At 33.0% G+C, this 124,673-nt stretch overlaps 5 protein-coding genes and 1 long non-coding RNA gene across 16 annotated transcripts; 3 read left to right on the forward strand and 3 right to left on the reverse strand.

Moving 5' to 3' along the window:
- The first annotated feature begins 23,889 nt into the window (after nt 1-23,889).
- On the forward strand, nt 23,890-46,562 carry LOC148627991 (uncharacterized). Of its 6 annotated transcripts, none has more exons than XM_088582814.1 (7): nt 23,890-24,944; nt 35,679-36,100; nt 36,445-36,675; nt 37,029-37,256; nt 40,206-40,500; nt 43,674-43,767; nt 45,795-46,562. In XM_088582814.1, the coding sequence occupies exons 2-7, from the start codon at nt 36,055-36,057 to the stop codon at nt 46,509-46,511; spliced, it is 1,611 nt and encodes a 536-aa protein (XP_088438940.1). In that variant the 5' UTR covers nt 23,890-24,944; nt 35,679-36,054; the 3' UTR covers nt 46,512-46,562. The 6 variants fall into 6 exon arrangements, with proteins under 6 accessions (XP_088438940.1, XP_088438931.1, XP_088438967.1 ...); XM_088582805.1 differs by having other exon boundaries at nt 23,891-24,944; nt 40,206-40,512; XM_088582841.1 differs by having other exon boundaries at nt 23,892-24,944; nt 43,674-43,731.
- Nucleotides 46,563-51,852: 5,290 nt separating this feature from the next.
- On the reverse strand, nt 51,853-65,939 carry LOC148627992 (uncharacterized). 3 transcript variants are annotated; one of them, XM_088582903.1, is made up of 8 exons: nt 65,842-65,932; nt 64,689-64,825; nt 63,131-63,204; nt 62,582-62,664; nt 59,016-59,245; nt 58,172-58,313; nt 57,286-57,552; nt 51,853-56,526 (listed from the first exon to the last, which is right to left on the reverse strand). In XM_088582903.1, the coding sequence occupies exons 4-8, from the start codon at nt 62,649-62,651 to the stop codon at nt 56,438-56,440; spliced, it is 798 nt and encodes a 265-aa protein (XP_088439029.1). In that variant the 5' UTR covers nt 62,652-62,664; nt 63,131-63,204; nt 64,689-64,825; nt 65,842-65,932; the 3' UTR covers nt 51,853-56,437. The 3 variants fall into 3 exon arrangements, with proteins under 3 accessions (XP_088439029.1, XP_088439026.1, XP_088439038.1); XM_088582900.1 differs by lacking the exon at nt 64,689-64,825 and having other exon boundaries at nt 65,842-65,939; XM_088582912.1 differs by lacking the exons at nt 64,689-64,825; nt 65,842-65,932 and adding an exon at nt 65,152-65,761.
- On the forward strand, nt 60,855-80,846 carry LOC148627993 (uncharacterized). 4 transcript variants are annotated; one of them, XM_088582867.1, is made up of 7 exons: nt 67,488-67,505; nt 69,292-69,330; nt 69,606-69,742; nt 71,313-71,536; nt 72,439-72,583; nt 73,428-73,733; nt 75,208-80,846. In XM_088582867.1, the coding sequence occupies exons 3-7, from the start codon at nt 69,667-69,669 to the stop codon at nt 75,267-75,269; spliced, it is 813 nt and encodes a 270-aa protein (XP_088438993.1). In that variant the 5' UTR covers nt 67,488-67,505; nt 69,292-69,330; nt 69,606-69,666; the 3' UTR covers nt 75,270-80,846. The 4 variants fall into 4 exon arrangements, with proteins under 4 accessions (XP_088439002.1, XP_088439012.1, XP_088438985.1 ...); XM_088582876.1 differs by lacking the exons at nt 67,488-67,505; nt 69,292-69,330 and adding an exon at nt 60,855-60,874; XM_088582886.1 differs by lacking the exons at nt 67,488-67,505; nt 69,292-69,330 and adding an exon at nt 60,925-61,000.
- Nucleotides 80,847-82,843: 1,997 nt separating this feature from the next.
- On the forward strand, nt 82,844-91,799 carry LOC148627994 (kelch-like protein 24). The gene is made up of 2 exons (XM_088582926.1): nt 82,844-82,968; nt 86,417-91,799. The coding sequence occupies exons 1-2, from the start codon at nt 82,956-82,958 to the stop codon at nt 88,189-88,191; spliced, it is 1,788 nt and encodes a 595-aa protein (XP_088439052.1). The 5' UTR covers nt 82,844-82,955; the 3' UTR covers nt 88,192-91,799.
- Nucleotides 91,800-93,888: 2,089 nt separating this feature from the next.
- LOC148627995 (protocadherin Fat 4-like) lies at nt 93,889-121,239 on the reverse strand. The gene is made up of 21 exons (XM_088548332.1): nt 121,194-121,239; nt 120,719-120,963; nt 119,513-119,750; nt 118,764-118,957; nt 118,167-118,412; nt 117,656-117,905; nt 117,080-117,276; nt 116,032-116,167; nt 115,179-115,400; nt 114,516-114,656; nt 113,560-113,720; nt 112,912-113,035; nt 111,648-111,893; nt 106,707-110,751; nt 105,982-106,092; nt 104,656-104,991; nt 103,640-103,674; nt 102,924-102,967; nt 95,606-95,687; nt 95,186-95,257; nt 93,889-94,300 (listed from the first exon to the last, which is right to left on the reverse strand). Exons 1-21 carry the CDS (start codon nt 121,237-121,239, stop codon nt 94,158-94,160), a joined length of 7,314 nt encoding a protein of 2,437 aa, XP_088404458.1. The 3' UTR covers nt 93,889-94,157.
- On the reverse strand, nt 96,796-100,997 carry LOC148627996 (uncharacterized). The gene is made up of 2 exons (XR_015922118.1): nt 100,877-100,997; nt 96,796-97,873 (listed from the first exon to the last, which is right to left on the reverse strand). It is a non-coding gene; the product is annotated as an uncharacterized LOC148627996 (long non-coding RNA).
- Nucleotides 121,240-124,673: the final 3,434 nt, after the last annotated feature.

Genomic DNA, 124,673 nt, shown 5'->3' on the forward strand with positions numbered 1-124,673 from the left:
AAATTAAAAGTTGAATTTTGGTGGATACATTGTTTAAATGTAGTTAAGCATTTATACATAGACAGATGTAATATATGTAATGGTAAACAGGTGTGATTTAAAGGAAGAACGGTATCTGTCTGAGATGGCTGATTTTCAAAATACCTTATTTCGCACGAACTTTCGGAACTAAAATTGCGAGAGAATGAATCGAAAATGGTCTTATTATTTTTTCCCTTTTTCCACCTACTCCATGCATGCTTTCATCCTGTGGTAGTGCCTAAGTGCCTGATATTTTATAAAACATAGCAATTGGCTGTTAGTTTTGGAAAGGCACCCCTGATTTGTACTAAAACTCAGTAATATTTTTTTTTCAGTATGTTACCATGGCTACTGGATTTTATAACAATGATCACTAAATTACTTATAAATGACTTGAACCTCCACACACCAAGGATTTCAAAAATATGCACTTTTTTATGACAAAACACTAGAAATTTCTGTGCGCACTGACTCAAAACAGCTTTATTTCAACAAAATGAGACCAAATTTTCAGAAATGACCTAAATGTATCGTACTACCTCACGTTGTGCTTATGTCCGTCGACCTGTAATCAACGCCAGTAATTTAACGTAAATGAAAATTAGATCAGTCTAATAAGAACTCCTAAGAATGATTATGAACAGACAAGATAATGATTATAAATAGTACATAAATATCAAATGTTCCTGTTAAATCTTCAATAAATCAGACTCACGTACAAAGCCTATATACAGCAAATAGATTCCCTGATCACATTGCTCATTGCAGTGACCGTGCTTTGAGTCTGTGTTTAACAGACCGTCTGACACTCTATGACAGATTTTATATACACAAGAAATTTAATATCCTTAAAATGTGCATACTAAACGTCATCAGCTCTAATATGGGAATTCTTGAGTCAAAATGAAATTACCCTCGTCAATGTTTTTTTGTTTTGTTGTGATGCAGCTTAATACAGTTTGATATTTTCTTGGTATCACTAGGGAAATGGTCTAATTCTAAAAGATCGAATTATAAAAGACATCGTAAGAGGAAAATGAATAAATCTGGATTTTTCAATAGTGATATAAATCCCTTTCATTACACAAGACGGATAAACTTGTTTGAAGATGGCTTAGCAGCGACGTGATAAATTTTGCATTTTTAAATCCGCGTTAAAATAGTTCTGCATTAAGTGAAATACTACATGTTCATTATTCTTATCAGTCAGTAATGGGTATGTTAGAGACTCGTTGATAATCAGAGCTTCGTTCCCATGATTAGCATTTTTCTTTCTTTTACTCAAAACCGATTTTTTTTTAAATCCAGGTATATTAAAAGACGTCAAACGTAAGCAGCGTATTTCAAGTTTTCCAATAAGTTACAGCATAATTGCAATATTGAATTTTTCTTCGTATATTAATTAATCACGTAGAAATCTTAATTATCAAATACAATATTGTTCGGAATTTTTTGCTGTAGCATTTTCTCAATTTTCTATAATTACTATAAGAGATCAATGTTTCTCCGTGGTGATTGAAATTTCTGTCCTAAGTTGCCTTGAATTAGAAAGATGACTCAAGAATACTTGAAGACATTGAAAAAAAAAGTTTTAATGATTATTTATATACGGGTAATGAGACGACAGGGGGTCACATTAATCAAGATTTTACTGTTATTTTCAAAGTTCAAACCAATGAACCGTCTTCATTTTTCAAACTAAACCCAAGACGACGGCTGGATCTCAGATGATACTTCAAACTTCTTCGTAGAATGTCAATCGGCGAAATTTTGAATATTGATTGTTTGATAAATATTTGTAGAAGTCATTCCTTGTCAGACAGAATGATTTATGTCATTGAATCAGTATGGAAAAAATGAGGGATGTAACATTTTTTCTATAATATGTTTCCTCGACAGACAAATCTATGAAAGATTGAAAATTACATCTCCTAATGAATTTAACTGATGCGTGATCGAAACGACTACAACTGTATTCCGTGTTAGACTGTCTCGACAACTGTTATTACAGAGATACTGATTCAACTCCGAAGCAGTTGTATTGTCTTCAACACAACATCGTGTCGGACTTACTATATTTACTTACTTAGGTTCACATTTAGAGAAATGCCAAAAATAGGTATAAATCAGTAAGCTTTTCAGTATATGACATATTTGTGGAAATGTTTGAAAACTAGTCGATTTCATTGTGCGCTGGCATACGGTTTCCAAACTTCCGAAAAGCCAATCAAACGATTTGCTTATTTTGTAGGAACGATTATTATTAATTCTTATTAAAATGACTTTTGGTTTTGTTATCAAATATCATCCTTACGTATTCTAATGCTTTCGAAGTTTATGTGTGTCTGTTCGTTTGCTGGTTGGTGTTTTTTCCTTTTGTTTTCTCACTAGTTTGGGTGTTCTTTGTTTGCTTTTCTATTATTTGTTAATAGTTATTGTTATTATTATCATTAGATATGTCAATTTAAAAAAGATGTTTTTAATTCACGATATATCTTTATTTCCCCGGAATTCCGGAATTTCAACGGTATGCAAGATTATGGTTAATTGGTTGATTGGTCATGGTTTAATGTAATACGGCGGAAAATTCATGCATTTCCGGATAAATCTTGCTTTGTGCTAGTCCGGCACTATTAGACCGATCGATATCGTGCTAGCTCGCAGAAGCGACAGTCCTCAAGTAAATATACCACCCACTCTGACACATCATTTTGACTCGGAGCCAACCAGCCATAACTATATCTTAATACCGGACAGCATTTAGAACCAAAGACCGAAATGCAATTAGTTTGCGACTTCCGGGTACCTATTGTAATTTTGTTATGATGCAGAAATAATTTAGTGTTATATTTCTATAATAATTTTTACCCAAAACAAAGAGGTTCTTCAGTTATAAGAATAAAGTTAATACTCCACTTCTTCCGATGCTTTTGAAAGGGAGTTTTAAGACACGATGATTTTTGTGAATTCACAGGGGCACATTACAAAACTTAATAATACAAGCCTTACATTTAATGCCAAATAAATTTGATTGGTTTTATCAGAAAAATAAGCAGTTATTGTACAAGATGGTGCATCGTATAAAATTAATCCGTCTTAATTGTTATTTAACATATTGCATTTGTAATAATTATGCACACTGATTGCATGAACACAACTTATTAAGTTTGGAACATCAACCTTAAAAATACAATGCCGAGAAATGCATGTTATTGGATTATTGGCGAACATTTTTCGACAGTATTAAAAATCTAAACTGGTATATCTTTTGAAGTATAATATCTAAATTATACTTCCATGGTATATTTAAATCTGTTTTCGATTTGTCTCATGGGCGAACCCAGGAATATATTTTATGATAGGCACGATCCAGAGAAGTGTAAAAAAAGGGGGGCGTTTGTTCAATTTTGTCCACATTTTGGACTAACATTTTAGGGTTTCAACAGTGGCGGACAAAGGGGAGTGGAAACCCATCCTTCTTCATTTTGAAGGAAAATTTTGTTAGTTTTGGGCAAAATCTGGACAAAATGAGCAAATAATAGCCTTGTAACCCCCTTTTCAAAATTTCTGGATCCGCCCTTATTCAACCTCGAAACCCTCCTCCTGGACAAGATACTGGCGTTTCTTTGGTAGCTATTCGCTATACAATCAGGATAGAAAGGTACCGATCATATAAGATCAGATTTTTTTCTACGTGAATAGACATCCACTGAATGATTAGTACATTGATATGATTTGACGGTCAAATTAAGCAACTCTTCCAATAAATCAATCTTTTGGTGTTATTTGGTGACGGACATGTATATAAGAAATAATTCATTTGCCAGGAAATTGTCACTTTAAATCGCTTATCACCTCCCAAATTGTATTTCCGGTAAAGGAAATACACAAATTACGGAAAGTGACCGACCCGTTATCAAACAGAATGTTATCATCTTATTCTGCACACTGAAACAAACATATCAAAAGGATCATGCAGCTGTCTTCAAAAGCATAAACTATCTTCAAAAAACCTCGTTGTCATGTAAGGCGATTGTGATTGCTTCAGTCGTCTCTACAAAATGGAAATGTTTGTACTCCTGGAAATATATAATTTGTTTTTATTATTCCCTCCCGAACAAGCTACTACTCGAATTAACTCTTGTAGACTTTCTACGCACCTACCCTGCCTATTGCGTACGCACTTTATACCAAAATAATTTGAGATAGAGTCGCGGTTGCACATTCAGTCATCAATTCTGCCAGAGGTGTTCTGTTATCGCATATTCCCCATTTTTAACAATTTTACACTGCATCTAGTAATAAACAGTATATCTACACTTGATATATTTGACGATTATGATTTCAAGTGAATACAGCCTCTCGAGAGTTTAGAATATTTTTTGCCGGTCAGGATCTATGAAAAATTGAGTATAAATCACAAAGAAAATTCAATAGAATCAGTACATGTATTCTAACGGTATTCAACAGAAAGAACATAAATTGAATCTTGGGACAACAACTAGACCAAGAAAATACAGAACAAAGAAGTGGAACGAGCAAAGTATGAAACACATCTAAACAAAAATAAATGACCGACCCGGACTCCAGTAAAAATAACTTGGAGCATATTGGACCAGGTGTTCCTGTGGGATAAGCGTCTTCTGCTTTTCTAGAAACTCCTGCCAAGTTGATCATAAAATGTCATGTCCATGGTAGACAAAGGAGGAAAAATATATGACACGGTGAACAAATCGGTTCTCGTGTTGCAGATGGATATACCATAGCGACCCACTGGTTCATGGGGACAACCATAAATAATTTGTATTTCTTGTAATCTAATCTTGTAGCAAAATAACTCTGTTTTAGAAGCCTAATTGTAAGAAGTCTAGTGCGGTACAAAGGCGTGCTTTCAAAATGTGACCTCTGAGTACCTATACGTGGTGTATGTGTTGTATGTACTTTGTCTATAACCATGCAAGGCGTTTTAAACTGTAGGTAATGAAACGGGGAGAGGGTGGCCTTGTCATGATATATCATAATATTTATCTTGTTTGAAAACAAAATGATGCCATTTTAGATCCTTTTAATATTTTTATCACATGTCTGAAATGAATTGATAAATATGAAAATGGCAGCACCTGTAAACAGAAATCATATCTGAATGGAGATGTACTTGAAATTAACAGCTTTTATTATGCACATGTACCTAATTATTTTAAAGTGCTAAAATTTTCAAGATGTGTTTATTATCTTAAAATGCTTTACTCGTATTGATAATATCTTTTTATTATATTTCAGATGTCTGGAACACATTACATGTGACCCTAAAGATCGTGTGCATTCCTGCATTCTGGTAGGCATTTTTACAACTTTAAAGACAGAGGTTTCATCTCTCACTACATCTTATGTACTAGCAAACTCAGTATCATTTTTTCTCGAAACACTTATATTTCGAAGTGGTTTTTTTTTTTGTTTTTTTTGAAAGGTTGGGTGTTTCTATAAGAGTAATCAAGGGAACCAAGGTTATAGCGGTACTCAAAAGAATGTAATCTAGGGACAAAGACCAGACATGGAAAACAGACATACACAACAAAGAACATAAAGTAACTAAAATCATACATACAAAGTAACAAAAGTAAATGAGCAACTCGGATTCCACTAAAAACTGGGAGCATGGACCAGGTGCGCCGGTAGGGTAAGCGTCCTCTGCTTTTCTAGAAACACCCGCCGAGTTGCTCATTAAAAGTCAAGTCCGGGGTAGACAAACGACGAAAGGAAAACTATGACCCGTTGAATGCATCAGTTTTCATGGTGCTGATGGATACACCATAACGATCCACGAGTTCATGATGACGACCATAAAACTTCTGTAGTGATGACTTCAATCTTGTATAAAAGTTGTAAGCACTATGCACACATGTATAGTTCAAGGTTAATTGGTAAACTTACTAAGGCCTGTAATTTATTTTTCTTTTTGAAGCTTCGCGTGAAATATTGCTCACTTAAATCTTTTGGTGATCGACGTTTTTTATCAGTCAGACTAAATTTGTCTAATCACGTATGTATTGTTTTTTTATTTCAGGTATTTTAATTGGTCAAATTTCGTGAGAATCTATACACAATTAATGTCATTCAGCTAGGATACCTAAAACAAAGTTTTGAACGTATTCTCCTTATTTGGTAACAAAAATCCGAAATCCTTCAGTTTGGAAAAAATATTATCGTACATCACGTGGATTTACTTAATTTTAATTGTACTTAGTTCCTTTTATTTTCACGTATTTATTGTACATATCTTCTGTATTATTTTGACTACGACTTTACCGATTTTAACCGGTGATAATTTTATGCTGCCCACTAGTTTTGAAGTATACCGGGAAAATGAACCATAATCGGAAATGTCTATCCCAAGTCTGGACCATTGCGATGATTTCAAACTTTAACCCTGATATTTCTACATGTATTTGCTTTACGGACTTTCTTTTCGACTTTTCTATTGCCTACATTCTATTCTATTCTATTCTGTTGGTTTTTTGGGTTTTTTTTTTTGTTTTTGTTTTTGTGTTTTGTTTGTTTTTTTGTTTGGTTAACAATAAGACTTAGTTGTCACTGCCTTCTATACATGAAAATGTACTACGTACAAATATGAATATGTAAAAATGTAATACGTACATGCATTAGCATACAATACGTATTAGGGTTGGCACTGTTGTTTTAAGGAACCGTTTTCTGCATTTTTTACATGCTTAGGATGGTAGCTATAATTATCATTGCTATGGAATAAATTTGCAATGGCCGGCGATTGATATTTTAGTCAGGTGGACAGTTCCTGAATATCTTCAGGGTTGGATATTTCTTTGTTTAAACCATTCGAAAACCTATTTTTACTTCAATTTTTAGTGTCGATGAAAATCTACTTTTAAACAAGTTCATGGTTGCAAACTACAATTCTCAACAATGTAGGTAGTATCTAAATAAGATAGAACACGTGTTATAAATGTAAGAATTCTCCTAAAGTCTAAAAAATAACACACCACAAACCCATTAAATGCGTTTTATTCATTATCTTTTGATTATTTTTTGGTGCACATACATAACATGTGACATGCCATGTCAAAGGTCATACACCCCACGTCAGGTCATGCCGGCAGGCTGTTGTAAAACCGACAAAAAGCACCCAGTAATTGCAAGAGGTATGATAAGAAGATCTATATCCATCTATGTGATATAACGGAATAATTGAATTTTTATAATGTGTGGTAACAGATGTATTGACGAGGAGTACGCATGAATAAACGCAGCTGCTCGGTAACATAGATGAGCTTTTTGTATACAAGTTTTCCTGACTACATAAAACTTGGTATGAAATGTCTTTGGCCGTTGGGAACATTTACTTGATTAAAACTCAGCTGAAATCAAATCTAAAGTAAAAATCAATGTTTTTGCTTTTTGTTTGGTCTGCTTTGCAATATCTGATTAAATTTTGTCTTAGGTGCACAAAGGATCAAATTCAGATACATTTGTTAGTCTTGAATTTCAGTTTTATAACTAGGAATCCTTAAACTGTAGTGTTTCATGAATAATCAATTCATGCATTACTTCAGCTTCTGTCGTTGAGAACCAACAAGTGTTTAAGAATAATGGCTAAAAGCATTGAAGCCAGTGACAGTCTACATGCATTTCAATGTATCTAAATGCGTTATATTTTGTGAATATGATCATTATATGACATGATTGGACGGTTGTTTGACATGCATTTCATTTTGATAAAATGTAAATGTAGTTAAATGATAACATTGTTCCCTTTTAAAATGAAAATTTACACGACAACTATCTGTTGAGACAATGTCAATGTTAACAAGTACATTCTAAATGAAACTGTCTGTTTGCACCAAATAGGATTTAAGGCCTTTTGAATCACCTGAAAAGTCTATTAGTACTTATACCCAGATATTGCATAGCTCCTTTGTTTCTATGTCAACAGAAGTTACCAAGGACTAATGGTTTCTGAATCAAACCAATTGACATCTGATTTCAAGATAAAGATAAGCCAAATAGCAGCAAGGATACGCTTCATGCCAGCATCAACAACTTTAGAATTTTCTAGAACTGGAATTATAAATCGATAATTAATCAACTTATTATAACAGTAAATTAATAGCGACAGGAACTTGCATCATGAGTCTTATTCAATGTCTGAAGGCGTGACAAAAGAACGTACCCATTGCCTTCTAGATATACCTGATTCGATCATTAAGGCTGGCAGTTATCTTCCTCGAATACCTTGTTAAGACTACTATCTCGTGCAGCGCATTCTAGGATTAACCCACAATTCGAAGCATATCAGTTCAAGACTGCAATAATTCTAGCAGGATATTGAAAAAACTTACAGATCGTCAATGCATATTATTCATTTTTACAGAAAAAAAATTCCTATTACTAGTATTTCCGGGTCAAGTCAGTTTGTTTCCGGTACATTGTCAAAAGCGCATTTTCGTACGTTCAAATTTCTTAACGAACAATTTTAACTTGTCGAACCCACGTATTATAGGAAGGTTCTGGTTACATAACTTGAAACTGAATCTTGCAGAATATGGCTTCATTAGATTGATTCTGCAAATATGTCTGCAGACTGATCCCTGAATGAAATAAGTCGGCTTATGTCCCCAGTTTATGCCATTAAACTAAACATTTAGTGTATTGGTATGATAATTCTGGTATATTAAAACAAGTCCGCCGATTATTTAATGGTTTCTAACTGACCATGTATTTCATTTTCTTTAAGTTCAAAACAAATTTATTATTTAAGCTGTTCATGAAAAACGCGAAGGGCGATATTGCAGGGGTTTTTTTTATTCTTTTTCTTTTTCTTTTTTCTATTTTTTTTTTGTTTTGTTTTGTTTTGTGTTTTTTTTTTGTTAAAGCAAATTTTGTCGTTTTTGTATCGTCTACATTTTTTCCTGACATTTTACGTCACACTGAAGGAATAAAAATACCCATTAAATTGTCTCGAGAATGCATCCATATCGTGCATAACGACTAATTTGTATGGGTTTGAATGTCACATAAACTACATCAGAGTCAAGTTAACACAGAATTAATGATTAGTTCTTTGTATATATGCCTACGACGTCTTGCACACATTTTGTCAATGGAGACTCAGACAGCTATTAGTTTGCTTCCAGAAATGACATAGAAAACACTCGTGCTAGTTTCACACATGATTTAATTTCCATTGTTTTGTTTGTACTGTTTAATATTTTCATTTTTTATTTCATGCGTTTTTTAGTTTTAGTTAATTTTGTCTTGATTTGTTTGTTGTTATTGTTGTTGTTTTTGCTGTTGAAAAGGGTATTATTTTTTGTTTCTTTATTGGATTCTGTATGTTATTGTTTTATTTTTTTATTTATTTATTTTTTGTATTTTAAATGTAAACAAATTCTACAATTTTTACAAATAAAAATGACATTTTGAGAACAAATTTTGAATGGGCAAATACGTCTGCATGTAAGGTCCCGTCCGTAACGGCAAATCATATAAAAAGATCAACAGCGAGATCAGTACTGTAGCATAGGTATTAGAAAACTCTGACGTAATTCAAAATGTCATTCAAATTTTATTCCAAGATTTAACTTTCAATTAAGCTATAAAGTTTTCGAAAATTATAGTGTAGATTCAGTTGAGTTTTTCTGCATCGTGTTGTTGTCATCATTCGAAGAGTTGATGTTCCAAGAACAAAGGTTTGCGTGGTGCATGTATACGAGTGAATACGCTTTCATCCCTTTGAGCCGATTGTATTTAACTTTGTAGTAAATTAACAAAAGAAATGAATTCGGTGTATTTCATACATCTATTACTATCGAAACATTTTGATTACCGTACATTAAGAGTTACGTATACTGGTATGGAAAGCACATATTCTCCATGAAAGAGAATACTGGTGAGAAATTGAAAAGAAATTCTCTAATTAGAGACGATCTTCTTTGTAATTAAAAGCGTTACATAAGAAATAACCCAATTAATAGAGAATTTCCCACCATCACCCAACAAGAGAACGTACCTGATTCATATTGAAAAGTTGTACATTGTCACTCAGGGTCCCTGGAATATCATTTTACATTCAGCTTGCGGTTGGACTAATATATAATTACAGAACTATATTTATTCATACTACTCGTTAAGTTAGATTTAATGAACTTTTCTCTATATATTTACAGCAAACTACAATCACACAAAATTATAAACGCCGTCCCGAACCTTTTCATTATCTGCAAGCGTGTGTCGACATCTTTTTATTCAATTGGTTGTCTGTACAATACGGGACGGAATCTGAGTCAAATCAATCCCGTCAAGTTTCCATCTTTTATTAGACGTTTACACGCACTTACGGCGGACAAAGTGAGGGGTTGGGTTCTATTGTATTTCGAAATCACTTGTATCCGTATATTTTGTAAGCTGTTAAAGCTGACCACTCATGCTTTTAAAATAAATCCACTCGATGTGTGCTAATTAGGATAATTATAAGGCAAAATCCTCTCAAATATTTCTTCTTTTTTATAGATCTATAAGCCGCCTCCCTAAACATGAATAACAGGCTTTTTGTTGAGTAATCAAAATAAAGGAATTATTTGAGTCATGATTCTCGGTGTTTATATGTCTAGTTTTGGTGACGATACAAAATCAAGATTCAAAACATGGACAAAAAGTTTGATTCACGTCCTGTGGTATTAAAAAATATTAAGAAACTAATAACCACACCAACCACAAATTCGTGAATGACTATCCAGCTCTGGTATACATGTATATGTAGTTAATATGTTAATCTTTAGAAGACAATTAAATTTAAACTTTTGCGACTTTTAAAACTTATAACTGCGTTAAAACATAACGTTAGAAAATCTTGGACAATTTTTTTTTTCTGGCGAAAAATTAGCTATTGCCAGTCTGTATATACATGTCTTTGAACTATAGGCATAAACCATGACAGTTTCGTCTAGAGTTGTCTGCCTTTACTATTGTCATTCCTTAGTTTATGCGCAGTATCAGGCTAAATTCTCATTAAAGTAGAACAAGATCATAGAAGGTTTAACAAACCGACACATCTCTGTCGATCCGGGAGTACCAACTACTGACAAATACATAAATATATTCAAAGTAGAATCCTTTTGAAATTAAGTGAAATCCTCTTTTTTTAAGTTTTATGCCGTACAAAAAAAATCTAGAGTCCTTGTACATCGAAAACCTCCGGCGGTTAGAGCAAGCACTGCAATATTTAATATTTGGTATAATTCGAAATAAACGGTTGGTAATAACATTGCTGACGATGGAAAAACATTACGTTTTAAGTAATAGTCTTTGTAAGAATCATGCAATATCTGTATAATGTGATACACCTAAAAAAAGGCTACATATTTTTATTTTTGATATTGTGTTGATCTGTGGGTCTATGTTTTGAAATGTATAATTATTTATTCAAATCCGCCTGCTCTTAGGAGATAATCAACACTGAAAATCTATTAGGTTCTATTGTATTTGAGTGTCGTTTACAGAGTTATCTCCCTTAATTTTGAAATGTACAGTGCATTCTATATAATTTTTATCTCCTAAGAGCACGGGTTATCTAAAAAACGGAATGTTGATTTCTGTTTACTATGGCATTTCAAACAAAATATCAAAAATAAAAATATGTAGGCTTTTCACCCATGAATCACATTTTGCATGATTCTAAGCTGGAGTGCTACTTAACAATTGAAATATATTTAGAATCTTTTTATAAACGTCTCGATACATAATTAACTGTATTTCGTTTTATCGTATCTACCTTATTTTGAATATTAATAGTGTCATATAATTCAAATCTCTTCCGGAACAGTATCCATTTTAAATTTGATAAGCGTGCACCAGCTCAAATGTGTATATAGGATCAGCCTCGCGGTGAAAGAAATTCAAGGCATTTTTTTTTACTAATATTAAAGTTTCTATAGAAATCAAATTCTTGTCCCATTTAGAGTTTAAGAAAAGCATGAGAAGCATTTCATGTATCAACTCAACATGTCATATACTGAGTATACGATTTTATACATGAAAGGTTTTCTGCCAAAAGATGTAAAATATTGTAGTTTATTGCTATTTTAGAATACAATTGGGATAATATTTATACACGGATTGCTTTAAGCTCTTCAATAGCACAGGTTTTTTATGACAGACGATATGACTTTTTAGCAGACTTATTGTATTGATAACTTCAAGAGCGGTTTTGCATATTAAGTCACGAATATAGCATACCATAACAATCCAGGAAGAATAAAACGCTTTATTGTCTTCTTATCGTACTTGGCAATTGCGCATGATATTTAGAGACATGCAGAGAAACAAGCATTTATTATTTTTAAAGTTTCTCAATAGACCCTTTTGTTGTAAGTTGGTGAGCATGCTCAATAGACACTTCCGCTTGGGTAGAACAAAGAATTTTCCTCGCGGAAGTGTATATTGAGCATCTACTACCCAAACTTTAGCACAGAAGAGTCTATTGCTCGGCATCTTCTCTAAAATCTTAGAAATGTATGTCTTCCATGTACCAACATAAAAGCACAAGAAAAAGAAAATGATCGTATTGTCGACTTTCGGTTTTTAATTGATCCCATATTTAAAAAAAAACAACGCAAAATCTTTAAACATGTTATGCTTCAATGAATATAGGCACTCGCCTATGATTATAATTACTAGCGCCCCTCCCGTGATCCCTTCCAATGATATGCCATTGCAGGATTACGCGTAACATATATAGTGTGTTTTTACAGCCAATAAAATAGTAAACCTCAGGTGAATGCGGACTTTTGTCATTGATCATTATTTGATGAACAACTGGACAATTCATTTTTATAAAAAAAAAAAATCCTAGACTAAACTCCATCTCAATGGTTAGTGAACTGGCTAATGCAGTTAAACAGGTATAATAAACGGTCATTCTACCTTGAGAAGTCCTATTATATCCTATGAAGTTACTGTTTTTACAGGCTGTAATTTGATAATGGGTCAAAATATATTAAGGTCGGTTTGATCATGAACCCCCTTTTCCTTCCGCTGATAACGCCCAAACATATTCAAAATTCAGAAAATAATATCGGTTTAGTGAAATTGATTTGATGTACATGTATACACAGCACTTTCTAAAGTTGTCGGAGTCAGCGTTAAACAATACAAGATGGCACTGCCGGTACAATAGACTGAAGTATATAGAAGATGATAAAATATTTGTTATTTACAAGATCAATGAAATTTAATAATATCGATAAACGAAGAGGATTTAACACTTTAAGCCAACGTTTGTTCATTTCATTATTATTTCCTTTCAATTATTGGTGAATTTACTATTTATAGACGTTATTCAATATCATGTGTATAGAAATAATTGGAACATATTTGGTTTACTATCGAGGCATTATCTAAAACAAAAAGATTTAAATATTGACATCGACACAGCTGTAATCCCTTGAACAAAATGATAGAATATATCTGCATACATTAGCAGCATAACTTTTATTTCTTGTTGACAGAAAAATCGATGATTTTTTTTAAAAGATGGATTTTCGTTAAATTTTTATCTCCATGCCCGGTCATGTTTTGTTTCGAATCGGACCTTTGACCCGTGCTTTCAAGACGTATGAAAAAGCTGTTCATTGCTAAAGAGCGTCGATTTCAAGTCAGATTTTTTATCATTTCATGTAAATGTGAGATGATTTTGATTTATAAAAAGTGTCATTAAGTGGTAAATGGTGTAAACAATGTCAATGTATAAAAAAATGATTTAGTAGTTCAAAAGCATTTTATTTACTAAAAAAATTGTCTCAGGGCTAAAATGTTCGCCATAAAGACTTTTTTGTTCTTATTTTTTTGTTTTTGTTTTTGTTGGAATACTAATTATGCTTTTATGGTTTATTTATTATGTTAGTATTTCGGAATCAAATCTCTTGGATTTAAGGGTATAGGCGGTGTGGGCGGAAAATATAAGATAAATTGTAACGGTTATTATTGGCAGGATCACGTATTGAATACAGGTTTACCTAAGAATCACGCAGAGACCGAGTGATCGGTCAATATTTTTAATCCAATAGAAGTAAAAAGGTTGAGAGAAAGTGGAGAAAGATTGATTGGACGCAAACTTTTTTTATATAAAAGACAAATGTTATTAGTTTCATATAACACGTGTACATACTCTGTTGGTATATTTTATCATAATGAATTTCTGAAAGAAGTATTCATTATTCAACTTTCAAGTGGTAAGGTTGTAAAAAAAATGTTTCACTGTTAATTTATTTCATAATACCTTATGATAGATGACCCATTTCACCCTTTACCTTTGTATATGAGTTTGAGTTCCAATTCCTATTTAATGCTGAGAGCATATTAATTATACTAAATTGGTACTGATGCTGATACATTTGTATACAAAGTACTTGAATATATGTTTTATGACATAACGCAGCTGGAACCGGAAACGCTCCCGAAGAAACTTGATTTAAACCACCTCTTTAGCGGCTTGGTCCGATCGAATATTGGCCCAAAATGTCTTTTTTTCATATCATTACGGTCTGCTACCGGTATTCGGAAAAATCCCGAGAAACACCGAGTACAATACGTTCAAGAAATCAGAGTAGGGATGTGATAAAGGGGATGACGTCACAATGAATACACAGTAACAAATGCTTTATCAGATATTCAAAACAGCTGTATCTAATACAAAATATATGATAAAGGGGTGTTATAAAGGTTAGTCATGCGATATAGATATGTGATAAAGAGTGTGATAGCACAATGTGTAATACGGGTTGAATATTTTAGACTATATCATGTATAATTCATAAATGAATATATAAGTTTTTTGTAAGATTATATGAAACCCTATATCGCATATCCTATATCACACCCCTACACCTATATTGTATACCCTATATCTTACCCTAGACCTATGTCGCATACACTTTATCGCACTCCTCCTCGATACACAGAGGAGAGTAGTTAAAATATATGATTCTATGAACGGTGGGCCTTGGAGCGATATAGGAGTATATGCATGATATTGCATATGGTACAGAATTCGGCATGCTATATTCAGTATATATATCAGAGATTCAAAACTGTTGTATTTACATCTAAATATAAGATAAATCAAAGACTGAAATTTTCAGTCGCTAATCATCAAATATTCTATACCACTGATTTTGGCTTGCTTTCAACATCCGAAATGGCACGAATGCGATATGCTCTAAAATCAGGTGACTTCCGCTAGAATCTTGGTTCTTCATATGAATACCCTCTCAAAGCCGTGATGACCCGAATGATTTTCAATCAAACTGGTTACCAGGAAGTGCCGGTAAATTTTTCGTTCCGCAAGTTTCTCTCCTTTTAGCGATTTTTGGATCGCAGTTGGTATTGAACAGGAAACCAGATTAAACAACTAGGAGTGGCTGTATATAAAATGTATATATATCGGCGCCCTGTTAATGGATAATTATGACCTATATAGTCAATTGTAACGAGCCCCTGTGTCTGGTAATATTCACCGATCACTTCATCTTTTCATGTAAACTTTCAGTTCTCATACGCAAAAAACTCAAAAAACGAAGAAATAAAATATTTTTTGAAAAAAAGTCAACTCCAACTCCGGAACAGTGCAGGCTACAAACCACTAATGTCACTTCCCATAGGCTCTAATGCTAATTTCACTAAGTTCAATGTGTTATGGAACTTTTACCTTAAGTTTAACCTGAAGAAGACTATACATCACCTAAAATCTGCATGCTTACACTAATAGCCCTGGAAATATTATGTGGAGATTACTATCTTGCAGTGCGACACTGGCTCCTACAAGAAAATGAGCTAAAAATAGAATGGGAATACCCTTCCATTTCACAAAGAACTCATACAAAAATATTTAATTCAGTAAGTTACAGTGACCATTTTATGTAGAAATGAAGAAACAATAATTCCCTGCAAAACACATGCTCACTCGTGTAGATTTGATGTGTACTTTTTCCACAGCCTCATAACACAAGTGTAGATCTATTTTTGCGTACGTTCTTAAAGCTTATTGGTTGAATTAGCGGCATGTAATCTGCACGAAAATGCAAACATGACGAAGTATATGCATACCAGATTGTACAAAAGTCTTTTGAAAAGTTACATTATGTCTATGTTGAACTTCTCTAAAAAAAATTGTTTTCAATACTTGAATCGTGTTCAAACAACGTTGTGATGGCGTATTTTCACGCGACTAATCCCAACGTCAACACAACATAGTGCGTTTGCTTGGATTTACAATTTATACAATGTCCGTGTAACTAACAGTTCAAGTTGAAATTTAACCAACTTGAACTAGAAATTTGCTTGAAACTCTAAATCAAAATACCGGTATAAGTTGAGGTTCCATTTGGAAAAAATTAAATTCAGTTTGATAAAGAATCAAGAAATTGCTTCAGTTATTTGATCCTGGTTGTTGACATTAGGGGGTTTCAATTCCTTATGAATAATACGGGAAAAAATCATTCAAATTGAATTATTTTCAAACAAATGTATTCATAAGATAAACACTGATGACCTTTGACGCCTGAGTCAGTGAATTCTTTTGTAAGTTTGGTTTCTCTCCGAACTTAGCTCTTACCGGAAGCCAAGAAGAGCGGCGACAGAATTAATATTTTCGGATGTTAGCTGTTTGTAATCTGTCATTTTTTATTTTGATGGTTTGAGAGATCTTGGTCTCTGGTTTTCTGATGTTTACGAAATATTAAAGCAAAGCAGTAAACTCTCTGTAAACAAATGTCTAGCGCCTATTAAAGTTTTGATTGGTGTTGTCATGTAAAAATCAAAACTCGATTGCTGACTGCCGATGAAGATCAGAAGGTATTTAACCTGGATAAGATAGGGGCAAAGTCTTGCTGAGCTAAATATTGGCTTTTCTGAACATGTGTTCACTATCTCCGCTTAAGACCAATAATTAGATCTCGATCTCAGATTCTGCAAAAATTAACTATCATCAACGACTGAGATTTATCAATAGATATGTTGATGTTTTATTTCAGAAAATATACAACTAAAAGTTTAGGAAATTATCTTTTTACTTTTTATCTAATGTCTTGGACGTCGTTTTTTTTGGTGGGAAGTCAAGGATCTTCGTAAAATGCCAGTGATACGGAGATTCAAACTGTGACGTAATCCAATCTAATACGATGATGTTCATACATTGTCTATTGCGATGATATTTTCATTTTTCAAAGTTTGGAATTAAAACATTTTGTTTTTTCTCTTACACAGGCCGAAGATTTTTAAATTAATACACCAGTCTTGAAATACAATTAACATCGTATCTATTTCTTTTCGAATCGTGTAGTACTCGTATAGATTGCTACGCTCAAAAGAAAATACATGTTTAATCCCAGCTTCTAGTAGCACAAGAGCGTAGAAAATTGGATGCAAAAATGTGCAGTGAAGTAAGCTACAATCTCTTGGGATGCTGATGATCGATACTGAAGTGTTTTGGTTTCATATGTGCTTTCAGACTAAAAGCCTTGTAGCTTTAATCACTCTGCACTTCTTAATGTTGTTTGTGTACTTTTCGCGAATTTATTAATCAGTGTCCCTTTGTTTATTTATAGTTTCGTATCCAGACAGTATAAATGCTTCTTTTTTGGGATATTGTCCGGTATTAATATCCAAGGGTGTTATACATGGTATAATTGCCGGTTTAGGCGATTAAAAACCTAACAGTGAGCAGTTGAACTTGCCAACGTCCCACATTGCACTCTATAGATATCCACAAAATGCCGGACAACGACGTAAAATAGTTGAAATGTTAGGTAGTTCGTGTTAGTCCTTTTATGAATGTAAATATATAGGCTAAAACCATATGTCTAGGTCAAGATCAATATCCATATTACTTATTTGTCCATTTAATATTGTAAAAATTGCTGGTGTAATAAGATTTTAGGCATTTCGATGCTTTTAGAGCATACGATTCGTGATAATGGCCGATAAGTAATAGCCAGATAGCGAAAACGGCAACTTCGGAATTGAAACTACTGCTTGAACGGAGATTCGTTAATATAGGTAAAGAATTATTTCGAATAAAAAATCAAGAACTATAAGGCCATCCAACTTTTCCAGACTGTTTCCAAAACAAACTTTCATGTTGCACGAAAGGAACATGCGTGTCGCTACAAAGCCCATGCAGTGTAAGCATATAGTCTGAATAGTCCGGAAATGGAAATGTATGAAAAGGGTTAAGTGATAGTGTCATTAAAATCTGGTTAAAGCTACAATGTAAGATCGTCAATTTTCAAACGTTTATAACACCTCAAAACATTGTAAGCCAGCTCTATTCAATCAAAGCAGATTATATAACTGTCGTATGGCGTAAGTTAGAGATGAACAAACAGATCTGAGTTACAACTTGTATATATGCTATATATATATAGATGGTGTTGACGTTCAATCTATAAAGAGTTTGTCGACAGCATTGACAATCGACTGGAAACAATGCAAGTAGCATTGGCGGTCTTGCAGTTACATGTACAAGTATTGAAAAATCGTTACAAGAATGAGTACACCATATGTCTAGGTCATCAATTAACAGACACTGCCAATGTTTCCAATAGTACTTATGGCATATGTAATGGCTTAAAGATAGAGAGGACAATAGGATTATTAGATTTGATGAATCATAATGTCAGGTCCGTTGTATAACAACAACAGTTTCTTTTACACTTATATGGGTGGTAATAGGCTGATTCATGATTGTCCAGATACTTAATTGTTAAGGGTAATAATCATAGGAAATTCAATAAGATACTATAAATGACAGCTGTGTGTGAAAGATCGAGATCTCATCTACAGATTACGAAACATGAGATGATTCAAATATAGTGTCGGGGTGTAACCGAACGGGAGAAAGCTATTTACATGAAAAGGTCAATGTTCCAATATTCGTTCGGTGAAAGACGCAAGAATTCACAGAATATATGTTTTCAAAATACTGCAAAACCTTTCTATAAAAAGCTATTATAGGTCAAGGTTCCTAAACTCGTTTAAATAAACATACCGGATTAAACAGTCTATCCCTTCGGCAGTGCACGTGTGAAAAAATTAATACGTTAAACCAATTTAAATATTCGTTTAAAGAATAAAGTTGCATGTACATGTAGATGTTTAGTCCTGGTAGTTATATAAAATATAATCTGATATAATACGTCAATGTGGACAGAACAAGAGGTGCTAAAAAAACTTGTGAAACTAAACGAAACGATACAAAATAAGCAGAAATATGTTTTAAAAACAATAAAGTATATCTTGCCATTCAGGTCACTGGCACTTACATGTATATCCGTGGAGCGTTTAAGTGTCAGTCAGGCAGTGGGTGAAACATGGTATGAAAAAAACCACCATTTGGAAAGTTTAATTTGACTGTTTGCACCACTAGAATCAAGTAAAAAAGAACAGATTTTCGAAAATTATGACTTTATTTACCATTTTGGTAAATTGAATTATTAGTTCATTGAAAAGCACTGAAAATTTTATATTTCAAGGGCAGATAACTCATTTTTAACATTCTATTTAAAAATTGAAAAAAAATCTGAGCAAATCCAGTGATACAGAGATCAAATAATGGTCTTTTTAAATAGAGAAAAAAATCCTTGACTGAAACTGTATTGTCGGATTGGTGCGATTTTTATATGCATGTTTCTGCTTTCCCCCATTTTGCCTGATTCTCACAAAAACTTGCACTTAAATTGGCCTTTAGGTTATCATACACACTCTGGTAAAGCGAAAAAACATTTTACTTGTCTATTTAACTGCATTTTTTTCGGGCAAAACAAAACAATCAAAACTGTGTGCCTTGATTCATGCTACGAAGCAAAAACTTATAACTGCATAAATGAAGTTAAGCATAAATGCCATCAGTTGCAACTAACAGCAAGATAATCCCGAACTCTGGTAAGCAGGTGTGATAAAGTGGTTTTTGCTGAAAAAATATTTTTCTAGATGGTAGTAGTAACATTAAGAGTCTAAATGTAAAACAAATGAAATTGAATTAGTTAAATATGTATTTTTGGATTGAATTATCCTTGGTCGTTTTCCGTGTGGATACTCAGCAGCTGTGAAGCTGGAAATGTCTAAAATAGATTATAGACATATTTTAGATTGATATCCGCATTAATGACTTTCTTTCATATTAATAAATAATAACATTTTTGTAATGTTATATTAGATCATTTAGCTTGCTGTCTCATAAGAATGAATAAAAACTGATACCGGGGCAAGTCTGATTAAGATGTATATATTCATTATACGATATTTTAACTGCATTCTAAATTCTGTCCGAACATCGTCTTTTAATTATCGTGAATTAAGACATTGATGAATGGGATTTGCGATAAAATAGACTACTCAAAATAAAGCCAACTAAATTTATTTTGTTTCAAATATGCTCGTTACCAGAATACAAATGATTACTCGATGGGTACAGGCTTTCTCGACCTTTTTATAGACGCCATTCCTCAGGCATTGTGGGAAGGATTAGGCAGGATCCCGGAGACAAAATGTGAAATTGCTTCGCCGACAGTCTTAATCTTTTAAGGATCAATATAAGCTGATTGATCTGTTTTTAAATTTAAAAAAAATGTCAGCGACAGGACTAATTCATTCGACAGAAATAAAAGCTAATAATCAACCAAGCGTCTTGCACCAGTAGCAAATTAAGTTATAGATTTTCGAGTTATGCAAGATTATAATTTCAAGAAATACCATACGATGCGAAGATTTCTCTTGTTTCCTTTGACGTATAGACACAGAAAAGCGCCGAAACATTGAGAAATATAGCAATGGTATCCGGAAGACCGGATACATTAATTTAGCTTGAAGCGACATTTTGTTTGTATGGACTTCTTAGGCGTCTTTGAGTTCAGTTGCAGTTCAAACGCTATGCTAAACAATCGCTGTTGTTCAAACGGTTGGTGTTTTTTTTAAATTCTCCACAACTCATCGTATAATTGGTTATGACCAAACATAGTTCAAACGCTGTAAAACTCAATACAGATCAACAAAGATAAAAGGCGAAGAACAGAACAATGGTCAAACCTTTGGTATTCAAGTGACACAACATGCGTGTACGCAGGTATGGCAATAAAAGAAACATCATAACCGTCAGGACTCGCATTTCTTGTGTCTTTTATGCAGCCCTGTTATCTACATACGTATCTGTATTTTCGACTTCTCGCCCGAATTCATTAAACCTAATTCTTACAATATAATGTTTATCTCCTCCTCATCAACATGCCAAAGAAAAGCGACCAGAGCAGAACAAATAAAAGCTCACTTTTATGTTCGTTTCATTGACAATTACTGACTTAACAAATTAAGTAATATACATTATCAGTGCATATGGTGCAGACCTATGTCTTATCTCTTCCCTTTATGACGTGAGCTTCTATTGTTACATAACTCTGTAGTATTCAATCTCAATAGTTATAATGAATACAGGGTGCTTATCGACAACATGATCTAGGAAGTTATGCAAAGATGTTTGTACAGTTAATTTGTAGACTAAGTGTATGCTCCATTTCTCTTCACCTTATTGTTTATTCTTTTCTGCCGTGGACGCTGGAAACATGGGCATCCGCCCCTATATCCATTAATGGGTATAACCTGGTTAATATTTAACCTTAAACAGTTTCAAGTCTTTTAAAAACAACTATTGCCTTTCAGGATAAAACATGTAATAAAGATGTGGTCGACATTTTGAATGGGGGATTAGGACATGCTCTCGATAGGGTATGTAAGTCTCGTCATGTGACCCAGTAATGTCACAAGAATGGGTCCTAGTCTATCATTCAAAAGCATGGAGATAAGTCATTTAGAGAGCGTTGATTTCCGTGTTAAGGGCAAAACATCTTTTTGTGTAAGCAATATCAATAAAAATGACAAATATCTATTTCTATATGATAAAGATATTAAGAAAAAACATAAAATAAAAGATTTTGCATTGTTATACAGTGTTTCGAGCACCCGGAAGTAAACAATTAAATGCAGACTGATCTTCGGTTTCAATACGTTCTACATCGGAAATTCCGGTAAAGAAAAGGAAACCAGAACGAGACTTACATGCCCTATTCTGGTTGGAGGTATCGGTAACTAAGTAAACAATTGGTTGAGAGTAGAAACAAAAACAATTCTGAACATTAACCATCGTCGAACTAGGTTAATGTTTCAAGAAAATTAAATGCACCTTATGTAGAAGGCAAAGACCCGGAAATTATATGTTCTTCTCCAAGATTGCATTTAGTTATACTTGATAAATCAAGTCATAGGACACAGTAGACGGTGGCCTCTATGGGTTGGAATTGGCAATCGCAGTCCCTTTACATTTTAAGGAGGTAGACTTAAGGTAAGGGATATAACTCTTTAAATCAGTGATATGTTTGTATCATATTCAAGTTCACTAAAGTCTTTCAAACTTTCCTTTGAAACGGAATGAAATCAGTCCAAGTTACAGTGATGCTTACATGAGATTGATGTAAAATAGTAAATACAAACGTTCCAATGATTTGTACGAGTTGTGCCCCTAGGTCTACCTCCTTAAAAGCCTTTTCAAAATGATAAGAACGGCTAACTGAGCTGAAAGATCCATCTTTCGGTATATATATACACAAACGTCTCAGAATGTGACGACTCTATTCGCCACACTGCTCCATCGGATCAAATTGATATAGGGAAGATATGTAAACGTATAGGAAGGTCTGAAAATTCCCAACGATGTTAGAACTGTCAAATTTGCGATGCAAATTTTTGGTCGTTCCCTCCGTGGGACTCGAACTCGTACCGCTGTGACATCTATGGCAACACCGCCTGCACAAAGTCCAGCGCCCTACACCACATAACAACATCTACAAATGAACTGTTCCGTATTACCATACATCGTGTACAGTCCTATATTAATCCTACGAGGAGGAATGACCCGGCCATATTTTATATAGCCTAGCTGCCGAGTGGTCTAGGGCGCTGGACTTTGTGCAGGCGGTGTTGCCATAGATGTATATATAGTAATTGGAAAATGGTTCAAAGATATTGCATATTGGTGTATTTTCTTCTTAGTCATCCATTTTCTGTACAAGGATTTCAGTTCTTAGGGACTCTATCAAGTTTATCCTCGTAAGTTTCCAAACAGCTGGCGGAAATGGCTAGGGATAGTGTTTTAACAACGAATCTATTGACCTTACTCAATTATGACAAAGCTTGCAAAAATGTTGTGTCAAGTCCATCGATCCCGTCACGTTTCGGCCTTCACTTGGCAATTTCTGTTCGCCTTTGTTGAACAAGTAAACACAGTTGTACTTAATATTTACAAAAATGATTTATGGATTAGATAGAAAACTTTATCAGAAAATTAAAGGTTGTTCATTTGTTCAAAAGATCTTAATAGTTCTTTGATGGTCTTGGTAATTCAATGCAGTTTTCATAATGGAATGGCAAAAAAATTAAATTCCAATCTTTAGTCAAGAAATGAAGTCCCACATTAAGATTTTGTTTATCAAACTTGTTTATAATGTTTATTTTAAGCAAAGACATGGTTTATCTTATTTTCAAATATTGGAAGAAAAATGGGACAAATGGTGAATTTGCTATCATGGTAGAGAAGTAAATGCAGTGTTTAAGACGGTGATACATTGAGATAGACATTTTCCATGTGGTTTTGACTACTTGATGTGTCGTATCAGAGCAGTACGGCTTGTACCAGTCTGAAGATTATTATCAGATCTGACAAAATAGCTTTCTCTATATAAACAGCATGCTACCGTCATTCTAACACTTAATCACATCAACGATGAAATATCATTTATGAGGGAAATTTTTGAATAAAATTGTCAGTAAATATAGATAGCATCATAGAGAGCTTATTTTCACTTTGTTCTAAGCCCTTGGGAGATAATTGTGGTTTTAACCAGTGTTTCTCTATTTGTTTTGTAGTCTACCTTGGTGAAGAAACGATGCGCGGTGATAGGATATGAAAGTAAATGAACAAAGCAAGTTATTTTAAATGCACCAGAGAACATTGCGCATTTTGGTTATCAGCATAAATGAATTGGAAATTTGTCTTTTCCTCGGTTGCACTGGAGAAAATTTCCGATTTTAATGAAATATAACTGGAAAAGAAATTGAGTGTTTGACTTCATCCTCTGAATCGGAGAACATATTTGCTATCAAAGTGATTTGTGGAAACTTGACTCAGTAATATTGTATTTTTGTATGTGGAATAAACTGAATGCCGAAGACTACTTATCTTAGCGGATCGAAGATATTTTGAACTATTTTAGCACTTGTGAACATTTTTTTGCTATTTATTGAAGAAACATGAATAGAAAATAAATTGAATTTTTTACTTCTGCTTGCACCGAGGAACATTTCTGCTTTTGTGGAAATTTGATGAGCATCAATATAGAATATCTACTTGTTTGTGGCATTTCTTCTGCTTTACTCGTTATATCACTCATTTGCACTAACATTTATTTAGAAATTAACTAATTAGCACATAAAATTCTTGTCATGAATCCGATTTAATCCAGATAACGAACTTCTTGTAAATTCTTCAGGTGCGTGGTTTATTTAGTTTGTACTTATTGGTTGGAGTTACTTGTCAAATGCACGGTTTACCGAACACCCAATAATTATGTTACAGTTTGTATGAAGTTAAAAGATAAAGAGGCGGGATTTATATTAAAGTGTCAATTAGCTTTTCTATAGAGAGAGGAGTAATAGACCGTGATAAATCGATAACCGGAAACCATACCTATAGGTTACCAGTTCGTATAGCCACGAGATTTTTTTACATATTTATTTTGAAGTGGATTTTCTATAACAAACGATCGGGATGTCAGTCCCAAGCTGTAAAAAAGGTAAGTGACCTAATAGATAGTTTTAATACACAAACATATCCTACATGAAATTAGGTTCACACGTTTTACTGATAAAAGTTGATCAATTCATCTTTTTGACTACTTTGAATGATTTGCACGGATTTCTTGTAATTTAGTTATTAGAATGGGAAATCACATTAGTTAAACAAACCTTTCGTTGTATCAGCTGTAGAATATCGTGTTTATCAGTTCATGGTGATGATTGAAGTCTGATTTTGGCATCTCAATGTTGATGATACCGAAAACGAGTAGCAGATTTTTTGCGACCATAAAAAATAATGAATTTAGGTGCTATTCACATCACGAAGTTCAGAAAATTGTCTGGATTCTGAATTTAGAGGTTTTTGACACGAATTTTTAAAAAAATAATATATTCAAACAAAGTTGATTGTATTATTCAGTGTGATTATATATGTACAATTACATGTATATTTAGCTTGGTGACAATTGAATTACATATGTTTGTTACATGTACTGAGTGTGTTTATTACATGTTATCATCTTGATACGTTGTACATGGTAATATTCCCCTTTTAGATCGTACTTCCATTTTGAATTGAAATCTGTCGGTTTCATTATAATAGAGACTTAGTCTAGTATATTTGATTGTATCTGTTACATGCCTTTAGAAATGTTTTTGAATAAAATAAATAGTATCATTTTTGCTCGATGAATAAGTTGGACATAATTATCCACAATTTCAAAATATATATGCCTTAAACATGAACTCACTGACTGAAACCATTGTTTGAAGTTCAGATTAAAAGTTAAGATAGAATTATAAATATTTTTATGGAGATTTTTAATAATGTTTGGTTTTTTTTTAAAAATTATGAAATCCATGGGTATCAAGGTCTAAAGTTGTGTTATCTCATCTTCCTTTTATTCATTGTGATTAAGATTTTTGCTGTATTGAAATATTTGCGTTACTAAAACCCTATTTACAAAAGAAAAACGACGCTTAACGTTTTTATAGGATACGAATTTACGAAGCAATGCTTTTGTAAACAATTTGTCTGGGAATTAAATTTGAAGTTTGAAGCTGTTACTGTCTTATCTGATTTGATTTTCTCAGACAGAAGCTCCTTATTGAATCTTTTTTTCAAATAACACTGAACTTTCAATCTAATTCAAGATCGTTTGAGATGTAAATTAGCTTCTGGTTATTTTATAAGGTTAATTAATAGAAACCATTTGATTTTTTGGTCATATAGGCTGTTTTAGATCTGTAGACCCATTCAGCACTATGAAATGAAGAAAACTGTAATTACGACGCGAAAACGCGATGCTTGTTATAGCTGAATGGGAGAATTTCTAACCGTAGTTTTGATTATAGTGCTGGATCAGGATAAAGCGATTGTGATTAACTGCTGAACTCTAAACTCGAGGATAACATGTTTATTCGCCATGCACAATATATGCATGAGATGTCCAATGCATTCAACGCAATAGCCATATAAATTCATATAGCAATTCTCCGATTGCCTGTAAAAATCTAACAAAATCAAATATCTAGACTCCCTACACAGTATGATTTAGTCTTCAGGCAGTTTTCAAACAACCTTATGACAAAAGCTATGGGACCCAACAATCGTTAGAAACTATTATAGGGATATTAAACAAAAATATAGTCTCTCTCCCGGGGATGGTCTCATATTATACTATTAATCTAGTAATGTAAAAAGCTTCTAATTGCAGATGTAAAATGAGGGGAAATAGATATAAAACTCATTTATAATGACTTGTAATACTAGACCAGTATAAATCTTGTAAGAGGAAAAAAACTAATTTGTATAAACATTAATGGCGTTTGTATAATAGGTCTAGTTTGTGATGAAGTTGTTCATCGGTTTTCTAAGTAGACAGGTGGCCCAGCTTTTGTTCTATGCTAAGATTTCAAGTTCTGTGTGTATATACAGGACAAGATCCATGGCACATCAAAAGCGATAGTAAACATCGTCATTTTCAATCATGACATTTACATCCATTAGGCGTGGATCACTCTACTTCCAAATTATATACATGTAGATTTAGGGATTCCATTACAATGTTGTATTGAGTGGGGAATTCAAAATTTTAATCATTGAAGGCAAGGGTTTAATGTTATCATTTTCTCACTTTTAATTACAAAATTAACATTTTCCAATATACATGTATAGGGGGTAATAACTCCGGGCCCTCTTATGGATTCACCACTGGAATCATTATGTATATAAATATAGGGTATGCTAGTACTAAAATAATCCTCTGGAAAGCCCATCTTGGCAATAACTGCATTTGTATTGCCTTTTGTGAAAAAAAACTTATTTCACTTTAACTGCTAAATACACGTATTCAATGCAGTTTCTGTCACTAGACAAGAAACACCAAAAGCCGGAGAAGCATGAGTATTAGTAATATTTTTAAGGTTAAGAAACTTGATAGTTGCAAGAAACAAAAATATCTCATTAGATTAAGTACATGTTTGTGACTTTCCGATGACAATAAATTTAAAGTACACTTGATGGTTGTTAAATTTAGATTATGAAATTATTCATTCAAAATATTGATAATCACTTATTATAAGTACTATGGTCTCGAGTGTTTGTGTTTGCTACTTTTTAAGAGTATATTTATGAGAAAAAAAACTGTTTATGTGTTGCCGTCCAGGATATAAAAATCAACAAAATCCGTTCCGGTCAATTTTGTAAACAAAGCCGTGTTTGTTTTTTTTTTTTAAGTAATCCCTTTGTGACACCGAATTAGAATCTAAATCCGTTATAATTCAAGATTATTTCAGCTCTACGGTTTGGAAAATGATATGACTTTCTAAAAATGTTTTTATTCTGTAATTCATTTAATTAGACTAATTTTAAAAGCTTTTACAAGTTAAAATCCTTAAGACCCTCGAGTAAATGGTAGGTGGCACTCATTCCAATTAATTTAGCTGGTAGTATTTTTCTTCAAATTGCTAAATAATAGATTTGAGCCAATAACGAGCCAAACTGTCAATGCAGTATTGTTATTTCAGTATTCTTTCTTTTTTACTAATCGCAATCTATAAACACAGAGTCGAGTTAATAAGATTAAGTTAATACAATTATCAGCCAATTATCTCTGGTTTGGCCAGGTGCTTGTCAGATGCCAATATTTATTTCTCTCTGGTTGTTTTGATTAGGTGTAAAATGACCACAGACAAGTCTGGACGATGTCTGGCCTCGGGTTGAATATCTACATTGGACATTATCGTACGCTAGCCAATGTTTCTATCATGATAATTCAAAACAAAAACATTTTTTTATAAAATATTAACTTCGACTATTTTTTAGTATTCCTAATCGTATATAAGTAAAAATGTATGTGTGCTTTTGTTGAAGATAAATGTTTTTATTTTTGGAGGATAAATACCAATCATAGATAAATATTGCAATGTCTTTACTACTGGAAATGAAATCAACGACTTGCATGCTATAGATAGTGATATTAATGTTCCCATGTTAAAATCTATTTTAAACGACTTCGGACATGGTCATAACAATTCGTGTAAAATATTTGCTTGTCCATAACCTACCAATTATAGGCTACAAAACGGTTTTCCTGTACTCGGTTACAAGCAATAACATATCATTTTACATTTCAAACGGTCAATTAGGATGGTCATTCTCGTTGTTACGAGTTTTGTTCGATTTTTCCTGACCAATGCAATTTACATAGAATTGGTATGATGACATGAAAGTGTTTAGCTGATAAACTTTGGTTTATGAAGTTAATGTTCGAAGAACAATCATATATACGAATTCTGTATACCCCAATCGACATCACGCGGACTTAAACATTTCTGAAGGCTACCTTTACATATAATTGGTTGTGTGTGTACACGAATTTGTGGTAAAGATTAGAGGTCTTATTCTCTATGCCCTAAAAATTCACTGTTTTCTATTGCTTAGGAGACACTGGACTCTTAACCTTGGAAAGCATTACAGAAGAGTTCAATGATTTTGGTCAACAATGGCGTTGAGTAAATCTTTTTAAGAAGTCATTCGTAGGGCATGTTTCTATACAGCCTTGCAAAAACAAAAGAAGTGATTTTTTTATGTTTTCCGCTAGACAAGTAAACATATATTCATTTCGTTTGACCGTTGTTTACTAGCTAAAAATGACTGTTTTCACATTAAAAGCATTTCTATGTTGTATTTTTTCATTAAACAATTAGAGCGTCTTGGGCAACTCAATGGATATTATCTTTTGGATTAAGTGTTATTTATTGGAACACGATTTTACTTAGGAAGGTGTCGAGTATTTGCGTGATAAGAAAAGATTTCTCTGTTTATCTAGATTGTTTATTGTTTGTTTTTGACAATTTTAATCTGGTCTTACAGTTACTTCGTCACATTCTGCAGATTAAGATGACACGGCTCGACTTAATTCAATTTTATTTTATATTTAGAGCAGAAGTGACGGACGCATGAGACACCCCACCGCGTTGTATGTCACTGCGTGGTGGCCGTCTGTTATATAATCGTTCCTGGAAACCATATTCAAGTGGGAAATTAGCTGTCCCTAATTGGCTATAAAGTTTTGCACACATTCTGTTGATGTGGTTTCTTTTAAAGAATTAATGAGACCAGTTTGGAGATCTCCCTTCAAAAAGTTTTAAATTCAATTTTAAAAGACCCACGTACATTTGACAACATTATTGAACCAGACTTAACCTACTTCATAAGTGCGGTATCACTTTCTCTATTCTTTATTGAAACAATTTTCCCAGTCGGATTTCATGAATGTTAGTATTGCATGCACTTGTCTCTCCTGGAGTACCGTAGGGTCAATATGAGGGCAATATCTTTGTTGAATTTTATATTTACTTCTTTCAATATCAAACGCAAAGTGTCGTGACTAGAATATATGTTGTTTTGAGTTATGCAAAAATGTAAAACAAACAAGTGGCTTGTTTAAAACATGTAAACGATAAGATCAAAGAGTACTTCAACTGTTTTTCCGCCTCTCAAAAGAAATCCTGTAAATTAATGCTAAATACCCACTAATGACATTCTCAGGTCAGAAAAGGTTTTAAATTTGACACCGTAGAGTTGGCGAGAATAATAGCTACTGTATTTGGTCTTGTGCGTGTGACGGTGCCATATTACAGCGAACCTCCATGAAGACACTTCCGCTTCGTTAATCAGCCATTGTCCATTACGTCATTTTGTTGTTAATCAACAAAAGCCAGAACTTTATCTTTGGTATGATCAATAACCTGGTATACCCCAATGATGGTCAGACAATTGTCAACTATGTTCTCTTACAATATTTGTAATATTTATCCGTTCATTAGTCATGCCTTGATGCCAATCTATAAAGCAAATTGACAGGGTGGATGACAGGTTTTGTTCAAACCTTTTAAATGGCTCACAGAAATGGTCCTAAATTGAAGTATTGGGTACACACGGAGCTCTTTAGCGAGGAGATAGATTGTACCTTGGGATTCCTGCACAATACCTTGTCTATTAATGTGGAGCAAAACGCAACAGTTGGTCAAAATAATGAAGCTATCCGTATTGTGTTTCATGTTTTGACACCCAGAACGACATTTTAAGCGGGTGTTGATACATTCATCCGTTTCCACAATTATTTTCGTATCTTTCTAAAGATCTATTGGGGAATGACCATGGACAAGTAAATATTTCTTCAGTCCTTGAAAAGGTAGCACAATGATTAATTTATTGTCCAAATTGAGAACACAAATATCACTCTCTGGTTTTTAGTATTATTGTACAGCGTTATAAAGTAACGTTTCCTCATTTTAAGACCATTTATTTAGGATTAGTTTGAATAAATGATTCCATTTTGACTGTTTAAATTTTTTAGTGAAGTACAACCAAATCTCCTGTCTTTAGTATACTTTCAATCAAAAGAGAGTAAAATTATGGCCATACAGGAGAGATAGTCTTTATATACATGCTAATTTTACATAAACTGCACTGGGGAGGGGTATTTTAAGACCGGTTATTGCTTATTACAAGTGGTATATGAGAGGAATTTGACTCCTAGTACTTAAGTCTTTAACCCCCCCCAAATCGGGCACAGATCGCCAATAAGTTGTCTCCGTTGCGACCCTCTCTTGATCCGTTCTCTTAATTAATTCTTTGCTCTTCCCATTTTTACCATATAAACCTCTAAATCCCTTCTCTAGGTGCTGCAAGGTCTACCTCCTGTCCTTTATCTTTGAGAATTCCATGTTAGGGTCTGACGTATGATACTTTATTGGGTGACCTATCAACCTCGACTGTCTGCGCAAAAGTTCTCGGTATGCATGTATTTGTGTTGACATGTAGCTTCCCATAGCTCCTTGTTGCTGATGGTATTTGGCCAATAAACCTTGAGAATTATGGATACGTCTTAAATAAGAGTTTATGAAAGTCAGTACCCTATTTACTGTTGCAAATCTAAATACTAATGCCATAAAAATAGAAATTCTTTATGTCTTAACTCAAAAGTATTGTTTTTTTTTATTAGTTATTACAATGAAGCTGTAATGTACAGTGTTTTCAGACTACAAAAGACATAATAATCATGTGAAATTGGGCCATTAGAAGTCTGTTTCAAATGAAGCAGCTACATATTTACGAACTCTATTAAAATTGATCAATTCCAGAGCAAGCTACCATTTATTTTAAAGAAATCTAGAAAACATCATTTTCATTTTATTGATTTTCGATACACCTGTCTCAATGATATTCATATTTGTCTCATTAACCGTGCTTGTTTGTATGGTTCGTAATTATGTAGCCGCCCAGATTGATGTAAATGCTGTTTCGTGTACATAGCAGCTATTTGAAAATAGATAGGAATATCCAGAATCAACATAGTTAAGACGGAAACCCGACTCCTGTCTTTCTTGTCAAAGCAAGACATCTAAAAGACTCATAAAGCGTTTATTTATACAGCTGATTTCACACTGTGCTGAGGACAAATAAAATGGCAAATCATGTTTATAATTTGAAATTTTCAATAAAACTTGTATAAACAGATTTATATTGGGACAATACAAATTTGGTTTTAATATACTCTAGTTTAAAGTTACGTTTAACAAGTTTTAATAACACTTTTATGAAAATATGAATAGAAGCCCGTTCTTGAAATCGAAGGTTAAAATATCTCTGTTAGCTTCTCAAATACTGAGCCAAGTACACACATGGTATGGAATGCGGACCATTGTGCCAAAAGTCTAAACTACTTTTAGGAATGTGTAGACACAAGGGACGATGTAAATATAAGAATTTCAATTTCGATTTTTTTAGTGCGTTTCGATCCACCACATAATCCATGGCACTTTACGGTATTCGGACATAACCCGGTGGGTATTTATGAATACAAAGACGATTACTCTACCAATGTACTTTGCCCAAACTCCCAGGAATTCAATAGTCTTTGTTTTTCGTTCACTTTTAATTTCCTTTGTGTTTTTTGTTTTTTTTTGTTTTTGTTTTTGTTTTTGTTTTGTTTTGTTTTGTTTTGTTTTGTTTTGTTTTGTTTTTGTTTTTGTTTTTGTTTTTTGTTTTTTGTTTGTTTTGTTCAGTTTTCTGATACGGTTGTTTTTATTACTTAAATTTGGTTCGTAATCTTTCTTTAACTTAAGTGTGATTGATATTCAGTTTAACACCAGGGATTCAGTTGGCGAAAGATGGAAACGAAACAAGAATAAAAACGAAAATAGAAACCCCAAACAAGATACAGAAATGGAAGTTGAACGGAAAATCTAAAGAGCACAAGAGTTGAACACAAATGCGTATGATTCAACATTGTGAATATGTATGATACAGTAACAAAATGATATTCTTTAATTACGTATTTACTTAAATGTAAATACTATGTCATACATGTAGGAAACGAGTGTACCAAAACAAACACAGGACATTCGTGCCAGACATCGGACAAATGTTCATTACAACACTGTTTTGAAGAAAACAAAACATGTTAAAATACAGAAACAGGCTGAGTGTTCATAAAAGCGTGAACTATTATTTGAATGATTTTTTTAATATTATGTACATGTATCATATCCACATCTGTTTCATAGCCGTGATTCACCAGGAAAATGTGATCACACTTTTATTTATGTAACTGCATAAACGACGTGTATCTGGATGGTACAAAATCACACCTTGAAAATTCACTCAGAAACCATACACCGTGTAATTCTATATGTAGCCTTGTTAAAATTCAGTTTTAATGTGCCACGATGCAATATAAAACCATTTATCATTTAATTTCATTCGTAACGATTTTGCATTGTGATTTTAAATACAGAGGTCGATATACAGGAAATTAAATTCAATTTTCTGAAATTCTGAAATGATTTGGTCAAATTACGATTAATTCGTATAAAAGATGGAATCTAATAAATGCGAATATTCAATATACAGGACAGAACATTACTTTTAAATATTCATTCACGAACTAAACAAATTCATTCTGTGCTCGCGATCTGGTCCTTTATAAGAAAAGCAATTAACGTGAATAATTAAATTGACTTATTGAATTCCCCATAATTTGGATGAAAAACTAAGCTATCCTCGATTGCTGTGCAAATTACGAAAACATCACTTACGACGGCGCCATGCACTCATCGAAATTGGTTGAAGTGTATCCTTCGTTAACGTGTTCTTCAGCCGGATATCGTCTGCTGAAAACTAAATTATGAAAAAAATAATATATTGCAAATTAAGTGTTAAAACAAAGTTGTTACATATGTTTCATTAAAGCCGGTCGTTTTCTTAAGTGGCAGTGTGAATTTATGATTTGGATATTTCATTTCCATTTGCCTGTGGATGTAATCACATTACTTAAGTTTTCATTAATTCCCATCTGCTGCGTATTTGTACTAATTTGCTTTTTAAATAGGTTTTAATTGAAACTTTCGTGTATCCAAGAGAAAATGGTGCAAATGCGGGAGGACATAATAATAATGATTACAGAATGTTAGTTGAAAAGCGCCTACAGTGAAATTCATAATTATTAAAGATAAATTTATTTTATATTTATGTAAAACGGATGAAACTATGTTTTATAACGATCATGTCTCCCTTAAAGAAGGAATATACAAGAAATCTAACTCATGTTTATGGAATAAGCCTACATTTGTTTTGCAAAAATGACAGATTTTTTTCATATCAGCGCGTGCAGATATTTTAGAACATTTGATATGTTAATTCTAGAGTCTTTTAGGTCTTTCAGTTGTTGTCACTAAACAAGTCCATTTCTCCCTCAAAAGTTTGTCATAATGATATCCTTGTCACTGTCCATTTCCAATGTTGATTGTCGAGGTTGTGACAGACTATGGTCGTTTAAATCCACTCATTCCTCCGCAGACCTATAACCGCTTCCTGATTTACAACTGTATCACTCGGGTAGTCGATAAGCTGTGCTAAATTTCACAAGGCACGGGCTCAATGGAAATCCGCGAAGCTGTTACCGTGGTTCCCGTTGTACTGTACTGAGTGTGGCAGGGCTGTGACATATTTGAACCCAGTATACGAGATTGTCTCCAAACTTGAATGACCCGCACTATATCAAATCTTTAATTTCAAATTAGCTATTCCGTTTGTATTAGCACAAGGGGCTCCCAATTTCTAGTATTTTATTAGACATTCTTAGCATGTGGCTGTAATTAGGCAGAGAAAAAATAACCATTCTCGCACATGTACAGTCATTAGATGCTCTATTAAAACAACCTCGTGTGAAATTTGAGAAATTTAGAGAATTTTTTGTTATGTCGATTTCAAGAAGAAAAAATATTTTTGACAGTAATTCTTTAACACATACACTACGAGTTTGTTTATACAATACGGAAAAAACATCCTCGCTTTATATTTCTCAGCCAATTTCTACTTTCCAGATGTGGAAAAAATGACTAACAGTTAATAAAGCTATTTTTCAATCCAAATGTTTACACAGTCTCATACCTTGAGAGGGTTGTAAAGTTACTTCCACGATTGAAAAGTAAACATTGACTAAGTTTTATGTTTCTATAAATTTAAAATTCCTAGTAGAAGTGTTTTTATTAATTTTAGAAGTATAGCACCGTACCACACATGTTACACTCAAGATGATGAATGGAATTAATAAAAGGCAAAACACCATATAAGCTCCCCTAAAAACAAATATAACATCCCGCACATTTTGGGGGATTATAAAATGTTACAATCGTTGATCGATCGGAACTACAAAAAAATAAATAAATAACGACTACATCAATTGCTTCTCCATGGGTAAAACTAACAAATAATGGGCAGGAAACAAAATCTTTTTTATGTCACATTTCGCTGTTTTACAATTGTTATGAGATAACACAGCAGTTGAAGGAATGTAATATGTTAACAAGAAATACACCGAATAACCTTTGATGGTGGTTTAGCTGTCTCAATTGCTGGGTTTTTTTTTGTATTTAATAGTTTTTTGTTCACCATTGAGTAGTGGTTTTATTCCATACGGATACCCTGCAATGAATTTATAGCATATTGACTTGCATAATACTTCAGTTCATTAAATGTATATAACCCTGAATAACGTAACCCAAGTACCAAGGCGCGGTATAAAACAAGTTAGCGCCAAATTAAGTGCTAACAATCAGGAGACTTAATATCCAATCTATAATCCATAAACTCCTGTACCTAATAAACTTAAAATATGCTGTCATCACAATATAATCAATGATACTATCTTTTTTGATAGAAATTCCACAAGGCGGTTTGGAATAGACCAAAATTTGATCGTCCGTAACGAGGAACTGCCTCCTGAGGTTACGTACAATGGCGGCCCATCAGTAATAATTTGTCATTGATATAAGCGACCCAGTTGGAGTCTCATTATACCCGAAAAAGTTTATAATCCTCTCTAATCATTTAAACAGTTTAGTAATTCAATGGGAATGTAAAGAGGGAGCTATAAATCAGAAAATTGTATGAATTTTCATATGGAGATTACATCTCGTCTCGATAACATGTTCAAGTGCTCTCAGTGCTGAGATATTTTTTATTATGATCAGATGGTGCCGTGACTTAATTGATAATTTTGAGGACTACATTTAATTATTTTACATCTGAGGAATATGACTTCTTATCCGAGAAATAGTTGTGAAAATATTAAAAACAAAGGTCGGTAAAATCTATTGTTCTTAGCTTAAGTAATTCTAATTATTCACACAGGATTTACAAAATGTCAAGTTGTCACATTGGGACCATTATTCAAAAACGATATTTTGGTTGTGATGAAGAAACTATATGGCGTTTTACATTAGTAAGAATGAACGATTGAAAATATAAATAGGATTTAGACAAATTCTAACTTGCACAAAGTTTCAAAACCATCTACTTGTAAATGGAATGTCTAGTACGACTCTTAAGCAAAAAAATTGTATTTGATGTATCAGTTTTTACAATTTTATTTTATATCTTGTTGTCTTGAAAATAATCATAAAGATTTCATTTTCTGTCTTTAGCTGGACTTACATGTTCATCTGACCAGCAGATACAATGTGGTTCCTTGTTTCCTGGACACCACCAAGACTGTCAAGTGACGGCTGCTCATGGTGGGTGGCTGCAATGTTTAGATTTAACTAAGACCAATCTAGGGAGTTCGCCATGCCAAGAGGAAGACTATGGTATCCATAGAGATAATGTCTGGGTCCAAAATGGTTGCCAGGGAAATTTTTATACTTGCTACGTTCCAGGTATTTGGAGAATTCACGTATTTAGTTTGTTTTTAATACTTTGTATATACTTGTAGTTTCAAATTACGTTTCCAACACAAAGTTAGAAAACCTTGAATCGCTGACAAGACTGCAGAGAATCATTTTCAAATATATAAGAAATTTTTGTTAAAATAGTTCACTTTTTAATTGAAAAGCTAAACGAAAATTGCCGGGAACTGCCTTTCAATAAGTCTCGAAAAATGAAACTTTACAATGAACAAAAAATAATGTATAATCCATCTAGTGTATGTATACCTTATAATCAGCCAAAAAATATTTTACACATCTATTTACTAGGATCTACATGTAGATTTTTTTCATTTAATTTGCAGTAGCACCCCAAGAACCCGTTGAAAAAAGAACTTTAGAATGTACAACAAATGGAAATTCATACAAACAGTGTCAAATAGATGGAGCTTATCTAGTCAACAGTGTGCACATGAAAATTCAGTTGAATAAAAACAAAACTTGTACAGAAGGAATTAATTATGGAATAGTTGCAGATAGTATATTTGTGAAAGATGGATGTAATGGGATTTTTACCGTCGATTTTTTTCCAGGTATGGAATAAGTTTGCAAATGAAAATTCGATTAGAAGACCGTAATAGGGGATACTTAAAATAAACAAGGTATAATAATGTTGCCGAACTATTCAAAATGTGAAATGATTTAAATACAGAAATGGCTGTTAAAAGGTCGCCCTGTATATTATGTATGATTAAAAGTCTGCTGTTAATTATTTTTAATCTTCTTAAACACCTGTTTTGATGCAAGACGTGTATTGTCAAAACGGGGGTTAATATTTTAAATAAAAAAGTATTTTGAAATCTAAACCTAAGCCAAAACTACACCATAACTTGAATTTTAAATTATTTTCTTTTTATCAGGATTTAAAGTATTAAATTCGGTCCACTTACAGCGGGGTTAAAGGTTTTCATATAATGGTTCCTAACTTCAATTTAGTATGTTGAAATTAATAGTTCAGTGTTAATATTTTATTTTAATAAAGCAGAATTTGTACAACAATAAACTGTTGACAGGACATAAAAAAATAAGTGATCTGTTGTAAATATGTAGACCAAACAAAGAATTGAGGTGTTAAATTAAGCTCTTGTTGGAAAAGAAATAATTTCAAAAGATATGAAAATTAAAGCCTCTGAAGTGTTAAATATTTACACCTTAATAGGGCACTTGTCTGTTCAAATAATAAAACAGTTTTAAAAAAAAAAACAGTTTGAGGTTGAGCTATGAACGCAATTTGCACGTATTTTTGGCCACTAATGATCAATTAACTGCATGCATTTTGAACATTTTACACAAAAGAACAAGGAAACTTAGAATAATTCTAATTAAAAGTTAGTTGTGAAATTTTAACTTGCAATGCACACAAAAGAAGCTTTTAATGGGAAGTAAAGGGAACCACTATTATTTTGTTTAGGCATTTAAAAACGCAAATTGTGAAAGAGTTTCCCTGACTAACAAGAAAACTGATTAAAATTTTTTCATTGAGAATTTTTTAATAAAGGGAAATTAAAGTTGATTTACTAAAAGAAAAAAAAGTTTATATTGTATGAAGGTTACACTATTTTGATTTAGGTCTTTTTATCAGGAGTGGATCCAGAAATCACGAAAATGTTGGTTCCAGGCTTTAATTTGCTAATTTTGCCAAAATTAAGTACAAATTAACAATATTTTAAAAAGGGAGTTCCTACCCCTGGAACCCCACTTGATCCCCCAGTGTTTTCTCTTCAAAAATGATATTGTTTGGAGCTAGTACAATTTATTTCAATAGAAATTACTATTGTGAAGGACTTTGTGCAATCAGAGCGACATGGAAGACGCACATTCAAATCGACACCCAGACTTTTGTTGAGAGTTAAGCTCTTTCGAACACTTACAAATTAATTGTACTTTTTCTCTGGCAAATTGCTAGCAATCATCGTTCTGAAGATGTTTCTTTATACATAATTGACGGATTTACCAGGAAAAAAATATAGGAGAAAATACTCGATGACTTTATAATACAGAAAACAGATTTCTAGTGTTAGTGTTTTTGTATTAAAAATGTCAATCTTGCTATGAATGGTGCCTTTCATGAGGGCTGACGGATTCTGTAATTATATCAATATGACAAACATATATGATTTTTGCAGCTACACGTAGTTTAAGTAAATACGATCTCTTGACATTTTATTAATAACATAATGTGTAAAATTAGTATGAGCTGTTGTATATTGATTAAGCACTTTAGTGGCGGTGATAAATACATGTACATGTGTAGTTTTAGGGATTGTATTTTTTTTTTCATACATGTGTCATACATGTTTCAGAAGGGCATTGGTAAACAATTTGTAATAGAAGTTTGACGGCTACATTATTTTGCATAAAAAAATATAAATTTGTGGGGAACGAGTAGGGCCTATGACCATCTGCGCTTAATCATATGATAGTGGTGCACTTTCATACGCGCATTATATTTCCTATTTGTACTTTGTACATTTAGAAAATGGTTTCGTTATCTTTCCAATCTTAAAGGTTTTATTATCGTAATGAAATATTCCCTGTAGTTTCTGAAATGTGTGAAATTTCATATCAATATTAAACACATTTAAAACAATAATCTTGAAAGAAATGTCTTTCTTAATCTCATAAAATATATTCTTAAATAAATGCGATCTTCCTGTTACTTCACACCATAGGCTATTACTGAATTTAAATGTAAATTTTGGTGAAAACTATGACTAGACAGATATCTTGGCTGCTTGAATTACATTAGATATAAAAGGTTTGTTCTGCCAGGCTCCTTAATGGAGGAAAATAAGCTTAATTTATGACAACTGTTTCTTAAGGTGACATATTTAAGGACAAACCATAAAATTTTAAGTATTTGTTTGCGTCGTGTTTTTGTTATTTTTATGCAAGATTTTTTAAGCTTCATGTAACCATAATTTGCATAAAATTCAGACCTGTTATTTTCTTGTGGTGAAAAGCAATGATTTTTGCAACCCCTTTCTTTAGAAGAGCATGTGAAACTAAACTCTGCAATTGTTAAATTTATAGTCTTTATACAAATATACACAATTCGATCGTACTTCTATTGTTCATTGCTCATAAGTTATGAATAACGTCAGGCACATCCGAAGTCGTTCACTGGTATCTTTACAGCAAATGCCCTGATGATGTTCAAGAGATACTGTATAGACTGTCTTGTCTTGATTAAATGGCTATCGTCTAATGTAGTGTTTTAGATACTTAACTGGATAAGTGAGATAGAGATGCCTACGGAATGATAGAAGGTTTGCCCTGGTAACTAACTACCAGACGATTGTCATTTAATCAAAGGAAGATAAACTCCTCAACATCAACAGTGTATGCACTGTAACACGGCAGTATTTTCTCAACCATTTCAACATTTCTACTTGTACCAGGACTGTAGGGAAAACTTTTTCTATGTACTTTTGTGAGTACAAATTAAAATCAATGTTATATCTTTTTTTCCCAACTTTCAGAATCAGCTGCTCCCCCTGTCCCTCCCCAGCCCCCTTCAACCACAACTACTACCACGTCATCACAACGACCAAAAACCACCATAACAGAACGGACGCCGCCATCTACCAGATCTCCATTATTTTCATCCACAACGAGGAGCATTCCCTTAACGACAAATCACACCGCCATTCGGGTCAATCCAACGCCATCCACGGATTCCAGTGGCAGTATTATGGTTTTGACAGCAGCTGCTGTCCTTGGAGTCTTTCTGGTCGTACTTCTTGCCGTTTTGGCCACCTTGTGGTTCAGCAGAAGGTATCATTGCACGTAAGTTTCCCATCGGAGACTTATTTTATTCCTGTGTTTAAGTAGTGATATATGGGTTGCACAGAGTTGAATGATGCCTTAGAGAGAGCTTATAAATAATTAAAAAATATGTTTGTTTGTGTTCGTAATAGACTAATAGTTTTTTAAAAGTATATTATTGCTATAACCGTGCTTTAAGCTTCTCTAACATTTTGGCGAGCTTATACATTGTAGTGACTTAACTTTATGGATCATAAAAAATTTAGGAAGCAAACAATTTTTCCATGTAGTGAAAAGTTTAAGTATAATGGGCTTCTTTTAAAACATGCTGAGTATACTCATAATGGTCTAGCCGAAAGAGTTCATTAAAAGCACATTACTTCAACAATAAAAGAAACATTTAAACATGCGTATTATGTAAACAGTAAAGTGCGCCGACCCAGTAAGCCTTTGCATTTAAGATTCTGCTTTTATTAGGTGATGGTTTTATTTACGAAAATAAATATTTATATCCGTGCAATCTGTACTGTTACCACGTTAGAACGATAAAACACTAGAGACATTGGAATCAGAAAGTTTCGAAAAATACGATGGTGTATAAAATATTAATATTGAATGTTTTACAATTGATTCAGAATAGTTTTGAAAACGATAAGCTATCAGACGTAATAGAATCTACACAGACACCAAATTCAATTTTCTACATTAATAATTCATTCGGTGCAATTTTATAATGTGTAAACATTTCACATAAATTATCCAATGTCGAGAAAAAATGTGATAATTAAATTTCCCTATCATATTATGGATGCGCTTCATGCATATCAACAAGTCAACACTTTTCATCTTCAACACGGTTCGTTGGTTTTCGCATTTAAATGAGTGGTAAATATTATGAATCAAGCCCTCATGGCACTTTAGGTGAATAAATTTGGTCATATAGGTCTTAAGTGAATTTTGCAAAGCCACATGCATTTACAAAGTATTTTATGATGCACACTTTAGGTGCGATTACTTAGTACGATAAAGGAAATAAAAAGGAATCAACCATTTTAATTTTATAGGGGAAAAGGGGGAAGTGAAAGTATGTTATCTTGTCATGGAACATAATTTCCTCCATGACATAAGTTCCTCTAGAAATTTGATTATAATATTTGTTCCTAACGGAATAAACATTATATAACAAATGTTCCTAAAGGAATTTTCATTGTAAAATAATCTATCAGAAATGTTCCATCAGAACTCCTGTTATAAGAAACAAATATACGTTGACAATCCTACATTTTTAATTTTTGGGTTTTGATTTTTGACTAGAATTTTATTGTTTAAGATGATATATGCTTTTTTACCGATTGCTGAACTTATGATTATTCTGGCCATTTCTATTCCTGCGAAGTAATCCCCTTGCAACCCCCATTCAAAAAGATGGCGCTCAATCGAATAATGAACGAGACGTAACGATAAGGTGCTAGAAAAACTAACAGTTGTTCTGGTCGTGAGTGGAACGAAATCCCATACAACAAGATTTCACTTTCCTTTTATCACTAATGTTCTAAAATTCATACAGTGTTTAAAGCTATCGTGTATAACTTGCGTGAAAATGCAGAAACATTAATAGTTTAAAGGCGCCAAAGTGTTGCTGAAGTTTTGAGTTCCATCCGTTATCTAATTTTGGTTAATTCTACAGATTCGTAAAAAAATTTTAAACTACCGTAATATGAATCAATATTTCAAACATTTAAATGATGTAAAACTGAAAATAAGGGTATCAGTCGAACGAATGCTGTAAACACGGTTTGACAAACGACCCAAAGCCATTACAATGCATTAATGTGGAGGTTTATTTCTGGTTTTGTGGAAAGCCTTAATGGGCCGCTTCAGTCATAAAATAGAGAAGATATGATCACGCAGAGAGTACTTCTCACTTAAGCTCCGTCCATGCTCCGTGGCTTTGCGCCATCTTAACGTTATCTGGTATAGCAGAATTATGATCTCCTCTCATGCAAGAAGAGTAATTACGAAATAGGTTTTATTGTTTTATTTTTCAATTAGTAGACCTCGTTATTGTCTTAAATGATGTGCATGTCATATTATGTGCATGACAATTATGAATACAAAGTATGAATATGATTGATGATTGTAACTTCAAAAGACAGATTTGCATACTCTATTCAAATCTTTAACTTCTCCAAGATGAATGTAAAATTGAAATAGGTTTTTAGATTAATTCTTTTGTACGATGTCTTTTCTGCATGAGAAGTTTGAATGGTTATATTTTGACATCTTTGTCTGTCAGTCTGTGACGTAATTAAAAACAATTTTATTCGTTTATATCAAAACGTTTTATTTTTACACTGAAAACTCAATCTACAAGACTAATGGCGAATTTCTCCTTTGGAAAGAACACACGCATCTGTACAAATCTAAATTGGATGATATCTCGATTTTAAAATTGCACATATATCATCATTGTTTGAAAACTACAACGGCTTCAAACAAACGTTCAAAAAGATTTTAATTTTCGATTGCAGTGCACTGCAAGCACATCAGTCTTAATTGGTTGCAGTTTTTGTGGAGAAAAGAAGCAGTAAACCAGCACATTTTCTGATGTTATCTAGAATATGTATAAATCCGTATTAGTTGAAGCTCTTTATACATTTGTTTGGCTACCACACCAATCGCCCTATAGTTATGTAATAGAGCCTTGAACATAATACTACTGGGCTACTTTTATCTTTTTAACCACAAGCATGCGTGGACTGCACGAGAAAGCTGTGAGAATTATAGTTAACATTCAACAGAAGTCAGCTGATATAACAGATATATTAGTGATTTAAAAGTTGGAACAAAGGAGAGGGTACATTAACGGATAAAATTGGCCTCTTAGTTTTTGTAAAATTAATACAAATTTTTGTCATTCTATTGCAATGTGTACAAATTTGACAAGGAGGGGGCAAAACAATGTGTTCAGTATCCTTTGAATACGTTTGGAAAGTGAAACCACGTTGAAGCACGTTGCTATGGCTATGGACCTTCATCAGTTCATTTATCGTCCAATGCGGAACTCAAACATCGTGTTTTTTTTATATTTTAAGACATACCGCAAAATCAGTCATACCAATATATACGAAACTGACAGTGTGTGTGTCCTAGGAACTTACATGTTCCATTTTCTGTTTCAGAAAAAGATACCTAGAAAGGAAACCCAAGGATGGCCCAAGCACCATAGAAGGCCCTTCGGTAGGTAAACTGCTACCGGTCAAGTTCAAAAACAAGGTATTCATGCATTTCATCCACTCAAAAATTTCGGCCATTTTGTGTTAAACTCATATAACATTGCATTTTCCTTTTATGTTATATAAAAATGAATAACTCTAAATTCAGATTTTTATATAACAGATACATATTTTAGTAGATTTACATTTAATAATTTTGTTTATGTCTTAGGACTAAACAAGAAGTTTGTTGAAACCTGTTTTACTAATATATATATTACTTTTGTTTGTTTTGGGCAATTTGTGATAAACTTTGAAATCATTGCTGCATAGAAATTCTTAATTTATTAAAAGATAAGTAGTAGTCTTTGTAAGAATCATGCAAATTCTGTAATATGTGATACACCCCAGAAGAGGCTACACATTTTTATTTTTGTTATAAAGTTGCTTTATAGGTTTATGTGATAAAATGCATAATAATTATTCATTTCAATCTGTCTGCTCCTAGGAGATAATTGGCATTGAAAATCCAAATTTCTACTTTATTTTATTGTCATTTACAGAGATATCTCCCTTAATTTTGATTTCTACAGTATATTCTATACAATTTTTATCTCCTAAGAACAAGGGTTATATAAAAAGTCGCATATTATTTCTGTTTACTATTAAGTTTTCAACAAAATGTCAACAATAAAAATATGTAGGCTTTCCAACCATGAATCGCATTTTGCATGATTCTTATCTAGAGAGCTACTTTAGTTATAACTGTGAAAAAAGTTACATAAATGTTTGACAGGTTTTACAAATTTCTTGAACCATCTTTTGATTCATTTTTGTTTTCCATTAGTTTTGTATTCACTTTAGCCGTTTGTCAACTTTTTTCTCTTGGTTGTATATAGCAGGTTTTTTTTTGTTTTTTTGTTTGTTTTTTTGCTTTTTATGTTGTTTCTTCTTCGTCTTTTTTTTTTTGTTCTTAGTATGTATTTTTGGTTTAGTTTCCACATTCTTAATACTCAAGATTTCACTGTTTGGATGAATTAACCATTTTACTTGGCAGGATATAGAATATTCAATACAATAATCGTATAATGGTTTCCTGTTCTTATTTAAAAGTTTACATAATGAAGATAACATTTTCATATGCCTTATCTAAGCGATGAATTAGCCTTTCTTCTGTGCATTACAAGAAACAATCCAGATTCCGAGTAGGTGATAATTCAAGTGGTTCCGAATAGGTGTCAGCATGCAAACTACCAATAAAATGTACCTTTCACATCTTGAAGACTATTTTTGTGACTAAAGACTGAATTTGTTTTGCCTGTTACATAAATTCTCCGCATATCAAGCAATCTAACAATTTTAATTCTGGCATCTATTGTTTCTAAGACATGAAGTTTCATTTGTAGCTCAAACATATGGAAGACCTTTGTGCAATTATTCTAGCGTCTTAAACTTAGCTCAATAAAACATCTTGTGAATAAAGCCGTTGTCTGTTCCTAGAGTACACTTTATTGAATGTTTTTCTTTCAACAATCTTTTCTCTAAGGAGACATGTCAATATCGCTAGATGATCCGGAATATCCTAACTGTTATTGTTGGAGAAATATTGCCGCCATTGGCAAATCTGTTATTTAACCATGGATCAAATTTCATGTACCATTGAGTTTTAATTAATAGGATTCATATTCATCTACATTTAGTTAGCAGTGATATCTTCCAGTACCAAAGTGCAGCTTTTTCTGAAATTTGAGTTATAACCTTCAAACAAATGAATTAATTCCATAAGCCATTAGAGTCCTTGTTCTTTCTATGACGTCGGTCATATTGAATTAGATAATCCGAAAATAAAAGATGCTTTTTAAGTCATTATGTGCATATGCTTTTAACTACTTGGATTTTAGAATATTCGGTCTTCTTTTAATGGTCACAAACAAAGACTTATTTTATTTTTATGGGCCAATAATCTATGGTTTCAGGATGGGAACACGAATAGTTGAAGGCTGAGAGTATAATTTGTAATAAAAGAATAAATGAATAAATTCATCATTGAGTTTATGATATGATATTTAGAATTTTTATTTCTTTCAGGGTAATATTTATGAGGAAATTTCTACTGACGAAGTTCCACCCAGTGCTCCGCCTGTTTATGAAAGACACGAGCGCCAACCGTTCATCACACAAGACTTCTCAGGGCACGAATGTGCCCTTGAGCATAATAACAATCCAAACAAAAGTCCTCTAGGAGAGAACTATTTTATTTTAGATCCGAAGTATAGGGACTGTCACACTCTACCATTGAATAGGAACATCCATCATAATAATTTCGAACCGGAGTATTTTCATTCTAACGCGCCTGACCATCGCGCATGTCAAATACATCGCCCGATTGCCAGAGTCGCCAGCACTGGTCACAGTAACCATAGTAACCACGAACCTGTGATACGCATGGGTACATTCAATCCAAAGATACATCAGTACCCTTTAACAATTGGTCCCGTTGTGGACCCGAATATGTTTCATAAACAAAATACTCTTCCAGTGTTTAATGGAAAAGCCATGAGGATTTCCGATAGTGATGTTGATGAAGATGGATACCAGAAAATAGGGACATTTGGACCCCAGCAAAAACATTTTCAAAACATACCAGCGGGCTTTCAGAATATTCCTGCAAATTACCAGGGTGTTCCACCCAACATAAACAATGTGCCGACATCTTGTGTCCATAGTTTTCAGCCTGTCTGTGTTTCAGAACAGCTTCCAAACTCTGAACCTAATCCTAATAATTTTGATACTTCTTCGTGTTGAATAATGAGATTGTTGTTGTTAATATTTATTTATAAAATGGATTGACTTCTATCTGATGTGCTTTGTGATTTAGAAAAGAATCCAATTGTTTGATAAATCTAATTATTTCTTGTTAAAGCAATGTGTCACTTTAAAGTTGGGTCGCATATGTGTTACTGGGCTACTAAGACCGAATTGGTGAAAGATCTTAAAATTTAGATTTGTTCCAAGTCTCTCTGTAAAACTTCAAATCATTACTTTCAAATCCTTATTCATCTGCAGTGCATAGATAGTTAACAGCGTAGGTTTATACATTTGGTTTTTTTACTCTATACAGAAAGACAGAGAAAGTTTTGTTAAAGAACAAAATGGGTTGGATTGCACATGATGCTGGAGTACTGAGATATTTTCCATTGTAAGAACATCCACTTATATCCATTAGAGTTTTCATTTTCATTTCTTAAGTATGGCGCTCAATCAATTCAGTGACCACATTCTTAACAGACTGTGAACACGGAAATTGAAATATCCTAGAGATATGTAAACAAATATATGTACATAAAAACTCTTACATAAGCTATACTCCATAATTTTAGCTTAAAAATTGACACTCTGGTTAAGTTGAACCAATACTATGGTGTTTTCACACGTAAAAACTCTTGAAGGCACACGAATCATTTTCTAACCCGAAGTGATGTCAGACGAACTGACTGGAGACATGATACATTCTGAGCAGCATCACCACATGAAAAACTACAGGGATTATATAGCCATTCACTCACGCGTGAATTAGGTGTGTCTTATGAACATAATGTACTTTCTTTAGAATGCACTTAGTTTAACTTAGAAAATAATTAACTTTGAAATTGATATGGTTCACATTGAAACAAGACACATAATTTCTCACTATATAAATGTTCATCGCTAAACACTGACGCACTGTGTGTAAGACAGTTTTATTATGATTCATCATGCTGGTGCATAATTTTATATTGAACACTATATGGAAAATCACGGGTCTATTACAAAAACAATTTCTGACATATGTCGAAATAATGTTTAAGTAAATCGACAAAAATGTTGAATATGCAGATAGGAAGAAATTAATTTTATGATTAAGATGTATTGTAGAGAAAGGCAATGTTTCGTGGAAATATTGTGATGTTGAAAAATATGTTACACTATAATTTTATTGCCCTAGAAAATGTATCTTATTTGTTCAAGTGCCATACAAATTATACAAGCTTGTCAAAATAGTGTGTGAATGCCACTCCATTTTAAAAGAATATACAAATACTTTTGTGTTAATATAATTCAGGTTATTGTCTCATGGGCGGTTTGCCAACATCTCAAGCGAACTGTTGTTAAAAAATCAGTTAACTGCATGCATTTATGCACCTTCAAGTATTACTAACCCCGAAACCACAGCAAATAATGGGAATGTGGTGCAGAAAACAGTTACAAAGGACGAAGGTTTACACCGAAAGTCAAGTTTACTTTTAACCAGGATAAACCTACTTACGCATACCCTTCTAATAAGTACAGAAAAACCAAGTGAACATTATGAACTACAATAAGACTTTGAACAACCCTAATTCAGAACATCTTGCATTCAAAGTCGCAATTGTGGTATTTTACAGCGAGTAAAATAGTTAACTTCAGTAGGTAGAATTAGTCTTTTTTTATTGAATGACTGTGTAATTACCTTATTAATATACTTTGGTAGTTTACTTACTAGAGAATTTAGGAAAGTTGAAACCTCCGTTTCAGTTGCCCAGTTAACTACTACATCAGGTAATTGTCATACAATCAGTAAATCCCCTGAAGTTAATGAACAACGCGTCTTTAGACAGGCTGAAATATGATTCTCAAATTGCATGTTTTAGAATTTTTTTCTTGTAGTGCTCGTATAAAATAATTTATGTTTCTTTTACACGTACTTGATCTCGCTCAAATAGAGCATTTAGAATACATTATATAATTAAAACATTAAAAGTTGAATGAAATTGTTACCTAAAAAACCTCTACTTTTTATAAGCAACTCCGCGGGTGTTTCTAGAAAAGCAAAAGACGCTTACCCTACCGGTGCACCTGTTCCATGCTCATAGTTTTTAGTGGAGCCCAAGTTGCTCATTTACTTTTGTTACTTTGTATGTATTATTTTGGTTGTTTTATGTTCTTTGTTATACGTGTCTGGTTTCCATGTCCGGTCTTTGTCCCTGGATTACATTCTTCTGTTTTCCCCTAGAATCTTGGTTCCCTGGATTACTCTGTAATAATTCTACAATGTTAGATATGCATATAATGGATATGGATAGGAATCTATCCATTTGAAGTGATTTTGAGAAAAAAAAACTAGGAAAGACCGTTGGTCTCCTTTCTAAAGTTCCTACATTGTAACTATACAACCTTAGACACTGAAAAATGTGCGTCAAATTTTCAACTTCAAATTCTTTTAAATAACAGTTGAAGAGGCATTGTCTGATTTCAAAATCAGATAGTACCAAATGGCATTTCATGACAATTACATATCTTCTTTCATCTTATATATATATCTTATTCAAGCTGATTTTTATTGCACAGATGACGTAAGCTTCTGATATAATCTACCAATTATTAATAGTTATACAAAACCAACCACAAACTGTTCCTGTTTCCCTGTTTCAAAACCGGAAAGACACATGCTGTCCCTTACATGGAACACTTTGCCAATTTCTCCCACATGACATATTGGGTATGATATTATTCAAGAACTACTAAGTACAATACGTGATATTTTGGCGTAAAATTGTATAGGAACTAACGTTCTTATGCATTGGAAAACGCTAAACGGATATGATTCATGCCTCGTTTCAAGTAAAGACATGTTTTCTATCTTAAAAATTGTTTTAGTGGCATTCATTTGGCAAGAAACAATGGGCTTATTTTATAATTTGTCAACATATGTCGTGTTCATTCCTTTAGATCTGATGTTGTATGCATGGCGGCATGATAACTCGGTTGAGCTTGAATATGTTATGGACAATCCACGACGTTCAGAGTCTAAAATAAAAGACCAACCACAATGCGACCTGATTTGAACGGGATTATCAATAAATTGAAACCCCAGCAAGCCGTTCAGCCATCTGAGCATGACTGAGTTAGACGCTGTGGATCATGTTATGTTCTCAGTGACACCTTCGATCCGGCATTTTTTTCTCTCACACGAACAATACTTAGCACAACATATTGCAAATAATTGTTTATTTTCCATCTTTGTCATAAATTATTTAGTATCATAAAGTGCATTATGAATTATATATCTGAACATCCTAATCAGAGAAATTCTTTGTACAACGAAACCCACGAAGATGTTTCAATATTGATATGTCTTCATTTTTCTATTGAAACAAAATTTATTATTTCTGATATATTGTATTAACAGCGTTTGAAATGCGACGCTTCCTCTAGAGGCAATGCTTTCATGATACTAAGCAGCTTAGAGTCGTAATCAATTGTTTCTAGATTCCAATCTCTGTGGAATTTTTCAGAATAAATGAAACGAATAATATGACAGTTTTACCTACAGTTCCATATAAATTAAGGTAACCAAAGGATAGTAACTATATTTATTTGTTCGTGATAGTCTTTAGAATATATAGAATCATGCACAATTGTTATATTATGACTTGCTTTTTATCTCCCATTTTATTTATTGTGCTTCGCAAGCTGCGTGGAGATAACGCGTGTGAAAATTGAATGTTTCAAGGATAAGCAAGCAACTGGTAACAACAATATGAAGCGTTTGTTCTTTTACGAAGTGCGCGATGCTGTCGTCTGGTGTGTTTACCCATCCTCGTATGTGTAAAATTTGTCGGAGAACGAGGATCGTTGGAGTATGGATACTATAGATAAATTACAATATAGACTTATTTATTTTTAAACTATTTACAAACTTTACACCAATTAAGAGAAATGTTTTGTCTGGTTTGGTCAATTGATGCATAAGCGGTCGCCAAAAGTCATTCATAGCAGGAAAGGAAAAGCCCCTTAAGTGGGAAGTGCCGCACTAAGAAGACCCAATCTATGTCGCTCATCTGAGATAATATGATACCTATGTTTGTGAATTTTTCACCAATTTCCCTTCTTAAATTACGCCACTTGACTACTCTATACTTTTAATTTAAATTGCTTCCCATTCAGAAGAAAACAGACACTTGAAATGCATTTATCAGGATGAACTAACCTTTAAATTTACTTAAGCAGTTGAAGGCAGGCTAGATGAGTAATATATATGTCGATTTTCACGGCTCATATTTTTTTTTACTTTTGCAATTTAAGCCGTCTTCTCGAATATAAGAAAACATGACTAAATATTTAAAGTATCATTTCTTAATTGTATATTAGACGGTAAATTTCTAAGAAAATAAAACTGATATTTTAGCTCTCAGTTAACTAGACATTGCCCTCTAACAGGATTGTACCCCCGCAGCATGCTGAACCCTGTACATTAGGGGACCAATGTGGACATGCGCTTTATATTGGACACTATTTTATGGTGGATATAGACAAAGCACTTTTGACGTACAATTTGCAGTCATTTCTAAAACACCCGACTCCAAACAATAATCAGTACAATTTTTGTTGTTGTTGACAACACAATATCAGATATGACTAATTCCTGACAATATGCACATCCCAGTACGGTAATCTGACAGTCCATTGAGTCTCATAACAATCCCGTAAGTTGTTATGTGGAGGAGTTGTGGACAACACATCAAACCAAGTTCTGATGAAAACTGGAATGCCTAAGTTCCAACGGTCATCATTTCCACGATTTTTGTCCGAACATAAATATCCCATTAAGTTTCATAACAATTCAGCAGTTGTTGAGGAAGAACTGCGGACGACGCTTAAGTCTAACTGCCACCATTTCTACAATTTTTGCCCAAACATAAATTCCTGACAGTATGCGCATCTCCATGTGGTTATATAAGTATTACATACCGCAAATTTTCATAACGATGCTGCAAGCTGCTTAGAAAATATTTCGGTCAGACAGACTAGTTACACCCTAAAACTTCGTTTTTTTTGTTTTTTTTGGGGGGGAGGGGATGGCAGGTGATTATAATAACTGCAGAATCTTTCATGCATTTTTCAACTACCAATGTTAGCTGGGGCCAGCAGGCGGTAGTGAAGAAAGGGAGATTATCTAATTCTAAACACGGTCCTGACAAATGTAATTCTTATGCAAACATTCCCTGTAATGTGAAGAAGTGGTCTTGAGAAAAATATGTGTAAAGAAAATAGAAAATAGTATGCAAGTAATGAATTCATGTTGGTACTAAAGACATCATAGGAATCATAAAAATATTACATTAAGTGAACTTTTAATAAATGAAATTTATATATTTATAACTTTTAATGTGAAATTCACATTTACAAAACTTCCCTGTAAACCATAAAAAAGCCAAAAAAAAAAAAATAAAATAAAACCATCACAGTACAACATACAATGGATATAAATAAATAAAAACAAAAATAACAAGCATATAAAATTATTTGAGATCACAAGTGATATGTTATTTTATACCATGGAATAATGAAGTATAGATTCACCTAATAATCTGAAAAATTGAATAAAAATATGTTAACTCTCTTAACAATATGAACATTTTCAGAAAGTAACATTTATGTTAAAATACCAATTATGGTATATTATCTTAGTACCATAGAAAAACAATTATGGTATATTGTTTTAGTATGAAAAAAATATCAATTACAGATATCATGTTATGTGGGAAAGTAATACATCAAAATTGTCTAGTTGAATTCTATTGAAAAATGCATTATTTAACTATTTTTGTTTCCGTCTTCACTTACCAAAACTTTTATTGGTTTACAAATTACTTAAGGGACATAAAATACATTAATTGAATTCTGAAAAATCTAAAAAAAAAAATACCTGCCTGTACCAGGCATAGTTAACAGTCCATTTATATCAACTTAAATGAACTTTGAACTTTGGTAATCCAAACACCTGTCTAAACTGACCAAAAGGGTTCAGTTTAGACAGGTTTCACTAAGGGTGCTAATCACCATTTTCTGTGAACTCATCATATTGCACTAAAAAACAAAGTCATTTATGAACATAACAAACTTATCAAAAAAAAAAAGACAAAAAAGTTCAATGAACAAGGAACAGGTTCTAAAAATATCTGTATCTAATTTTAACCCAGAAAGATAAAAAAAAAATTTACAATGATTGGATTTGAAGTACTCTGAATTGACTTTCATTTCCTTTATAATGCAGTTCACCTCCAGTAATTTTGAAATACCAAATACAATTTTCTTACTTTTTGGATACTTTTTTTTGTCAAAGAGACAACAACCCCACTGGGATGAAAAAAAATGTAACTCAAGGCCACCCATGGGTCTTCAATGAATGACGAGGAAACCCTCACACCACTGGGCAGACTGAGATACATTTACATAAAACGTAGATCATACATACCTATTACACAAGCATTTTATGGCAAATATAAATGTATGTAAAACTTTGTATTCTGAGTAAGCTATAATGGCAAAGTTAAAAAAAATATTTATAAAAAATACCTTAGAAAGGGGAGATAGTTGGGGGGGAATGTTCTATAGAAATGTAATTGGAATTGTAGCTTTTTGAAAATAACAAGAAATAATTTGATGACCAAAAATTCCTTTTCAGAATCTGAAAAAAACATTAAATTTACAAAATGTTATACCTACCAGTTACTGTAATTGTAATTATTTTCATGAACTTTGCAGTCATACACCATCCTCGAAAATAAATTTATGCAAAGGAGACTTCTAACATTATTCATTAGGCAGAAACTATGCTTTCTGCGTAAATAAGTACCTGCAATTATGATCATAAACCAATAATAGCAGAATTAAGTACCATTACTGTATTTGATTGTTTGAAAAATACGGAAAATATCCCAATACATGAAAATCACCAACTTTAAGGCCTTTGGTGACCTACGTTTTTTTAAATCTACATTTTTGAAATTTCATAGTAAATTCTCATCTCTGTGATAAAACTAGCATAACTTGTAGACCAAACCATAAGATGTAATCTACCTTTGACACATAACATAAAGGCAATAAAACAAAATCTTCAGAATAATTATTCCCCCTTAAAATAACAAAGATGTTCAAAAACATCTAATGAAATCAAAGTGATAGTAATACAAGAGGTCACTATTAAGGATTCAAAACACACTACACGCTATTGTAAAAACCACTAATATTTGTAGCCATTATCATACATGAATATATGGGACAAGGTTTATGGATGAAGGAGATTCAGCTTTCACATCCAATAATGTTTGAGAAATTTATTGTTAAATGGTGGTTATTCTTGCTAAAGAACAACTGAAAATCAACTATTGGTAGCAGTTTTATACATTAAATCAGCCTAATTTGTTTGAAAAAAAAAAAAGCATTTGGCCAAATCTAGAAGATCAAAGTCTCCACATTTGTTTAGATTTCCATACCCAGCAACCCAGATATTCTGGACATTTTCACATGTATGAATGTCTACACAAAAATACTGTATAAAAGCATGAAGTCAGAATGTAGAAAAGTAGTCAATATACCGTTAATTAAAACAAGACTTATTGATTGTTCCATTCAGTCGCTACATGTAGGATTTAACAACACTCTACTTTCTGTTTTGATGACCTTTCTGATCAGTTAATCAAATTTCATCTTTCATGATTTTGAAAGCATTATTTAAAGGTAAAACCCTGAGGATTCTGAAAAGTTCATCTTCTTTTAATTGGATTGAAAAGTAGTGCAACAATATTAACATACACATATTCACATAATGATGTCACAGCAGGAAATAGCATTGTGAATTATAACCAACAACAAAGGTAACACTAAATTGACACCAGTATATTATTCAATTAAACTGTACATACATATATCACTGTGGACACTTGTTTAAATAAAAAAACAAAAACAAAACCAAAAAATACTGTAAGCAAGTTCATCACAATGACAATGCCAAGTTTCAATTAACATCTTTTGAAGATGATTTTACTATGAATTAAGCAATATGTAGGTCACCTCTGCCACAATTTGAGGTATAATTATCTAAAATCACAAATGTATGTCATCACACACTCACAACACAATCAATAAATAGAAAATCACAAAAATACACAATATATACATGTTCATTTTTCACAGGTGGTAAATTTTGTTGATTCGTATCTTTTATAAAGAAAAGTTTTTATTTTCTCACATTTTGGTCACTTAAAAACTCTGATACAAACTGTTAATGAGAAAAAGCATGCAGTTTATATTTTTCATGATACCAAATTTCAAGTGAATGAACCATGTGAGAAAACAAACAAGCATACATTGGTTACATAATATCAACTTTGTTGATAAAATTTTTAATCTTCATTAAAAAATTATGTTTCATTAAGACACAAACAATACAAATGTCCTCCACCCTCTATCACAAATGTTTAACTATGGAAAATATTAAGTAGCAGTCTTTATGAAAATCAGACAGGAGGTGATTCATGCATGTCAAAAACCCACCAAATTCTAATTCAGAAACAGTTACTGGCCACATTACCAGTCTTAGTTTGTCTTTTAGTTGTCACATTTTCGAAATAAAAATTAAATAGACTATGAATGAAATTGGCACTTTTTTTTGCAAGAGTTATCTTCCTTGATTTGCTTTGGTTTGATTGGTTTTGGAGATAAATGTGTGGTTTTCTCAAAATAGAGATCTGTATACAGAAAGAACTATTATTACATAAAAATATAGCATATGTAGACTGAGAGAGTATTGTTTGTTTGGTATGTTTGTTCCCACACCATGAATCACCTTTACCATAGGCAGTGTCTGAATCTTTTATGGATTGATACTTGAATAACAGATAGAGGTACATTTCAAACTGGCAAACAATTTTATTTTGGGCTGAATATCTATGTTTGCCAATAAATAGGTTTTTTACCTACAGTTTATATTTTTGTCTCTAGTAAATGAATAATGTTATGAGCTCACTTCTTTACATCAGGTGATTGTAGATGTTTGGCAAAACAAGTGCCAACACAATTGCATGTAGATATGAATCTTTATATAACTTTTTTTATATTATCAATTCTTATGATTAGTTTTACCCTGATGTTAACAAAGTTGGAGAGTTCAATGATAACTTGTTTATGTGCTTCACAAGAAAAGCCAAAGTAGTACCATTTTATCATGCTGTTCAGAGAAAAAAAACGAGGGACCAAAATCACCTTTAAGTGTATATTATCCTCAGCAAGTCTTGAACAGGGCTGTCAAGTTTTCAAAATGCAAATGCGTGAGATTTGGCAAAAGTTTGAAAGATCAAAGGAAATGCCACCAAATCAGCTTCAAAATGTGTGAGACTTGACAGGCCTGTATCTAATCAGGCAGTCCTAAAATAACCATGAATACATGTATTTCATGACTGAATCACTTATCGAAGATTTTGCATCATTTTTTTAGTTTTTTTATTAATCAAAATGTGGAAAAAGGAAACTTTGTGTTCTCCTCTAACATATATAGAACTGTTTTCTCTGATACAACTTTTGAGCAATATTAGTTTTAATTTGAAAAACCTAAAGAGCTGTACAGGTGTACAAGTCAGCACTCTCTACTTTCAAATGAATGAGGAGAAAAAAAAAAGTCTGTATTTTATCTTCCCATGCTTTTAACCATAAATGATTTCCTTGTGACATAGCAAACATTTATATATACATGTACATACAAAAATAAAATTGATCCCTAGATCAGTAATTTATAAATTGTATAAATGGAATGATGGTTATACCAGTATCGCCCTACACTGATAATATTTTTGTAAGAAGTAAACATTGTCATTCAAACTCATCAGCCAATCATGACTTAGTAAACATTGTCATTCAAACTCATCAGCCAATCATGACTTAACAGTTGCATCATCATCCAAAACATCCCAGTAAGATGGAGGTGGAGTATTTCTATTACCTGTCTGGCTAGCTATAGAGCCTAAAACAAAAACAGAATTACCTTATCATCAATTAAAAGGTTTATTTTCAAATGGCTATTTCCATTAAAATGTTATGTAAAGGTTCTGCCACCCCTAGGAATTTTCAAAATTTAATACTCATAACAAGACTGGATCCAAAAACTTTAATGGGGGTCCGATCAAAAAGTTAAAAAAGGGAGGAGGTTACAGGCCAATATTTACTCACTTGTTCCTTAGTTATGAATATAACTTAAAAAATAATCCAACAAAAGGGGTTAGGTGGATCCCTCCTTGTGGAACCCTCCTCTAGATCCGCAACAATCATAAGATAAAATCCATTCTGAATCATGGTACATGTAGTATACTAGTCTACCCCGGACTTTTTATGAGCAAATTGGTCATTGTTTCTAGAAAAACAGTGGACGCTTACCTTACCGGTGCACCTGGTCCATGCTCCCAGTTTTTAGTGGAGTCTGACTTGCTTATTTGCTTTTGTTGCTTTGTGTGTATGATTTTAATTGCTTTGTGTTCTTTGTTGTGTGTATCTGTTTTCCATGTCTGGTCTTTGTCTCTGGATTGCATTCTTTTGATTACCGCTATAACCTTGGTTCCCTTGATTACTCTAGTACAATTTAAAAACAAGACCTTACAGACGGGTGGACAGATATCACTACCATGTCTCTCTGTGACTTCTCCATCGGGCACACAAAAACCCAAAGTAATTTTTATCTACTTCATGTAAGTCTTACACCTGTTAAATGTATAACACTGCATAATACCTGGATGTTTATGACAGCTGCCAATCAAACTGTCAAGTTCTGGTGCCATGGAAACTGGACGGGTGGTCTCCCCTTCAACGACCTCTGTTTGAACTGTCCTTGGTGATGACCTTTGTGAAGAGGTATCACAGTTACGGTATCTTAAATTTCTGCAGGATAGGAGGATACAAATAGCAATGGCAAGGACAACCATTATTACTCCTATTGCAAGAACTATTTGGGTCACAAGAGCATCACTGTTAAAACTTTCTTCTTCATCATCAGATGCTATAAAAAATAATATCAAAATGCTCAGAACTGAACTCTGTAAATGTAAACAAAAGTATAGACTTAATTCAAACTCAACAATAAATTGGCATATAAGTTTATACAAAAGTTTTCTGCAACCAATCAGAAACATACATGTATTTATTGCCTTAATGACTCTCTTTAAAGATAAAATGATTTATACATGTATTTTTAGATTAGTCTTATTCCTTGAGTTTTGAATATTGTTTAATCATGGTTAAACTTTTTAACATTTAAATTTAAATTACATAATAAATTGACATACATTTCTGAAACCTATGCTTAAGTTTCTACTTATCTATGCTATTCTTTTCAAAGCGCTAAAAATAGACATTAATGGAACATTAAGCCATGCATGGCCAGGTAATGGTAAAATAAGGGGCTGGCAAAATGTTGAAAATAGTCAAAACTCGAAATTTTGCTGAAAATTAAAGTTAACTTGTATCTTATATTACTAAACAACAGTGCAATTTTTTTTTTTAAATTTGTGTGACAGGGTATTAAAACTATAAATGCAAACCAAAGTCAGGAGTTTGAAGAACAGACAGAAAAATAAATATGCTTCAACTTCTTTCAGGGAAAGCAATTATCTACTTACATGGACTATATTCTCTATTTCTTCCTTCCACTTTGAAGACAGCATGAGCTGCTGATCTTTCTGTTGCTGCAAACCTAATCTCATAAGGATTCTCTCCGGATGTACAAAATGTTGGGTCTAAGTTATTAACACAGTTTGTAACCTGATAAAAAAAGTTAAATTTTTTTTTGTCCATCTACTTCTTTAGCAGAGAACACAATAAAACGTATAATCTATTCTGGTTATACTGGTATTTCAATGTAAGTAAGAAACTGTTTTAAAAATGTACATCCAAATTACCTCCCTTTGGGTAACACAAGGTTTTTTAGCACATCATGTCAGAAAACTAACTATATGTACAACAGTACAAGCATGGACAATTTGAAAATTTTGAAGTTTTCTGAACTTACTGGTAACGGGGAAGTTTTTGCACCATCTTCTTTAGCTATTTCCGTGATCAATCTACTTTTGTGCAGTTTAAGGAGTTAGACCTAGGGAAAGGGACACAACTCTTAAAAATCATTGGAACATTTGTATGCAGCATTTTACGTCCATTTTATGTAAGCATCTATTTAACTTGGATTGATTTTATTCTGCTTCAAACAAAAGCTTGAGAGGCTTTGGTGAAATCGAATATGATACAAACATATCACTGATTTCAAGAGTAAAGTCCCTTACCCTAGGTCTACCTCTTAAGTTCATAATTGTATTATAAATTGTATTACAATGTTCTTCAAAGAAAATATTCATGACAGTTTAATTTTTTCATCACAAATCTTACCCAATAAATAGCCACAATAAAACTGCCAAACAATTTCAGTTTACAGTAATTCTAACACAATGGTTGATTGCTCTTGAACCTTACCATTAAAGGTGAATTTGATGCATATTTCTCATACACAGACACCTTAGCAGCACAATTTGGAAAATATAAAGTCTTAGGAGTTATACAGAGATATTCATATTCAGCCCATGTTTTTATGGTGTCAACTTCCACAGTACAGTTCAGCAGAGAGTCGGCGAACCATTCAATCTGTAGGACATTGTGAACCAGTATGTAGGTTGTACAGTCTTTCTTTGATGTCAATTTCACAACTGAAAGGAAAAAATATTTTAAATCCATATGCTATGTTTTGGTAAACCTCATCTTCAGATAAGTAATTAGGTTGTTAAGCCAGAAAAAGATCAAACTCAAATTCAAAACTTTATCTTGATTTCATAATCTCAAAAGAGCTAACTTTCACCTTTTTCAGCACTCCAAGACAGATAACAATATTAAATGTGAAAAAAAGTTAATTTCACCTTTTCATACTCCAAGAAAGATAACTCTAATTACTATTATTTTGGGAAAAAAATTGTGGGAAAAAATATCAGAAAATGAAATCTAGACTCCATAACAATATCCAAATATAATATTCCAAGAAAGATAACTTCTAATCATAAAAAAATTTTGAAAAAAAACTAACTTAATATTTTCAGAGGGCATCACATAATACCTTGCCGCTGAGTGTTGTAGGGTATAAAAATTTAACAAATCTTTCAGTCATGCAAAGCTTATTTCTTCCTTCTCAGGCATTTTTTCATAAAAACCAATGCGGGAGGACTTTGAAATTTTTTTGCCTCTAAAAGTGATAAGGGTGCTTTTACATTGTTCACTGCCAGAAAAAAAAAAGGAAAAAGGAAGGTGCATTTTTGTTTTCATAATATTTTCATGTATATGGTGATAGAAATGGGTAATGAGCTATCTGAAAAGATAGCTGTGATGGCATTTGAATCAAGCAATTATTTTTTAGCTCTTACCAGTCAAGTCAAAGTTATGACTTGATTGGTATAGGAAAACGACCAAAAAAAAAGCAAATGATTTTTATCAAAACCATTTCCAAGGGAAGACATAAGTATGTAAATAAATTTAAGTCTATTATGCCAAAGCCTCTGACAGAAAAGGTCAATCAAGCTATTACCTATGAAAAACATTAAGAAAACTCCCACACCAAATTTATATGAGAAATCAACTTTTGTGAATCATAATTTTTTGTAGCCAATAGATCACACTATCCAATCAGTACAGTAAATTAAAAGAATAAACTGGGAAATACACAATTAAAAAAACATGTATGTGCATTTGTCAGGACATAATAACATATTTTCCATGTATCATCCAAGGCAGGATAAATTTACATCCTGTTTTATTTGTACACATGATGTCATAGTAAGAATTAGGCAGACAGCGAGTCACTAATTTTTTTATACAAAATGTAGGTTACACATTAAGAAAACACTTATAATTGTCACTTGTCATAGTTCTTAGTGAAGAGATTAAATTTTCGACTGGTGCTTATAAGTTATATACAGGTGTACATCTAGATTTTTTTTAAAAGTGTTTTTTTTTTTGGGGGGGGGGGGATCCAGGCCATTATTTGCTCATTTTTAAGTTCTTGCATGCTACTTACAAAAGTTAGCAAAAATGGGGAGATTGGGTCCAACTCTAAACCCAGGATATGCCATTTGTTATATGGTATATGCAGGGTATTAATTTGATGTATCATAATGACCACAGGAACAACCTGATATTTACATGGATTTGTAATTAACAATGATACAAGTCATGTAATGGATAACCAATGTCCTAAAACTTGAACTTCTGCATGAATAATGTTTTACCTGGTATGTCATACTATGTTTTAACATTATTTGTGCATTGATGTATCATGATTTTAAAACAAGGTAAAACCACAAAAAATTATCTAACAATCAAACAAATTGTACATTTTATATTAGCTTTATAGCTTAACAGTTAATTCATGATAAAATTTATGAACTGGAAAATTGATTTTCTGAAAAATCTTTAAGGTAAGAAAACACATATTTGAATATTTCTAATGTCTTTTTGAGACTTATTTAATACTGTCATGTCTGTTGTAAATGAAAAAGGAGAGACCACTCAAAGACAACAAAAAGTCAAATATTTAACACAACTCAACCAACTAAATGAAAACTTATATAACTGGAAAATATTTTTAAGAAATATTTCTGCTATGAAAGAGTGTTATACTGTTTACCTCTTGTCTACCACAATTTTTTTTGTAGCAGTTATTTTCTACAACATCACACCTATTTACCTTTGGAACAGTCCATGCCTTCGACATGGTCTCATATGGGAGATTTTTACATTAAGCCATATTTTTTTTGTAAAAATTCAATTCTGTAGCATTTTTCACATTAAATATTAAAAATTTTAACCAAACATCTCCTACAAATTCTACATTTTTATGTGGGAGATTCTTATTTTTTTATTGATTTTGCAGGAATCTCCCCTTAATGTGGGAGGGCGACGGGTATAGCAAATACCTGTCACAGGCATTTGATATTATGAAAGAGATATAGGTGTTCAATATCATGGTATTGGATTTTTGACTAAGGCCACAATTATTTCATGTCTGACGACTTGGTTTATATTTATAACGCCCTCATACAAAGTTTAGGGGTATATATATTTCACCCTATCTGTCTGTCTGTTACTGTCCATACTATTTTCTTAGACACATACAACATTGTTAGGAAAGTTTGTGAGATGTTATATACCCACATGGAGATTTGCATACTGTCAGAAATCAATGTCTGGACAAAAATTATTGAAATGACAGCTGTTGAACATAACTGTTTTTCAGGAAAACTTGGTCTCAAGCGTTGTCTGCAACATCCTCTCAATGATTTGCAAGATTGTTATGAAACTAAATATATAAGATTACCATATTGGGATGTGCATATTGTCAGGAATTTATGCTCTTCAAGCTGAGGAAGACAGGCTTCATTTGTTTTCCCATATTTATATGGTTTTTGAGATATGTGTAAAAATAGGTGCCTTAACCCCCTATGGTCTAAAAATAGCAATGGCAGCCAGGTTTTACACTTGTTCTGCATAATCGACTAAATTATTACAGAACATTTACATACCCAAAGGTTGATGGTATCCAAATTTGGAAACAATCCACTGAGTGGTTTCAGAAGAGAAGATTTTTTTTGTAAAAGTTATCAACGACAGAAGACCACAGACATCCAATAACAGGTGCAATAACTCACACTGACCTTTGGTCTAGGTGAGCTTATAAAATGGATCAAGAATATCTGATGAGTTCAATTTATATCAATGTTTATAAAACGTAAAATTCATGTCAAAGACAGAAATGGCCATATTGCCCTGAACAGGAAGTAGAAGTGAGACAGACCTGAAATTGCATTCCTTGGTATGGGACCCCATACTAAAGTTGTGTACCAAATATCTAGAGGCTGTGATTCATAGTTGGTGAGAAAAATGTTAAAAAATATTTTCCTTGCCTGCTTGCCTGCCTGCCTGCCTATCATTCACCATTCTATATGCCATTTGCACTAGTGCAACCTGGCCAAAAATGTAAAATAACAAATTAACTTTACCTGGCTGTTCACTATAACAAAGTCTTAACAGTACAGACACCACCAGCAGTATTTCTATCTGTTCTATCATGTCTACAATTAACCTACAAGTAGAACTCAAACATTGTTTACTTTGTTCTCAGAAAGTGTAAAATTTTATTTAACATCCTCATCATACCATACATGATAAACCATTCCCATTATACCATATGTACATGTACCATTTACATGTATGATCCATTCCCAATATACTGAAATGATACACCATTTACTGAATACAATTTATGATACACCCGTCTCCATATACCATTGATACACCATTCCCTATATATAAGAATCATTTACAATACAAAACTCATCCTATCCATGTCACATTTATAATACACCATTTACAATATACCATTTAAGATACATCCTGCCCATTTACGATACACACTGCTAATTGTGACTAAATTCAAACAAATATAATGTCAGAGGGACAGACAAAGTGATTCCAATATATGACCCACTGGCAGATGTATAATTTGTTCAACTCCTAAAAAATACAAATGTATTCAAACAACAAATTACCTTTATGTACATGTATCTACAGCATACATAGGATTCATAGCCTTTATTTCACATTTTAAAATCACACAACATGCCTAAAAGTAGAAAAAACATCAATCGTAGAATACAAACTTTTAAAGGCAATTTTTCTACATGTACAATTACCTGAAATCAAAATATTGGATATTCGAATAGCACAGGAGATACATGTATTACACGTAGTTATATATTGACACTGACAAATAGAAAATCAAGTGCTGGAGGTTTTTGATTCTAGTGAAAATTGTAGCAAGGACAATTTTCCAAAATGTTGTACCGACATATAATGTTTGTAAATAGACATGAAACATGTAAACTGCATCACCTCTGTCTTATATATATTTGATATGAATAAATGAGATTGAACCAATTTTGTGTGTTTTGCCTGAAGAAATGCCCAGAGACATTATACATTATCTGTCATATATGTCTCTCCTTTAATCCTGTGAACACATTTCTTAAAAATCTTATCAATGTTTGAAATCATGTCAAAATGGCTGGTGATATAAAAGTTAGGACATGTTTTTCTTCAATTGTGGAAATTGAACAATTTCGAGAAAACTATGAAAATAACAATTGCATTCAGCTCGGTGTTGAACAAATAAGCTATAAAATTCAAGACAAAAATGTTACTTGTAACTTGCAGAGGATCAAGAAGTTTTTTTTTTTAAAAAACAATGCTGGTCTGAATTAAATAAAACAATTCTAATGAAAAAATAAGTGTGTGATGGTTGTTTGACAAGGCAACACCTTAAGTGTGCTGACCTTAAGTCAGTTCTGAAGGCCATGTATATGTATTGTATGAGCAAATCTGCAATAGAAATTAAAGGCTAAAAACCACTAATTCCACTTCCCATAGGCTTCTATGCTAATTTCACAATATTCAATGGCTTCTCTGGACTTTACCTTAACTTTAACCTGCAGAGGACTATATATTAGCATTATTCTACATATGTCAGCTCACAATCCTCAGAATGGCATGTGGGGTTAGCAGACTTGCAGTGCAGTACTGGTCACTGGAAGTGAAGTGTCTATAAATAGCATGGGAAATCCCAGTGTTTTCACAAGATAGGGGTATATTAAGAAATCATTATGGAGAATAGGCTTCACATCACAAGAAGCAAAATACACCTATAAAATGTACAGAAATGTTTTTCCTTTCAGAAACTGTTTAAATTTTTTAAATAAGATGAGAACTTTTTTCACAGCACTATGAGAAACAGGGGTAATTTCTGCGTAGGACTATTTTTGCGTACATTCCAAATGCTCATTGGTTGTATTGGTGGTCTGTAACCTAAAGATACATGTATTTTATTATTGTTATAGCCTTTTAAACTGTGTTAATGTTAAAATATTATCATTTAAAAAAAAAGATGAATACTTTTACATTTAATGTTTAGATTTTATAACTTTCCTTTTTTGTTATTTAACTAGTATTTTAATAATATTATCCTATTATAAGTGATAAAATAACTTAATTAAATGTTTCATTGTTGATTTTTTATGTGATGTAATCATATATTCAATAAAGTTTAAATACCTCAATTTATTTCCTCTCTGTCATTAATAGACTTTTTTCCTAAGGTAATTATTGAAACCAGAATGTGGGGGATGATTAGCCGTGCAGCTCCAAGTTCTCAACTTGGGGACAGGGAGCCCCTGCCTTTATTATATTTTCTGTTGGAGGAAAGATATTAAAATATTTCTTCTGGCAATGAAGCTCAGAACCCTTAGGTGCACAGACTTCTAATATGGCTCAGTCGCTCTGTATATGTATTATACTAATATACAATGTACATGTAGTGTATCTTGTCCAGTGATGATAAGTTATTCTCTTTAGTATAAGATTAAATGAAACATACAATTGTATACACATGTGTATAAAGTTTTAAACTAAGATTTTTCTGGTTTAAATTTGTGATTATTACAAAAACTGGGTATTTCTTAGTTTTTCAGGTACCTTCTTTTCATATATATTCTTACTCGATTGAGTAAACATTTACCAATATTATATACTGGTCAGAGAGTACATGTAGATCTCGCCACTTCATTCACAAATAAAATTCTAGCCAATTTGCTGAGTAACTGTTTATTTTCCACTGACATCATCCATGAATAGCACTTTGAAAAGATTGCCTAATCTAGTTTTTATAACAAGTTTTGTTTTGAATATTTTTAATCATGATTTTTCATAGAGAATGTCCGAAAATCTGGTGGTAATAGCTACTTGCTGGTGACATTTACTCCTTGACAAGAAAATGCTTACAGTTTTTGTTCAATGTAATGTCTACAAACACTTCTATGCTGTGCTTGCCCCTGGCGAGCCCTAATATTTGGTCAAATACATTTTGTAAACTAGTATTCCTTGTATCACATGACATGTGTATTCTTTGTGTGATATGAAAAGCAATTTGAAGCACATTGAAATAAGATAATTACTTGAGCAAAAACAATTCCTTGCATGTCAATTCAAAATATAAACTAACTGTCACTGAAGTACTCTAAAATATAGCAGTACACATATGTGTACATACATGGCATGATCATAACAGTAACATGGACATGTAATGTAAATAAGATTCACGAACTACAGAACTAGGCAACAATCAACCACTCTTTGGCAAGACCAAGTTGAAATAAAGATATATTAAGTTGTAATATAAAAAGAGGTAAAACAAATATCTAAACATTACAAATCACTTATTCAGCAGGTAAAGATATTCTCTTTAGTACACAGCTAGCAACAGCACCTCATTATAATAATTTTGTGGTACTCATTCAAACCAAAAAGCTCAATGTTTATTGGACGCTTGAATTTAGTACGGTGAAGTGGAGAATTCAAAATTCTTCTGTGGCAGATATGTGCAGGAAACTTTGTCTGTCATGGGGGAAAATACGCTTAGTAAAAGTAGTCCAGTAAAGTTCAGAGGGTAAAGGAATAAATTGATACAACTTTTCCTGTAGGCAGTTCCACATCTTCACATAACAATTTATGAATATATGACCTATATTACAAAAACTCCAGATTTTTTTTTAATTACTATATAACGGAATTTTCGGGGCGGTTACTATTAATCGCACGTGGTTATTCGACACATAGTAATTAATGCGACACATATTTTATGGAAAGTACTAATTTACTTTTATTGTGATTCCCTAGCTTTTGGCTGTAAAAGGGAAGAAATACGTTCTATTGAACGTTTATACGTATAAATACATTATATAAACTTAATGATGAAGTTTATATTTTTTACAGTGAATTGATCGTAGATTTATAAAAGATTAAATTAATTCACATGATTTTTATCAATTCATACATAGTTTAATATTGATTCCAGTCCATATATAAAAAGCGAATAAAGCTTGCTCTTATATCTATATATAGAAATTCGTCCAAAATTTCATATATTGGCTACTTGAGAAACTGTTGTCAAATCAAAACACTACATATTGAAGCTTCGATTTCTAGTCAAAACACTCACCATACACAAAACGTTACAAAGATATACATGTTATTTGTTCGGAACTATACTAGCTCTACATTTTCGAAAAAAAACTTCCTTACAGTTTTGATAAAACGTGGCATTCTTTGCAGAACCAGAAACTGTCTTTTGCTGGCTCCTAGAAATGAAGATATCCCAAATCAAATTCAATAGATGGTGAATGACATGAATCCACCTTTCAAGAGGGAACCTATCAATTTAAATGCTTCGCTCGCACCTATGGCTAGTACGTGGGTCCGAGAGCGTTTCCACACTCTTAACTATCTGGGAGTACGTCAACGTGTAGAGTGAGGAAATGATATCCTTGAACCTCCCTTTTTATTGCCATCTCTCCGGAACCCGCTTTTCAAACTCAGTGGAATCGCCCGATGGAATTGCAGCATCTTACGTTATAAGAATAATTACCGGTGCACCTGGTCCATGCTCCCAGTTTTTAGTAGAGTCCGAGTTGCTCATTTACTTTTGTTACTTTGTATGTATGATTTTAGTTACTTAATGTTCTTTGTTGTGTATGTCTGTTTTCCATGTCTGGTCTTTGTCCCTGGATTACATTCTTTTGATTACCGTTATAACCTAGGTTCCCTTAATTACTCTTTTAAAGAATTATTAACTTGAAAAGGGATACAGTTTACTATGATTACAAAATCATGTCGATTAAAAGCTCAATAGAGCTTATGTTTAATTATCATGTCGACTCTAAATAAAACTTATCTATTCAATTTATTAACGAAATCGAATTTGCGAAATCGTGCAAAATAATATAAATGAACACTTTAAATACGACGTAAACGTTTTGTTGACCAAGGTATTTTCTTAAGAGTTTGTCTAATGACCAAAGAAATTATTTTGGAACTGTAAGTAAATAAGTAGTGTGTGGTCCTTACTACTCAGAGATCCCCTTACAGACACTATTTGAGATACTGGATCCCAGTCTATGTGCTGTCACGATAAGACTCTGTATGGAGTCTTGACAAGTGTATTGGCTGTGTACTGTTGATTGCATAGAAAGTCAAAGAACAAAAACACTTCCTATCTTATCCATGTCTTTGTAAATAATTCCTCTTATTTGCATAACATAACACCAAAAAGTAGAACATTCCTCGAAATTGCATAAATATTTTTCAAATTATACTAAAAAATGTACCTAAATGGGTAAAACAACAATACATCGTTACTGAAATACCTCAATTTTCTAAATAACTGTTTTTACAACAGTGCCGTGCCCAGATTTATCCGGGATTGCTCCTGGTTCCACTTTATTGGTTCTGGTAGTAATAATCTTTTTTGAGGAAAGCACAATTTGTGTCCATCTGCAAGCAGCCTGACTGAGCTTTAAAATGAGGCTATCTGATACAGAATTTGTTAAAAAATAATGATTTGAGAGCTGATAGAAGCAGTCATGAGTTTCTGCTGCACAAAAAAGATTTTTGAGGGGGTAGGGTTTATTTCTCAGCCCTCGCCAGAGCAGAATTAATCGGTAGTGCTCTATTTTGCCTGGAATCTACTTGTAAATAAGAATGATGTCTATCACCACCATTTCTGTGTCGACCCCTTGTATTTACTACTTCTGTTTTGTGCCAAACTGAGGCCAAAAATTGGATAAAAAATCCTTATTTTTTCACATGAGTGACCCTTCAGGGGACACCTGACCCTTCACTCATTACTTTAACGATCCTTTTTTGGCTTCATGGACCTTCATGTGGTACAAGCTGTGGGATGAATGTGCTTTGGTTCCTGTTTTGCTGTTTTGAACCCCACATGTAGCAATAATGGCCAGAAATGGACAAAAATGACCATTTCCTCAAGTGACAGACCCATTTTACCGCATTGGCCCACACACTCTCCCACAACCTCTTCACCCTATCCACCCCACCCTGTGATCACCCATCCTGAACTTATAAATAACAATCAGCATCAACGCCATTGTGTAACTAATTCACATATAATTTGCATAAGTTTGATAAATATCGAAATCTAGACTTTTTTTAAGAAATACTCTGCATAACAATGGTTGAATGAGAATGAATTAAGATGATGACACTTTTAGGAGTCTTCAAGGGGAAATAATCTGACTTAAGTTTTAACATGATTTAAGTCATTGGTGCAGGGGGTTGTATTTATTTTTAGCTTGCTCTCAGTACATGTATTTCTAGTACATATAAATGGTAAACCAAAACTAAAAATTATTGTTTTTTTTTTAATTTTTGACCAGGTTATGTGGCATAATCAACTTTTGGTTAGTTTAGGCTTCATGAACAACAAAGCGGTTTATGAACAAAGATAAACCAGGGATCGACACTAACAGTAGTCCAGTAGTCCTGTGCCACCCTAATTTTGGAGAGCACTAATTGAAAGATTGTCATGGCAGTCCTATGGGCTATCTAAATTTTGTCTTATTTTTCATGAAATCTATGAACAGAACCATCATTACTGTCTGCGACTACTTGTTTTACAAATGTACATCTGAAGTAGTCCTGTTGACCACTAACAAATGAAGTTAGTGTCAAACCTTGTAAACTGTCCCAAAGCTGGTCATGCAAGCATAACTAGGTCAAAAATTAATTTTTAATCACTTAATTCAAAATTTAGATTTTTCCCTTCATCAAAACCTTATTTAATTTGAAATTATTTGGATTGCAGACTGCGGACCAATGGGTGTTAAAGATGTCACAGTACCAAGTTAGTTTATTGAAAATAAACAATCTCGCCCAGATGAGAAATAAACAAATCAAATTATCTAAGTTTAGATCCATAAAATATCTAATGTTCATAGAATTTTTAAAAGTGGTCCTGTCCATTAAAAAATCCCAACCATTGTGCTTATACCAAACTTCTCATGGAAAGCAAGAAAATATGTCTAAATTCTAGAATGAAAGTTTAATTGTACTACAAAATATAAATATAGATAATGCAATTTTTATAATAACATGATTTTTTGTTTTGTATTTGGACAGGAACTACATGTATAAAACATTTTTATGATGCCTATATAAAGATGTGTGATTCAGCCTAGCAATGGATTATCTTTATTTACTGTTTGGTGTGTTGTCATATGTAACTGCTTGGAGAACTCCAAGAAATATTTATATTGGTAAGTAAACCCCTTTTCTCATGACAAAATATGCAAATCTACCTGACTTTGAATACCTGTGTAAAAGTAAATTTGCTACTTCGGTTTAAATGTCCTTTTTAGCACATCGATTCATCAAATTATGTTTGGGTTTTCTGGTTTGGTTATATTGGCAATATTTTATGGGGTTGGGTCCTCAAATATGATTTAGTATAATGTTATATTTTAATAGGTACATCTGTACTATTCATATACATGTATTGGTGACTGGGAACAGAAACAAGCAGGGCACAAGGTGCCATACCAGCCATAGGAATGCTGGAATTGATTTTTGGGTTTGTGCTTATTGTAGAATAAGGAGCCAAATAAAAGCTACTTTGATTTTGGTAAAATTCTTTTCCTCTGACAATATAAAATCACAATCAAAGTTCAGAGCTGTAACAAGCTTGAATGATGTGTCCATATTTGCCTCAACTGTTCAAGGGACAACCTTTGTGGTCATATCAAGCTTTGCCTTGCAAAGCATTTTATTAGATTTTACCCTCAAAAAGATTCAACCAATTTTCATGAAATTTCGTAGAATTGTTTCTTTTTATTATTTGAGATCCCTTTTGATTTTACATCTTCGATTTATAGAACCTTTATGAAAATAGCTAGGATTTTCCCCAACAACAGCAATTATCTTGCAATGTTGGAGCTGATGTTTGTTTAACCTGGTATTATGTCCCAGCTCATCATACCATGTCTCAGGGACCAGGCATAATACAATCTATTTAGGTGCACATTGTACTGAATTGACTGAGCATGTGTGATGAGATGGTGTATTGGGAGATAATTTCATTGAGAGGAAAAAGATGGATTGAAGATTGACTTAGTGTCTGCATACTAAAAATGAAACTACAAATGTAATAAAGAAAATCTACGAAATTTTATTAAATAGAAGAACAGTCATATCTATTGATGATGTAAGTGGCTACGTTTGTGTACATTAAAGTGTTCCCACATTTCATATTTTCATTGACTAATCAGAGTGCTTCAATTTGTAGTACGCCTGGCTCTACTGCGAATTAGTGCTAGAACCAGGATTCCTGGCTACTATACTGTTTGTTAAATGTAGGTTGCTGGACAATAACTTGAGCAAAAGTGCATAGATCTCTGAGAAATTGTTGCACAAGGATCCATGTAACAAAAGACTATTTGCAGTTGCAATGTGGGAAACCCTTTACTTATTTTTCTCATTGAATTGACAAGTAACTTTCCATTTTACCTTGCCAAAATTTCACTAGCCAGCATGGCATAAGTACAATTCTTACACAATGAATATGACATGTCAGGTTGGCAGAAATGTAATGGGATATTTAAAATAGATTAAGCTGTAGTGTCCAGGGTCACTATTATGCTAATTTATTTGGCAAGCGTTCAATATTTAGCAATAGTCACATTCAATTTTTACTTGCATTTGGCAAGTTGGTAAGAAGATGCTTTTACACATTGCGATTGTTTTTGGGGTTATGACTTGTAAGGGTACATGTACATTGTATTTCATACATTAAAGGGTTTGCACATGTAATTTTTATTATTTTTATTCCAGAATCAAAAAAAGACTGCAAAGCAAGGGACTTTGTACCACGTGCAAAAACATATTATTTTCGAGCCCATCATAGCTTGGAATGTGAGATTCCCATTAGCATACCTTCAATTTATGGCCAATATCAGTACTGTGTAAATGTAGAAAATGCCATCATTCACGGTAATTGTCCAATAGAACTCAGGATTTATGAAGGATTGACATCATACGGTAAATCACCAAAAGTGGTATGTAGCATTAATTGAAATTACTTTAAACCAACTTTCTAATCTTTATAGAGATTTGTTATATAGTTTCCAGGTTATCTTCTGAAATTGTGATTTTTAAAATTTTAGATTTAACATTTTTGGCTTGATTTCCTCATATGCAAGTAAAATAGCTTAATCTGTACAGTATAGAGTAATCATGTGAATCAATATTCAAGTGTAAGTCAAAAGAATATATTTCAAAGTTGGAGAATAGACAGGGAAAATAGACACACACAAAACAAAGAACATGGTAACTAAAATGTATACATTGACCATTTGAATAAGTTTTGTATGGCTTTAAAATCCAGTCGACATAATGGCAACACTATGTTATGTTTCTAAGACAGTTCTGCTTCAAGTTTTGTTTTGTATTTAGCACAAACTCCCATATAAAGTGGGGACAATTACTTGTCTTGGCCAATACTTAAGTGTCAGTCCCTGTAAGAATCAGGCAGTGGGTGAAACATGGTTTAAAAAACCCACCATTTTGAAATTTTAATTTAACTATTTGTACCATCAGAATCAAGGAAATAAGACAAGATTTTCCATATCGTGTTGATAAATTGAGTTACAACGTCATTGAAATGCACTGGAAAAGAACATTTCAAGGGCAGATAACTCTGTCAAAAACCATTTTGATAACATTCAATTGAAAAAATTTCTGAGCAAATTCAGTGAGGCAGAGATCAAGTAATAGTTTTTTCATAGAAAAAAAGCATTATTAAGTGAAATTATATTGTCAGATTTGACATGTATGTTTCAATTTTTTTCCATTTTGCCTGATTCTTAAAAAAACTTAACTTAACATTACTTGTAGTTAAAATATCAAAGTTATTGTCAATCATTTTATTTTCGTTTTTTTTCTTTTTTTCTACTTTTAGACATTAACATGTGACAGTACCTCTATAACAAGTCCGTTCTGTGTATCAGGTGCTGGTAATGGAATATTTATATTGTACAAAGTGTTTGCACCATCGTCAACAAGTGAGATCTCTCTGGATATTACATATGGGCATATTCCTAGAAGTAAGTATCACTCACCAATTGTATATTCCTAGAAGTAAATATCACTCACTAATGGTATGTTCCGAGAAGTAAGTATCGCTTACCAATCGTATATTCTTAGAAGTAGTTATCACCAATGGTATATTCCTAGAAGCAAGTATCACTCACCAATGGTATATTGCTAGAAGATAGTATCACTCACCAGTTGTACCATGCCAGATTTTTATGTAATGAAAGCAAGATAACCATGATTGAAATATTGCATTGAAAACTCATGATCAAAGGAAATAGTGAAGAGCAACACAAAATAAAAGAGAAATATGTAAAAAATAGTAATATAAAAGTCATATATCCCTGCCACAAAAAAAGTTGAAGTACAAAAATCTCATAACACCAGTAACATTTGTAACATATGTAGAATCAAATTCTGGGTGCATGTACACATTGTGACTAACAATCCTACAAAATCTGAATAAAATCCTTTGACTGGACTCTGTGTAGTTGTATTCACGATGTGTTTCTGTTGTGTAGCATGTACAAATTCAGCAAAGTCCAAAACTTTTATTAAATTTGTTGAATCAAAATGGTGGTACAAAATGATCAACTACATGTGTTATATGTGACTAACAGTTCTAAAAAATTTGAACAAAATCCGTTGAATAGTTTCCAAAGAGTTGCTTCCACACAAAGGCAAGTGTGAGGAACAGATGCTGGTATTTCTTTGTCCCTTTCATGTTGCAGTTGGGGACAAAAGCGGAACATTGTTGAGTCGGCATAAAACATTGACTGAACAGTGACTTATTAGTGTATTGTCAATAGATTTTTTCCATAGTAAATATCCTTACCTTACATTATTCCATTTCAGCTACCACAGTGTTTACCCCAAACAACTATGATGATGATAACTACAGCAGTAATGAGAACATTTCTACTCTTGTACCACTTTTAGCTATTGTAGCAGTAATGATCCTGGTTTGTCTCTGTGTATATTACTGCTGCTGCAAAATGTCTAAGAGAGGTACAGCTATCCGTGAGCCTGATAATAGACAAACAACCTTTTCAGATCCAATGAGCCGAGAGCAAGGACAGTCACCTCCCATGCCCTCAGCACCAGCTTTTAACGAACCACCTCCATCTTATGCAAATACTATTCCTCTTGTGACACCTACAGGTATTTAATTCCTTTTTAAATATTTTAGGTCTGTCTGTCTGTAAATCTGTGGTTAATCTGCTGTTTGTTACATAGTCGAGCAACTGCTACAGTAATAAGTCCAAAAAGATATCAATAAGAATTATCCAGACTTTCTGGGTTGTACAAAAGGAAAACTTTGTATGCTTCCTATCTAATTAAAAAACAACAGTTAAACTGAAATGGTTGAATATTTTACCATTACAAATACTTTTCTTTGATCCTTCAAAATTCTTACTAGATTTACTAGTCTCAATTTGTTGTGATATATTACTGAATTTTCAGTACCATAATTGTGACAAGAACTGCTTTCGTCCATGAATCATTCAGCTCTTGGCATTTTTGTCAGGTGATGCTAAAATTTTAGTGAATTTTCAGTACCATATAGGGGGAAAGAACTGCTTTGTTCCATAAATCATTCAGCTCCTGGCATCTTTTCTCTGTATCTAAGGTTATGTTGTATTGAAGCAGCAAAACTTATCGATGAAACATTTTGTTACAGCACAGCTTTTTTAGAATGTGATAATGATGAATGAGACACAGTTCAGTATAGATACGATTTGCTGGAATATCTGTGATCAAACATTTGAACATTTGATGTGTTTTCCATGCCTTTTTAGGTTTCATCACTGGACATTTAGGGAGCAACCATTTGATTTTTATGGTGAGGGTTGTGGGGGTTAGGACAATTTTTTTCTGCCTAGATATTTTTTTTTTGGGGGGGGGGTTTGTTTTTTTTTTTGTTAAGGCTATCCTGACTTTTTATTTTTGATTCCAGTCTGTTTTGGATTTTTTTAAATGATACTTTTTATACAAATATGACAAATTAAAGTGTTACATACATATCCTGGATTTTTTTACCGTATGCTACCATCCTGCCTTTTTTTCAAATATAATTCAATCCCCCCCCCCCAAAAAAAAAAATCAAACTCAATTTTTTATCAACTACTTGTATGTCTAGGTTGGAGAAAACTTCTTTGTTTTAAGCCCCACCCAATCAAGAGGCATATGTTGTAAGCAGTTTTAGTTGCTGTCCAATGTCACTTAAATTTAGCTACCTTTTTTGTGGGAAAGAGTAATCAAGGGAACCAAGATTCTAGCGGAAATCAAAAGAACGTAATCCCGAGACAAAGACCAGACATGGAAAACAGACAATCATAACAAAGATAATAAAGTAATTAAAATATAATACATACAAAGTAACAAAAGTAAATGAGAAAGTCAGACTCTACTAAAAACTGGGAGCATGGACTTGGTGCACCGGTAGGGTAAGCGTCCTCTGCTTTTCTAGAAACACCCTCTGAGTTTGATTTTGCCATGTTTCACTTTATAGAATGTTAGAGAATTTTTATCGCAAAAACATCTTTGCAGTTTGGTAATGTTTCTTGTAATATACTGGGTAAGCAGTGTATAAATTTGTAAATAAATTTGCTTACTAACTTTTATTTATTTGTAGCACCTCCAATGATCAGTGAAGACCCTCCTCCTTATGAATCTGTGATCAAGAATGCAGTGTGATGATGTAAAAGACTAGAAAGACAGAGATTAGAAGTCCTGAGTTTACCTGTGCCTTTGTGTTCAAATTTACACCAGGGAATAATCTGATTCTACTGTGAAAGTATAGTGAAACCTGTATGTCAAACTTATCCTTGAGTCCAGGTTTAATTTTTGAAGATATTTATATCACAATGGTATGGAAGCTAGCTGTCCTTTGAATACTTTTAAAGTTAATTACAGTCCTTGAACCGATCCGCGCAACGATTTGACAGATCAATGACCGGATTGATCTGATTGGAGTTGTGTTATTTAAAATGACATAAGATCTGTTTGAAATAAAAGAAATGTAAAATATAAGTATAAATTGATGTTTAAATCTATTACATTATTTAAATATGCGTTAAATTGACAAAGACAACAACAAAAACTGTAGAATACAGTGACCGTTCTGTGGTCACATGATGCGATCACCGACATAATGGATCGGTTTGACGGATTGATGACCGACCGGAAACTGATCGGGAATCGATGACCAATCACAATTTTTGTTCCACAGATCGGTTCAGGTACTATAATTGGTTCCCAGGCCATTTATCATCAAAATCAATAGAGGGACAAGACATCTCTGTTTCTTTTTGAATTGCCCTCTAGTGTGATTTTTTTTTCTTTGTTCATTGCCAGAAAACATGGTAAATGAGTCACATTGAACCAAAGAAACTGTTCTAGTTGGCTGAAATCAAGGTGATCAATCATGCTTCTAAAAAGAGATGACTTTTACAACATGTTTAAGTGTTCTGCATGTAATGCTACCAGAATAAAGTACTTGTACGTACCAGTTTTCATTAATTGATCAAAAATGAGTTCAAAGAATTCTGAGAAGTCTTTTGAAAGCTTGAATTGTTTGATGAATAGCACAAATTGTACACAAGTCAGCCACATTTGTAAAATACAAATAGAATTACAAGGCCAACTTAAAAAATAATTTTGTGGTTCTCATTTTCTCTAAAGATGTTTTATTATCCATTTCTATTCCCATGATGAAATAAGGTGTATAAAGAGTACTCCCCATTATTTTTTCTGGCTGTGAATAATGTGGAAAGCACCCATTTCACATTTTTAGAGGCAATAAAAATGTTTACCTCCTTCTTTGGTCTGAGAACCAAAATATCAACTTTGAATTGCTTCAGTCAGTGGTTCAGATCTTCAGGCACAAATGAAATATATGTATTGAAATTTGTAAACCTTACATTAAAACCATTATATATCATATTATTTTATGAAATCTTGCAATACATTGTAAATTACCAGTATTGTAAATTATCGTAATTTATATACAGTGAAACCTGTCTGAACAGAACTGCTTTTGGACTTAAAAATTGGTTTGGTTTAGACAGGTGTTCAGTTTACCAATTTTCAAAATGCACATAAATTAATATTTAAGGACTTTCAAAAAGTGTATGGTTCAGACAGATTTTCAGATCTTTTTCAAATATTGCATTTTACATTGTGGATATGGCTACCTTTTATTTTGTCATGTTTCCAGCACAAGTTAAGACAGTGTTTATAGAGGACAAAGGGATTGGGCACATCCCAAATATTGTAACCATTTTTTTTCATTCCAGATATCAAATTTATGTTTTATAATAAGTGAATGTTAACGTGTAATTTACTGAAATGGTCTGAATGAACAAAGTTACACATAGGCAGTCAAACTTTAAAGGAGGGAAAATAACTCTTTGATCTATTCATATTTTAATTACAGATCTTGAAAGTATATTCTGAATTATCTGTTTCATGCAGAAAAATGCTGGTCTCTCTGACATCAAAATGAGTTAATCATTACATGGAGAAAAATTGAGGGGGTAAAATAAACTTTTTGGCTCTCATATAATAGAATCTGCGTATGTTCTTCATGGGTAGTCTCTTAAGGGTAATATTTATAAAAAGTGACTTGTAGTTCTCTAGAATCAACAAATCTCATTTAGTTATAATAATGGAACATATGAATGGATTTTTTTATGCAGAGTTTATTATATGATCCTTGTTTATAAAAGAAGTGTTTTATGGTGACATATTTTCTGTAACTAACATTCAAGAAAATTGAGCATCATGAAGAACTGTTTTGTGCATGCAAAATCTTTATAAATTTAGTTGATTATGTGTTGCATTTACATCTTGATTCAATTCTTGGTGGTTGATGTAATTTTTACTTTTTAAGTGGCAGTCTCTGTAAGAATCAGGCAGTGGGTAAAACTTGGTATGAAAAAACCCACCATTTTTTAAAGTTTAATTTGACTTTTTATCAAGGAAAAAAAAGACAAGAATTTCTGTATCATGGAGGTGCTTCGAGCTATAATTTCATTGAAATGCACTGAAAGTGAAATTTTCGAGGGCAGATAATTCTCTCAGACACCTCATTTTTCTAACATTTTATTGAAAAATTTCTGAGAAAATTCAGTGATGCAGAGATCAAATAATGGTCTTTTCAAGTAGAAAAGGATCCTGGAGTGAAATAATATTTCAGGTTGGTGGGGTTTTGACATACATATTTCTGATTTTTCTCATTTTGCCCGATTCTTACATAAACTGACACTTAAGTTTTTGTTGAAGTAATTGCAAATATCATTATATTTTTGTTTAAATGTTTGATAAGAACACTTTAAACAAATGCAAAGTCTTGCCCACTGCCATAGTAGTTACTTTTTGTTTGTTTTGTTTTCATTTTAAGGAGGTAGACCTAGGGTAAGGGACATAACTCATGAAATCAGTGATATGTTTATATTATATTCAATTTCACCAAAGCCTCTCAAGCTTTCGTTTGAAGCAGAATAAAATGAATCCAAGTTAATAAAATACTTACATAAGATTGATGTAAAATGCTGAATACAAATGTTCCAATGATTTTTAAGAGTTATGTCCCTTACCCTAGGTCTACTCCTTATGTGATATAAAAGCTACCAAAAGTATTTTTTCATCCATTTTTTTTCTTTTCCACATCAGAGTGCGTATACAATTTATATGCACAAAATGATTTTTTACATCTCAAGTGCTGTCTGTCCTGCATTTCTAGTTCAACAGATTGTTTGATACTGAATTATCGTTTTAATTTGATTAAAATAATGATATTTTTAATGGATGGTTATAAACATTAAAAAACTTTCCTTCATCATATTCTTTTAAACTTGATATTTGATGAAGCGAATCTCAATTTTGTTGTGTTTTGTTGGTTTTTGTATTATTTTATGTTTTGCTTTCATTGAATTTGTTTAAGTAGCTGTCTTTGTAAGAATCATGCAAAATCTGAAAAATGTGATACACCCCAAAAAAGGCTACATATTTTTATTTTTGTAATTAAGTTGTTTTATGGGTCTATATTATGAAATGTGTAATTATTCATTCAAATCTGCCTGCTCTTAGGTGATAATCAACATTAAAAGCCCAATAGATTGTATTGTATTTGAGTGTCATTTACAGAGTTATCTCCCTTACTTTTGAATTCTACAGTGCATTCTATACAATTTTTATCTCCTATGAGCAGGGGTTATATGAAAAACCACATGTTAATCTCTGTTTACTAAAGCATTTTAAACAAGATATCAAAAAAAATATGTAGGCTTTCCAACCATGTATCACATTTTGCATGATTCTTATATGGAGTGCTGCTTAAAATCATAACACTAGAATATAATGTAGGTTGTATGATAAAGTGATGCATAAATCATTATGGAATTGCATACATATACACATACATGTACATGTACATGTATATATATTGAATGCATATTTCTTGAATGTCTGATACCAAATGTATTGCTGTTGTGCCATATTGCATACTGTGTTGTTGAAAAATAGAAAATACTTCCTTTATTTATGTGACGTTTGTTTATGTACTAATATTTTTTTTTAAATTATTGATAAATATATAATTTTACAATGTGTGCAATACTTTATGAAAACAAAGTTTATGGTTTTTAATAAATTCTGTGATTTATTTAGGGGCATGATTATATTTTATGTATATTCATTACAAAATGAAGTCTAATGAAATGTATTTTGTTAATTAGGTAACATGGCCTTTTAATTTGCCTTTCTGCTATTTTTACAAATTTTATTTATTATTTTTTTTTTTTAAAGAAATCATATGTGATACATTGTGCATTTGTACATTGTAAAAGAAATGATATTGCATTAGTATTAATATCAGTATATTGTATTAGTATTCTTCGAGGATTATCTCCCACCTGCAGAGTTATCTTTTTATCTTTCTTAAAAGGAGATGTACACATGTGAGTCTTTGAGATTTATGAGCACAAAAGATTTGCGGTAGAAATAATTTTGGTTTTCAAATGTGTTAAATCTATATCGTAGTTTTTTTTCCATTCCTTTATAACTATGCTTCCATATTTAGGTATTGCGATTGTACACAAAAATTTGATTTTGCCCTTTATTCAATCATTACAAGATATCTTCCTTAATGGGAGACAACTCCTCACAATATTTTTATTTATATTTTGGGGGTGTAACTCTGTAGAAATTTAAGAATTCTTTTGTTCACATAGATCTGATTATTTAAAGATCTGACATTGCCATTCAATAATAATTTCTCATAATCTCATTTGAATTCTTTTATTATAAAGAATTATTTTATCTTATTACATTTTTTGTCAAGATTTTTTGTAAAAAGTATTTTAATAATGCTTCTCATAATCTCACTTGATTTTTTTTAACATAGAATTATCATATAATATTTTTACTTAGATACTGTATACAAAGTATAAAAATATCATTATGTGAAAAATAATGGATTTAAGTTGCTTTATTCTGCATTGAATGAGTAAGAAATTAATCTTTATTATACATATATAGATATTTCATTACATATGGAATAAATTAGTAATTTTTTACAATTCAACAAAAGAACATAACTTTCATGTCTTTTTCAACAGATTTCCAAATTAATAGTTACTTTCAACAGGTTTCCAAATTATAAAGTGTCTGTTTTAGAAGAGTTTTGCTTCTCCTGTCTGTTTTTTTTAATAAGTATACCCCTCTCAATGAGTAACTGTATATCTTGACTTCAAATTAATGGATTGATTTCAAATTTGGTATATGGATTCATATAGATGGGCCTAGATTGTTAGATATTTTGGTTGCTCTCTGATATTACTTCCTGTATGACTGAGGGTATGCCTAGCTTTTCATACTATTTAAAAAGTATTGGCATAAAGTAATTGAAATTTTTAAAAAGAAAAAATTCAAAGTTTGAGATTCGTGGTCATTTCCAAGAATTTTGAAATTCAAATAGGTACACATGTATATACTTGTTCATGTATTGGTAAGTTATTAAAAGTGCTCTGCCCCTTAAAAATGTCATATCAGTAGTCAGGGGGGTGTATAATGAGTTTATTCACAAACTGTTTATTGTTATCTATAGTGCTTTGTTTAAGTGATATGTTAAAAAGTAGAATCTTGTTATTTTATTTATTTATAGTATATTTACATTTTGTGTATCATTTTGTTGACTTACATAAATCATACTTGTACTTACGTTTCCATAGAAACCAGTCGGACTCATTGTAAAAATAAAATTGTACTAGAGATGTCTTCTTTTCTTAGCAAATAGCAGACTTCTTTTAAGTTGATATTAATAAGTTGAAAGAGTAATCATAAGATGGAGAATCAAACCCAGCTTAAGACAATGTTTAGGAATAATATATCAAGTGGTGGCTGTCCTTCCGTCAAACCTTTCTAAACCTTTTAAAATTGTTGATGAAACTTCAATAAAACACTTTGAAGGTTTGGCAATGAACATAGTATAGAGATTGTGCATGATGTAAGATATCTATTATTGGATGCCTGCAAGGGGAGCTAATCCTACATAAGGGTTCACTTATTTAGTTGGGGTATCACTTTTCAGCTTATGATACTTTTCGATCAGTTGTTGTTAAAAGATGAAAAATGGATTTTAGTATGAAGTGCTTCAAAGCTCTTTAGACCACAGCCATGGCAAAAAGTGATAAAATACATGATCAATATTTTGTACTACACATAGGCTGCATCTATTCAAAAAGATAAAGAAACTAGTCCTATTAGAACCGAAATAAATCACAGAAACTCCATTTTATCTTTGTTTTACCATGGGCTGGCCATATATGTCTTATTTAAGCCCTTGCTATCATTCTTGGTAAAACAATGGGTAAATGATTTTGGTTGGCAAAAAATTCATACCGATGCACGAAGTATCAACTTTAAATTGTCATAACTTTTTCATATTTTTTAAGTTTATAAAATTGTAAGTAAAAGGACTATCTGGTATTGTATTAAAGTTGTACATTAATATTCAGTGGATATGCACTTTTGATATCATTTGACAAAATTCTGCATGAATTATTGACTAGAATTTAAATATAAACTCCTATTACAGTTTACAAGTTACAGAAATGAAAATTTATACAAAAAAATATGAAAAAATTATCCATTGAATACACTTCACAGAACCAAAATCTGTTTTGAAATAACAAAGTTATAAAGATTTAAGTAGCACTCCAGCTAAGAATCATGCAAAATGTGATTCATGGGTAAAAAGCCTACATATTTTCATTTTTCATATCTTGTCTGAAATGTCATAGTAAACAGTAATTAACGTGGTTTTTCATATAACCTGTGCTCTTAGGAGATAAAAATGATATAGAATGCACTGTAAATTTCAAAATTAAGGGAGATAACTCTGTAAATGACGCTCAAATACAATAGAATCTACTGGATTTTCAATGTGGATTATCTCCTAAGAGCAGGCAGATTTGAATGAATAATTATATGTTTCATAGTATAGACCCATAAAACAACTTAATTACAAAAATAAAAATATGTAGCCTTTTTGGGGGTGTATCACATTTTTCAGATTTGCATGATTCTTATAAAGACAACCACTTAAGATTTGGGATTTGAATAATGTAATTGTTAATTGTTTATTATTTTGTTCATTTGCCTACCAATTTGACACTTAAAACTATGCAAATGAGTGAATATGACATCACCAATTAGATTTGCAAACTTTTCTATAACAGCTCAAAAGTCAGATAGAATGAAACTGAATTTTAGAAGTGTTTGAGGCAGCATATCTGAACAAATCTCATGTAGCTTAAATGGGAAGAAAATATATGGCGGATTTAGACAGGATTGTTATTTTTCTTATCCAAATAAGGCATGCAATTATTATAACTTTCCAACTGAAGGGAGAACACAGTCCCTGTTTCCCCAAAGAGCCTTGGATGGTTGTAGCATATATGTTGAATTGTCAACAACTTTGTATTTTTAAAAATATGGAAAGTGTTGTGAACATTTACTAATCATATGTAAACATGTACAGGGATCCAATATATTGATGAGCTCTGAAATGTTTTTCCTCTAACTGAAAGTAAACAAATTGTACAAAACCAATACTTATAAACTAATCTTTTAATCACAACACAAAACAAAATATGGACAAGACAAGTTCTTGATTTGAGGCAGTCGAGATGTTAGAAAATGCAGTGATGTTGTGAAAGGACGAAATGTGTATGGTCCGATATGAACAACTTGTCACATTTGATTACCTCCCATTCAAAATATCCTGCTTACATTCATCATCTGTTAAAGAAATCAGAATCTAATGAAACAGGGAGGAATAATACTCGAGGGACTTAAACGAAAATTTTTCCAATTTATATGTTTTTTCTAGGTAATGTTAAGTTTTGTCCTTTCAAACAAAGACACATCTTGTTCTCGGAAGAAAACCATGAACAAATGAAGTCACATGAAGGCAGTGGCTCCTTGTCCACACATCCTTTTTGCGTCAAAAACATACGGAATCATGACAGAAACGCCTGATTCGTTAAGAAAATGTTGTCGAACTTGTCTGCAAATGTACTATTATTGTCATCACAAACCGTGTTCACATTTAATAAACTGAACAGTTTTCTGTTCATGTTATATTCTGGCTTGACTGCATATTAGATACTGGGAGTAAGCCTGTGTGCCTGAAAATGTACGGGTTTTATGTTGGCCAAACACAGAACAAGTCAGAGAAGTTATGATGACTAGTGTCAAAGTCGATGCATCGTCTTTACCAGGTGTTTAAAAATATATGATTAAATTATGGCTGATATCATAAATATCCCATGTGTTAAAAAACACATTGAATATTCTTAAAATTTTAGTTTCTGTAAGGAAGGACCAGTGCGAATGGGTATGTTTTACATCTGTCGTCTGGAATTGCAGCATTATGATTTAAAATGTGTCGGACTGAATCATGTGCCAAAACAATCTTTCTCGATGAGCAAAAATAGTCTTTCAAGTTTGTTAAATGTGTATTTTGTATTAATTCTGAATGATTTTTAATCGTTACAATGTATTTGTTACATCAGTTACGATTTAAATTGTATTTGTATCATTTTGTATATATCTGTATAAAAAAGAATTTCTCATAATTTCCACATTACTAACGTAAATGAAACATTTCCAACATAATTCTGTGTGTTATTGAATCAAACTGGATGTGTGGACGATTAACCTGTAGAGGCTCCCCGTCCACAAATGCTTGGATGGGCAGCCACTGCCTTTGTGGAACATCAAGTATTAAATATACATTAGAAATAAAAATGCTAACAACACTTTCCCCAGAGATTCTTGTTGAGATATTATTTTTTACTTTCAACTGTAAATGACCTAAATGGAATCATATAGGCTGATGGTATTGCTTGCTATTTTTTTTCACTTTTAATTTCAATTTAATCTCTTTCAAAGATTTTTACATACTATGATTAATCAACATTTTATTCAGAAGACCCATGTGTGTGATTGTAACAATCCTATGAATCCTATCATGCTATCCTGTACAAAAGTATAAAAATTCTGAATCAAAATTATTTCTGTGTACTGCACTCATAAGAAAGCATAATAATACAAAAAGATGTACGCATTGTTCAACATGGAACTTAATGAACAAAAAGCAAAAAAAGACAACACACTACTAACAAGTTCCACTAATGACAACACAAAGAGACTAAAGTAAAAGAGCACCGAATGAGCTTTTATTTTTTCATAAAGCTTGCCGTCTTTGTACTTCTTATTTTTATGTTTGAAGTATTTCAGTGAAAATCTTGTTCTTTTGTTTCCAGTAAGGATTTGGCATTTTGTCTTCTCGAAATAAATGTTATTTTTGTAATGTATGCTACATGTATATGTATACGATTATTTATGTTAATGTAAAGTTAGCAGTTTGAGCTATATTGTGTGGAGCAGTGTCAATCTGAAACTTTAATGTTGTGTTGATCTTTAATGTGCAGTGCCTGACCTTTGAGATAAAGTTCAGTTTTTGACCTTGACCTTAAGCTAGACCATGGAACATTTTTTTAGTGGTGAACAATCATGCTGTAATTGACTTGTGTACAAAATGCATTTGGACCTAGTTGGTCATAGCATACAAAAAAATTTGGGATCTTATATAAAGAACATGTGTGAAGTCTTAATTTACAAAAAATATAGTATAGGAGCTGTATTTTCTTAAGCTTGGCAGCTTGACATTATGGCTACACATTCAGTAGTTTATACTGGATATACCCTGTGGTGTTTGTTAACAACCATACCAAGTATCATTTATAATCTTTTAACAGATTCAACAATTATGTTGAGAATCAATAGTTTAAAGTATATTGTGCTAATAAGGTAATGAGAGTTATGAACCATTTCTTACTGATGTAATCTCGATTTTGAACTTGACCTTGAAGCTTGACAAATCTTATTCATGGCACATCCTGTGTTGGTGGTGAACTATTGTTTCCTAAATGACTTGTGCATTTGGAAATACAGGATCAAGTCTTATTTTCGGTGGGAAAAGTTGTCAGGGTGATGAAACGTTAAGCCTTTCTAAATGAATCTGTCAGAAGGAATTCTGAAGTACAGAAGATTCTGAAAAGAGAACTCCAGGTGGTTTTCTTCAGTCCCAAAAAATGTTATCCAATGAAAAATTTCCGGACCAAAAATGTTATCCAATTAAAAATTAGGGTCGTTTAATTATTCATCCAATCACTGTATACACACACTATTGCCAACTTCCGTTTTCTATGACAGGTCAGAAGCGAGCATCTTCATAGGCCAAAAAAAATATTATGTCTGTTTCCTGCCACCCTACCTACCCTAGTTTTTTGCCTACCCTAAACATTTTACAGCTATTTTAGCTCGAGTACTGTTCAAGTCTAGATTGTTTCCCCATTGACTCAATGTAAAATGTTTTTGAAAAAAAATTCTCTACCTACCAAACCTTTTTTTTTTACTTGCTGGTGACAGGAAACAAGACCATTATATTTTCTGCCTAAAGACTAGGAATAAACTCAGTTACTTTGGAAGGGTAAACATTTTCTGCAGTGTATTGCTCGTTGAATGCCAAGTCTGGTAAAATGAGGAAGAATGTCTATGATAGTCAAAGGTCAATGGTGATAATGTAGTACTCGATCAGGACATGATGACAACTGTACATGTACATGTAGATCTTTAGAAGTAATGAACTTAGACTAGGGACTAGTCACCTTTTCCAAGTAACATTTATGGAAGCTCTTGTTCATATATATGTTGTGTATGCAAGAAAGGACAAAGGAAATTAGACACTGCAATGGAAACATTATATGGGATTGTATTAACTGTCTAGGTGATCACGGTAACATGCTGCTTCAAGTGCTGGAGGTTGTGGGTTCAATCCCCAACTGAGTTCCACCAAGTACTTTAGAATTAGTAGCCATTGCTTCCTATGGTTTTGCTAGGAGTCAGAGTAATGTGTCAGAGTGAGCTGGCTGTTGGTTCTGTGAGCTACATTTGTAGAACAATAAAAATCTGGCTCAGTGTGTTGGACTAGTATGAAGAAGGGTTTGTTTGCTCAGTACATAGTAAATTGTTCTGGCCCTGAAAAGGCTAAAATCTGCCATCTGCCATAGGACATTAAGCCATAATCAATCAATCAAATTGTCTTCAAAAAATAGAATTGATTTGTTTCCGACTGAAAAAGAATACCTCCTTCACACAGACACAGACACACACACACACACACACCACTGCAATCCTTCATTATAGGGAAGTATATTATTTGATGTATTGTAATAATTAACAAAAAACATGTATTTTTATTTATCTTGTAGAAATGGATCTAAAGATCAAAAGTGAATGTTCAAGCCTTGATCAATTTAGTCGCCACAGCAATGATTTCCATGACAACAGTCGCCACTCAGATTATTCTAGTCCTGAGCACTCTGAGAGCTTAATTACAAACTTTGAATCATTTCGTATTGAAGGTGGATACAGTGATGTGACACTTGTTGTGGATGGTCGACAGTTTCCTTGCCATAGAGTCATACTTGCTGCAGGGTCCAGGTACTTTAAATCAATGTTTAGCTCAGGGATGGAAGAGTGCAGAAAGAGCAAGATTGACCTTCAGCAAGTTGACTCAACTGTATTTGAGTATGTTCTCCATTTTATATATACTGGAAGAGTACAGATCACACTTTCTATACTACAAGATCTATTTCAACAAGCATACATGTTTCAAATTGAACCTCTTGTCAATCTCTGTGTTAAATTTTTCCGAGAGAATATGAATGAAACAAATTGTTTGGCTGCATTAATGCTTGCTGATACTCATGCACACACACAGCTGTATGATATCTCCAAAGAGTTGGCTTGCTTCCATTTCAAGACAATTATGCACGATGAAGATTTTTGTCGTCTTTCTCTTCAATGTGTAATGGACCTTCTTTGTGATCGCAGGCTTCGATGTGATGGAGAACATCAAGTTTTTGAATTAGCTATCAAATGGCTGGATTCTGATGGAAATGAGGGCAAAAGAAAGAATCTCAGATTCAAGATTTTAGAGGCAGTTAAATTTCCTTTGATTAAGAAGGAGTACTTGTTGGATATTGTATCAAAATCCCCTCATATCCTTCAAGATGAGAATGGCTTCAAGCTTTATGAAGATGCCATCATGTATCATATGATTCCAAGTAGAAGACACATGTTGAACAGCTACCAAATAACACCAAGATTGACATGTGTTGGTCATGAATGTGCCATACTGTTGGGTGGTAGACTAGCTGACGGACTTAGTATTGATGTCGAAAGTTTCAGATCTGACACTGGAGAATTTTCATCATTGAAGCCACTCCCATTCAAGAAGCGTAATGAGTTTACTGCATGTGTTATAGGAAATGACATTTATGTCACAGGTGGTTTACGGAGTGCAGAGTTTTGGAAGTACGACTCTGCTTTCGAGACATGGTTAAGGGGACCAAGTATGCAAGTTGCACGCAGACGCCATGCAATGGCTGCTCAACAAGACACCCTGTATGTATTGGGAGGGTTTGATGAAGATATGGTTTTGGGTTCAGTTGAAAAGTGGACCAATGGGAATGGTTGGATGGATGGTGGTAATTTATGCCATGCAGTTGAGAATATGGGATTCATAGCACATGATTCCAATATATACTTATTTGGAGGGAAAAACAATGATGAGGTTGTAACCAACACTGTACAATGTTTCAACACAGAAACTGAGACATGCACGATTCTCTCTCAGTCACTGCCTGCTTGTGACATGTGCCTTGGGAGTACAGTGCTAAACAAACAAATATATGTTGTAGGTCTAGAAGGAGCTTTCCGCTATACTCCAGAAACAGAAAAATGGGAGGTGTTACCGGAACTAATTTGTCCAAGAGATTTTGTTAGTGTGGCAGTCTTGGATGAGAAATTATACACATTTGGGGGTAGGAGAAGAGGGGCAAAAGATAGATTGTACACTGACATTATTGAGTGCTTTGATCCAAAGAAGAATGCATGGGAGAAAGTTGGTACCATTCCAGTCCCTATGTATTCCTATGGCTGTGTTAAAATCTTTCTCAATGAAAAACCACATTCAGACTAAAATGGTACAAGCATCTTTCTGTTTGCTTCTATTGATTATTGATGACTGTTTTCCATCAGAAATATTGTATGATTTGTAAGATCTTATGTGCTATTTTAAGTAAGAGCTTCTAATAAGCTTTTATAAAAGGAAGTTGCAGGACCAATTATGATTTTAAGCTTTGCTTAAAATTTTAAAATCCTGCACAATTCATTTATAAAAAAATGATGGTCTAGGTTCTCAGGACCAAAGTTACCTAAATTCCAAAGGTCCATGAAGTGGTAAAGTAGACCACAAAGTTTGGCCCTTTCTGATTTGAGAACTTGAAGGTGTACAATTTCATAAGTTTACTTGTCTTTCATAGAGTACTGTGCAATCTAGTATCAAATTTAAATGTTTAGAGAATCTCTTGAATTGATATGCAAACTGTATTGAATAAAAAAAATATGTAGCTTGTTTAAGGTTAGTCAGTAATTAAAATTGTTGAGTCAGATACATGTACATGTATGTGAAATTCTAGAAATCTCACATCAGAGTATTTACCCTACTAATAGGAGTGTTTATTTTAGATTCACTGCCTACATGGACAAGAAACTCATTCATTTTGTTCTTATCTTAGTACATATACTTGTACATGTAAAATTTGTATGTGTGTAAACATGTAAAACTTGAAAATGATACAGACCAGAGTTAAAACTTTTTATGGATCTTCAATGAAGGTTTCATTTTTTGGTTTTGTCGTATAAAATTTAATTATCATGCCTATATGATGAAAGTTTTCTTAAATTTAATATAAATTTACATGTAACAAGACTTGCATGTTATTGGGATCTTGAACCAACAAACTTTACACAAGGTTTTAAGTACTTCTTTGTCTAAGAATCAGGCAAAGTGTGTTTTGAGTGTGGCACAAGAGGAAAAAAAGACAGAGATTTTATTGCATTATCAATAACCATCAAAGTGTTTGTTAAGTTAATAGCCTTTTCAAGGTATTGATAGGTCAAATTGAGTTGAAATGCGTTATGGAAAAATGGCGGGAAATTTTTCCTGTGCTTTTTTCCTATATAAACAGTAAAAAAAACTATGTCATAGATGCTTGGGGATAAATTTAAATAGCTTTTTGATTGTTTTCTATGTCTTGAATATATCTTAGGCTAACAAGACCAAATTGAGGAAAATTATGTGCAACACGTTGCCTGATTTTTGCATAGAATGGTACATAATAAAATCCTCTAATTCTTGTCATGCGTTATTTCTAGATTTATTTATATTATTGTTGTTATTAACCAAAATTGTGATGCATAACCTGCTGTGGTGTACCTACACATGGTTTGATGCAGGCAAAAAAGTGCAAACTCTTGTTTTAAGTTATTTGCAAAGGAAAATAGTGCTATTTATTATATTTGATATTGTATTCTGTGTATGTAATTTATGTTTTTTTACATTATAAACTTATATGTACATGTAACATAAGTAAGTGCTCATATTGCTTTACAACTGCCTTGTAATGGTATGTACATTGTACTTACATGTATATGTATGGTACATGTTTTTAAAATCTTTGTCAATGTGAACATTTTATGTCCTCATGTTTAAGCATATTTAAAATGTTTGTCTACATGTATGTGAACATTCATCATCCTCATGATCAGTGTTTTAACTAACAAGTGTCTTTTTTTTAAATTGTATATTGGGAAAGTCTCATATTTATTTTGTTCATAGACCACCATACAAATATTGTTTTATTGTATTGTGGGCTATATTGCTTATATGGGCATAAGTGACCTTTCTAATTGACCAGAATTGAACTATCACACTATAGTGATTAGTTTTTCTATTTATCTCTAAACTTTAGTTAAAGGTAAAATGTGTCCTCAATACACATGTACTACCAAATAATCAAAGAAAAGGGTACTGTTCAGTATAATTTTTTCTTTAATTTTACACTTTGATGCATCTTTTTTTTTACACCAAATTACTACCAGTATATATTCAGTAATTTTTTTCTCCAGTTTCCTGACCTCCTTCACTACCTTGAGGAGTTCATACATCATTAATGTCAGACATATTTGATGAATATACCTATTAAAAAAATAACAAAAATAGATTCAGACTTTAAAATCCTCTATGCATTAAGTTAGCCTGTACTTAATGTGCTTACCCGGTGTCGAAATTCCCAAAGTTTGTCTCTATTTTATTGTTTAGCATTTGCAGTTGGCATTTTGTGCCCTGTCAATCTCATTTTATAATTTCAAGTTATTATAATATACCACAAATTGGGATATTGTGGTTCTAATTTTTTTTTGTTAATTTGGCAAAAGCAGGTGCAGATCCAAGGACTGTCGTACCGGGCGTATGCCCCCTAAATCAGTAAGAAAACAAAATTTCCACACTTGTTTTACCCCATAATATTTTTTGCCTTGCTTTGCACAGCATTTAATTCAATTAACGCCCCCCTAAACTCAAACCCTGGATCCGCCCCTGAAAAGTATCGAAATTAAACACACTAAAATATAATGCATGGGAGTATTTTATATATTGGTGGATTATTATTGCTGAGTGATCGACAAACAATGTAGAAACAAATGCACTGTTTTCTTACCTAAAGTGACCCCCATTAACCTCATTTAAAAAATGTTATAAATGTATTTATTTATTTATTATTATTATTTTATTTTATCCAGAAAAACTGAAGAAATTAAGTAGCTGTCTTTGTAAGAATCATGCAAATCTGAAAAATGTGATATACCCCAAAAAAGGCTACATATTTTTATTTTTGTAATTAAGTTGTTTTATGGGTCTATACTGTGAAATGTGTAATTATTCATTCAAAATTTCCTGCTCTTAGGAGATAATCGACTTTGAAAATACAGTAGATTCTATTATATTTGAGCGCCATTTACAGAGTTATCTCCCTTAATTTTGAAATCTACAGTGCATTCTATATAATTTTTATCTCCTAAGAGCACGGGTTATATGAAAAACCACATGTTAATTTCTGTTTACTATGACATTTCAAACAAAATATCAAAAATAAAAATATGTAGACTTTTTACCATGAATCACATTTTGCATGATTCTTAGCTGGAGTACTACTTAATCTGTTACTGGTAGCATTAGAATTAGGCAGATTGTTTTCTCTCTGATGATAGATAAAGTTTGGTTAAAAGAAGAATGTATAATTGTTATTACACCACAGAACTTTCAGATCATGTTTTTCTTATGGTAGCTTAGATAACTTTTGATTGATGCAACATAAAAATAAAAACTAATCAATTTTCACTATGCAAGATTATTTTTCTTTTCATCCCATAAGTTGTCCTCTTGATCCTTTTTTAGTAGAAATTTTATTTATAAGTAATGACTTTAAGTTTATTTTTATGGTGGGGTAAAAAAAAATGTGAGTTTTCTTTACAACTATGAAAGTTTTTCATGAACAGTAGAACATTGGAAGAACATTGAACTCACTTTGCATTGTTAATTCAAAAAGCTCAAAATGTGGGCTGAATGCCACTTCATTAGAAATTGTTGTCTCCTAGATATATTTATAAAATTTTATGTTGTGTAGTTGTGGTATACAAAATTGTATGTGATACATATAAAACAAGTTATTAAAGTCTTAGAATCCATCATGACTTTATTTCAGCCAGGTATTTTAACTACACAAAAAAAGTTAGTTGGATAGAGTGTGTGTGTGGTCATTGGAATCTTTGCAGTGACATTGCAATTTCCATTGAGATACTGAATTTCAAAACAGAATTTTTGGGTTTTTTTTGATAATTTGGAAGCAAAATGCATTGAAGCTATAATTTGTTCACATTTTGTTAAAATTCAACTTTAATTGGATCTAGGTGACTAAAAAGTAATTTAAAACACACAAAGGTAGATAGAGCAAATTTATAAAACACTTAGAAATAAGAATTAAATTCAATTTTAACAAACACCAGCTATATTAAGTGTTATAAACTTTCAAAAATCATTTATGGAGCTTCCATGTCATGTCCTTTGTCCTTAATTTAAAATTATCTAGAGAGGGATATCTTTCTTTATGCCCACTGCAGACAAACTTTTGGGGTATATAGGAATCACCTTGTATGTCTGTCTGACCATTTTTCTTGTAAGTGCAACTCCTCCTAAACCCCTCAAGAGGTTTTGATGAAATTTTAAAGGAAGGTTGGATATCATATGTAGATATGCATGAATATAGTTACTGTTGGAGGAGTCCAAAGGGAGATAATCAAAATAGAGGGTTTTACATGGTAAAACCTTTGAAGTAGCACTCCACATAAGAATTATGCAAAGTGTGATTCATGGTTGGTAAGCCTACATATTTTTATTTTTGATATTTTGTTTAAAATTCTCAAGTAAACAGAAAATATTATGTGACTTTTCATAGAACCCTTGTTCATAAGAGATAAAAATTACATAGAATGCACTGTAGAATTCAAAATTAAGGGAGGTATCTCTGTAAATGACAGTGAAACACAATAGTAACTGTTGGATTTTCAATATGGATTATTTCGTAAGAACAGACAGATTGGAATGAATTATTATACATTTCATCATTTAGACCCATAAAACAAATTAATAACAAAAATAAAAATATGTAGCCTTTTTCAGGGTGTATCACATTTCAAAACTTGCATGATTCTTACAAAGACTTCTAGTTCAGAGCAACTCTTCCTTAACCGCTCAAGGGATTTTTATGAAATTTTATTAGAAGTTTGAGTATCACATATAGATTTGCAAGAAGGAATATAATGACTGTTGGATGACGCCAGAAGGAGATTATTGTTCTACATTTAAATCAATTAGAAGCAGTTAGGGGGGTATTTTCTTTGTGACCTTGCTCACAGTATTTCTAGTTAATGATTGAACAAAAATTGTGGTCATAGACTGATATATTGATATGGTTGCAATGTTGGCATCTGTAGACACTTGTTCTTTTTTGTGCAATAGCATAAATATTGGTTGATCTATGTAAAATTTTATAACAAGGTTTCAAATCATATTGGTATTGATTTTGTTTTGAGTTATGGCCTCAACTGTTTTGGAATTAGGGGAAAAATAAGTATTTTCCTGATGCCCAGACAATAACTTGAGTAAAAATGAATAAATCTCTTTTACATTGTACTACAAGGTGTCATACTTCAGAAGGTGATTTGGGTCAGTAGGACTTGAACCAATTAAGAATCACGGGTCAGAAACCAGAATTTTTCGTTTTTAATAAAAGGGGATGGATCTCTTCGAAATTCTACCACAAAGTAACATAACCCAATCAAATCATTATCTTGTGTCAAATGTTTCATCACAATCAAAAATCAAAGTTATATCCATACTTTCCCCCAGTTGTCCAGAGTTCGACCTCTGTGGTCATATCAAACTGCGTCATGCAAAGCATTTTTTGTTACCCTAATATTGATTTAATTAATGAATGTATATAATGTGACAATATTGCATTATGTAGCAACCATTTGATTTTCGGGGGTTAGGGCAATGGATTTTTTCTGAGACAAACCTTTTTTTTTTACCTTGAGCAAAAATAACTAGTAATTTTTTCCGGGGTCACCATTTTTTTCACAATTTATTGAAAACAATCTTTTTTTTGTCATCTCACTACTGCATAGCAAAAAAGTCAGACAACAATTTATTTTTTTTTGGTCATTTTTATAAAAGAACATTTTCTAGAAACAAACTTTTTTCCAAAAAAAAAAAACATTAACAGAGACACAAACTTTAATGAATATTCAACAGAGTAAGAACATGGCAAATTAGCACATATAAGATTTATAGATAACAAACTCTCAAATTGTTAGCACACAATATCAACAAAGAAACGGTACTACAAAAATACACAAACTTATTTTGCAAAAAAAAATAGTTCAGTCGAATAATTCTAACCAGTCCTGCTGGAAGAAGAGCTGTATTTGTATTACTGTTACAGATTTATCACACTACAGCTTTTTATGTAAAGTAGCTGCTCTGGGTTAAAAAGACGAATGTGATTTGCCAGAACCCGGCTTCTTGGTCTCTATGAGTATCTGGCGAGGAGTTATCGATCCTTCCCGTGGTGATTCGGCGTTCGGATTTTCCTTCATATATTTCCCATTATGAAATAACGCAGGCGGAACTGGAAAGCATAAAAAGAGAACCATTTATTGAAATTCAAGTACATATAACACTTATATAAATAGTTCACGACAAAAATATCTCCGTTTTCAGACGACGCCAAAAAGGATACCCTGTAGGTCAGGTTGTGTAAAAAAATTCTAAATAACTGGAAAAATTACGGAAAATATTCTTCATTGAGATATTGAAATGCCCCATTTGTTGTGGGGAACCAATGGAAGATGAAGGGTAATAACAAAATTACCTAACTGATAAAATCTAGTAAAAACTGGGAAGTTTGAAACCACCGCAATGTTCCTGACTTGGTACAGGCATTTAAAAAATGACAGGTGGGTTAAACCACCATGGGACAATACTTGCTTAACCCTCCTCCAACCCCGATAGTTAACGGGATACATAACCATGATAACAGGCGTACGTTTGCGACCAGATTAGAAATAGAAATTATAGAAGTTATAGTACTAGGAGACAAGTAAAGAAAAGCAAACTGTTCATTTCTCGTCGCAAATCCCTATTTTACAATTATGTAAGACAACACTCTATCACCAAATAGCAGTTCTGCTAAAATTCTTAAAATAACAGTTAAATTCAGACTGTTTATCCCCTCGTCCCACAGGGGCACTTAAATTAAATCCAGATATTTAGTTGGATCCGTTGTTAAAATGGTTTTTTCTGTGTGGTATTTGTTTTTAGTTCTTTTGTGTTGTGAGGTTTGTTCATCGTCTATCGTCCCAAGCATTGTTTCATCCATGGATTACCTTCAAGTGGTGGATTCAGGGGGTCAGAACCCCCTTTTTGTACCTTCGAATTATCCGCGAATATCGTTTTCATAAAATGAGTATACTAGTATACTAATCTGGTGATTTTTAAAATATAGATTAAGCACCTTCATCTGAAATGTTTTTATCCATCATTGAAACCATCACTCTCTGTTTATTTTTCTTGGGAGGAGTGTGATCTGCAAAAATTTGAAAGCGTTAATATATCGTTTACCTCAATCATACAAATATACATTATGTACTTGAAAATGAGCGACATGAAAAGAAAATTTACGAATTTTTTTACTTACATCGTTGCTTGAAAGATATGTTTTATCTAATTAAAAGAAGGTAGCCATTTTTTTTCTGCACAAGAGATAGAGGCGAATAGAGCTGTTAAAATCACAATATTAAACAAGAACGGACTTCTTTCCCGAGAAGAGATTAAAATAAAAAAAAAACAACAGATTTTTTTCCTCATTAAGCGTTACGTATAACAGAGAAAAAAAAGTGCTCTTTACTAAACCGATCACTGGTGTGTAACTAACCTGATAGAGTCGTGTATTGTGTCGGAGGTGTGTATGGGATACTGCTAAATGCCGGCGTGCTTGTTCTCACCACAGGCTGCATCTATGACAGTAATCAAAATATGGTGTTGGAGTTGTCAAATATTCGTATTTATAAAAATTAAACCGAAGGGAAAACACGTGAAAGTAAAATGAGAAACAAAATGAGAAATTCTAAGGTAAAAATGAACACAAAAATGCATGTATACAGAAACAGAACAAACTACAATCGTCGAACTGGAGACAACCAAAGAGAGAACAACGTCTGGCATTCGAAAACTACTCTAGATGAGGTTAGCAAGAGAGGAAAAGAACGTCTGTCACTGTTGAGCTATAGAGCTAGGGTAAATATAAATAAAGCTACGTCGACTTCACTAAAAATTAAGGATTGGTAGGCACCATCTACATTTCCGAAAACACAAATGCTTTGTCTTGTTAAACAAATTCTGTACATCCGTTACCCATTGACTCCTTTCGGCTCTTCCAATGCAAAGTGTTTTTAATTTTGTGTTGAATGACTTAAAGCACCTAACTGATCTTCCGCTAATGTGCATGCACGCAATATGGCTTCAAAGAACAATTTCTAAAAACCCGCAGAACTATTTGTGAAATGTCAGTACCCCTGTGATATCTCTCTACATGTTAATAGTAATAAATCCAGCATATGCTGAGTCTAGTACATGTTAAAAACTTATTCACATGTGTTGTGAAACTTTAAGTATTATTGTTCATGGGGTGCCAATTTTCGTGATTTCTGTGGGTAAGCCAGACCACGAAATTTGATTCCCAACGAAAAGGAGATTTCCATTGAGGTGTATACTGAAAACCACGACTTCAAGAACCCACGTAGTTATGTTTCTTCCCTGTTCCACAAAAATTGGTTTCCACAAATTGATGTGTTTTCTCATTACCACCTTATAGCATTTGTAAACGACTACTGATCCTCTTTTTTTTAACACGTCACGAATTATAAATCACAATCTAAGACGCCAAAGTAATGACATATAGAAAATCTGTCTCCGAAGTTTTGGTTTTATTGTACATTAGAAGAACTTAACTACTGTTTTCATGCTGAAAGTCTTCGAAGGATGTCTTTGGATGATAATATTCAATAACGAAGAAAATACGACAGTAAAAACTATAATTCAATGGCAAATAAATAAAAGTAATGGTAAAACTTACGAAATCAAAGTACTGTATTTATAAGACATCAGAAAATACATGGAAACAATAGATTTATGACATTTTGTAGTTACAACGGTTGAAAAATACGTCATTCAATTTAGCTTGAAAAGAAATAACACATTGTAAAATATCGTTTAGAAAAAGAAGAAATATAGATATGTGAATTATAATTTGAAAGAAAATGAAAATAGGGAATTGAAATAGGATGACAAAATGATTATTGTTATGACTCATTGAACGATAAAGAGTCATAGACACAATTTATAGTTGGCCAAGTCTCTCTGCTTCCTCCACCTGTTCAGCCAGTTTAAGCTGCTCATTTGACCAAACGTATCCTCTAGTGGGTAAACGGCCTCCACTTGGTCTGCCTAACTATTACAATCAGAGAAAGCATCAAAACTTGCTCGACCCAATTCAGTTTTGCATCTCCAATATCACCTTGACGTTTAACGTTTTTCATTTCGACCTCGTCTTGCTCCGACAGCTGTCCTCAGAGTTCGTCTTGCCCATTTTCAATTCCATTGCTTCTGTTTTATAAACTTTCTCTACCATGCTTAATCGGGAATCGAGTGTATCATTTTCCTCTTCCCCCTCTTCTTCATCGGCCCATTTGAAGACTAAGCTAAAATCAAGTTTCTCAGTTTCGGGTGCTTCAGCTCTTTCTGTCCAGTTCAGTCTTGCAATGGAGTCTGCAGGTGTCGAGCCTGAGCTGAGTTCACCTTCCTTATCTGCTTCATATCTTTTGGCCTTGTTGTCCTCTTTAGCGGAGTCGACCGACGTCAAATATATCCTGCGGTCATCTGCTCCGGCTGTTTCCACTCTTTTAGCGCAGCTCAATCCTTTAGAGGGATCGGCTGATGTTAAGACCAAACTTGATTCATCAGCCTCGGTTGCTTAAATTTCTATGGTACAATTGGTCTCCAGCGGCAGTGAAGAGTTCTATCGGAGATCCATCAGGGTTGCAGTAGGCAAGTTCATCGAAGCATACATTGGGATGGTTTTTCCTCTCTACAATGCCTTCTTTGATGGCTTCAATTTTACTTTTTGTTTTAGCAACCTCGAAATCTACAAACAAAACAAAAAATCGTCTTATATTAAAGAATAAGTAGTTTTTCACTCACACACAACGAAATCTTCGATATGAGAATGTGGGCGTATTATGCAGTGGACTCATAAGCAATCGTTGATATTGTAATTAGCATGAATTCTTGGCCTTTTGATTTTTATAGACCTAATAAACGGCAATCTATAAGAGTCAAAACTATTTTCAAAAACATGCTGAATAAATAAATATTCGTTTACTTCCCAAAATAAATAATGTTGCTTTTTTACAAAAGTACAATAGCATACAGAAGACATTGTCTACTATACATGACAAGTATGTTGTCGTACCAGCAGACAAAGCCCAAAACGACATTGTTTTTGTCTGCAAAACGTTTTATGTCCAATGTTTATTATCAGAAGTAGACGTAGAAAATAATAGCAGTGATAGGACCTACACTGCTACCACTCTCTCCAAAGAAGAGATTGTGGAAAACCATAAATCTGTGCTATCGTCTTTTGGTCTCTCTACCAAGGACGATGATTGTGATTTACCGTCCATGTACTGGATTCTTAAACTTCACAAGAATCCATACAAACAACGTTTCATAGCTGGATCTTCAAAATGTACCACCAAACCTCTTTCAAAACTTTTAACTTCTATACTCACAACTGTCAAAGAGGGTCTACAGTTCTACCACAACACTTGTTACTCCCGTAGTGGTATTAATTCAATGTGGATCCTGAAAAATTCGAAAGATCTTTTGGAGACAATCAGTTCAAGACTATTATCTGAATATAATAGCATTAAAACCTATGATTTTACAACACCGTATACTTCTATTCCCCATACTCAGTTAAAATCCCGACTTAAAAACATTATACATCGTTGTTTTTCCAAAAAAGATGGTACACCTAGATACAAATATATAGTTCTTGGTAGAGATTCCTCATACTTTGTAAGAAATAATTCCAAATCATCTTCCAAATATACAGAGGAAGATGTTTACAAAATGCTGGAATTTTTAATCGACAACATATTTGTCCAGTGTGGTGGACGTGTTTTTCAACAAACGGTCGGCATTCCAATGGGAACAAATTGTGCTCCTTTACTTGCTGACCTATTCCTTCACTCTTATGAGGCTGACTTTATAGCTGATCTGATCAGAACAAAAATGTCGTTTGGCTAGATCCTTCAATCTCAGTTTCCGCTATATAGATGACGTATTATCTTTAAACAATCCTAATTTCGGGGATTTGATACATCGCATCTACCCAAAAGAACTTGAGATAAAAGATACTACAGACACTGTAAAGTCAGCCTCATATCTTGACGTACACTTAGAAATCGATGGTAAAGGAAAACTATTGACCAAACTTTACGACAAACGTGATGACTTTTCATTCAGAATTGTTAACTTTCCTTTCATCTGTGGCAACATCCCTTCTTCTCCTGCGTATGGAGTGTTCATATCACAACTCATACGTTATGCCAGAGCTTGCCGAAACTACGCAGACTTTTTGTATCGCGCTAGAACTCTAACAAATAGGCTTCTGGAACAGGGTTATGTTGCTACAAGATTGAAGTTTTATGGTCGTCATCATGAACTCGTGGATCGCTATGGTGTATCCATCAGCACCATGAAAACTGATGTATTCAACGGGTCATAGTTTTCCTTTCCTCGTTTGTCTACCCCGGACTTGACTTTTTATGAGCAACTCGGCGGGTGTTTCTAGAAAAGAAGAGGACGCTTACCCTACCAGTGCACCTGGTCCATGCTCCCAGTTTTTAGTGGAGTCCGAGTTGCTCAATTACTTTTGTTACTTTGTATGTATGATTTTAGTTAGTTTATGTTCTTTGTTGTGAATGTCTGTTTTCCATGTCTTGTCTTTGTCCCTGGATTACATTAAGCAAATTTTTGGTCGTTCCCTCCGCGGGACTCGAACTCGTACCGCTGTGACATCTATGGCAACACCGCCTGCACTAAGTCCAGCGCCCTAGACCACTCGGCCAGCTAGGCTATATAAAAATATAGCTTTCGCTGGCCGGGTGATTCCTCCTCGGTGTTGCCATAGATGTCACAGCGGTACGAGTTTGAGTCCCGCGGAGGGAACGACCAAAAATTTGCTTCGCAAATTTGACAGTTCTAACATCGTTGGGAATTTTTCAGACCCTTCTATAAGTTTACGTTATCTTCCCTGTATCAATTTGATCCGATGGAGCAGAGTAGTGAATAGAGTCGTCACATTCTGAGACGTTGTATAGTATTGATTTGTTGTGACATGCATCATTAATTTGATCCTCTATCCTACATAATAACACCTAGATGAACTGTCCCGTACTACCATACATCGTGTACTAAGTTACAGCCCTAGATTAATCCTACGAGGAGGAATCACCCAGCCAGCGAAAGCTATATTTTTATATAGCCTAGCTGGCCGAGTGGTCTAAGCGATGGACTTAGTGCAGGCGGTGTTGCCATAGATGTCACAGCGGTACGAGTTCGAGTCCCGCGGAGGGAACGACCAAAAATTTGCTTTGCAAATTTGACAGTTCTAACATCGTTGGGAATTTCTCATACCCCCCCTATATATATATATATTACATGAAGTTTACATATAATGTCCATTGATTGAGAAATAATCACTAAAGTAATTTTTGTGTGCCATTGGCAAAAATTGCTCATGAGATTAACGTGCATTTCTCTTAATGTTATAGCTGTTTAATTATTCTGCAGATATGTAAGAACGCTGATTTTTTTAAAATCGCCAGTCTATATAGTATTTTCCACGGCTTATCTCAAAATGTGAATTTCTATCAATTTTAAGCATGACTATATGAAAATGATTCGTTTTTGAAGGTAAAATTAAGGGAGAGCTAACATGACACATGAAAATGGGAATTCAAGAACAACAAATTATGAAACGAAAACAATACAGATTCCTTTAAAAAAGATCATACGGACAAAAACAAATTGATTAAAAAGAAGACATATCATGATCAATTAAAATATAGAACCAACTAACTTGATGAAATTCCTATACGCCTGCAAGTTCTATACGAAGTATTTCAAGTATTCTGCTCTCTACTAGAAACGCTGCTTGTTGTGGTGGAAGATGTTATATAAACTTACGACGTCGTCATTGGAGTCCAGCGACGTCACGATAGACAGACGCAAAGATGACGTTATTAGTGCATATTCATAGCATGTCGGAACTAATCGGAAAACAACTCCGAGTCGGCAAATTTCGTCGAATTCAGATTCACAAATATATTTTATTTAATTATTTTTTTTTATTTATTGTTTAGACGTGAAAAAAAGAACACATTCAAATGACATTAAATATATATGGTTTACACTTGTACGCTCGGTCTCGCAATTGTAGAATAAATGCACAAAAATCACTTAAAATACCAAGGATTATCGTGAACGAAATGGAAATGGTGCCGTAATACGAACCGGAAGAGGGTGTACTAGATCAAACACAGCGGAGGGCCAGAGAGGCTGTGTTGATTTAGTGAAGGACCTCTCAAGAAAAAGTAAAGTAAAAGTATATATTAGGCTCATCTAGAGCATTTTGAACATTTCGTTGTACTGGAAATATTCATTAAGAAAAACAAAAAAAAAAAACAAAAAAAAAACCAAAAAAACCCCAAGAAAACAAAAAAAAACAGCATAAGAACAATTATTAGGGACATATATCATATAAAATATGTGAGATAAAGAATAAGAGATGTCAGATACAAGATATAAGATATCCTATATGATTTTGTTAAGAAGATATATTACATAGTTGATAAAACATCTCATAAAGTATATATACGGCACGCCGTATATTCATATTTATCCCAATTCGTAGATATGTTCTATAATTTAGTAGATATATATTGCTTTTTAATAAGATATCTTATAGAATACACAAGATTTCTCATATAATAAATAGCTTATAAGATAAAATATAAATAAAATTGTAAAAAATATCTCATAAAGCATATAATATATCATATACTTTATGATATTTATAAACTTTATAAGACATCTTATGAACATTATTAGACATCTTATATACTTTATGAAATATCTTATATATTTCATAAGATATCTGATCAAATGTAATATATATATATATAAAATATCTGAGAAAAAAGAAGATATCTACAAGATTATATAAGATATCTACGAATTGGAATAAAAATAGATACGGCGTGAAGAAGGTAAGTACCAAATTTGATTATCATAATCTTTTTCGTTTATATGATTTTACGCTTTGCCTTTGATGGGCAAATTATATCTAACTTTATTGACAATGTACTGTTGTTAATATATCGCTGCCTAGATCAACAGTAATATGTAAGACTTCCCATAACACATGATGTAAGTCAAAGTTCAAACAATCACACCCGAACTGCATATGTAACTTTGGACGGAAAGAGTTTGAGCCAAACATATCTTGACAGAGGATATACATGTGTAGGACGTCACTGGCGCTCCGTCCATAATATTTTGTATACAGAAAAATAAAACTATAGCAAAATATTGTGGTGACTTCCACATACACAACACCTAGAGATTGTGACGGCCGTATATGTTTTTTGAGTGATGTCAAGATTCTATTTGATTTTGACCATTTAATGATGTATCAAGTAAGAAAAGAATGTTTCATTTTTTATGTTTCATCGGCATGCAATTTTAAGCGTTGACCGTAACATAATCTCTTCTTTCAAATATGCAATCGGTCAACGCTTTTACACGTCGATGAAACATAAAAAATGAAGCACTGTATTCTTTATAATTACATTGACACTTCCTCTAATTTCATTTCTTTTTTATTTTAAATATACATAGAAAACGGGCTGTACACGTGTGGTCCATATAGTCGTGGGCGTGGCCTATATATGTAGTGTTTTACTGACTCACGAAACATCACATGTAAAGGCGATTATCCAATGAGATGACGTATTTTAACGATATTTACAGTAAATGTGAACACATTTTATTGATAAATATAATCATTTCTTACCCAAATTCCTTATTATATATATACATATATCTATATTTATCTTCCGGCTTACCTTCGTTGTTTTAGTTCCATACACCGTAGATAGCTGGACGTTATCTGAAAATTTTCACAATAAATAGTTTAATTTGCATGCACTTGGGTGATGAAAGCTTTTTTTTTTCAAATTAACTGTTTAGAAATCAAATTTGTATAATGAATTGATAATATTTGCTATTGGTTGGAAAAGGGCTGACAATTGTTGACTGTACTTTGCACAAATCATTCAATAAAAGTTATCCCCCAACCCCGATTGAATTTAAGCTTATACATAACGATAACTATGATCAGGCAACAGTGTTTTGTTTTATGTTTTTCACAATGGGTTTGAGTTTCATTTGTGAACGTAGTTGATGTTGCACGTTTCTAGTTATTATTGGTATATTTCAGCAAAAGATGCCTACCCTGTCGATGCACCTGGTTGTATGTTATTTGGTTTAATTTATGTTCTTTGTTTTGTGTTTTTAATTATCTTTTCTAGTTGCTCGGATTATTTTGTTGTTGATTACCATTCGAATCATGGATTCATTGATTTTCCTTTCGTTATTTAAAAAAAAACCAATGTTTTAAATTGATAGAGCGTTAGAATACCTTAAAACTGTGTAAGCAAGTTCAAATTTTCATTTATTTGTCCTTTCATGTCGTCAACACACAACTTGACGATTGCACCAGTGATTTAAAAAAGAAGAAAACATTAGTCCCTTTCTATCAATGCAACCAAGAATGACTTACTCTTGATACGATTTTCTTCTTTTCCCTCACTGAAACTAAAAAGAATGAACAAAGTTGATAAATGCAACAAAATGGAGGTAATCAACATAGATACACTATGTGGTCTTTAATGAAAATGAATTATGATAAAAAAAAAATCGATCTTTGTCAGGTTGGACTTCTTCGGACAAATATTTTTTTTAATCGATTCAATGATTGGCGGCCTCAATTTTTTAAGCATGCGCAAGCATTGTGATTTTTACAGTTTGCTTTACGGATTTTGCTTTAGGATTAACACTCACATTTACAAATACATTTGTAAAAGTAAATAAACGGTCACAGTTACATCATAGAATAATTCCGATAGGATAACAGATACACTTGTAAATTGATATTAAGCAAAAATTATTGATGTTGAATTTCCACTAAGGATGTACCAAAGATGATAACTTCATGGTACATCCTGTTTTTTTGCGTCTATTGACACATGGTTTTACCATTGTCACACAAGGCTACGTTTTTTATCATAAAAACTAAGGCTATCAATCATTGTAAGGTTTTTAAGTAAAATATACTGCATTATTTTAGGATGAATATGCCCCTAAACAGTTCTTGATATTTGAGTATTATTATGTGACGTCTGTTGGTCCTTATTTTCAGTTTTGTATTCGGTTCGCAACATTTGTGCATGTGGATCGTGTCTTTTTCATGTGTTCACGTATATGCCATTTTTTTTATTTTGGCGTATTTGAATAACCCCCAAATGCTGACGTTTCGTTATTTTTTTGCCAATATTTTATTTAAAGCTTTTTGAAAAGGGCTTAAGGAGGTAGACCTAGGGGAGGGACATAACTCGTAAAATCAGCGATATGCTTGTATCACATTCAATTTCACCAAAGCCTTTCAAGCTTTCCCTTGACACAGAATGAAATCAGTCCAAGTTACTTTTTATGTTTACATTAGATGATTGTAAAATGCAAACGTTCCACTGATTTACATTGTAAGAGTTGCGTTATTTTTTTTTCAGTATCTAATACCTGTACTCCTTATCAGTGTTCCGCGTACAATAGAAATACAGTACTAGTATTATAGCAAGTAGTACTATCGCACAGGCAATGGTTGAAATAACAGCAATACCGACAGTTGTTTGAGCCCAGTTTTGGGTCGAAGTAATACTTGTGTCGACATAAGGTTCTACCAAACTAACAGGAAACGATGTAAATGCCGCTGATGAAAGTGCAGTACTCGGAGAACCATCGGATTCGCTGAGAACTTTGAGTATTTCTGATTGCGTCATGAATGTTTTTTCATTGTCAATACCGTCTATTTTATCAGCATGGAGACTCTCAACCACGTAAATAACGGACTCTGACCTTAATGAGAAAGCATTGAAACATTAACAAAAAACAATGGTTGATATTTTGTACTCCTGTTTGACGAATTTTTGACGAAATGATATTTTTCTATATCTCACTTAGCATTAAACAATTTATAATGTAGTTTCTCTTGTTCAACATTCCGTCTAAAATGTCATCGAACAAAACTGATATTGTTACAAGAAAACTAGAGAACGAATATGCCTCCGCATGAATAAAGGGTCATAGCTCATTAACAAAAAAAAATTGTCTCCAGAAACGAACCAATTTTAGGAGTTTAAGAGTAATCAAGGGAACCAAGATTCGAGCTGAAATCAAGACAGGGAAAATAAACACACACAACATAAAACATGAAGTGGACGCCTGGACAAGATGCATCAGTTGGGTAAGCGTCCTCCGCTTTTCTAGAAACTCCCGCCGAGTTGCTCATACATACAAAAAATACCAGTTTTATACATGTATATTGTAATTTCGATATTCTGTACACGTGTTTCAAGGAGTAACCTCTCATCGCCAGCAGTAAAATCAAATATGTAGGAAGATCATAATCAAAATATTAGTTTTTCTCATAGCCAAATTTATCGAAAGAGGAAGCCAAATCGATCAAAACTATGACACTGTGAGAAAAATAGGTTTTTACGGTGCAAATGGATACACTATAAGATCTACGACGACCATAAAACTTCTGTAGTGGCGACTTCAATCTTGTAGCAACATAACTTTGTTCCAGAAGCTTAATTGTAAGAAGTCTAGCAGTGTACAAAAAGTCCGCGCAGTTATGACAAGCGCTAGCATGACGTTTGAGTTGTGATATAAAAACTCTATACGCAGGTGCTAAAGGGAGGTTGCTGAGCGGTTCATGAATTACTCGTGTATATTATCTTGACACAAAAAGAGGGAAGGCTGGACGAACGAACGGACAGACATTAGGAACAATATATACCCTACTCGTTGAACGAGGGTAAAAGTTAATCAAATAGTACTTACTGTGCTGTTGCTAAAAGTCGTCTACGCCTTGCTTGATTTAGATTGTTTATCTTCCAAATTCCAACACGGTTTGATGGAAATAAAGTTTGTAGAGAAGTTCTCAGCTGATTTCTATAATTACAAGAAAATGTTATCTTTGACATGAACATTGATTGATGTGAGGGTTCGAATGATCATATATCTTCACATAAGATTATAACACTTTTTTTTAAATCAACCAAGTTGATTCAATTTTTATTGACAATACCAAAAGTCATTGAAAGAAGCCCATTTGGATTTGGTTTCCTATTTTGGTAGTTTTGGTTTTGAGTACTTATTGTATACAATTAATATTTCCTTTTATTAAAATTCCTATATATTTTGATTATACTGCTGCTTATGCAGGGGCGGATCCAGGATTTGAGTTGGGGGGGGGGCGTTAATTGAATTGAATGCCGTGCAAAGCAAGGCAAAAAGTATTATGGTGTGAACAATTTTTAAAAAAATTTGAGACCGATTAGGGGGGAGGCGTACGTCCGGTATGCCAGTCCTTGGATCCGCGCCTGTTATGGGAGGTTACACATTGAAATACGTGTACAGCATATCAAAATTTGTAATATATATGATTTGTATTTTTTTTATGTTTAAAACATTGCATACTTCTTTAATATTTGACACATTCAAACAAATAATAGACCATCTTAAACAGGTCATCCATTAAACTATTTAAAATGGGGACGAATTACCTTTGTGCTTCCAAACTATCGGCAGTAACGGTATGCTTTAGGACAACCAAGTGTTTGTTTGGGGTCAAGGAGTCGACCCTTATCATTGCAGACGTTCCATTGGCTATTGCCGTCGCAGACTGAACTCTTAGTACCACCCACATAATGTATCGACTCTGATCGTACAGATATTTAGAATTTCTAACATACAAATTCCCAGATGGAGATTTAAAATCAAATACTCCACCGCTATTCATTGTAATGTACTGTATGGTATCTGTTGGTGCAGTAGCAATCCCAAAATCCAGTGGCGTAAGTGTTGCTATTACGTCATTGTTTATTGCGTTGGTTGGACATTCCAGGGAAAAGTAATGTGACGATGTTGTAGGTGAATTTGGATCCACGTCATTGACATCTATTATATTAATATTAATTGTACTTATTCCACTTAAGGAAGGTGTTCCTCCATCCTTTGCATATAGAAAGAATGAAAATGAAGTGATTGTTTCGAAGTCTGGCAACGATTTCAATGATAGTTTTCCTCCAGCGTCTATGCTAATCATTCCTGTTGCTATAGTATTAGCCGGGTCTATTTCGTATGACACTGTTCCAAAGGCACCAGAGTCAGCATCATTAGCAGTTACCGTAAAGAGGGAAAGTCCGACAGGACTATTTTCAACCACCGAAATTGTTTTAGAAGAGACAGTAAATACTGGGTTGTGATTGTTCATATCTGTTACTGTAATACGTACAGCTTTGTTGTATTTCAATGCAGTATTTCCTTGATCTTCTACATAAACTGTGATGTAGTATACAGACTTGAGAGAATGCTCCAAGAGCTTATTGGTCTTTATAAGTCCGTTGTTTAAAACGATAGCCAAGTCATTATTAGTATCGCCAGATCTTATGGTAAAATGAATCGTTGCTCCTGGTGCATGAATCGGATCCGGTGCTACAGTGCCTATCGTTGTTCCAACAGTTGCATCCTCTGATACGGTAAAAGAATAATCGTTAACAACTGGTGTCAATGGAGGGTCAACAGTAATTTGCACCGTTGCTGTAGCCGTTCTTCGAGTTGATCCTTTATCAATTGCGTGAATTATCAGGTTGTAGACGTCGCTTGCGGGCGCTAGATTACCAATTGTCTTTATCTCGCCGGAAATAGTTTGAATTTTGAACAAAGAATCCGTATTTCCGCTTATAATGAAGAATTCTATCTGACCGTTAGCACCGATATCAGCGTCAGAAGCGGTGATTGTAGTTATACTTGTTCCGGTAGTCGAAGTTCGAGAAATTGTCAAGGGTATAAATGATCCAGAAGTTATAACTGGGTCGTTATCGTTGGCATCAGTTATTACAATGGTTAAACTTGTAGTACCAGTGTTTATCGGAAGTCCACTATCCGTTGCACGTATCACTAGAAGATAGTTGTCTGTTGTTTCTCTGTCCAATATTCCAGCAAGTGTTAAATCACCCGTTGCCGGATCTATCTGAAACCTGAAATCACCATTTCCACTGCCGATGCTGTAAGTTAAGATACGATTCGGACCAGTGTCACCGTCAGTGGCCCGAAAGGGAAAAATGACATCACTAACGGCTGTCAATTCTGAAAGGCTTAAGGAATATAACGGTTGGCTAAATGCTGGAGATTGATTGTTAATATCATTTACTGTTATTTTGACCTTGCTAGTTCCCGTCAAAGAAGGACTACCACCGTCTAATGCTGAAACCGTTAAATAATATAGACTTTGCGTGGATGCGTCTAAAACAGAATTTGATTTTATAACTCCAGTGGCAGGATCTAAGCTAAAATGTGCATTGTTTTCACCAGCAGTTATAGTATACGTAATGGCACTGTTAGTACCTTCATCATTATCAGTGGCGACAATAGTTCCAACGAGTGTATTTGTTGTTACAGTTTCGTCAACTGAAAAGAGATATTCAGCACTCCCAAATATCGGAACTATATCGTTGACATCATTGAGGTTTATTGTCAACACTAAAAAATCTGTTTTTGCTGCATCATTCCGGTTTTCAGCTCGTATTAGCAAAGAATATGATGCAGTTGCTTCTCTATCTAATGAGCCAACAACCTGTATTTCCCCCGAATAAGGGTCTATGAAAAACTTTCCATTTGTATTTCCTGACTGAATTGTGTATTTAAGGTCCGCTGGTGCTCCGGTTGTACCTTCAACGGCACCATCTTTGGTTGCATCGCAGTCGTATATTATGATCCCAAGGTCAGTACTTTCTATGATGTTTAATGTGTCAGTGCCAGCGATATAAGAAGGTTCAGGATATATTGGGTTGACACCGATGATGATAGAAGTTGATGATGATCTAGGGGGTGTGCCTTGATCTTTAGCTTCTACAACGATGATGTACTGACTTGTTGTCTCAAAATTCAGAGCACTGTTTACCTCGAGAGCCAACCCGTCCAATCTAAAGGCGTTGCCTGTGTTACCACCTGTGATTTTGTAAAGCAAGTTCGCATTTACCCCATCATCAGCATCACTACAGACAATGGTCGTTATCATGGCACCGAGTGCTTCGTTTTCATCTACATTGAATGTCCCAACTGATGGTGTAAATTGGGGCTGGTTATCATTCTCGTCTGTAACTTGAATATTCATTGTGGCAGTTGTAGAACCACCAAGTCCATTATTTGCTTGAATCGTTAGTGAATATGATGCAGTAGTCTCTCGGTCAAGAAGTTTTGAAAGAAAAATGCCACCCTTATTTTGATCAATGATAAACGACCCGTCATTTCCAGCTGTTATTGAATAGGATATTGTTGCACTAGCATCCAGGTCTTGTGCTGACACAGTAAACACCTTCGATCCAATTGGAGTGCCTTCTGATAAAGATTGACTGTATATTCCACCAGGAGCGGTAGAAAGAAATTCTGTCGGAAACTCGTCAAAGTCTGAAATTGTTATATAACATGTTGTTGTGCCTGTCAATGCAGGCGTTCCACCATCTTCTGCTGTAACAATAAGTGTATACGACGAAGTTGTTTCACTGTTAAGTGCAGAATTCAATACTAGTTTTCCAGCTGCATTAAGTAAGAAGTCACCTCCAGGATCACCATTTAGGATGTGATAGGTTAATTCAGCGTTCAACCCTAAATCAGTATCGGTGGCTGCTAAACTTATTATTTCCGTATTAGGAGCAAGATTTTCAACAATAGGGATATTGAAGAAGTCATTTGTAAACGCAGGTTTAACATCATTTGCATCTAAGACATGAACTGTCAATGTGGCTTCTTCAAACGTCCAGCTGATTGCATCAGTTATCCTCATTGTTAATGTGTAAGAAGCAGTTGTTTCTCTATCAAGTTTATTTAAGAGATATACAGCGCCTGTGTATGCGTTTATGCTGAACTTATTTGCATCATTTCCACTTTGAATGGAAAATGTTTTTGAAGCGGTAGCAGAATTTCCAGTTACAGTGTATACGATTGTTCCAATTGACGTAGCTTCATTTACATCAACAGCATCTGGTAACACATTGAAGGTTGGATCAGACACCACTGTAACTTTGACACGAAGCACAGATGTTTTTGGAGTTCCTGCTTGATCTGACGCTAAAATCTCTAAATTGTAAGAAGGTTGGCCTAAAAGTTTGGCAACTACAATGTCCCCATTTGCTGCGAGACTAAAGTCCGAATTTGTGTTTCCGGAGACAAAACTGTATGTTATTTGCCCATTCACTCCTACGTCATTGTCAGAACATCCTATCGTATGTATTACATCGCTAACAGTTACAGGAGGCGTTAAGGATACACTAGCGACATTAGTACAACTCGGATGAAATTCGTTAACATCATCAACATTTATTGTGAGGGTTGTTTGAGAAGTTCGCTTGGTTGCAGTCGATTGATCTATTGATTTTATACCGATGGTGTATGTAGTTAATGTTTCACTGTCTAGCATGGATGCTACTCTTATTATGCCTGTTGTTGGCTCAATACTAAATACTGTCATATGAGACGTCAAAGTAAATTCAACTCGACCATCATCCCCGGCATCGTTATCAGTTGCAGCAACTTTAAATATTGATGTTCCTGTAGAAAGTTAACAGATAAAAGAACTATAAGCGTGTTGGATTTAACTGAAACATTTTAAACCATTGAATACAAACTGTATTATTCGTGTATTTAACACTCTGAAATAGTCTTTACTAACGATTAAATCTGTAATTCTAAATTACAAAACGTAGTTACTTGGATAAACAAACAAACAGGTTAACCAATGTTTTTTTTGCATTTGTTTCTGTTTGTTGTCACTGAAAACATTCTTTCGACAATTCTATAATATTATCGCTATTTTGTTTAAAATCCCTTTGATCTTGCTACACGATAATTTTCAATCTCACGCCAGTCGCGTGAGAGTGAAAATTATCGCTAGTTTCTATGTCCCCGCGTGACATACAAGCAACATCGTAGGAATATTTGACGACCCAAATAACCGTCTGTTTGTTTACTGCGTATGAAATAATGGCTAATTTGTGGCAATACTTTCTAGTCTACAATGGAAAATGATTAAATACGGTAACTTACCCGATTATAATGAATTATTTCACAAATTTTAAACGCGACTGTCATAGTTAACCGATTTTTTTTTCAAAAAATGTGCATCACAGCTGCACAACATACGTGACGTCACGTAGCACGTCGCCGAAAAATAGTCCCGAAAGGAAATTTTGCAGCGCTTACAAAACTTACATATTTAGGTCAAGAAAACTGAAAATAAAAGAAAACTAATACCTTACAATTCAGCAGAACAGCGATAAACAGATTTTTTTTTTCAACTCGCGGGAGTTTCTCATATCCATCTCGACGAGATAAGAATGAGAAACTCCCTCTCGTTGAAAAAATATTAAATAATCTAATATTATCAATGAAATTTCTTTGACTATTAGCTAGTGGTAAATTGTTTCGTGAGTGAGAAATTGACATACCAATCGCAGTATTTTCTTGCACGTTTTTCGAGTATGGTGTTCCAGTAAATAAAGGAGAAAACTCGTTCACCGGAGACACTGTTATTAAAACTGTTGTCGTTCCCGTTAGGCTTGGTGTCCCTGCATCTCTTGCTTCTACTATAACAGTACATGCTGTCTTACTTTCAAAATCCAAATTATTTGTAAGTGATATTACCCCACTTACAGAATTGATAGACATTTTACAACCAGTAATTGTATGACCACCTGTAAGAATATAGATGAAAGATAATGATTAAGGAATGATAAATTTACAAAACAAAAAAGAAAATTGATTTTAAAATGGAAATTTTAGAAAAACTTATGAAACATATGTATAGAACAATTTATATTGTTTAACATGTTAGGTAAAGTTTACGTTGAAAGAGTAATCAAGGTAACCAAGGTTATAGCGGTAATCAAAGAGTAGTCAAGAGAACCAAGGTTATAGCGATAATCAAAAGAATGTAATCCAGGGACGACGACAAGACATGGAAAACAGACATATACAAAAAAGAACATAAATTAACTAAAATCATACATACTGTAACAAAAGAAAATGAGCAACTCGGACTCCACTAAAAACTGGGAGCATGGACCAGGTGCACCGGTAGGGTAAGCGTCCTCTGCTATTCTAGAAACACCCGCCGAGTTGCTAATAAAAAGTCAAGTCCGGGTAGACAAACGAGGAAAGGAAAACTATGACCCGTTGAATAAATCAGTTGAAATGAGGAAAATAAGAAAAAGAGCATGTCATTCTCGAATTTTGGTAGAAATTGACCAACTGGAACTTTGGGAAGCCATCTTAAACCGGTGTGACATACACACAAGGAATGAGGCCACATAAAACATTTGAAAACTAACATTGTTTTCCAGGGTTTAAATATATTATATGCAATAGCGAAACTTATAGTTTTGAACTTGTATAATTAATTAAATATGAAAAATGTATTTAAGGAATATTACAATTTAATTTTTAAGGGATGCAAGTACAAATTTTGAAAATGAATTTGTACCCAAAACACTTTTTTGTCTGGGATTATTTGATTCGCGGACTGTCGACCAATTCATAATAACTACTAATGGGGTTTTTAGTGTCATTGACTACTCTTACCAGTCTCGCACGGACGGTATTTTTCATTCATAATAATGACGCCACAGTACCAATATACACAAATTAACCTGGTTTGTTCAAAGAGAGACAATTAATCAGAAAGCTTGTTATAAATCAAATTAAATAATTTACCTGTTAATACATAAGTTATTTGATTATTTACACCAGCATCGTCCGAATCGACAGCAGATATCGGCGGTGTCATGGTAACAGTACCAATAGCATGGTCTTCAGATAATGCAACCGTATAAACATCCTGTAAAACCAAAGAAATTAAATACACAGAAAAAAATTATAAATGGTCAAAAATCAAAATTGTTTCCATTATTTTTACTATTTTCGACGTAACAAATTTTAAATTAAGATTGCCTTGATCGAGTTTCCGGTCAATTGCTGAATGTACATTTTCCCGAAATAATTTTCCTTTTCAAAATAGGTCACATGATTAAAATAGGCGACTTTCACATTCGCCATTCACGTCGAATCTGGTGGAAACTGATATACAGTTTTACACTAAACCAGGAAAGAATGTAGAATTTGAAGACCACTAAACAGTAATAGTTATGTGGAAATACGTCTCCGATCACAAAATGTCTGAATTTTTTCTGTAATATTTATATCATTTAAAAAATTATAGTAATCGAATCCAGTTTCTGTTCCCCATGTTTCCCACTGCAATGTCTTCCTTCCGATCTTGCGTCTGTTGACCACAGTTGACCTCGATATGACTGTAGAATTTTACCGGAACAGAAGTGAACGTGAAAATCGTCTATCATTTACCTGTGTAAACGCTGGCGCGACATCATTTATGTCCGTCACAGTAATGGTCAAGGTTCCAGTAGTCTTTGATGCTGATAAATTTGACGAATAAGCAGAAATTGTAAGAGCATGCGTGGTAGCGGCCTCTCTGTCAATACCAGGTGATGAAACGTACACCACTCCTGATTCATGTGAAAAAAATGAAGATATCTATGCAATACAATTATCCACGAATTCTCCAATGAATGGATTACAAAATTCAACTATATAGTCAAGTAACTTTTTAGGTACTTCACAACGGTTTGCATTTTTTTGTAGGATAATTTGGTACAGTACCGATCTTTTTTTTCAATTTTATTTTGCAAAGGAAAATAAGTATTCGAAGTAGTACATTATTTCTGAACGAAAAACAATGTGGATCAATGGGTAAATACTCTATTTACAATAGAGAAAAGAGAAGATCTATGAACCATGTTTTGAATACGTGTAAATTTAACAAATAATTTTCTTTTGGACAGACAACTTAAGTAGCTGTCTTTGTAAGAATCACGCAAAATCTGAAAAATGTGATACATCCCCAAAAAGGATACATATTTTTATTTTTGTAATTAAGTTGTTTTATGGGTCTATATTATGAAATGTGTAATTATTCATTCAAATTTACCTGCTCTTAAGAGATACTCAACATTAAAAATGCAATAGCTTCTATTGTATTTGAGTGTCATTTACAGAGTTATCTCCCTTAATTTTGAATTCTACAGTGCATTCTATACAATTTTTATCTCCTATGAGCACGGGTTATACGAAAAACCAAATGTTAATTTCTGTTTACTGAAGCATTTAAAACAAAATATCAAAAATAAAAATAAAAATATGTAGGCTTTCCAACCATGTATCACATTTTGCATGATTCTTAGCTGGAATGCTACTTAGGTTATTCAATTGAAATCCACAGGGTAAAGTACAGAAAATTTCACCTGAATTGGCATCAATTCCAAAAAGATTGGTAGCAGTATCAATGCCATATGTTATTTTTGAATGTGTTGATCCGGCTTTGTCGGCGTCTGTTGCAGTAATTGTAACGACTGGAGTTGCCGCCGCACTGTTTTCTGCGACAGCTTACAAAAAATAAACACAAATTTAAAGCGGAATAAGAGCATTATTGTTTTGTTATTGAAGTTTTCTTCAACTACCAGTATACTTTATATGTATAAAACATGCAACTAACATTTTTTTTTAACATAAGCTGTCGACATTTTATTAACTTAATAAATATAGTGAAACCCGTTTTAATCAAACACCTATGGGACCATGGAATTTGATTGGTTCAGACAGATGTTCGTTTTACTTAGAATCAAAGTACATTTAAATTGATGGTTTTCAAAAGTATTTCGGTATTTGGCTTTCGGATTATTCAGGGTTAAGTTTCGACAGTTTTAATTCGGTTATTGATTTCGTTATTGGATTTGTTTTCGAATTTAAATGAAATTTATATTTTTTACAAACTGCAAATGTTCTTATTTGATATCTGGAAGTTTAAAATAGAATTGCTTTTATTTTGAAATTGCCATGGAGTTGAAGTTGTGCCTCCCTAGCGTTTTGTTTTCGTGTTAGTAGAATAAATAATCTGTTCCACCTACATGCGGTATAAACTCCATTATGATCAACATGCCAGACAGGAACATTGTCATCAACGTCTGTTACCAGTATTGTTATTTTTATTTTAGTAGGCGTAGTATAGACTGTAGGTAATGCGTCTGATACTGTAACCTCTAAAGTCCACTGATAGGCCTCTGTTTCCGCGTCAATGGGTGATTTTAGCTTCAGTGTAGTCCCAGTTATTTCAAACTTCGTTGTATCACCTTAACAAATGGAAATAGCATTATTTATTACAATTAAACATTTTAGGTGATCTACCAAGGAAGAGAAAATCATGTTCACATGAGACAGGTGGTCTTTATTTATAGGTTCAATTTATTGAAAACAATGCATAGCTTATTTTAATCATAGACTTCTAAGACAAGTTTTTTGCTGAACCCAAATGGTGGCTTTGACCGGTTTGCTTCTAAAACTTAATATTTACAGCTGAAAAAAAACACATACATTATAAGTTTAGCCGAATTGGTGTTGATGTAATGATTACTATATACACACAAAATAAAATATTGACAATACAATTTAAGCAAAAGCACGTATACTCTGTGGACGTGTTTATGTTTCTTTGGTAAATTTGACTGTAACATTTAAGTAAAATACAAAAATACCAATCATATATAAATATCGCAAATTTCGCTATGCTGTACATGCCTTTCAAGGAGAAACAATAACCTCTCAACAACAGCATTAGAATAATTGCATAGCAAGATAGAGGAAAAAATAGTTAATAAGAAGTACTCAAAACAAAAACAAAAAAGAGCAAAAAAGGAGAAAAATGTGCGATACAAGTCAAAAAGTTCATTTTACTAATTTTTAAAACATGTATTAGATATGTACAACCTGATGATAGACTAAAAGTAAGTGCTGCGTCTAAAGTCTCATCGTCAGTACAGGTACCGCTAAAATCCTGTAAAACTGTTGTAGCTGTAGTATCCTCGGTAATTGTCAGTGTGTATATATCTGGAGAGCAAACCTTCAAATCAAATTGTTTTTTCTCTTTTTAAAATTATGTTTAAAATGGTTCTGTACATTTGCGTTTGTAAAGAGACAAGTTTGGACTATTTTGCACAAAGGTGGTATAAGCTCATTATTTATAAAAAAAAAAAAAAACAAAACAAAACAAAACAAAAAACAAAACAAAACAAAAAACAAATCAAAACAAAAAACAAAAAACACAACAAACAAATAAGAATGTGATTGTCGACAATTTTAATACAAAAATACCAATCATATATATAGAAAATTTCGTGATGCTGAAAACGTGTTTCGAGAAGAAACCTTTGGCCTGAATTAATTTTGATCACAGTGAACCGAACCCTGAATTAACTGGGAATCTGGTTCAATCAGATATCTTTTGAAATCTGCTTTACGTCAGCTTCTAGTATAGAACCTGTATAATTGACAGTTTTGAAATTAAAACATTGAATAACCATCATACCGACTTGGATAAAAAAAATACGAGAAACAACTCATACTACACACTGTTAAACGATCTGAAACGTATACAGAAAAACGATCCATGTAACAAATACCAGTGTGACCTTACATATTCCAGAAGGGAAAGTAGTTTCTGCTTTCTACAAGACATCTCGGCTGCTCGTTAAAGGTCAAGGTAAAAGAAGATGAGCATTTGCACGATTAACTTCGTTTGTAATATTTTATTATTTTATATCTTATTTATCTGTCAATCAGGGGTGCTTATGAACCACAGATTTATGCTTCATTATTGGTCCGTACCAAAAATATCGTCTCAGACGACAAAGCAGACGAACCGGAAGTGGAATTAGACAAAAATGGCTCGGTTCGTACCGGTCAATAGAAAACAAGTCCGGTCACGTAACGAAGGTTACACTTATGACATAAATTGTGTCGTTTATGAACCTACCGGTGCATTATCATTAACATCAGTAACTGCTATTGTAAGTGTCGTCTGTGTATTTCGTACTGGAGTAAAGCCGACATCATCCAGCTGTAGTGTAAGCAAGTGCGACGTAGATATTTCAAAATCCATACCCTTTAGAAGAGTAATTTTACATGATGGCGTTGCTGTAGTTTCGATTCGAAACATCGTTGAGTCACCAGCTTGAAATAAATACAAAACATAAACTAATGATAATTTGTAACATAGAGAAATACGTGTTTTGTTAACAGAGACTTGAAATTAAGTTTTACGATAAAGATGATACTTGGTGCATTCGCTTTTATATCAGGTTTACTCCATAATAAAGATGCTTAAATTTGAAATGTGCCTCTGACATTAAAGTTTCAATTAAATGTGCTAAAGGATTATGTAACAAACAAAAACTACAAGCGATATTATTTCGTAGACCTTTATAAAATAAATTCTTTTATGGGTTTTGATTTTTGCGTAACGGGATTGTTGAAATATTTGATTGTGTGTGAGATAATAAAACCTGAATTCATATCATGGTAAAAAAATATCAATGTTCGATGTTTTTACCTGCTATGGAACATTTCACTGTCTGGTGGGTATTTGCCGCATTGATTATATCGGGGTCAGATATTGCAGTCTCAAAGACAAGTCCCGTTCCTGTAATGATGGTAGGTGTGCTTTCTGGTAATGTAACGGTGAATGGTGTGGCATCTGTGAACGCTGGATCTTGATCGTTTTCACCAGTAAGGGTGATATCTAACGCAACATCTGTTGTAAGTACAGAAGCACCTCCTCCATCACTAACTCGCACTACAATCTATAGAAGACTTAACTCTTCAGGAATGAAAATCTCTTAAGATGTAGATACAGAAGACATGCAAGAAACTACGAGTTAAAGATAAACCACTGAAAGTTACCCCAAACAAAATTTCAAAAAGTTTACGGTACTAGATATAACATGGTAAAATAAAGTAGAATTCAAGTTCAAACTTAGTTTCAAATTCACTTAAAATGCATTCTTATTACGCGTGTTTAAACTATAATGCATAAAAATGTTATAAATAGGATTTAAGTTTACTGTGTATGATGAGGTTGGCAAGGGTGCGTCATAATCAAATAATTTGGCCAATCGTATTTCTCCATTTACTCCATTGGCGCCTGTTTTAGTGACACTGAAGTAGCCATCGCCATTTCCAGAAACAATGCTGTATGTCACCTGACCATTTGCACCTGAGTCGGCATCTGTACACGTTAAAGTTATTATCAGATCACCGACAGCTGCCGACTCCCTGACCTCCTTGGCATATGCTGAAGAAGTGCAGACCTATAAAACGTAAAATTCAATACCTTATTGAAAAAAACCATATCTTTTAAGAGTAGAAATTTAAATTTAAGTTATCTTTAGGATTCAGATTTTATGATATTCAAATTCTGTACTATATGATAACACAAAGGTAAGACATTGATTGGTCGATGTTGTGTGTTTAATAGTCATATAGATATAATTTTTTAACTCGACTATTACGTTACACTTGAAATTAAATATTTGACTCAAATTATGTATTAATTAAATTGTAGAGTAAAACATGAAGCTTGCCAAGTTTTAGCTGCATCATATTTTAAGGTTTTAATGGCTGTATTCAATCGTTAGAAAAATGAAAATACCTCTACTTACTGGTTTATTATCATTCTCATCAGAGACTGTAATGACTAAATTGGTTTGTGCAGTTTTTGCAGGAGTAAAACCAGTATCTACAATCTTTAGAGCAATAGTATGTGTTTTGGCAGCTTCATAGTCCAGACTTTCTTTTGCTGTTATTTCACATGTTACCGGATCTACGGTTATTTTATTGGAATCTGGTGGTCCATCTTTTAAGTTTAATTGAAAGAAAAGAAATGCCATATTTTTAACTATAGGAGTGTTAATTTAAAGTCGTTTTCGGCAATTTTTTTCACCAACGAAAATCGTTAAGTAAATTAGTTTTAGCATTGTTGCAATATCGCCCAACCGAGATATTTTTGCACATTTATTAGATTTACACAAGAATTATACATTATGTAAGTCATTTGTATGTAATACCTACAAACACAGTAAAAGCTTTGTTTCGTTCATCAACTTTAGTGTTAAAACATATGTACAACTGGAAGGGTGATACTTATTTGGATATCTGTGAAAATGTTTCGAATAAAACAAAATGGAAATACAAAGTTTACTGAAAATAATCTAATATTCATTACAAAACAAAATAAGACATTCGAAACATTTGAATTTACGAAAAAATACAAATTTCTATATTTAAATCTTTATCACTAGTTTTATGAACTATGATGTAGATAAAACTTTGTAAAAATTTAGGAGCATTTGCAAATAGTATAATTTCAAATGCAATTATTATTTTGTACCTCTAGATTTAGTTTACCCACCAACTTTTAAACACATGAAGCTTTGAAAATTAAAATTATCGTCTATCACATCCATGTCGAAAGGAGTCGGTGTATATACGAACGACCCGAATGCTCTATTTTCAGGCAATGTTGTTGTATAAGGGGTCCCAAGGAATGAAGGGTCAATGTCATTAACTGGGTTTACTTTTAAATTGACAACAACATTAGCTGCAGCTGACAGAGGTGGAGTACCTCCATCTGTAACTTGTACTGTTATCTAAAAAATTGAAATAATTGGTGTAGTTATAGAGTATAAAAATATGTAAGCATATTTTATTAATTATGGGTTTCAAAACAGAGATAAGCCAACATATGATAGTATAAATCTGACAACAGAATAATTGTAGATAAGTTGCAGAAGTTGTCGTGCTAAATACATCCCCACTCATACAGAAAATTGCTATCGGATATCACTTAAAATCGCTTACAATGTATGTTCCATCTATATACAGCAAAACATTGAATTTGAAATCAGTCCATATTTTGTAAGCCGAGATTTTCGTGACGAAAATTTTCTCTATCATTCCATATATATTGAAAAACGTCAAAAGTCCCACAAAACAGAAAGTGGAAATCGGACAGCATCCAAAATTATTTACAATATGTCCTCATGTATATAAAGCCATACGTCAATTTAATCAATCCATGGGGAGCCAAGATAACTGCGACGAAATGCGGACGGCCGGGAGGACTATGTGACTCCACCCACAAGTGGAGTGGGGTTTAAATGTTTGATTTGAAAAGGCTATAAACTTTAACGCAGAATCAAGGCACAATGAGCAAGACATAACAGTAGCCATTCTAGCCAGTTATCGAAGAGTAATCAAGAGAACCACAATTCTAGCGGAAATCAAAAGAATGTAATCCAGGGACAAAGCCCAGACATGGAAAACAGATATACACAACAAAGAAAATAAAATAACCAAAATAATACATACTAAGTAACAAAAGTAAATGAGCAACTCGGACTCCACTAAAAACTGGGAGCATGGACCAAGTGCACCGGTAGGGTAAGCGTCCTTAAGTTATCTTTTTGCTTTGAAGCTTTGAACGAAAAGAGATTTATTCTTTCTTCCCATTTTCATCAAAATACAGAATACTAATTATAATCAAAAAAATAATTTCTTTATAGACAACGTATCTTCCCGGCTTAGGGTGCATTATGGGGATTATAACAGCACATACCTGTAAACTGTGAGGAGTAGTAAAGTCGTCATAGTCTATTGCCACAACCAAACTTAAAGCTCCCGCTCCATTGATGCTAAAGTGACCAAGATCATTTCCCGAAATAATACTGAAGGTTAGAGTGCCATCCGGTGGGGCATCACCATCCGTGCAGGGTAATGTCATTAAAACTGTTGTTGCAGTTGTCGACTCATCGAATGCATGTGAAACAGCGTATGAAGTGCACGTTGGATTATTGTTTTGGCCTGCAAAAAAGTCACAAATAAAAATGAAACTTTTTGAGCTAGAATATATCAGCATATGCAGTAAAAATCACATACTATAAAATTCAACCTTTTGAAATGTATTTCCCAATTTTTTCTAGCAAACCAATGAAAACTTATTGATTTCAAACAAATCGTACGACGAATTTTACGCTTACATTTGTTTTGTAAAATCGACCGCTGGAGTCTAGTAAGTTTGAAATTTTACTCACTGTCAGCTACCCGTGTAACTAAACATACCCAAAATTTACTCATCATTGTCGAAGCAGTTTTTACAATGTTTTTTGTCTTTTTCGGACAATTTGATTGGAATTTTTTAAGTTGCCTGATTTGCATGTGTGTTTATACATATTTTTGGTCTTTTGATCAATTTGATCGAAAGTGGATGAGATGCCTGATTAGTGTGCCATACTAAAGCTTATAATATTTCATGAGTACATTTACTGAAACAATAACAAAAACAAAAACAAAGCGAAATAAATAAATAAAAAAAAAATAAAAAATGAAAATAACTAAGTTTTCGTGAGTGCTGTTAAAGTTGCAAATTTTAATAGAAAATTCAAAGTTTATTTATATCGGTCTTGATTTACATCTTAATCTAAAAAAAAAGAAAAGAAACAAACTACAAACCCTTTTTTTAATTCGATTTTTTTATACTTTTTTTTTTTGGTAATTTTATCTGTTGTTTGTTATACTTACATTTGAATCTACCAAATAATCCGAATAAAATTAGAAACAAAAAGAAAATTTTAGGCAAAGAAATTGACCGACAAAAAACATATCTTTTTTCCCAGGCTTTCATGTCGAAAATGACTTACATGTTTTGTATTTTCAATTATTTATTAAGTTATTATATGAATTGAATATAATATAGTATTTGAGGTTCGCTGTCAAAAAGTGAGGTACTTTGACCTGTTATACCAATAGGAAGCTGAAAAGATTTTCCGTTCAAATGAATCCAATGAAGAAAGCAATTTATACGTAAAGGCGGGATATTATGGTTTTGTTCACGAATGAAGAAACCTTTGACGACAGTTACACTTAAACATCGTTATTACAAATATTTATTTGATACCTCGCTTGATGTCAACTAAGTTAATCTTTCATTTTGTGCTAAATAGGTTATGGTAAATTTATATGATATTCAAAGGGGCATCGGGATTATTTAAAAGACATTCATTATAATTTTGATAGTTTCTTATGAAAGTAAAAAATTATACATAAATAAGTTGTAATTATCTTTCTGTTTGATTTGATAAAATGATTGCTGTCAATAAAAGGTATGTATAAAAATCCAAGGGATTTAACACAGTTGAATGTTTATTGGTACATATGCAGTGCAACAAAACTCTAAAAACTGGAAGTTTTTGCATTGAAGAAAATATAGTTCTTAAGTACCAGTCAATATAAAATACAGACACTGCCAATGGTAAAGTGATGCATGGTGTAGAAAAACCCACCAAACAAATGATGGTTCTTCAGTTTACATATGCTATATTTATACAGAGCAATTTGCATTCCAGTATTCAGATCTACACTTTTGAGAAAGTCATACTTCCATCTCCCACTAAAATCAACCAAATGGAACCAAATCAAGAACGATAACTCTTGCAAAGAACCAATTTCATGTACAATCTATATAATTTTTATCACAAAAGCGCAGCAACCAAATGAAAAACTAAGACTAGTTATGTGGTCAGTAACTGTCTCTAGACGTATACTTTGAATTATCATTGAATGACATAAAGAGAGTTTTCTTATGATTAAGAATAATGAATAAGCTTTCCTAAATAAGAATAATTAATAAGTTTTCTTAAATAATCGTCAAAATAATCGCAAATATAACAATATGATTCCATAATATAAAAAATATTTGCATTTGAAATTGATATTCATGACTTTATCATAAACAATTTATATTATATTTTTCTCTAATTTGCAATGTATTTATGTATACAATGCATTTCTCTATGTCCAAGACTATTACTTGAATATCATAGCATTAAAAACTATGATTTTTCAACACTGTATACTTCTATTTCCCATACTCAGTTAAAATCCCGACTTAAGAACATTATACATCGTTGTTTTTCCAAACAAGATGGTACACCTAGACACAAATATAGAGTTCTTGGTAGAGATTCCTCATACTTTGTAAGAAATAATTCCAAATCATCTTCCAAATATACAGAGGAAGATGTTTACAAAATGCTGGAATTTTTAATCGACAACATATTTGTCCAGTGTGGTGGACGTGTTTTTCAACAAACGGTCGGCACTCCAATGGGAACAAATTGTGCTCCTTTACTTGCTGACCTATTCCTTTACTCTTATGGTGCTGACTTTATAGCTGATTTGATCCGAAAGAAAGAATATCGTTTGGCTAGATCCTTCAATATCAGTTTCCCTATATAAATGATGTATTATCTTTAAACAATCCTAATTTCGGGGATTTGATATATCGCATCTACCCCAAAGAACTTGAGATAAATGATACTACAGACACTGTTAGGTCAGCCTCATATCTTGACCTACACTTAGAAATCGATGGTAGAAGAATACTATTGACCAAACTTTACGACAAACGTGATGACTTTCCATTCAGAATGGTCAACTTTCCTTTCATCTGTGGCAACATCCCTTCAGCACCTGCGTATGGAGTGTTTATATCACAACTCATACGTTATGCCAGAGCTTGCCGAAACTACGCAGACTTTTTGTATCGCGCTAGAACTCTAACAAATAGGCTTCTGGAACAGCGTTATGTTGCTACAAGATTGAAGTCATCACTACAGAAGTTTTATGGTCGTCGTCATGGATCGTTAGGGTGTATCCATCTGCACCATGAAAACTGATTTATACAACGGTTCATAGTTTTCCTTTCTCGTTTGTCTACCCCGGACTTGACATTTATGAGCAACTCGGCGGGTGTTTCTAGAAAGGCAAAGGACGCTAACCCTATCGGTGCACCTGGTCCATGCTCCCAGTTTTAGTGGAGCCCGAGTTGCTCATTTGCTTTTGTTACTTTGTATTTATGGTTTTGGTTACTTTATGTTCTTTGTTGTGTATGTCTGTTTTCCATGTTTGGTCTTTGCATTCTTTTGATTACCGCTATAACCTTGTTTCCCTTGATTACTCTTCCAATGTATTTATATACATTTCACTAATTTCCAGTATATTTAATTATGTCCATACGCGCTGTGTAAATGCTAATAAATCTCACGTGTGAATTTTTCGTTCCCGACAGATGATTGGTTTAAGTTCCATTGTAACGTCATCGAATCGATTTTTTGCCTAAAACGTTACTCACAAAGGTTGAGGGAATTTGAACTTAATTGTAATTTCTTTTGTTTTGAAAGTTTGCGTCTAACATTATAACTCGTGGATTATCAGAAATCTCCATTGTGTCTTACCCAAAAACATTATGCTCGCTGAGTTCAAAACACATTTTTAGTATTGCTATCTAACTAATGTGCTTCATAAGTTGTATAATGGTGACTTTGCCTTGACATCTGATATGAAGAATACCCCACAAAATTGCATTTGTTGGTTAAAACCTGTATATCTTGTTCTTTTTCTTGTTTTATTTCCAGAACTAGTATCAACACAGAAGTACTGATTTTCATATATTTGACCTACTTGACTTATTTATTCCCATGCGGAGCATAGGCATTTGACTATTCCTCCCCATC

Source organism: Perna viridis, chromosome 1 (assembly GCF_037379345.1).
Source record: "Perna viridis isolate PV_CMFRI_1.1 ecotype Kerala chromosome 1, ASM3737934v1, whole genome shotgun sequence".
Classification (NCBI taxonomy): Eukaryota; Metazoa; Mollusca; class Bivalvia; order Mytilida; family Mytilidae; genus Perna; species Perna viridis.

Bases quoted from the DNA above. Each gene is read 5' to 3' on its own strand.
- LOC148627991 (XM_088582805.1), top strand. From the start codon at position 36,055: ATGACTTCTTATCCGAGAAATAGTTGTGAAAATATTAAAAACAAAG. The intron at 37,257-40,205 runs GTATGGAATAAG...CCCAACTTTCAG, and splicing joins TACCGTCGATTTTTTTCCAG to AATCAGCTGCTCCCCCTGTC. The intron at 40,513-43,673 runs GTAAGTTTCCCA...TTTCTGTTTCAG, and splicing joins AGCAGAAGGTATCATTGCAC to AAAAAGATACCTAGAAAGGA.
- LOC148627992 (XM_088582900.1), bottom strand. From the start codon at position 62,651: ATGATAGAACAGATAGAAATACTGCTGGTGGTGTCTGTACTGTTAAGA. The intron at 59,246-62,581 runs GTAAAGTTAATT...TTTTCCTTTCAG, and splicing joins TTGTTATAGTGAACAGCCAG to TTGTGAAATTGACATCAAAG. The intron at 56,527-57,285 runs GTATTATGCAGT...TTTTTGTTTTAG, and splicing joins CAGCTGTCATAAACATCCAG to GCTCTATAGCTAGCCAGACA.
- LOC148627993 (XM_088582876.1), top strand. From the start codon at position 69,667: ATGGATTATCTTTATTTACTGTTTGGTGTGTTGTCATATGTAACTGCT. The intron at 72,584-73,427 runs GTAAGTATCACT...ATTCCATTTCAG, and splicing joins ATATGGGCATATTCCTAGAA to CTACCACAGTGTTTACCCCA. The intron at 73,734-75,207 runs GTATTTAATTCC...ATTTATTTGTAG, and splicing joins TCCTCTTGTGACACCTACAG to CACCTCCAATGATCAGTGAA.
- LOC148627995 (XM_088548332.1), bottom strand. From the start codon at position 121,239: ATGATGAGTAAATTTTGGGTATGTTTAGTTACACGGGTAGCTGACA. The intron at 119,751-120,718 runs GTATGTGCTGTT...TCAATTTTTTAG, and splicing joins CTACTCCTCACAGTTTACAG to ATAACAGTACAAGTTACAGA. The intron at 106,093-106,706 runs GTAATTCGTCCC...TTGTAATTATAG, and splicing joins GATAGTTTGGAAGCACAAAG to AAATCAGCTGAGAACTTCTC.